The sequence below is a fragment of the Triturus cristatus genome, chromosome 9, assembly GCF_964204655.1.
Source record: "Triturus cristatus chromosome 9, aTriCri1.1, whole genome shotgun sequence".
Lineage (NCBI taxonomy): Eukaryota > Metazoa > Chordata > Amphibia > Caudata > Salamandridae > Triturus > Triturus cristatus.
In genome coordinates, this window is record NC_140592.1 from 391,306,604 (window position 1) to 391,450,782 (window position 144,179).

Genomic DNA, 144,179 nt, shown 5'->3' on the forward strand with positions numbered 1-144,179 from the left:
GTGGCAATGAGACTGGAACTGACTACCCCAGAAGAAGCCTATCGGAGTACAGACCTGAAGGGAAAAAGTCAGAAGAGTACGTCACCAACGGAACTCGTGTGGAGAAGTCCCGATGCCAGCGACAGTCTGCGTGGGAGGGAGGAGACGAGAAGACAAGCCTCAGGAACAGCGCCGAAGCCGGAACTACCCAGGACAAGACCGACGCCACCCAAGATGAGAAGGAACCCCAGCGACACCACGCAGGAGCGAGTCACGTTCCTGGAGGAGCGTGGCTAACAGAGGAATGAGCTTGCATATGGGCACTGAGGGGGAGGCTGGGTGCAGAAGTGACCTGACAGCTGCACACTAACCGCTTGCAAACCCCTTCCCTCACAATTGGTGAATCCGTATTGGTTTAAGGTGATGAAGCTCCCCTCACTCCTTCCCTGAATGTCTGGGAATTCCAGAAACCGGGTAGTTAATCAGTTCCTTGTTTTCTTTTCCTTCCATTTTCAGCCCAAGAGATCTGAAGATAGAAGACTCCCGTAGACCCCCTCCTGTTACGGAAAGTAAGATAGAAGATGTCTCTATTATCCCCTGTTGTTTTTTTTGTTGTGAGAAAGCACAGAATAAATATTACAGTTCAATAAATAAAGCCAAAGCAAGGAGACTCACGCCTCTCTCGGTCCTTACTTTCCCGGCCCCGTCACAGCACCTCTTCCCAAATTGGCAGCCCGAAAAGGCCCTATTTAGGCCATGAAAGAGATTACCCGAAGACTAAAGCGCCATTGAAGCTTTTCTTAGAGTTACAATCTAATAGGAAAACAATTTACTAAGTTAGTTGGCCCTTGAATAGATAAAGGCTGCTAAATGTATATTATCCAACATCAAAAGACTAAGGAGTATTTCCACAAGGATTTAGTGCTAGTTGTTTTTTGAATTACAGCAGGTGAAGGACTGACGTGGGCACTATTTAACTCTAAGGAAACCAAAAGCCTAGTCAAAAACTCTCCATCTTCCTTGGCAGGTAATGGAATTTGCCTTTGTAAGGGAATAGAAGATGATTGAGAGGCTCCGGGGAGATCAAGGTAGAGTACTCTTCAGCAGGTAACCCCCTTTTTATGAGAACATGGAGAGTTAAAACACAACTAAATCACCTTCTCTAGTTTCCTGGGTATAGGTCAGAGAGAAGGGACTGGTAAGAGCTGGTGGGAATGGGATGGGATGGGACCCAAGAAAGAATAGTCACTGTCACTTTCCAAAATGACAAAGCCATCAAAAGCCATCATTCACACTAGATTGTGATGAATTTAGGAGTCATAATGGTTATGCGAGGCAAGGCTATCTTCCCATAGGAGCGGGGTTCCACCCCTTTGATGGTGTGCAAGGTTGTTATTTCTCAACTAGGAATGGGATAGAGGTGGAGGAAATTGATTGGTAGGAGGTTGGGCATCAGCGACCATGTCACTTTTTGATATGAAACATACATGGGTTTAAATCATTTTTGGAGGCAGAAAAGTAGCAAGAGGTCTTGACCCACTACCGGGGAACAACATTTACAACGCAACTTTTACAACGCACTACACTTACAACGCATTTTTTACAACGCAACATCCATTACAACGCATTCCATTACATAGCATGACACTACAACGCATTTTTAAAAACTACCTTTACAACGCATTCCATTACATCGCATACTACCTTTACAACGCATACCATTACAAAGCATAATATTACACTACACTATCCAACACTTACCCTACTGTTGCACCCCCTGGAGTTAGAATAGTAATTTTTACCCCTATACTATCCAACACTTACCCTACTGTTGCACCCCCTGGAGTTAGAATAGTAATTTTTACCCCTACACTATCCAACACTTTCCCTACTGTTGCACCCCCTGGAGTTAGAATAGTAATTTTTACCCCTATACTATCCAACACTTACCCTACTGTTGCACCCCCTGGAGTTAGAATAGTAATTTTTACCCCTATACTATCCAACACTTTCCCTACTGTTGCACCCCCTGGAGTTAGAATAGTAATTTTTACCCCTATACTATCCAACACTTTCCCTACTGTTGCACCCCCTGGAGTTAGAATAGTAATTTTTACCCCTATACTATCCAACACTTACCCTACTGTTGCACCCCCTGGAGTTAGAATAGCAATTTTTACCCCTATACTATCCAACACTTACCCTACTGTTGCACCCCCTGGAGTTAGAATAGTAATTTTTACCCCTATACTATCCAACACTTACCCTACTGTTGCACCTCCTGGAGTTAGAATAGTAATTTTTACCCCTATACTATCCAACACTTTCCCTACTGTTGCACCTCCTGGAGTTAGAATAGTAATTTTTACCCCTATACTATCCAACACTTTCCCTACTGTTGCACCCCCTGGAGTTAGAATAGTAATTTTTACCCCTATACTATCCAACACTTACCCTACTGTTGCACCCCCTGGAGTTAGAAAAGTAATTTTTACCCCTATACTATCTAATACTTACCTTAAATGCAATTTAATATTATGCGTTGTAATGGTATGCGTTGTAAAGGTAGTATGCGATGTAATGGAATGCGTTGTAAAGGTAGTTTTTAAAAATGCGTTGTAGTGTCATGCTATGTAATGGAATGCGTTGTAATGGATGTTGCGTTGTAAAAAATGTGTTGTAAGTGCATGCGTTGTAAAAGTGTGCGTTGTAACGACATACATCCCCCACTACCCAGTATTGTTCTTTCAGGAGACCTGGTTGCTGGAGTCCCCAGCAGTTGAGGGGTTTGCTGCTGTAGGTCAAAGTGTTATGGCATCGATAAGAGGTAGGCGGTTTGTAAATATTGGTCTCTGTTCATAATTTAGCTCCAGACTTCTTCCATATGGGCTCTGGCTGGCCTAATTGACTTGATTCCTAATGATGTGGGGCTAAATTGGATGTTATGTCTCAATGTCTATGTCCCCCCAACTCTCCCCCTATCGGAATGTGAATTATGTAATCTGATTAATAAGGTGAAAAAAATTGTTACTGGATTATCCAGATGCTTTGTTTGTGGTGGGAGGAAAGATTAGTGAAAGATCAGCCTTGAAGGAATTAAATGAATAAACGAAAGAATTGAGATCTACATTAAATATTCCAGATTGTACTGTCTCAATTAGTGCAAGGGGAAAAGATGTTGAGGTCTTGGCCTGTCTAGCACAGCTGAACCTGATTAATGTCAATGGTCAATGTAATGATCACATTCGTGCAGCCAGAACCTTCAAACATGGTAATAGTAACATGCCATTTGATTACGCTTTTGTTCCAATTCACCATTATATTCTGGTGAAAAATTTAAGAGTTTTTTATCCAGGGCTAAGTGACCATCTTGCTCTTAGCTTGGAGTTCAAGGACACAGTCTCATTACGTGCACGTGGCCTCAGAAGTAGTCTACCATAAGAGAATTGGTGTTATGAACACTCTGTAACTCTCATCAATTAACTTTGAACCTTTAGATCTGGAAATAAGTGATGGTGTGATGGGTTGGTATTGCAGATTAACGAAGCAACTATTATCCCATTTCAAGCGGGGAATGCGGGGCCTTCATAAATCCCATAGGACCTCACTGAAGGGGAATAAGTGGTTTGATGATGATTTCGGTAGGGTAGAATAGAGGCGAATAGGAATCACTGGTTCTGGAATCTAAATCTAAATAACACCACCCTAAGGGAAGTTATGGTGGCCCTAAAAAATGCTCATCAAAATGTAAGTGCCCTCAAAAAGTGGAGGTTTTATAGGCTATATTGGGACGCAATGTTGGCCGCCATAGTGGACGAACAGTAGGAAGTTTTGGAGGCTGTTGAATTCGGTAACCCTCTCATCACCATCTTCCCTTGAGACACTCATCAGTGAGGAAGACTAGTATTCTTTTATTCACTCACTCTGTAGGGGTGGTGATTCTGAGAACTGTGTAGCGATTGTGTCCCACAAATTATATCCGTGATTATTTTGGCAGCTTTTTATTTCTTGGTGGTTGATGTTTATTTTCATTTGTTTGATTTGGACTGCAAACACATGTTTCGCGCCTTCTGTGGGCGCACTCAAAATAATTTTACATACTGTCTTTGATTTTTACACTATAAAACTTAATGACTCAACCCAGAAAACTTTAGTTCAGGCACTTGTATTAAGAGGACTAGGCTTTGTACCTACTAATCGGTTTGACAAATTTAGGATTCTTACCGAAATCACTGAATTCATTCGCAAACTAAAATTGAAAATATTTTTTAAGGACCAACCTACCACTGAAGTAAGTAGAAAGGATACAGGACTTCGCAATAAATCCACCTTTGTACCCCCTGACTCAACACTTCCTGTAGAAATCCTAGCTTTTGAGAAAGCTGTGATGAGAGAAATACAAGACATCTCAACAGGGGATGACAACACCTTTCAGAATACATCAAGGTTGGAAAGGGAGGCAATACGCGAACTATCCACGAACCGGGAAATCATAATCAAACCGGCCGATAAGGGGGGGGGGGAATTGTGTTACAAACCACAGACAAATATGACCAGGAATGTAAGAAACTCCTTGGCGACCGTAGAAATTATGGGATCCTCCAAGAAGACCCAACCGAATCAATCAGAATCAGAATTGCCACCATGGTTGAAGAAGCCCTTGCTAATGACTGGATTTCTAAGAAAGAGGCTGATTTTCTGATCAACACAAATCCTAGAGTACCATATTTCTACACAATACCAAAAATCCACAAGAATCTCGGATCTCCCCCAGGCAGACCTATTGTTTCCGGGGTCAATTCCATTCTGGAACCCTTATCCAGATTTGCGGATGCCTTCCTCCGACCGTTTGTTCAGGCAACCAGCACCTATTTGCGAGATACTAAAAATGTCCTACAATTACTACAGGATATTGATTTTGACCCTACCAAGAATCTCCTCATGGGCCTCGATGTGGAGAGCCTGTATACAAGTCTCCCACATGAGGAAACATTGCTCATTATCGAGGAAGTACTATTTTCCGCGGCTTGGGAATATCACACACCACGCAACCTGGTGATGGAATGCGTCTCTCTGGCACTCACCAGAAACTTCTTCATGTATGCTGATGACATATATGAACAAAGGCACGGTACCAGCATGGGGAGTACCTTTGCTCCTAGTCTGGCAGGCCTCTATGTACACCATTTAGAGGCCACCAGGATTTTGAACATCACCAACCCTTTCCTTATGCACATTAAGACCTGGAAAAGGTATATAGACGATGTTCTGGTCATTTGGGAAGGTGATGCAGACTCAACAGAGGCATTCATGCTATGGTTAAACCAACAGAATGCCTTTCTTAAATTTACCCATACAGTTTCAGTCAACAACTTGGTCTTCCTTGATCTTAATATCTACCCAGAGGAGGGCAAATTGAAAACCACTACACACTTTAAAGAAACAGCAAAAAACTGCCTACTTCTTTTCGATAGCTTCCACCCCCGCCATTTGAGAGAGAACCTACCGTATGGACAATTCCTCCGTTTACGGAGAAACTGCACTGATACCAATGAGTTCAAGAGACAAGCATCTGAACTACGCCAAAAATTGATCAAACGCAACTATCCTGGCAGAATCATTGACAAGGCCTGCAAAAGGGCCAGGAATAACAACAGAGAAGCCCTCTTAGAAGACAAAGTGGTTACCACGGTTGAAGATAGACCTATCTGTGTAACCACTTATAACACGCACTCTAACCAAGTCTCGAAAATAGTAAATAAACACTGGCGAATCCTCAACAGCTGCCATCTGAACATCACCAAACCGATGTTTGCACACAAGAGGGGCAAGAACTTGAGAGACATGCTTGTCCATACAAGACCAAGAAACACATCTCGACCTGCGATGGAGGGTATGTTACCACCTATACAAGGACATTACCCATGTGGTAATTGCAGTACCTGTCATCTTACGAGAAAAAGCAAACATATTCAATTCCGCAATGGTGAGGGGTGGGACCAGAGAAACTTCACAAATTGCAACAGCAAGAACGTGGTCTACCTTATCACCTGTCCATGCGGTCTTGAATACGTGGGGATGACCACCAGACCAATCAAAATACGAGTTGGTGAACACCGAAGCAATGTCCGATGTGGCAGAAGTACTACCAAAATGTCCAGCCACTATATATCCAGTGGTCATGGCATAGACGATTTGAGGTGGACAGTGATTGAACAACTAGGTGGTGAACAAGGTCTGCTTGAGAAAGAACAACGTTGGGTCTTCCGTTTGGGGACCCACATCAATGGATTAAATGACGAAATACCTTGGAATCAATTCCATCTGTGATATGCAGATCAGTTGCCTTTGATAATGAGCAGACCCTTCAGCCACCATCCTATGTCCTGGGGAGTTGTGTCCCCTAATGTACCTGCACTACCTAAATTCCAGGTATTGCGGTTCTCCTACCATTTTCCCCTTCATTCATGCTTGGTTACTCCATCTGTGTCTGCAACATTCCACTATACATAGTCAGTATATTGGTATTCCCCGTTAAACGACAGAAGATCCTATGTCGCTTTATGAGCTCCCCCATCTGCGCCTAATACTGTACGCCCATCTTACAACTGTATTTGATCAATGGGGCAATTAATAATGTTGAAGTCCATAATATCCTTCTTTTTTCAACCCTCCTATACTCCCCCGAATTTTTTCTATTGTTACCTTGATATTGGAACACGGTATATATCATTTTTAAATACCAATTCCATATATTCTACTATTGGCGCTTGCCCTAGCCTTAACATATCTGGTCCCATAGAATGTCTATTAACATCGTTCTATCTCCTTTTCTTCACCGGTGAACCCGGCCGGTACACATCCGGTTCCGGGTCACAGCAAACAGCGACAGCTGCTGTTCAGTCCTCTTCGCTGTATTCAGGCAAGACCGGTTCACTTCCGGTTCCGGGTCCTGACACACAGAGGCAGCGGGCGAACGCGCAATGGTGCAATCAGCATATTCGCGCGCCAAAAAACCTTGATTGAAGGGACTATTTAACGAACCATACCCTCGAGCTCAGTATCATCTACGGAGCTGACCGGGGTGGTTATTCTGGCGGGACATTTTCCCAGGGATTCGTAAGTACGGCATAGCCGGTAACTGTAGGGAGTTCCTTTTTCGGACAAATTCCGACGCCATCTCCATTACCGATGGGACTTTTTTCCTTGTTCTTCCTAATTTTATCGTTTAGATAGCCGAGTGGGCATTCCCACCACCCGGTCCTGAGCTCATGAAGTAATTTTCTCATTACAGCAAGTATGTTTGTTTTCCTTCCAGCGTGTTCCCTTTGGCATGATTTTCTTTGTCACTGGATAGTTTTAGAACCCAGGAACTTTGTTCCTGTAAGAATAGAGTGTGTGCTTTTTGTTATATGTGTGTCTTTAAGTCAATGTCTATGTGTTACACAGTATCCTCACCACAGATCACGTGATAACGTTATGGATAGCGTTAAGAAGAGAATATTGTTTCACTTCCTTTTCAGATCACTAATCACAATTGATGGATTGTTCTTCGATCTACGTGACGCATGTTTTTTTCTTTTAGGTAAATGGACCATATAAGACCTATTTAGGCATTACTAACCATTGGAAGTTATTTTCTTCCTACATTAATTCTTTCATTTTGAACACAACACATTAATTCTTTCATTTTGAACACATCACTGTGAGTTTCAGGAAGGGATCCTTAAGGTCCTGAAGAAGAAGCTTGGGGAAGCTTCGAAACATGTCGGCACCATCAGGAGGCTTAGCTCATTGAGGCATACTTTCCTCCTCCCCCCACTATTTTACTAATACCAGCTCAAACGGTATAATAAAGTTCATTCGACCAAAAGAGGCAGGTAGTTTTTAATTCACGTTTCCACTCACTCCTGACCCTTCCTCTCACACCCTCGCATCACACATAGTGGTTTCACTTATAACAGTGCTCCCGCGTAGACGTAGGTCGTAGCACGCCCCGTCCCGTAGAGAGGCGGGAAGACCCCTATGATGAAGCATGACACCAAGGGCCCTTTTGGTGTGTGAGGGGTATTTAAACAACTGATTTGTATTCTCCACGGCCGTGGGATACATTTCATCTTCTTGTGGGATTTTCACAATATACTCAACCTACGGGTGGATCCATATGTTTATTAGCATCTGACCGGGAGGAAGTATCCACCTCCACCACTCGGATGAGTGGTACCTCTCCACTCCCTATTTTGTTTATATTTAACTTGTATTAAGCCATCTGGACTACTGTAATGGCCTGCTGATCTCCGCTAATGATGTCCCGCTCAGCAGACTGCAGTTAGTCCAGAACACGGCGGTGAGACTGGTCCTCAATGCTCCTCCTAGGACTCCTTCCCGCCCTTTTCTTATGCAGCTGCATTGGCTTCCTATCCGCCAACGGGTAAGATTTAATATCAGCTGCATTATCCACAAGGCACTGCTTAATTTAGGCCCCTCTTACCTCTCGGAGAAATTCACGCCCTATGTACCTTCCAGATCTCTTCGCCCGGGTGCCAAACATCTCCTTGTGGTACCTCGTGTAAGAAAGGCTAGATTGGGAGGAAGAGCCCTCTCCCATATTGGTCCTCGATATTGGAACGAGCTTCCCATACTTTTGAGACAAAGCACCGATCACTTACAATTTAGGAAGCTGCTTAAGACCACTCTTTTCAACGTCGATTATGCTGTTGCTGCAATACATCCTCACGGTCCGTCCTAAGCACAGAGATACCCCTTCGGGGGTCGATTATAGTGCTATATAAGTAAATAAATAAATGAAGCTTTTGCATAGAATCACAAGGTGTAAGCATCACATAATTTTGTGAATAGCGCTGGATGGGTTGCCTCACAATTCTTACTTCCATCAACATGAAGTCAGACACTCATCGCTCCTGTGCTTTACCTTTACGCATATTTGAAGAGATGGCAGGGCATTGAGGCAGACGATGGCTAGAGAGGTCATGAACACTCTGAGAAAGGGTTTCAAGCCCCCCAAATGGTAGCCCTCTTCCATGTATTATGAATGCCTATGGTGTTAAAAGCCAGGACACCTGCTGGAGTTCAGAATGTTGGCCTTGCTTTGGTTGGAGTTGTAGATTCAGAGGCCCAGATTCACAAAAAAAGGAAGAATAAATGTAGGCTAAAGAAGCATACTGTTCACATAATTTTGGGCATTTTTTGTGATCCACATATCAACATTCATTTAATTTGCACATGCCAATCTGCCTTTACCACTGGTCTGCTATTTGGGCCATTTCAAAGCTTACTTTACCCTTTGCACTTAGTTGAAGCAGGAGTAGGTTTAGACACTGTTAAAGAAGCTAGTGGCATATTTATAAGCCCCTTGTGCCACTTTTTTGTCATTTATAACATGGGAAAAGTGACATACGGGACGACGCAAGGGGCTTGTAAATAAGCCCCATAGAAGTTACAAAACAGCATTTAAAGATTGTTTTTGTGCAGGAAGGGGGACCTTCCTGCACATAAACAGTCTTCCTCTCAACACAGGCACCTTTGCACTATGGTGCAAGGGTGCCTGCGTTGGCGCTAGGCAGCTACGGTTAGTGCCAGCGCAGGGGGAAACGCAGGGCTGCATCATGTTCTAGTAAATATGATGCAGCCCTGTGTTTCTAAAGTGACGAAGCGTGTTGTTAGCCTTCTTGGCTTACCGACACGCTTTGCCACTTTATTGTAAATATGCCCATTTGAGTCTGTGCTTTCCATAGCAAAGAGGGGAAATACATCAATGATTTCACGTTTGTGATGGACTCCAGCCTCATGCCTAACACAATGTGGCACAAACTGAGTCGGGAGGATGCAGATTTTTTACTAACCATGGGTAAAGCTCGTGTTTTTTTCTATTAATAGTAGAAAGACAGATGATAGTAGAGACAGTCTGTTACGAGAAAACACAGGAGAGATGGTAAATTAGTCCAATATTATCGCAGCCCCCAGGACCTAAACAAAATTGAGTACAAATAGAAGAAAATACATAATACAAAAAAATGAAGCTAAGAATTTAGTTTTTATGCGTATTTATTTTCCTTTTTTACCACCAAGATCGGTTACTGTATAACGATTGTTTTTCTAAAATAATAAATATAGTCGTCATCAACAAAGACAAAAATATAGTACATCGCGTCAATGAACGCTTTTTCTATGTAAATCCAGCATCTAAACATTAACATAAGCAAGACGCCTAAAACAATTACAGCAAACGGACGACATAAAACAAGTTTCCAGACTGTGACTTTGTTCACGGCAAAGAAACGATCAAAATAAAAAACAGACAATCTTTCGAAATGTTTGCACCCCTTGTTTCACACAAGGAGTTTTGCTCCATTCTGTCCCAACAAATAGAAGAAAAAGTTCCTCAAGAAAATCCTAGACAGTTCCCGCTGATTGAGGATGTAGATTATTCATATTCATAAATGCCATCAGATCTGTGCCTTTCTATGGCAAGCAAAGTGAACACTGTTCAGGGACGGTGCCCTACTGGTGAAATACTTTTGTGTACAAAATACATGAAATATCAAGCACAAATACTGAAATGTGGTCTCCTTCCACGGATCATTGATTGTAAACACAACTACAGCATGTTCAATCGAGGTATGTTATCTTCATGGCTTTTGATTTGCACAAGGGTCGCACATTGCACCAAACAGATAAGAATTCCGGCCTTTATGATGCATAATGAGAATAAATTAGTGAGAGAAATGACCAAAGACTTTTTCCTGAGATTCTAGCAAAATACATACACTAAATTAGCCACACTATACAAAAAGGTTTTTGTTGAAGTGTTTTTCTGTGCAGCTGTGTGCTTTGGTCGCCCCTTGCAGAGTACTTCCGCCTACACCTCAGCAAATTTACAAAATGTTAAGATTTTCTATGGTTGTTTTGAAAGTTTTCTGCTGAAACGTCATCCTAGCAGAGCACAAAGTATTGTCGGTAAGCATTTTTAAAAGTGGCATTCTCGTTGAGTAGCGCCTTGTAATGGGTGAAGCAGTGCATCGGGGCACTGTTGCACTATTGTTTGCAGCTTCATTAAACAGACGCATTCACTAAATATGGAACACCAGGATCCATTCAGGCCACTGCAGCTTCATTTACACAGACCTTACCCCCCTCAGCTGCACACCTTCCACCTGCTGTTTGTTTTTGTTAATGAGATTTTGCTCAACTCTGTGGGATATTCTTAGAATCTGCAGGGGATGGGGATAACACTGCCCCTGCCCTGGGGGTTCTGTTGGGTAAACAGCATGGGCCTAAGTGGTATGGCCCACAGAAAGCCCTGCTAATCTTTGGACCTGGTTTCCAGATGCAAACTCCAAAAGAGATCTAAATGGATAGCCCTCATATACGTAAATGTGATTACTAGAGCTGAAAGTGATAGATTTATCATGTTCTGGGGTTTAGAGAAGGGTAACCCCGACCTCATGTGACAAGAGACTAAATTGATAACTTCATGGTAATGTTATAATGACAGCATCTGGATTTAGAAAACAATGTTCTGGCATGTGTACATAGACACCTACAAACATCTATTTGTTCTCCTTAAGAATCATATCTAAAAAGAACTTGGAGAGTGAAGGTCAGATGCAAAGAGCTCGATCGGCAAACATTGTCATTTTTATTAGTAATTCATCAAATACTTCTATGATATTTTTGTCATGAAGAAGGATTACATAGCACAAATATGTTTGAAACATGTTGTTACTGCTACCGTGTGAGTTAGTTATTGGGAATGTGAAGATTTGAATTTTTGTTCTGTATGAGAAGGCTTTTAGTTTATCTTATGTGCATTTCTTCTGTGTTTTCTATTTCCATGTCACACCTTTTTGGTGTTCATCCACATATTGCTTTGCTCCAGCAGATTTTTCTTACCAATATGTTTTTCTCTTCATCATTCACTATAATTAACAATTAAAATGCAGTTAAACGGTTGTTCTCATAAAAGCACAATTTTGAAAGAAAGAAAATACAGTTGGTTAATCAAATATCTTTGTTTTACGAGGCTTCATTTTAGGGTGAATGTATCCTGTGCCCAGCTCCGATTGGATAATTGCCATGTATTATGGTTGGGCGTCTCTTATTCTGTGTGGTGGGACTGATAATCCATTAGGCGTGACCCTTTACATGTTTAACTGTACATATAGAATTAGATTTAACTCGAATGAGACTGACACCTGGGTTAATGTGAAAATAGAGTCATGTTTGCTTGTGTTGCTACTCGAAAGTTGTATACTTTGTAAGAGTGCATTGAAGGGAGTGCACTAAGTTCATAGGTGGAAGAGTAGTAGAAAAACACACAAGATTGCTAAAGTCTGGAATTTGAGTGGCAGTGAACATTACAATTCCAAATGTAAAAAAGCAGAAATGATAAGAGGGGTGGAAAATTAAAGTAAAGTAGAAATCTGAAAGAAAAATAAGCAAACAGACTCAATGTGAGAATTGGGTGTAAAACACTTCTTGCAAGTTGAGTCCCACAGGAGAATTGTGGCTTAAGTGATGCATATATTTTAATAGAATTAAACTTACAAAATGTGATTGTTTTTTCTCAGAGTGAATGCGTCTTTTCAAATCTAGTTCCATCTGAAAATGGTGGATGTGGGTTAATAAAAAACTATACCTGTTATCAAAGGCCTATTGGAGAGGCCATGATGAGAAGTGGGCCTTTAGGTTTGGGGATTCATTTAAAGATTTCCAATGTAGTGTGTTGGTATTTGATAAGGTTAGAAGGTTAGAGAACTCAAAAGCTGGAAGCAACCCGTGCATTTTGCTACAGTATAGCACCACTGACCCTGCTCAGCTTATTCTATGCCTGCCACTTGCTCTAGCCTGACGTCATATTTATCTGCACCTATCTTTTCACGCACTGTTCACTCAGACCTTCGAACACAGCTACTCATTCAAAATTCCAGATGACATGGGTCAGTGAGGCTAAGATAGTTTAGAAATTTAAGAAATGTGACATGTGTCCAGACATGAAACCCAAGCATTTCCAAGACTCAAACTTTAGGGATTGGGAACGAAGGTCAGTGCCTTACAAGAAAAATGGTGATCAGCAAATGTGAAGACAACAGGCTCATTGAGACTAGATGAGGGTGAGTCTGTGCTCTGAATAGTGAGGAAGACATTCAATTAGTGAGACTTGTTGTGACCTACAGTGGCCCCTGAGGCCTGCTACCTGAGAGAGCAGGTGATGGCCCATAGTGCCAGAGTAGTGCAATAAGCAACCAAACTGTATTTCCTAGCAAGCAGCAGGGAAGGCATAGTGAGCCTCAACCCAACTTTGAACATTTATGGTGGCCACTTATGTTCCTCACTTGTAGTCTCTGAAGATGACAGGCCTCAGAATAGTAGCAGTATGCTCATGTCGAGTTGCTTGTCTAGTTTGGGATTCATGATGTGTTGCAGTAGGCAGCAAACTGTACTGAGTCTGGTGTGTCACAGTGCATAAAACTCATATAATGTTCAATTTCCTGTTCCCAAAACTGAGAAGGATTTAGTTAATTACCTCAGTACTGTGTCTTCTGATGTCAAAATTGGATGCCAAGTGAAGTTTTCCAGAGTACTGAACTAAAAAATGTGAATCCAGGAAGAACTCAAATTTTGGCGTAGGGGGCTTTAAAAGAGACAAGACTCAGTAGGGCAGAAGAAATAGACTGGCAGGGCGAATCTGGTGGTGTTCCTCTTACACAGCTTAACTTCTTTACACTAAGGCTTTTTACAAAGTAGTAGTAAAAGTGTTTTTTAATTATGTCAGTCTGCTACAAGTGTATCTTTCAGTCTGTAGAAGGCCTATTTGTAAAGACCAATGTCATTCAAAGGTCGCACGAAGGCCAAGTAAAATGTTTTGCAAAACAATTGCTTGTTTTGTGTGACAGAGCTCGCCCTGCTCCTGCAGTGACTTTTGTAAATTAAAAACCAGAGCCTTATGTGTCTTTGCACTGATGTGATGCTAAATTGAACCATTCTTTAAAACGTGGATCCACTTTGAAATTGTTGAGAAGGGGTCGCGCTTTAAAACACTTTTCAAAACAAAGACAACATTTTGAAGTATTACGAAATTGAGGGAGTTCAGTCATGGATGCATGTTGCATTTGATGAACCAGTGAAGGCTGGGAGGACATCCTGCTTGTTTCAAGTCACAGTGACACCCAGAAACAAATCTGTATATTGGGCACAACACATGATCCACTCCCTCAAAAAGCAGCCATAACCCTGCATGTATTGCTAATAATGCCTTTGATATGAAAATCGCAACATCAGATGGAATTGATGATGTTCTAGAGATTCAAGGCAAATTTTCGAAAAGTATAAGCGCAACTCCTACTTTGTACTTCAGTTAGTGAGGCACAGTGGGGTACAATGGACCTGAGACCAAGTTCCGCGTCCCGAGTTGAAGCACCAGAATTTGAGATTACGATTTGTCACTTTGAAATATGTGACTCAGTGACATAGCAAAGCGACCACCACTGATGCAATGTTAATGAGCTAAAGTGAGATGCCCATCTGAACTCCAAAGGCCCTTCCCAGGACAGTGACCACATAGTTCATGCAAGCAATGAAGCCTGCAAATGTGCCAAAGCCTTCAGGTGTGCCAGGCCCCTTGTCCTCTGACAAGTTTCACTCATGTCTTAATGCTAAACTTGCTGCTGGGCTTTCATTTCATGCCACCCGCACAGGAGGGAAATGTGTCTAACCAGTGATGGGCAGATGCGAAGAATATATTTTAAAACATGCTTTAAATTGGTATAATATATTTATGTTACCAAAGATCACTTGCAGAGTGAGCCAATTTTTTTTTAAACAAACAATGAAGGCTAAAAGTGATGTATTTGACCAACAAAACATACATTACTACAATGTCTTTATTGCTTCATTGTCAATAAAAAAATAAATACAGACTGGGTAGGGAAGGGATGAGTCGAGTTAATCACAATTCACTCCATTGAGCATGACTTTTTAAAATACGTTTATGTAACCCAGGAGGTTTGTGGTGACTGTACATATTTTAAAGGGGACTTAAAGAATGCTGTTCGTTTTTATTGATAATTGGTGTGATGGTACACATTTCCGCAATACTTTGGATCCTAGTAAATTTTGCGAAATGCCATGGGAAACAGGAAGACTTCATCAATGTCAGGAAGACTTTACCAGGCAGTACATTTTAGCAGCATTCTTTGCTTTGTGATTTGTTTAGTTTGATCAGATTTAGCATGGAGGTGGGTGGGGCAAGGGGCTCAAAATAAGGAACACCTACGGTAAATAGCAATTACTAAATAAAATCGAGATGGGGACGACATCACAAGAACGAGACATCTAGAAAGAAAGTAGCATCACAGTAAATAGGAATCCAGGTCAGATGTCACTTAAGAAAGCAGGACATCAGACAGGCAAGAACACCATCAAACCTAGAGCTCCCAATGGAAACTGGAATTACTCAAAGCAGTTCTCCAGACAGGAAGTGACGTCACATGAAGTCGATTTTGCATAGTCAATATACTCTGCTATTTTTCCCTGGTCCTGGAATGTTTCTGATAACTAATCAATTCGTGTCAAGCACAAGGTGTGCCCAATTAGGCGTGTTTTTCCAGTGGAGTTATACATTAATTTAATTGCACACTAACTAAAGATCAGACGTGTTGCTTTATAAAAGTTCGATTTTTCCCCTGAGGGTTAATCACAAAACTGGCCTGATGGTTTATTGCTACAATATATGCTGCACTCATTTTCTCTACATTCACCTCAATTTCACAGTCCCAAATGAGGGAGGTATACATTGACACTGATTCCATACAACTTTACAAATATATTACAAGGGATTAAATGAAAAGTTAGAGAAAGGACTGATACTGAATCTGAAACCAGCTCACAACAAGAAAGTAGAATTCACGTGCCCTGGCATGAAACATATTTTATGGAAGATTTTGTTTTTGGATGCTGTTTCACCAAGCAGTAGTCACAAATAAATACATTTGTGCAAATGTTTGTCAGCATCTGTAATTATTAGGTCAGCGCTGTGGCCATCCCTTTGAGAAAAAACATGGCTGCCCATCCTCCAGCAGTTAATTGGTTGACTTGTCAAATAAACTTGTTTGGTATGTGTGGGTGGTTACTGAGCTATCCCAAAGTATCTCCCAAATTTGATATTTATTTATAAATAACTTACTGAACTCAGAAGTTGAAACTGGAATGTTGTAAGTCTGCAAAGTGTAATACCTTTTTGTTCCTAAATGTGAAAAAATAGGGTCTGAAAAATCCACGCTGAAACATGAAAATAACTTTTCAAAGGTAACTATCAGCTGTTCTGAAAACTAAAACAGACTTAAAAGTCATAGGCCTTTCGCCACCGACATAACAGCACTTTTCCAAAATAACTTAAAAACGACATATTAGCACTTTGTGCATAAAGGTTTTTGAAAAGTAGTACTCTGATAGGAAAGTCAAAGGTAGAATAACTTTCAGTGGCAGGACTTTGACTTTTAAAGGGACAGTACTAACACTTTGCTGAAGGTGCTCTTAAAAGATAGGTACCCAGACTTCTCTGAAATGGCTTTAAAGGACCAGAACCCACTCTTCTCTGAAACTGCAATAAAGGAATAGCACTGGCACTTTCTCGAAGGGACGTTGGAGCAGTAGACCTTGGACATCTTCATTTCAAGGACGGCACCAGCACTTCTGTGATGAGACTGCTGAATCATCTAAAGACACAATACTGGCACTTGGCTTCAGACCTTGGGAAAGGGTAACCCACTGTGCCTCCTCCTTGCCCTTTAAAACATCTACAAAGTCTGTCTGCCCGGGAGTTATGACCAATATTCAAGATTTTTTCAGACCTCAACGCCTGTGAAACAAAGTTGAGGTGATGCTGTGATTTTCTTATAGTCTGAAGGTCATCGCAGTCTGTGCAACAGTTACTGACATACCGCCTTAGGTGAGACTGCCATGATGGAAAAGGCTAAATTAAGGATCTCACCTACTTTCGGAATTTTGTGAATGCCTACTTGTGTTTTATTTTATGACAGTCACATATCTACATGTTTAAACCACCTCTCCACAGAAGAGGGTGGAATCATCTTTCTGGTGGGCGCCTTCCCCCTTGTCAACCAGCAAATCCAGTTCCTTTAGCAGGTCCTCCTGCTGGGCATACAAAGTCCTTCAGCCACAAACATGCTGGCCTTCTTCATTGGGAAAAGACAATGATGAGACGTGCCCACTGGTGCCCATTACAAAACCTGGAACTTCCAGGAACTTTGGTCTTTGTAATCCAGACAGTCAGTGGCGTTGAAGTTGAGCTTCCACGACGTTTGGTCCTTGTAATCTAAGCAGTCGACAGAGCTGAAGCCGAGCCCTGCCGTTCCGTAGCCCTGAGCTGATAAAGAGGCTGGAGACTGGCTCAGGTGACTGCCCATGTTTGGGTTTGAAATAGGACTCAGTGTGGACCCTGGAGCAGATAACTGGGAGTGCATCGGAGACAAGTAGGATCCGCAATCAAGGCCGCTGAAGTAAGAGGAGGAGCCTCCATAGCTCTGAGTGTAGGCAGGCGCCTGGGAGTAGCTCATGGGGTAGGCCGCTGACCTCTGCATGCAGGGTGCGTTGGAGGCAGACAGGGGATCCGGGATGGGCGAGATGGAGGCTGGGCTCCAGATGGACACGGTGGCGCTGGCAGAAGAGCTTGGGGTGACTGAGTTGACAGCCCCTGAAGGACTGTATTGCCCATTGGTACTGGTTTCAGAGCTGGTTTCACGAGCAGGAGAGCTTTTCTTCTTCGCAGGACGGGGCTTAGCTTGGCCACTGCTCTGTTGCTGCTGCTGACGACACTTGGCTCTCCGGTTCTTGAACCAGACCTGTCCAAAAACAAACATGAGAGGTAAATCAAGCGTGTACTAGCTCTATTGCTGCATTTTGGGTACTATCTAAAGAATTGACTGTAAAATAAATTTCGAAAGGTGGCATCAAACAATCACAAACCAAGATTTCAACTAGCCATTGTAAACTATAGACACAAGTGTCGGACTGGGACAGAAAATAGACTCGGATACCAAAATAACAGCAGCCTTCATTAGTGAATCAGATAGCAAAAAAGTGGCCAAAATTTGCAGACTGAAAATGCTCACTTTACTGACTTAATGAATTTTGTAGCACAAAACAGACAGAGGGCTTGTGCACTACTAGTAAGTTGAAAGGGGTGCACGCGTCTCTGTAAAAGGGTGACATTATTTTTGTCTGGTAGAGGTGTGAGTGTGTTTTGTGATGGCAGTCAGTGTGAAATATTTGCAGGATGCAAGAAAGGCAGACTCCAGGGTCCATTCACTAACTAAGGATTGCTTCATTATGCCTCCCTTTCCTTGAATTGTCACCAGACGTCCTAACACGTTCTGCAAGGCCTGGACCCTGGAAAGTGTGTTAATTATAAGATAGTGATTTCTATTTCAACTGAAATAAAAATCTGCATTAATGCTAAACGACTTCCAGTGGAAAGAAAACATTGTAGAGTTCCTGCGTGTGTGGGATGTTTTTCAATAAAGTCAGATGTGGGGTGTGGTTGGTAAATTGACAGATGTGAGTTTATGATGCTTGATTTTTGACTCTCCCTTTCCGATGTCACCAGCTGTGTGCTGATAGTCCCATTTGTTGTGCCAGTTTACCACCTCCTTATCCGCTATAGACGGCAGTGCTGGGAAAGAGTCAAATACTAATATTAAACGCTTTCTAGAAAACAGAACAATTACTGAAATCTGGAAAATAGAGTCCGTTCATTTATCTAGAAAAGACACTTACACAAAACCAATATCACCATTTATTTTGTTGTGTCTGTATTTACTTTTTTTTTATGTAGTAGGTGTGTGTGTGTTTAATTAATTTAGTTTTATACATTTATGATTTCACTTTCTCAAATTTACTTTCTTGTTCCGGAGTGTTTTCACCTTTCTTCCACTTCTGTTTCCAAGATCCCTAACACTATTGCACCAGGGCTCACGTTTTGGTCAGGACAATTTGGTAAAGTCCACTAACTTTAGGTCTCAACTTTAGTCCCACAACTTAGCCGTGGTAAATTTTTGGCACGTTCCATCCCTCTGCCCCTTAAGCTCCTCTCACCAGCATTTTATAATAATACAACGTACAACAGATGATTGACGGTACTATAGACAATTCCTAAATTCCCGTGGTTCAGAATTACTGGTGCGTGGGTTTGTATTCTTCGTGGACATGTCAGTAGGAAAGTGCTGCGAAATTAATTAGAAAAAAAAAACAATCGAAAAACTTGATTGTGTAGGGGGAGTGCGTGACCGTGTGCCATGGCAGAGGCACGTAATCCCGGGGGCGGAAGGATGTGACGTATTCGCGTAAACACGCAACACGCGTGGAAACTCGCCAGGTTACTAATGACCACAGTGTCTGTCTCCACCGCACTCCGCACACCTTCTCTATAAAGAAGAACAGGGCCCAGACGGGAATGTCTGGGAGCAGCAGTCACCGCCTCTTTCTACTCCGCCCCTTTTCATAATAACAGTTTCGCTTGCAAAGCATTTTTTCAATTTCGGAAGGGACGAGACCCTGCTTGATTCTTTTGAGGATGGTGTAAATTACAATAATGAGAGTATTGCCATGGTGATCGTTCGGTATTTTTCTGCATTACAAGGGGCGGTTTCTGGTCGAGCTCAGTTTCGTAACCTTTTACATGATGCCACCGCCTTGAAAAGTGGAAGGCAGATAGATTTCAAACACCTATTAATTAAAAACATAAACCAGGTAACTCGCGTGAATGTGTTTGAGGGTCTAAGCTATATATGGTCTAAGATAGATAGGTCTAAGATAGATAGATAGATATTGAAACACATAGGATACAGATGGAGAAATAGCATCACAATAGTGAAAGATAGGCATACAGATAAATGCAGATATGGATAGATAGATAGATAGATAGATAGATAGATAGATAGATAGATAGATAGATAGATAGATAGATAGATAGATAGATAGATAGATAGATAGATAGATAGATAGATAGATAGATAGATAGATAGATAGATAGATAGATAGATAGATAGATAGATAGATAGATAGATAGATATTGAAACACATAGGACAGAGATGGAGAAATAGCATCACAATAATGATAGATAGATAGATAGATAGATAGATAGATAGATAGATAGATAGATAGATAGATAGATAGATAGATAGATAGATAGATAGATAGATAGATAGATAGATAGATAGATAGATAGATAGATAGATAGATAGATAGATAGATAGATAGATAGATATCAACGGATATGTAGAAATGAATCGATAGAGAAATATGTAGAGATGAGAGATATTGAGAGATACATTGATATTAAGAGAGATTTTGATAGATATCTAAAGACATCAACACAATATTAATATAGAAACATACTCAAATAGACAGGTAAATTCACAATAGATTAATATAGCAGGGGGCTTGAAATAATTGCATGACAATAAACATCCCATTCAGCTATCTGAAGGAGTTAGTCACTGAAAATATATTGAAGAGTACTTGCTTGGGCTCACCCTTGACTATGTGGGCAATGGAATTCTGTTACATTCTGTCAGGTGCTATGAATTCCAGAAAAATAATGTTAAATACTATGATTATGTTATTTTTCACATGAAAAATAGACCATTTCGGATGGAAATGTGAAAATCTCAGTTGCAAATTTCACCCTTGTGATCCAGTTGTAGATTTGGTAGAGAGAATCCAAACCTCAGAAATCAGTTTCGCTGCCTCCCCCCATGTAAGTGTGCACTTAGTAAACTGGACAGGTGAGGCTAGTCAGTAGTACTACAGTAGAGTGGGGGGGGATACATTTGCAGTGATTTCCCCCACAAATGTTGTGGGGTTTTCTTTAAACTTTGCAAACTGTGTAAAAATAAAACATCTTAGGACAGTGTTTTCTACCGGAAGCTGCCCTGAGCTCCATACAAAATCCTATGTTTGGTGGGAGAATTGTATTGCAAAAAAGTGTCTGCAGAAATAAAGTCTGTTAAAACATTTTGATGGAACTTTTGCCCGCAGGTAAATATTGTTAATATAAAAAACTTTGCAGAACGTTGGTACTAAAATTACAATTTTGCAATCTCCTACACTGGACCTGAAGTTCAGTCTTTAGCATTACTGGAGTCTGCTTCAGAGACTGGAAGTAGGTGTGGACATTCATCCATTTTCAACTCTGTGTTTAAAATGACCACCTCAGAGAGATTCCAGGGATCTAATATGCATTAAGAATGACTTACTCTGCCACACCATCGAGTTAACCCTCACATCCCAGCATAGTTTTGAATTAGAGGTAGCAATGTTTATGTTTGCATCGCAGATCCAACCCTTCAGGACAGGGCCACGGCTGCAGTGACATGGAGTCAATTTTCCTTATAGAGGATTCTCGCTAGAAAGGTTTAGAGGTGGTTGCGAGCTAGTACAGCAAACTCTCTACACGTTTATTACCTGCTCTTTGGATAAGTGATGGGTTTCAGTGTAATCCTTTCTCAGAGTCAGCACACATAGAAAACAAGGTCTGGTAATCACAGAAAGCCTCTCACCTGCACTCGAGACTCAGGCAGGTTGATTTTGAGGGCTACCTCCTCCCTCATGAAGATGTCAGGGTAACGAGTCTTGGCGAAAAGTGCCTCCAGGATGTCCAGCTGCGCCCGGGTGAAGGTAGTGCGCTCTCTACGCTGCTTCCTCGGAGTCGCTGAGAAGATAGACACTAGATTATAGGATGAGGCAATATTGGAGGAGTTCATTGTTTATGAAAAGGGTGACAACATGCATGCAAAACTCAGGCACTCTAACAATGTCTTACATCCAGTGTATTGAGCACCTACCCTAATTCATGCGATTGGGGATAAACATGTAACAGATCAATGCCCCAGAGGAACTTCTCCAGTGGTATTTGGAGAGCAGCAGACGCTTTGGGACAAAGATCCATACAGCGTAGTGTTTCAATTTTCCAATGAGCAAATCATATGATCTGGTACAACTCCATATCGTTAATTTATTTATGAAAATATAGGAAAACAAGTTGTATTCTTTACAGATTAAACTGCTATGAATTGTGGTTAGACACAATATGTAAAAAAAAAAAAATGTACACGCTGTCAACTGATTGCCAGTGTCAACAAAGGGATGAGACCTCATGTTACATCTAGCAGCACTACTGCATAACATAATTCAAAAGTATATTCAGAATTATGTATCTGTCCTGATGAAGGCCCAACATGGTAATTGGAAGGAGCCGTAGTGGAAGCAACACTCTAAATTTGTGGGCCTGTTTGTAGGTAAATCATATATACCTTGCCACTTATAACGCAGGCTCTGTAATCAATCAATGCCCTTTTCAGATGATGTTCCTTGTGGTATATTTTCCTTCTTTGTGGTGTTCCAATGAACCGTGCCTGGAGGAATGCTCCTTAACAATTTGATTTTTATGCAAACAACATTTGTGTTTGCTATATTTGCACATATTTTTAAATATAAATAAATTCACGATTTGAGACTGTACCAGATTATGTAATTAACTGTTTGAAAAAGTATGATAAAAGGATTTGTGTCCCCAAGCACACTCTGAACACAAGCTATCAAGTAAAATCTCTCTCTTGGACACTAACCTACAGATCAGCAGACTCTTACATGGCTTTCCAACCACTGGGTGCCCCCCTACGACACATCAAGACACGCTTGGGTACAAAAGGATACCTTTTGTTCTAGGGTCAACCTCTACAGGCAGTAAGGATTTGTTTTAAATAGCCATTGGGGGGAAAAAACTTTGAATCTCCTGCTTGTGAAGTTAGGTACTGCACAGTATATTTACAGTTCAAGGAAAGCAACAGTACAGTGTGTGTATATAGTGAATGTAAAGTGCAAGTCTGAACCTGTTGTGCCCTCAGTGTGAGTAGACGGAAAGCCTATTGCAAGCACTTATCTTGTAGAGTATCTCCACAATCAATATAGTGAAAGCTCAGAGTGAGTGTAGTGAAAGGTCAGAGTAGCTGTAATAAGAGTAAAGTGAATTTATGTTTGCAGTAAAGGGCAGGTCGGTGTCTCGTGGCCAATATATTCTAGCGTGTCATCTGCATTAGTTGAAAATGACAGTTTAGGTATAGCAAATAGCCACTTGCCACTTTGCGCATAGTGAAAGGCAGTGGTATTTATAAGAAAATTCAATGTAACAGTGAGACTTTAGTGTAAGGATAGTGTAAGGTATATATTTGTGTGTATGTGCACATAGTAAAAGTAAAGGTCAGGTGGGGCTCATGCTGTATCCACGATGTAAGTAATTTGAAAGTTCATTGTTTAAGTGTGGTTGTGGTGAAAGTTCAATGTAAGTTTGATGAAAGTCCAGTATAAGCATATTAAAATTCAGGTGTCTAGAGAGAGATATAATATGCTATGTATCACCCTTGCTGGGAGTGGGGAGGGGCCAATATTCACTGGAGGTGACGTCTTGACTGAGTCATACTACACACCCCTCCATCAGCAAATGTAATAAACAGCATATTGCGGTCAGTGGATCTGCAGGTGTGGTTTTTGTCAGGATATTTGTTCATTTGCAGGAGCTGCTAAACAAAGGTGCTTAACCAGAACCGAAACACCATGGTTAAATCCATGCAGTGTGATAAAATCACAAGAACTGGGCCTTGTGAGTATGGCCCCCCCAATTGCTTTTTTTCTGTAAAGTGATATTTTAAAATGGCATCTGTGGGCAGTTATCAGTGTTTCCTAAAGTCAGCTAGTATCTAATGTAGCAATAGCTCCTTCGCACTGTAGTAATGTGTGAATCGGTGGTTATTAGTACACTTATTTCAAAGATCCTGTGTTATCGTGCCAGATTTAATTTCACCACCATGGCATAAGTACAGACATATGTGTCACACTGAATCTATGGTGTCAGTAAAAGCCAATTGTAGGCTAGTACTTATCCCCAGTGGTATAGGCTGGGAATATCGAATCCCAAATTTCGACGGGACAGAATATCGTTACCACGATATCAAGGGATAAAATATCTAAGGGTACGTTTCTATATGTTTTCTATATCTAACTCCACATATACTTACTGTGATGATATGTATAAGTCTTCAAGATACTTAGTTAGATGAGGAGTTAAGAATGGTAAATCCTCACCACCCTCTGTGCACTTACATTTCAATATCTTGTCCCTCAACATTGTGGCACTGATATACTGTCCCATCGATACTTGGGATTGGATGTTCCCTACTACAATCACCCTCAGTGTCACTAATGCGGAATTCCAGTGCGAGTTCAGTGAAAGTCCAGTGTAAACATAGTGAAAGTCCCGTCTACCCAAATTGAAAGTACAAGGTTTATGTGATGAAAGTAAAAGAAGGTTGATGTCACATATATTCTTAGTGCAAATAAAGTAAAAGTCCTGTGTAGGCCAGTACCCTCCCCGCAGCGTCAGCATAGTGAAAGTCAACCATAGGGATTGTGAAAGTTCATTGTAGACACAGTGAAACTTCTGTGTGAGCAAGGGGAAAGTCCAGAGCAGGCCTGTATTAAAAGTGCATCCTCAGAGTCAGACATCCATGTAAACCAGTGTGAAGATGGTGAAAGCACGTGCGAGTGTGGGTGTGTGTCTTGAGGTAAATGAATGGTGTCTGCCCTACACTGCATTCTCAGAATCAGTCAAATGAAAGTCAACTGAAGGCAACATGTAAGTCTTCTGTTGATAAAGTGAAAAATCCATGCATTCAACCATCCCACAGTCCATCTCTGTGTTGTAGTTCCTTGCATCATTGTGTCACTTGGTGTGGTGGTGTTTTCGACTTCGCATTGTCCCCTAGTCAAAAGAGGTACTGGGGAAGGTGGGTGACAGTTTGGCTTGACTTGGAAAGAATTGTTGCCAAACTGGGTTAAAATGGGTTATACGATCAATGAAACCAAGAAAGGGCTGTGTGCAAGCCATTCCAGGCCAGGCAGTCAATGCCAGTTGCAGCCATCACAACACAAGTGCAGAGTGGAATGCTGGGAGGAGGGTCTAACACATGATGCTTCCTATGCACTGACACTTTGCAAGATGGAGGTATGACAAAGTCAACTCTAGAGGCAGGGGGCACTGCCCTATGCCGTGCTCCAACGAATTTGGATCATCAAATGGTCTAGTGCAAGAGGGCCAAGGAAAGTCTGTGACATTATAGGATTTTTTTTTTTAACGAAAATAATGTAGATTTAAATACTGTAAATATAGATTTACCTCAACGGGATATCATTAACATCTACCATAGATCTGGACCTCCTGTGCATAGGTTGCACGCCGTGATCTAGTCTCTAAGAGGAAGAAATCTGTTTTCAAATCTCGGCTTCTCTTACTTCATTACTATACTGTGTGATCCTGGAAAAATCAATTCATATTCCTATGCCTCAGCTGTGGCCATCAAAATCAGGAGCACTTAGAAACTAGGGCAACAGTATTAAACGATGCAAATCACACACATATATATTTGCATCAAGAAAGATCAGTAATTAATCCTCTAGCACGCCCCCGAAGACGCTAGATGCACAAGAAAGCCAAGAGTATATTTTTTTAGGTAAAGTGAAGGTTTGTTTCCATGCTGTTTTTTTTTTACTCAGCAGCCGTATTCAACTATTCATCTATAAGCACAAAGTGTAATTTAGACATTTCGGCGATGTTATCACCTGCGAAAGGGCCTTGGGAAAATGAAAAGTCCGCCGCCTGCAGTAGGCGCTATATTGGTACTTTGCACATGAGGGAATGTTACTGCATAACATCGGTTGCCTTGTGTGCTGAATGGCACCACCACAGGAAGGGCTATGGGTAAAACCAGCGCGTGCCCGTTTGTCCAGGGACATCCCAGTCTGACACAGACTGCTACCTTCACCCCTGGGCCAATTCTTCTAGGCCCAGACTGGGCTATGTAAAAATATCCATTCTTCAAATAACTATTAATGATTTAGTTTTGTCGGTTTCTTCAAGCTCTCGTTTTAGTAAATGAGTGAGGTAGCGAGACTGCACCACGATCACACATTTCAGTCAAGTAGTGATGCTGGAATTAGATCCTGGCTAATTGAGGAGGGCAGTTTCAGAAAAGCCCCAAGTACTTTTTAAGGTGGAAGAAGAGGGTTGACCTGGACTCAGGCTCTGGGTTGACCTGGGCCTCACAAGTGGCAGCACGAGAAATAACGAAGTGAAATGAAAATATTTCATGACAAATTGGCGGGAATCAAGGAAACAAAATGCTGCAAAACCGATGACTCACAGGGTGCAGACACCCTTTGCTTCATGGTGTCCATATTTTATGAACCCCCTATTGTGTCGTGGAGACATGATTTGCACTCGACTCTTAAATAATTCACTGTCTGCCGCCCTGTCTCCAAGTATTTTGAAGCACTTGCCATATAAAGGTACATACAGGCCTGGGTTCCACGGAAGACGGCTTGATAACTGGTGCCGGCTGTTCCATGAGGCCTGTCACCAGGCGCCTGGCTGCCACCTCAGGTCCACCTGCCACCTACACCTGGCTGCCTTACAAGTCCTCTCTATTGTTACCTATCTTATGAGTCCTTCTGCACCCTAAAAGCCTGTCTTGTGCCACTGTCTGATTTCTGACAGGACCCGCTCTCACAAATAACCTTATTGCCTTCTCAAAACATGGTGGCAAACTACATCCTACCTGGTTGCCCGTCTGCAACATGAGGCCAAGCGACCAGCTAAAACCCGACTTTCACCTAAAAGCCTATCTGTTCCCTGATATCTCATTAGTACCCAATGTGTGGCTGCCACCTAGAGGCCTGGCCGCCATTTCATGAATGTCTTCTACCTGATGCCTGGCTGCCACTCCAGGTCTGATTGCCACCTGATGCCTATCTGTCAGGTTACAGCCTATCCGCCACATGGGGCCTTGCTGCCACGTTGCTGCCAGGTAAGGTCCGAGTTTATCCTCTAGGCCTGGCTGGCCTGGCTGTTAACTGAGGCCTGGCTGCAACCTCAGATACCATTGGAGGGCAGGTTGCAACCTAAGGCCTGGCTGCAGCCTGGGGCCTGGATGCTAACTGAGGCCTGGATGCAAACTGAGGCCTAGCTGAAACCTGAGACTCAGATACCGCCGAGGCCTTTTGTCAAACTTGAGGCCTGGGTGCTAACTGATGCCTAGATGCAACCTGAGACCGGATACCACATAAGGCCCGGCTGCAACCCGAGGCCCGGCTGTTACCTGAAGCCCTAGTGCTCCCTGAGGCCTGACTGCGACCTGAGGTCTAGCTGCAACCCGAGGCCGACTGCTACCTTAGGACTTCCTGAAATCCGAGGTCCGAGACCTGGCTATCTCCTGATGCCTTGCCGCTGCTGCAACCGGAGTCCTGGCTAGCACCGGAGGCCTACCTCCTGCCTGAGGCCTGACTGCAGCCGGTGGACTGTCGGTAACCCAAGGTCCGGTACTACCTGGGGCTTGTCTGCCACTTAAACGGCATTCTGCTACACGAACGACTAGATGCATATGGAGGCCTATTTACACTGGAGGGGGTGGGAGGGGACGCCCTATCGTTTCTTCCATAGCACCTGCGCCCTCCCCTCGATAGCACACCAGTCTTCTGTCCCTGGAGGGACTGCGAGCAATTATCGGATTCACCCACTCGGCACAAACCGGATTCCAGCGCATATCTCAGCCTGACACCGAGCAGACGGAGCCCCGCGCTCATGGCAGGGTCTGTGCTGACATGCACCGAGCCACGCGCATTCCGCAAGCAGCCTTTGAGAATAACAAGCGTGGGTTACTGGGGGTGCACCTATAGCCAAAGTGCCTCACACACAGCCCTTCTGTGTTATGGAATTTTGCGTTCTGTTAGAGGCATTTCAGTATCATACTAATTATTAGTACCCTGTCGAATCCGATACTCAGTTTTATCTATCTCTGAAGGATGAATGGCAGAGTGTACCATGCTGGGGCTCGAACCAGGGACCTGCAGGTCACACACTGCACTCAACAGCAGATATTCAAGCCCTCGACTATCTCAGCAGCTGAAATACTCATAGAGGGCACGAACGAACCTCCTCCACTCAATGCACCTTACCCACTGCTAAAATAGCAACCCTGTGCCCAAATACCAGCACAGTGAGTTGACCACATCTTGCACAAATCACGCTGGTCCACTATTCTGTCAAAGACCAGAGGCGCTTAGAAATAGGCTTTAAAGCACTACATAAATGACACATAATATCGACTACACCGAAAGACCTAAAAACAACTGCAAGAACCCCATCTCTTAAAGTGTATATGGGGTGAGTGGAAACGTCAATAAACTATGGGGGGAACAAAATGTAACGCTCACCCTTCAAAATGCAACATTGCATGTGAGCTCACAATAACAGCTGCTTAAAATCAAACCCAGCATGGAGTCAGAAGACAAACACAGAATGGCGAAACACAGCCCTGTCTTAAATGACTTTTCCAAAATCCCGAGTTGTAGAAGGATCTGAAATATTAGATCTTACTGATGTTGGAGACTGGGTGGGAAGGCCGCCCTGGGCCGTCGCCCCCTCCTGCACTGCCTACAGGCGGAAGAAGGAATTAAAAGGGGTTGAAAGTCTTCAGTCGGCTCGAGCATGTGCTTGCCAACAAAACATGTTATATTTGGAACTCACGACCCGAGTCTCCTGTCTAACTGCCCGGCATCCTGCCTGGCGGCTCCGCTCTGACTAACCTGGCAAGGGCTGGTGTTTACCTGGCCTTAAATAGAGGCATTTACTGTGAACCCGAGAGAGGTGTGAGCAGACGGAGGGATCTGCCATGGAGCACTTTATCTATCTATCTATCTCTCTATCTATCTATCTATCTATCTATCTATCTATCTATCTATCTATCTATCTATCTATCTATCTATCTATCTATCTATCTATCTATCTATCTATCTGTCTGTCTGTCTGTCTGTCTGTCTGTCTGTCTGTCTGTCTGTCTGTCTGTCTATTTATCTGTCAATCTATCTACTGACCTATATACCATCCATCAATCTGTCCCTACCTCTTTATCTACCCATCAATCAGTCTACTCTTCTATCTAACCAACTATCAATCTATCCATCTATCTATCTACCAATATAATGATCTACCACTTTATATACCCATCTCTCTAGGTAACTTCCAGTCAGTTAATCTATCTACCCAAACTAGCATCTACCTATCTAGGTCTGCCAAACTTCTAAAATACCAGCAAATCTATTTACCCATTTTCCAATCTGTCTATTCATCTACCAGCCCATCTGCCCAACAATGTTCCCATCTACCTACCTACCCATCAATTTACCAGGTTTGTTATGTGTATATGTAAAGCGCAATATCACTTGTGAGAATAACCAGTCTACCAGTCTTCTAATCCATCGACCCAGTTATCTGCCCATCTTCCCACCAGTCTTCCCATCTCCCAGTCTATCCATTTATCTACCAATCTACCACTTGTCTACCCACCCACCACTCCACCTCATAATCCAACCACTCATCTACCTACCCATCCCTTTAGTCACCCATCAACCCACTTAGCCATCTACTCATCAGCCAATCTGTCTGTCAGTCTTCTTGTTTGTCTCTCTGCCAGTGTTCCTGTTATCTATCTATCCATCTATCTATCTATTTATCTAGCTATCTATCTAAAGCTTAAACCTTTGAAAGAGTAAACTAAATTATCTGAGATATATCTAAATATGAGACAGATTAATAAATAGAAGAGATAGCGATAGATAGATAGATAGATAGACAGACACATAGATAGATAGATAGATAGATAGATAGATAGATAGATAGATAGATAGATAGATAGATAGATAGATAGATAGATAGATAGATAGATAGATAGATAGATAGATAGATAGATAGATGAGTCAAATAGCGTAATGTATTCATTTAAGGTTTTTAAAAATGTATTTCATTGTTAACTATTGATATCTTATTTTGTCGATACTTCCGTGTGTGCTGTAAGGAAGGGATGCGCATGTATATGTTCGTGTGTGTGTGTGTGTATATATAACGTGTGCATATTTAACGTTCCTCCACTACCTCTCGACAATTTCAGATGCTGGAAAAAAGAACAAATACTGCAATCTCTCTGTGTAGAAGAAATACCAACAGGGCTAGTGGAGTAAAACATTTTGCGGCATTTTTAGGTTAAAAAAAAAACAGAATCGGCCGCGGTGTTTTCCGCTCCCATGTTCGTTATGTAATAATTCGAAATATTTTCAGGTCTCTTTGGAAGCGCATGACCATGCTTGGTTTCTGTCAAGATCACTGCAGCGGTTCGGCATTAAACGACGCGCTCTTCTTTAACGAAGTATACGAAAAACAGGGCGGCTTTTCTTTAAAAGACCCCCAACTACTGACTTATGTTTTTGTAGACTCATGGTAATTTTTATTTACGTCAAAAATCGTTCTCTTTCTTTTCTTTCATTTTCATTAGGGGATTGTTGAGACTAGGTTTTCGGACAAAAGTGTATCAACTAGTGTCCGAATATTTGAAGCTCTTTTTTCTCCTAATCAAAAAAACAGAACTGACTGATTTTTTAAATGTTTCGAGTTGAATTTAATTGTTGAGTATACGTGCAACAAATACCTTCTTTCAGTATTGCAGTCTCGGATCCCTGGGTTTGTGCGTAGTTTTTGTAAAGGAAAGGGGAAGTGCTGACTGACAGTATGTGGTCATCGTGGACAAATATTAACCATTAACTAAAAACCCCTTGCCTTCCCGTTGAGTTTGAACCCGATCACCGCCCCGGTGTGCAGTTCATCGCCAGAACCCCCACAGCGCTGTCTGTCCTTGATTATCTATTTCCACGAAGACACATGCATTTGTGTATTGCGGTATTCTAAGGGGCATATGACCAGACGTGTCACAGTGCCGGCTGTAACCTGGCCTCGGAATACACACAAACATCCTGTGCAGTTTGCATTCGGATTTCAATGTTTTTTGTTGTTGTTTTTTTTTACCCCAGTGGTGAAAACAGAGCCGCCCGCGCCAATCACGGATACCTACAATATGGCCAGCGTGTTATGTTCTGCAAAGCAGGAGGAAGTGATGCATTTGATTAGACTGTGCAACACATTGTGTGATTGTAGGCACATCGCCCTGGTATCCGGCTCCAACCGACCCCACACAGCTGCACCTGTAAGGCTCAATCTTCCAGTACACGTTTCCCCCATTGTTCACTAAGTAAGTTTTTGTTTGGAAGCATTGATTTTTGAAAGTCTAGATAGATAGATAGATAGATAGATAGATAGATAGATAGATAGATAGATAGATAGATAGATAGATAGATAGATAGATAGATAGATAGATAGATAGATAGATAGATAGATAGATAGATAGATAGATAGATAGATAGATAGATAGATAGATAGATAGATAGATTTGGAGGGGGTGTTCCGCTGGGTGGTTTGATTTATTTTGCTCAGCCCGGCTCGGGACACACATGGAACCACAGAGCAACAAATGAAATAGAAAGCTATCTCAAAATGGCTGTCGATACCCCAGCCCCCCCCCCCCCCTCCTTTAAGCCATGTATCCATTCTTTCGTGCGTGCGTGCGCTGATACGTGGCTGGTATTGTGCTATCCATTCACCTACCAGTTCGTCCAGTCTTTCATTTCGCCTTCTATCAACGAGCAGTAGTTCTAACTTCTAGGATCTATAAGCACCAACAGGCATGCCTTCATTGACGTATATATACTTTGGCCCATCTTTAAATTCAACCACCTATACATTGAAAAATACATGCCTCACTCAGTTTCTCTGAATATACTCTTCTAGCTACGTTTGCAGCTGAAATGGGGAGAAATAGTTACAACTCGCATGTATAGCGCTACAAAGCGGCAAATCACTGCGGTAGAGAGTGTTGTATACAATAGTTTGTGCCAATATCTTCATGAAAAAGCACATGTATTCTGATGTGATGCATCAATACACCAAGACGCACAAGCCCCATTTATAAATGTATGCATATATCCATTAATTTTCATATTTATCCTCTTATCTCTAAATCCATCCATTCGTCCGTCCATCCATCCAGTGCCACTCTCTGATAGCTCTGTTTGCAGTGCACCAGCCACGCAGCCGCGCAGCGCTAGGCAGGTACTCACAGGGGTATCCCACGGCCGAGTGCAGGAGGTCCATGCCGGGCCCGCCCAGGGCCAGCCCGTTGACGGCATAGTGCGGTTGCTTGATGTAGGACATCATGGTCCTGCTGGGGGTGCTCCTGGGGGTTCCCGGGCAGCAAAAGGCTCAGCTCCGGCGGCGGCACTCCTCTCCGACTTCAGCGGCCTTGCCAGTGATCCGGGTCCGCGAATGTCCTGTCCTGCAATGGAAGAGGCAGAGGGTGGGATGAGGGCGGCCCCAGAGCTCCTGTGTGGTGAGGGGGAGGCGCCTCGTGCCTGCTGCTGCCCTGCCTGCCTCCCTGCTGCTGTTGCGACCAATCCTTAGCCCTTACCAGCCCAGACTGTCGGCGAAGGTGAGCGGGCCGGAGCTTTAAGGAGCCCCCGCCCCCTCCCGGCACTAATTAAATCAAGAAGTTTGACAACAGCACCCCCCGCCAGGGCTCGAGCCGGCCCCCTTTACAGCAGAGAGACAGCCCCCGTCCCTGACTACTCCTATCCAACTCTCAGCCCCACTTCCCCTCTGCGGTGGTCAGGCATCCACCGTCCGGCCCTGCCCCACTCACCCCTTTATAGGAGACGATAACCACCATCGGGGCTTTAATTATCACCATCAAACGTACTCTACTCACGCTCACACACTTTGCAGCAGACACACAACCACCATCACTGACCACCCACCCACGCGTCATACTGCTCCCAGCTCCGTTTTACATGGTCACTCAGCTGTCACCTCCCAAACCTGTCTCCATATTCCTCATTACTCATTCCCAGCGACCCTCAACCAAGAACCACCCACCACCCTCACCACTTGCAGCAGACGCCCGCTATGCACCCCACAATCAGCCGCGACCCAGGTCCCCAGCCCGCCATACACCCTACACAGTACCCAGTCAGCCCCATCCACCTGCCAGCCACGTCCCACCTAGCCCCACCCACCCATCAACACACAGCCACTATGAAGCCCTCGTCCATCACCTATTCTCCCCCATCCGCACTTCTCGCCAACACAGCGCCACCACCAGAGCGCTCTAAAGCGACCCATATGCCAGGATTGAGCGCGTTTGCATGTAGTGTCTGCAGCTCGGCTTTCCGACTGAGGAAAGCTAAACTACAGGTACCAGAATACAAAGGGAAACAAGCATTGGCATAGCCAATAGGTCTCGCCTTTGGGACCTTATAAGTGTTTAGCCATGCAACAGTTGCATAACTATATACTTATAAGGTCCCAAAAGCGAGACCTATTGGCTATGCCATGCGGCCGCGAAAGTGAAAGTAAAATCGCGGTAAAGCGCGGCGCGCGCGCCGGGGCACATGCACTGTAGCTCTAGGCTGGCCTGGTAGCACTTTTTGGAGCCCTCTCAATAGGTCTCACCAGACCAGCGCATGCACTGGGTCAGGCGAGACCTAAAAAGTGGCTATGAACATTGACTGTTGTCCCCTTTCTGTCGCACCCGCAGACTCCGCCCCTCCCCCAACAGTCCCCAGCACCCCCTGGGCCCTATTGTCCCCCTGCTGCATTGAGAGCCACAGCCAGGGTCCCCGGCCAGAGGGGGCTGGTGGCACCTGGACAATACCCCTGATTGGCCTTTTCGGCTGCACAAAGGGGTTTATTTAACAAAGACGGAATGGGCTATCTGTCGACGGCTCATGTCCTTTTCAGGGGTCTGTTGGGATGTCTATTACTGACCCAGAGCGCATGTTAATGCGGCGCTAATGAGGTAAACACGCCGGGGGCGCGGGCCCTGAAGGCAGCGCGGCCCAGCTACAGGGAGAAGGGCAGGGCGTCGGGGGCGTGGCCCCTGATGGCACCTCGGCCCAGCAACGGGCACAAGGGCGTCGAGTCGTGGCACTCGTGTGAACTTCAGGGTCTTACAGGGGGTACCAATAAACCACTGACGTCACGGCTTGGAGATTTAGTTAAACTAAGATGTATACCAGGCATTCAACTACTGGGTCGTGATGGAAGTAAGTAGAAGTGACAAGTGATTCGATAGATCATCACAGATATGTTATCCATAGGTGCCCTTAAAGCTTTGGCCCTATATAATCCTGTCTCCATATGTTCATATGTCTAAAGCGTAGACCTGCGTAGATCGATTATCCTAATACCTGTACATCAAACCCTCTATGCCCCGTCTCTCAGCCCTGCATACCGCAGGATCAATATACTATACTCTGTTAGTCCGCTGTTTTTCATCCATCCATCCATCCATCCATCATTCACCAATACACATTGACTCACTCACTCATCAATCCATCCAACCCATCCATTCATTCAAAGTCTGCTAGATACCTAGCATCAATCATTCATTCATTCGTTCCTTTCGTTCATTTGTTCGTTCGTTCATTCATTCATTCATCCATCCATTGATTATTGGGTTGATCCACTCATCCATCCATATTCAACCACACACCCATGACCCATCCATCCATGTATTTGCAATCCATCCATCCAACCATGCCACCCCTTTCTCTTCTGGTTTTTCCCATCCCTACTTTTCTACCCTTCCAGCCCTGTCTGTCCAGTCCACCCATCCCTTCGTTCTGTCGAGAGCTATACATCTCTCTCGAAGTTGTTCAATCTCTTATCTGAAAAGCAACTGAAACGTCAATGTATCCTCTGTAACACTGCGCGTCTTACTAGAAACTGTCAGCTTCACGGGCCCATCCCGCCGAGGGCCCAGCCCGTGAGAGGCGCGTGCGCGGAGGTTCGCCCACAGCTGGTAAAACACGAGCTCTGGCAGGCGAGACAGCCCGCTCTAAGTGTAGGAGATGCGCGTGCACAGCAGAGAGCTCTAAAGAGAGCGTAAGCCAGGCCCAGGTGTCTTATTTCATTTATTTGCAGATCGGAGCGCTCTGCCCGGAAGGGGCGCAGGACGTGCTTAAGAGGAGGGCCCGAGCCTCTCGCGGCAAGCAGCGTCAGCAAGAGCGGGGTGCCCCGGTAGGAGCCCGGGGACCGCGGAGCAGCCACTACCGCAAGAAGGTGAAGGGTTCAAGCCTCAGTGTTTATGAGACGAGATCGTACGTGTGCAGGGCACAGATCGCCCTATTTCTGTGGAATGGATTCAGTCGCGATCCCTTTGGCGTGTGTGTGATTTGTATGTGGAGGAGGAGAGAGTGAGGATTACACACTTCAAACCTGATAACTATTTATTTGCAGTTTTAGGTGGGGCAACATCGACCTGAAGGTAGTGGAGTGCTTTACATGAGCACCAGTTACATCATACGAGGTCACATTTATTTTGTGGGCATGGGTAGATAAGCCAGATGTACGAAGCATTTTTTTGTTTAACCAAAGGCCCGAGCCCCTGAATCATGCCTTTTCTGATGAACAAAGCCCAAGTTGCGATTTGTTAGCTTGTTACTAAATCACAATATGAATTTTATGATTTGGTATTTGGAAGAGGCGTGTTGAGGGCGTCCGAATCGCAGTCTTAAGTACACATTTTTTGTGACTGAAACGTGGTCACAAAACATGCGCACTTTGCCACCAACTCAAAGTTGGTGATAACCCAGTCTCAAATGGGGAGGGGTCCCCATTAAAAATACATTAAAAACAAATATTTAAAAAATATATTTAAATTAAAAAAAGATAGTTAAAAAAATACTTAAATGTTTTTAAAAAAAATATATAAAAAATATGTATTTAAGAAAAGGCTGTGTTTCAAGGTACCACTGCCTACTCATAAAAAATTAAACTTTTCATTTTTTTCTTTTGAAACTCATCCTGCTTTCCTTTAAGGAAAATGGACTGCGTTCAAAAAAGAAAAAAAGATTGCTTTATGTAAAAGTAATCACAGACATGATGGTCTTCTGACCCCAGCAGGCCGCCATCCCTGTGATGGCCACCATCCCTGTTATGGCAGTGAATCATAGTGTGTCACAAACTGCGACCTACCTAATTAATATTCATGAAGTAGGCCTGTTTGAGACTCACTACAAATTGCTGAATATAACTCAACGAGTTTCACACATTAGGAACTGCGAATTCCTACCTGCAATCTGCAAAAAAACACAGTTAGGAAATCACTATTCCTAAACTTTGTACATCTAGCCCGAAGTGATGTGCCCAGAATCACTGGATGTTGTTTCCACCGAGACTCAAAGCTGGCTCCCCAGCTCCAATGTCTGTAGCTCTGGGCATCCCTCCTCGTCCTCTCGCCCATTCTTTCTTGGGTCTCTGGCCATGCAAGCCCCAATGCTTGCAAGGTCAGAGTGCAGATTAAAACGCACACTGTCTAATGTGCTGTATATTCTGTGAATATTTTCTCTACACCTGGTTATTCCTAACGCGCCTCTTTTTGGTGATAAATATTACCCTGTTTGCAGAACTCACATCTTCAGTGCATCACACAGGGACAAGACAACTACCACCGTGAATAAAGGCGGTTTGCAACCAGGTTTGCATAGGGTGCTCGAAATGGATGTCTGTGATGGTGAATTCTGGCATTTTTATTATTAAATATACTAATAAAATAATAATAGCGAAACTAATAATGTTAATAGAGTCAATGATACTAATAATAAAAACGCTACTATTTCTAATAATAATATAAATAAAGCTATGTCAAATCAAGCAATAAAATATATCATTCAAAATAGGTGGATTTAGACGACTAAATCATACGAAGGAATGTCTTTTTTGAAAATAAATGATTTAGAATGTATCTTCTAAAAAAACCCTGATAATGAGATTTAAATTAAGCAATATGAAGTTGAAAGTTCAAATGCTCACATACAAACCGGTGTGCTTGTTTCTGTGCAGATTCCTCACTTTACTGCTGTGGCAGTAAGATCGACAATCAAATTTTGTGGGAATTAGGTCATACAAATCAAGGGATATCGTTATAGGCCCTCGTCGGAGGCTTGGATCTATAACTCGGGTTCAGGGCCTTTAACAATTGGTAAAGCCCTCCGCAGTGGGTAATAAGGCTATATTAGAACAGTGGAACGTTGACGGTTCCATTGAAGATAATGAAGTGGCTCAGAGCTATTAATGGCTGGTATAAGCCTTCTGCTCCAACAGTCCAATGATTGTCTTTCAGTTTCTTCCTTTTTTTAATTTAGAGCACTCTACCCTTAGTGGGTGGAATACTCTAATAGCCTTATAGCCTTCTGGCTCGGCCTATATCTGTTGTTAAAGACCCTCAACCTTGTTATAGGCCCTTGCCTGTAGCTCAGCTCTGTAACTAGGGATCAGTGCCTATAACAAACATTAGCGGGCTATAGGACTATATTATTCGTCTTTTGAAAAAAGTGCAGTAAAACACGCAGAATTATTTGGTAGTATGTTCGTGTAACGCCTTCTCGAGCTTGTGCAGACACTGACAAGCAACTGGATATTCAATTTCCGTTTATCAGTAAATCTTGAGAACACCTGTCTGGCATGTCACATGCATGAGACAGTGTTCCATCACTCTCTGTGCACATGCATGGTTAAATATATATATAAATATACACACACACAAACAAATGGTGTTTGAGCCAAAAACATGACTCAGGATTTCAGTGAACTGCATGGGGTTTGTATGGTCTACTTAATTTCCAAATCCTGCTAGACAAGGCCTTCAGCTGTGAACAGGTGAGGTTGGTCGCAGGGTCTGGACTGCAGGTAGGCCCTCCATTCAACCGCCCACAGCTGGGCATCCATCATTGCACACAGCCACCTTGCACCCAACATACTGGCCTACCCCCGCCTACTACCCACTGGGCACAGCTGCTTCAAGCCGTCGGGCAGCCAACCCTAGCTGCTCATGGCCTTCAGTTGTGCACAACAGGGGTCAGGCGCAGGGCTTGGCCCAAGCCTATGTCCAACCTCCTGTGTACTGACATGCATCTGCTCTAGCACAGAAAGAGGAAATCTGGTGAAAATGGAATCACTGTCAAGAGAATAAAGTGTGAAATCAAGGTAGATCAACACATGGGTCCTATTCACGACCATTCTTGAACACATTATGGAATATATGAGTGAGGAAATTTGTCAATGAAAGAATCCAAAAGTCCTGCAATGCGAGTTATAGCCTCAACTGCGGACATTTTGCACACTAGCTGGAATAAGGCTAACAGAAGAGTAAATTATGGAATCACCATACTTGCAAATTAATTAACTGGATTTAGTCGACCCAGAAAGGGACCAAACGATAGCTGAAGTGCTTAGTAATCAATGAATGAACACGTTAATCCCATAGCCATCTCAAAATGAATGATTTTAATAATAATAAAAGTATCACGGAGACATTCTTGTGAACATAAAACATGGACGTGGTGCTTGTTGCATGGCTGTAAAATGACAATTTTATGATTCATGATGATAACGGCACCCACTTTCAAAATCGATAGATACGTACTAACATAGAATTTAAAGTACAAATACTATTGGAATGAAAAATGTAAGGCAACTACAACATTCAGGAGAACACGGCGAAGCATGAAGACATATGTTATCACAGGTGTGGTGAACAAAAGAACATATCAAACAGCAGACTTTAAATGGGCAGTGAACAAGACCGGAAGTGGTCCAAACATGTAAATCTTGATGATAAACGTTCAGTAAATCAATTGAATTTCTGAAGAGTGTGTCCTGAGCCCCTGTGTGTGTGTGTATCTACACGCACACACACACATATATACATATACACTCATATTTATTTGTTTAATTATGTCATAATTTAATTATTATTAAACCACAAGGCTGAAGTCCTACTTGTCTGTAAATAACCCCAGAACCCTTCAATGGCAATATAGGACCATAATGTACATGTTGCCAGTTATGTATTGTTCCTATAAGATATTTATTTTGGGGGCAGTTAGCTTGAAAACAAGGTTATCTTCGAAGTGTAGCTAACAAAGGGTACTCACTGGAATAAGAATGTTCAGACAGTTTACTTTTCTTGAAGGAATTCTTAATAAAACAGTGGGTAATGATGAGGGTCCGTAGATTCAAGTGAATCTTTGCAGCATTTACCACATAATTATGGATTTACTGCATGTTCCATATAGTTTACCACATAAATTGCAAATGTCACACGTGTTGTTCCTAGCTAAAATGGATGACAATACTGCCAGAGAATGTGCCCCATAATCTGCATGTTTTGCCGCATAATTTAGATAATCTTATGTCATATCTTTTGTCCATCTTTCTGACAATCCTCGCAGTTGTGATGTGGTAAAACACTGTAGGGTCATGTGGAGACTGTCATTATGGTGATGGATCCTTATTTCACAGGGAGGCGTGCAATGTTGCCCATATTTCACAGCTCCCTGGTATTGTCCACATTTCAGGGTTCGTAGTAAGGAAGGCGGGCGATTGGGGGCATCAAAGCACCTGGGGCATGAAAGGCTCTGATGCCAAGCGTGTCCAATCACAACTTCTGAAGGTGCCCCGGAGCTGCCAGACCGTCTTCACAGCTCGTTTACAGCCTCTCGGAGGCCAAAGGCACAGCCTACGTCCGCCCATTCGGGCTGGTGTGACCTGGAAATCGACATCGGCAAAAGGGACTTCCTCTTAGCGCCTAGAATCAGCATGCCTGAGTCTGGCACATTGGTACAGCAGAGAGGGGGCGACACCTCGACACAAGGGTAGAGGAGAGGTCACTGGGCCCTCTAGTGCTCTAGTCTGAGACCCCGGAGCAGGGACAGAAGGCAAGAGAGACGGCAAGCGCGAGAAGGCGTCCAGTGAGAGAACTCTGACATGGACGATAAGTGATGATGAGGCACGCACACGTATTGGCGCGCGCACGCACATACGCACGGCGCGAGCACACACAGAATGCACAGGGTAAACGCAAGCTCGCATAGTACTCACATACACCCGTACAACACGCACACACACTTACACACAGATACACTGCACACAAAGGGGCTTATTTACAAGCCCCTTGCGCCGCATGTGCGTTACTTTTAATTGGGGAAAAAGTTACCTACCGGCCGCGCAAGGGGCTTGTAAATAAGACCCAGTGTTTGTCATTTGAATCTGCATTTACAGTTCCCTTTTAGTCGTCTTAATTGTATTACTAAGACTATGGTTTTACATCTATCAAAGGGCGGCGACCCATGAGTCAACGTTACAAATGAGAGGAGTTTTTGGGTTAAACAAAACCAATGGAAATATTTTGCATTCCCTTGTTTTCAATTAATGGCTGCAGTCCTGCTGAAATTGTTATTATTTTTTTAAGTTGCATTAGGTAATTTGTTGAATAAACTGCCCGAAGCGATAAAAGTGGGCGTGGTGTAAAGCACCGAAATGAACTGTATTTTCAATAAATAAAAAATACATGTAAATTTCACAATCCAGTCAATTCACGCTATTTTACCTTTCCTTGCCCAGAGACGTATTCGACTCTGCAAGATGCTACACAAGGTGCGAATAAACAAATGGAAGCGTGCTCCATTCGATTTTTTTTAAAATGATCATCTTTATGTGGACTAAAACGAAACCGTACCAAAAAAAAAAAGTACAACAGTTTTTCCACGGTTGGTTTCATTCTGTAACGTAAAAGTATAACGCGTTTGTTTCCCAAGTGACACAATACCATATATTTTCTGTTAACAAATACTTAAATAGGCAAAACAAACACCGCACATTTGTATGTATTTATTTATGGCGATTTGTGGTGCTTCACCGTTTTAGAAGCCTACGCACATACCCATTCAAAGGAGTATTGCTGAGACTGCTGCCTCCCGTAGTACCATTGTTTTGCATTTTCAAGGTGACCTGTCCAGAACCACTTTCACGTTTGTTTGTTTTTGTGTAGTATTATATGACACAAACTCGGCCCGGATGCATTGGAGCGCTTTACATGAGCACAAGTTACATTACACTTTTTAGGCGCATGGAGATTACGTGATTTGCCTAGAATCACAGGCTGGTCAGCCGACGCCGGGACTCGAACCTGTTCCATAATCGTCAGCTCTGGGCTTAACACCACGTGCGCTTCCCCAAACTTGCCCCTCGGCACACACCTACCCCACGAGAGATATGCCCGCATAGATCCGATTACACATTAGCCCCGCGGTTCCTTGAGGTGTGTATTGCACCCCCCCCCCCCCCCCCCCCCAGTAGTCTCTGATAACGCTGGATCTCAAAGCGGAGGAGCGGGCACCGCAGCAGGTCCCTGAGCGCGTTTTGTTTCCATTAAACTCTCTCAATATTTACATTTTACTTACACGATTTTTTCTACGAGTCTTAGGGCTTATAAAACCAATCGCACACAGGGCTGCCTTTCTGACAGTCACGCAGAAGAAATGTGTGCACGGACGGATAGGATTATTTGACTCCGGTGACGTTTCCTGTAGAATTTAAATACGTTAACCATATATAAATATTTCTCAGTATAAAGATGTGCAAGGGTGTCTGGAATCTGCCTCTCAATATTTTAGAATCTGCATGTTTATGGGGATCACGAAATTTGCTTCTATATTTTTCCGGAATTCGGCTCTGTGGATTCCAGAATCTTCGTCTACATATTTCAGATTTTGTGTCCGGGCTCCAAATTTGAGACCCCTTGTAGGGATTTCTGAATCTGCAACTGTGTGTCTGATCTTGAAATTTCAAAACCTGCTCCTAGATTTTCCGGAATCTCTCTATATGTAAGGATGCTGGGATTTCAGAATCTGCATTTGTGAGTCTGCGGTTTCAGAGTCTAGGCTTAAAAACGTCAGAATCTGTCTGTGAGTAGATGGGTCTGGAGATTTCAAAGTCTGCCTCAAGATATTGAAGACTTTCTGTGTCTGCTTCTGGGGAGTGCAGACTCTATATTTAGATATTCAGACTCCTTCCTATGTCTGGTTCTGGAGTACGTTGAATCTGCGTGTGGGTATTTCAGAATACGTGTCTGTGTGCCTGGTTTGGAATTTTCAGAATGCACATCTCTGTGGGTGGGGACATTTCGGCATCTGCATCTAGATATTTCAAACCGGTTTATTTAAGAGTTTAGAATCTAAGACTGGATCTTTTAGAGTTTTCATATCTTTATCCAGTCATGTCATGTCATGTCGATTTCTCATTTCCACGCATGTCTGCTTCCAGAGCGGTCATGTGTGTATTTGTGCCTGAAGCCTAAATCTCAAAATTTCCTAATTTGTGTTTGGAGGTGTCCAGTCTGTACCTGCGCACCTGTGTCTACAAACTTCAGACTATGTGCCCGAGGCGATAGCAATCCGGGTGCGTAAAGTTTACAATCTATCGGTAGAGATTTCAGGAGTTGTGTTTTTGGCAAGAGATTTCAGGATGAGTCTCGCGAGATTTTATGGACTGTCTCTGGAAAATTTGCAGTATGGCATTTTAGATGAGTATTGGGATGTCTCAAAATATGTGTCTAGGGATATTACGCGCGCTGTCTAGATATTTTGAAATCTTTTTTTTTTTCGCAGAATGTGGAACAGGAGATTTCAGATTTCCTCTACTGAGATTCTACAATGTGTCTGGAGATTTTACATCCTGCGTATGGCTACATCTGAATACATTGTTAGAAATGCGTTTTTCGAAATTTTACAAACTGTATTAACATACTTTACATTCTCCGTATTTCTGAAAATATCTCCGGAGATTTCAAAATCTATCTATCGATTTTACAACCGGTTTCTCTCAGTTTGCATTCCTGCCCGTAGATTTCCGAATCTATGCATTTTTTGCACTCCTGTTCCAGACCAGGAGTTTTGGGGACCCATGCACGTGTATCTGAAAGTTCAGAATCTGTCTGCGTGGATTTTAAAGTCGTCAGCTGATTTCAGAACTACGATCTGAAGCAACAACCACTGGTTCAGCAGGTGCAGTGGCACCGGCGGAGAGAGCCTTGCAGGGCCCATTAAAACATGAGAGTTGCTTTGTCTTACTACCCTAACAAATGGCAAAGGAGGCCGTTTTCCTTGCTTGCACCGGGGCCCCTGGCCTCCTTGCTATGCTACAGATAGGGCGTCACAGCCGGAGCTGCCGACTTTGGAACGAGTCTTGGCGTCCGATCAACAACCTGTGATTCTGGGCAAATTGGTCTCCAAAGGACTCGAAGAAGAAGGATCCACACGTGAAGGTAAATTTGTTTAATGTAACTAGTGCTCACCTATAGCTCTCCAATACCTTCGGTCGAGTTCGTGGTGTATATATAACTGCAGAAAAAGTCTGTCTGCCCACCTGTTTGGACACTGCGTAATGAATTCGCCACCTCAGATCGCTCGAGGTGCCTGTTACCTCGTCTCCCAGGAATATTAGTCCCCTTTTTGTACTCCCAAGAATATTCGTCCCCTTTTTGTACTCCGGAATAAACAGTTGCTGTAGTGCCAGGGCCAATAAACACGCCCGTCACAAAACGTTGGACGCGACAAGGTGAAACCGTCGTCGGCATTTTTTTAAACGGTTAAATACAGAAGGGGGACGCGCGTGGCTCTCCCCAGCCTGCTCAGTCATTAAACAGGCAGCATATGGAAGTCTCCTGCCTACTGGAACAGGTGGCATTGCACCAGTAAGCCCCCCCCCCCCCCCTTCACCCCACCCTTAAACGGGCGATGTTATCACTGGCTTGTAATCAAGTGGAATGGATTGGATTGTGTGTTCAGACTCCAGGGCTAATGGCCACAATAGACCTCCTCAGAGCCAATTACAGCCATTGTTTCCCCCTCAGTGGACACATTCTCTTCCGGGCCGCGCTGCTCTCCTATGCCAGACAGCCACATGGGCATCGAAAGGCGCATTTCTACACCCGCCCATTCGCTTAACTTCACAGGCTGAAGAAAAGCGTGTCTGCGAGAGCCCGCGGCAGTGGTCCATTATGACGACGTAGAACGTCTGCCACTATGAAAATGTGGCACACACTGTCCAGTTCGAGCATTTCTCAATTGTTTAGCACATTAAAGAAAAACAAGAAAATAAATAATGTATATTCATTTGGACAGATTCCAGTATACGACATATTCAGGAATGTTTTAATAGGTATTTAGTACAGAGCCTGTCTAGTCGTAATGAAGGCATTACACAGAATACAATAGGAAAACTATAATTTCTTTACATAACTTTCGGGTCGTTTTAAGCGCTCTCGGTTTTTGGGTATGTGTAGAAAATGTGCGGCATAAAAGCTAACATATACATTTCTCAAGGTCACACGATGAGGCGCTGAGAAACGGCTAATAAAGTCCTTGGGTGCGTATCCTAACGAGAGCATACCGATGTGTCTTCCACAGGCAAAATCCGTGTATTTGAAATTTACTCTACTTCCAGCGGGGTGTGCCCCAAGCCTCATTGAATTAAGCACCCGCTGCTGACAGTAGGGTGCACATGTCGGCCGCTAATTCTAATCTTAGCAGGGCCAAGTGAGCGTTTCATTTCTCTAAGATCGAAGGCTTGGCACTACTATAGCCTACTATTATTGATATGTGTTATGGACGACACTAGCAAACACAGCTCAGGAATTAAGAGGCTAGTAAAAGCTTCTTTTACCATATATTTTTGTTTTGTTGAATTCAGTTTATAAAGGGTCAGTCCTGCCAAATGTCCCTTTAAAGCGCCGTTCTTCACGTAGAAAAAAATCAAGGTGGACTTTAGTTTTAGTTCTCCTGGGGCGATCGGGTGGCGTTGCAGCTGTCCTAGGCCCTGGTGCAGCAGGAAAGAAAACGGGCCACCTGGCCACTGTTTGAACTGTGAAATACAGCAACAATATGGGTTCAGTGGCCCCCGGTGCAACTGCGCCTGCTGCACCATTGGAAGCTACGCCCCTCTCAGCTGAACTGATGCTGGTGCTTTTTAAAGTTTCTCTGACGCACAGTCAGAGAAACCCTAAAAAGCACCAGCATTAGTTCAGCAATAAAATTGTGGTGTTTAAAGGGTGTCTCTGTTTTCGGACAAAGCACTGAACGGGAGCGCCAGGCTGCAGGAGTTTAAATCCCAGCTGAATGCCTGACCACCAGGCTGCAGGAGTTTAAAGCCCATATGAATGCCTGGCCGCCAGGCTGCAGGAGTTTAAAGCCCAGCTGAATGCCTGACCGCCAGGCGGCAGGAGTTTAAAGCCCATCTGAACACCTGACCGCCAAGCTGCAGGAGTTTAAAGCCCAGGCCAGCTGAATGCCTGGCCGGTAGGCTGCAGGAGTTTAAAGCTCAGCTGAATGCCTGGCCGGTAGGCTGCAGGAGTTTAAAGCCCATCTGAACACCTGACCGCCAAGCTGCAGGAGTTTAAAGCCCAGGCCAGTTGAATGCCTGACCGCCAGGCGGCAGGAGTTTAAAGCCCATCTGAACACCTGACCGCCAAGCTGCAGGAGTTTAAAGCCCAGGCCAGCTGAATGCCTGGCCGGTAGGCTGCAGGAGTTTAAAGCCCAGCTGAATGCCTGGCCGGTAGGCTGCAGGAGTTTAAAGCCCAACTGAATGCCTGAGCGCCAGGCTGCAGGAGTATAAAGCCCAGCTGAATGCCTGCTTCAGTGACAGTCCAGGCCCAAGGCGGCGAGTTGAAGGGATCCAATTAACTCTGACACCTCAGACAGCGGATCTGCAGGGCCCCGAGGCGGTGTTGCGTTCTGAGGCCAGGAGCGTCCACGAGGGCCCCGTGATGCTGCACCTTAAAAGGGAAACACGCCTTTGCTTATGTCATGCCCTTTTTAATCCCCCTGTTTGCGACCGTATACTATCCCAGGGGGTCTCATGCGGCTTCCTGCACGTCTTCGTGTTTCTCTGAACACCCCCACGCCCACCTGTGTGTAATGGGGTCATTTTTTACAGACACCTGTGGATTCAAGTTACCCAGGATCGTCTTGATGTCCTAGCCAAGAAAATGGCTTCCTTGCATAGGTTCCTTTCTGATAGTCTGTTTCCGTATCTGTCCTTCTGTGTTAACATGGAGGTTTTATGTCCACATCTGTCCGAAGCCTTCCATTTTGGGACTATGTGTCCTGTCTATGGGGCACATTTGTGAAAGTTTTGTTTTGCCCTTGCCCCATGCAAGGGGGCGCAAGGGAGGCGCAAACCCTAAGTTGGATTTATCAAGCCATGTAAGTCCATCTTGCATGGCCCTCGATGGCTTGATAAATCCAGAGTAACGCAACGCAGCACAAATCGCTGCGCTGAGTTACTCCGCCCCAGAGGGCATTCCATGGGTGGAGTGAGGATGTTCCCACACATCCACCTCTGGGTTTTGGCACATTCTCTGATTTACCAACACTTGTAAACCTGGGAATGCGTCAAAAAGATACATCTCCCCAGGGGAGACGTAACCAGGAGAAATATGTTTATTTCGCCTAGTTTTTTCCCTCTTTCTATAAGTTCTGTATTTTACAGCACACATAGAAAGAGAAGAATGCCTCAGGGGATTGATTTTGTGCAGGAAGGTGTCCTTTCCTGCACAAAAACAATCCTGCTTACAACGCGGGCACCCTTGCACCATGGGGAAAGGGTGTCTGCATTGACGCAAGGCAGCCAAAATGGCACCAGCACAAGGAAACGAAAGGAATGCGTCGTATTATGTTAAATACAGCACATTTCAGCTCTTTCATGCAGCGCAGCAAGGTGGCTTGCTGTGCTGAGCTGCATGAAAGTTACATAAATATGGTCCTTTGTCCATATCATGCCTTCTGTTTCCATATAGCACTCTATTTCCAGATGCCGTTTTCTGTCCGTATCTGTCCTCTGTGCCGGTATCTCGCTCATATATCCACATCTTTCTTACATCTCATATCTGCCCTTCTATGTCCATACGTAACCTTTTATGTCCATATCTCCCTTGTATGCCCAACGTCTATGTTTTCCATTAAATAGCAATCTGTGTCCTTTGTAATTGTATTTATATAGCACTTACTACTCCTGACGAGAAATTGGAGCAATTTTCAGCAGGTAGCACGTTGCTCCTGAACCCAAGATTAGTGGTGATTAGTACAGGGAAACATAAGTTGTTAATTTGAGTGGTGGACATGTGAGTCTGCTAGTTTGATTGAATAGGATACTGGAGGGATAGATGAGGGAAGTGGCTAGAAATGGTTATGAGGGAGATCATAGTAGCAAAATGAGGTTTGGAGTGAGCCTAGGAGGGATAGAGGAGGGAAGAGTCTAATAAGTGTTATATTGAAGATCATAGTAGAAAAATGAGATTTGGGGTGAGTCAAGGAGGGATAGAGGAGGGAAGAGTCTAGAAAAGGTTATTTGGGAGATCATAGTAGTAAAATGAGGTTGGGATGAGTTAGAGAATGGAAGTAGAGGATATTTTGAGAGAGGTAGAGGATGAGACAAAGAATAGTCCATTGGAGAGAGTTGACGTTTTTTTTTTCTTCTACAGTGGGAGTAATGTAATAAATATATAGGGGTACATAACTACATAGAAAGGGTATACATGTATAAGAAAAATAATATATCGATATATAAAGTTGTATTGTGTAACGTCCCATTTGTGTGCATGTGGCTAGATAGTTAGAACCTCAAACTTTAAAGTGTTGCTGTCTGTAAAGCTAATTTATTTGTGTATTTTTATACTTTTTTGGTATTTATTTTAGTTTTATATTTTCCGTAATATTTCAGTTGCGAAGCACTTATAGATACAATTGTTATGATCATATTTACATATTGTGATAGATAAAATAAAACAGAGACACAGAAGCATGCAATCAAATAACATCTATGAAAACTTTGCAGTGACATATACATGTTAAGCATAACCTAATATATCTATATATATATTTTAAGAATAAGTAATATATACATTTGTAAAGCAGACCTAAAGAATATCTATATATTTTAAAACATAGGAAGTATATATATATATATATATTTGTACAAAGAAATGCACATATCTGAATATATACATGTAATCAAATTATAAATGTTTATATACACAGGCACATGCTGCACATTTGTTTTTGACTATGGTGGTTATGTAGGAAAGAGCCAACTCTTGAATAGTCTTCTGAAGACAAGATAGTTATCCGTGGATCTTATATTTGGGGGTAATGAATTCCATAGTTTGGCTACTTGAATAGAGAAAGATGTACCATCCATGATTTGTTTCTTGTTTTCTGGGGTTTTGAGTAGGGGTGGGCGGAATTTGCGAAATTCACTTTCGCAAATTATCGCGAAAATGTTAAAAATCTCCGCAAACACGCGGAAATATCGTGAAGATGCGGAAGTTTTTTTACCGCCCGTTCGCGGTATTTTCTGCATGGTCGCGGCTCGCCAACTTACCCATGTGGTTGCTCGCGGGCGCGGCCTTCTTGTTTTCACTTGTCTCGCGGTGCATGATCGCGAGAAGAAAGAAGAGATCGCGCGACGAATGACGTCACTGCGGGCGCGAACTGTCGCGAGACAGCGCAAATGGCTACCAACAATCCAACATCTCATGGAGAACGCGACCGGATCGGGAAAACTTGTCGGCGAACGCGGGGATTCAGGTAAGGCGATCGCGCGCACGCAAGAATGTATTATTGTACAGCGCGAGCAAGCAAAAAATTTCCGGTAAAATGCGGATTGCGGAAATTTTAACATTTTCGCGCTCTCCGCGGAACGCGAAAATGTCAAATTATCGCAATTTCCGCTACCGAAACGGAATTTTAGCCCAGGCCTAGTTTTGAGGCATGGTGCCAATCTGGAGAGCAGGTTCCTTTCCTGTATGTATTTGGTGATTTTATTCCAGATGAAAAGCGGTTCTGTTCCATGTATTGCTCTGTGGGTGATACAAAGCAGCTAGAACGTGGGCCTTCTGGCATCCAGTAACCAATGTAGGGTCCTCAAGGCAGGGGAGATGTTGGCTTGTGGTTTACATGTAGGAGTAGTCTGGCAGCAGAATTCTGAATTTGTTGTAGTCTTTTCATAGTTGATAAACATGATCCATGGTAGAAGTCATTGGAGTAATCAAGTTTAGAGAGTACAAGAGAGATAGTAGCCTGGTGAAATGAGTTGCAGAATTTTCTTAGCAATGAAGCTTGATCTTGCTAATTTGCCCACTTGGGCATTTATCGATAACTTGGAGTCCATGGTAATTCCAAGGTTTCTTACTTCCTTACATACTTTAGAAGGTGGTCCCAGATCGTAAGGCCAGGTGCAAAATGGCTCAAAGTTTTATCCAATCGCCATATGTGAGTATTTCCGTTTTGGAAGCATTCAATTTGAGATGGCTCCATGTCTTCCACTGATCCACGGCTCTGAGGCAACTGAAGATTTTTGAGTTTCCAAAGACTTTGGAGCTGTTCAGTTTAAGTAGTATTGGTGTGTCATTTGCATAGTTACAGCATGTGAGCTGAAATTCAATTGATGACAGCGGGTAATAACTTAATGTAGATGTTGAAAAGCATGGGTGAGATGATAGAGCCTTGAGGGACCCCTGCTTTTGTGAAGTATGGTTTGGATAAGAAACGAGGAGTATAGATGACATTTGTTCTGTTTTGAAGATAGGATGCGATCCACTTGAGAGCAGTCACTTCTTTGTCGGCTTCGTAGAATCTTTGGATTAGAGTGTCCCATGGTCAACTGTGTCGAAGGCAGATGAGAGGTCAAAGAGAATTAGTGCAGCAACGCTGTTCCTCTCTACTGTGTTTTTAAGGTCATCCCAGATGGTGATTTTGGCAGATTCTGTGCCTCTTCCTGGACGGAATCCTGTTTGGAAGTCGGAAAGTATGGAGTTCTCTTTAATGAATTGTGACATCTGGGCGAATGCTGCTCTTTCTATCAGTTTGGGTGTATGTAAGCCTTTTTTAGGTCTTCTGGAAAGATTACTGTAATTAAAGAATTATTGATGATTCTTCTTACTGGTGTGGCAGCAGATGTAGTTAAAAGAATGTTCTTGAAGATTTGTGGAGGACGAGGGTCAGAGTGGTAGGCGGCTAGCCGGCATGCTTTGACAAAATCCATAAATTCGCTTTGTGATAGTTGTTGTGGTCAAATTTCTTGTGTTCAGTAACGGAGTGGGCGCAGCATTTAGAGCTGCTCTGAGCAGGCCTACTTGTGCTTTGGGCATGCCTGAGAAGAGTGAGTTCCCATAGTCTAGTCTGGAGAGAACCAGCACCTGAACAACTGACTTCAGACCCTCTTCTGAAATGAGCTGCCTAATCCGCCAAAGCAGCATTAGTTAAAACCCGGCTCTCTTATCCATGGCCGCAATTTGACTCTGGAGTAAGGTCCGACTGTGACAGAAAATAGGTATGATCACCAAAATAAACCAACATTAATGAATTAAATAGATGTAAAAGTGGGCCATGTTTTCAAACTGGGGAAGTTTGGAACTTGTAAAGACCTGCTGTAAAAGTATTTTGCAAGGTATGGAAGGCTTCAAAGATTTGAATATGTTGCAGGCAATGTTTGTTTTAACATCAGTGAAACCAACAGTAAAACAGTGTCTCAGCAGACCATAAACAGCCAACAATAGGCCAAAAACTGGCCAATACACTGACCTGTCAGACCAGCCCATCGGGTACTATTTGATTTTCTTATTGGCCAGTCCAGCTCTGCTCTTGAGGTTGAGCCAATTGTAGAGGATGAACCTCAGCAACTTGGCGTTCTGAATAGTGGGGGTTTTACATTTCAGTGCAAAGTGGGATTTTATCCATTCTTGTATAAATAGGGTGGATTTCTTCATAAAAAAGAATTCTGTTTTCGCAAGATTAAGTTTAAGGTGGCGAGTTGACATCCATGGTTGAATTCTTGCCAAGGTGTTGGGCAGAAGGGTAATGCTGTTCGGAAAAGAGATGTTGTAGTAGACCTGGGTATGGTCAGCATAGAGGTGCAAGAAGATCCCAGAGTTTCTAAGGGATTCACAAAGTGGCTGAAGATAGAGGTTAAATGGGGTTTGTCAGAGGATCAAACCTTGAGGAATCCCTTGTTGCAGGCGAATTTGGTTATATCACAGGTCCCAATTTTCACCACTTGTAAATGGTTAGTCGGATAGGAGGTAAACCAGTAAATAACAACCCCTTTGATGCCAATTAAATTCCTCATGATGCTGATCAAAGCATTAATGTTTAATGTTGAGGTCCCTGATATTACAACAAACATCGCCTGCAATTAGTACAAATGCATGCAGTCTCCCATATCTTGCAAAACACCAATACAGCGTGTCTTTACAAGCTCAACACTGTCCCGATTTGTAAATGTGGGCCTCTTTTTATTGTCAGGCTTGACAGCGCAACTGCAGCCAGGCAAATATGTGAGACTCTCTAGGAGAGAAGCGCTGGCTTCGCCCATGTGTTGGGTACCAGGAATACATGATTTGATTGGGCAGAAATTGTGTACTTCCACAAAAAAGTGCGTGTTCACCATACAGCTGTGATCGTTTTTGTTTATTTAATGAGCTGCCTAAACTAGAATTTCAGGGGCACACTCATGACATTGTATAGCTAATAACGTGTTTTAGATAACTAGATGTATGGTACTTTTCTCTGGCCACAGCATAGATTGGAAGAAGGCAGTAATTAGCTTACCTACATGGATTTTTAGGTCTGATCTTGTAACCTACAAAATATTATTCTACAATGCGTCTCTTCCTCACAAATACATATCCACTCCTATGCTATTTACTTGTAAAGCTTCACATTGCCATACATTTATTTAAATCCAGACCTATTGGCATTGCCAGTGCTTGTTTAGTTATCTGATTCACTCGTGGGACCACTCTTATTTTGGTATTCCGGGCTATTTCCTGTCCCAGCCAGACCCTGGTTTTACGTGCAACGCTACGCACCATTTTGGTGACGTGTGTTCCTGTCATAGGACTCGTACCCCCCAGGATGGCACCCGGCCCAGCCCTCCTCCAAACCCACGAAACAATGCTTAACAACCAGCTGTGGGTTAAAAAGGCCATGTTTATTACAAATCTTCACACAAACATGACAATATATAAATCAAACAATTTGATATGATCTGTATTTATCAAATTCAAAACGTTAATCACCATTTTAATTTAAAGTTCTCCCTAGCTTCATGCTCCATCCGCAAGTCGGGGAGAACTCAATTTACCTACACGAAGAACGTTGTCTATTGCTCCAGCACTAAGGGGCCTTCTGGCTCGCGTCCCCCAACCAACTGAGAACCACGCAAGGCGCAACCCACCTGCGTCCTTGAAGGGTGAGCCCCTGTCCTCTGGTCTAGATCCGCCACCTGAGGGGCCCACCCCTCCACCACCAGGCTGCTCATCGGGCGTTCGTAGGGAGTAACCAGGGGCGGAAGCCCCATGCCCTATTTTAAAACTGGCACCCTTGCCCCCAGCCGGTGTCCCGTTCTCTCTGGGGTGAGCTTACCATCTCTCCGCCTCAGTGCTGGCCTAAAGAGTATGCAGGAGGACTCCCCTTAACAATGTAAAGGCAATTTCTGTGGCCTCTTTACCGCCGCTCTCTAATCTAAATCCAACACCTCACCAAACTCTATCCTTGGGGACGGGTGGGTGGGAGATTGAAGGAGCCCCCTGCATTCCGAGGCCGGCGCAGGAAAGAAAGAGAGGGCGAGGACCCGGGCCAGCTGCCCTAAATAGGCCTTCGCCCCCTCCCCTGAGGTGCCGGCTCCGGCCGGAAGTGACGTCGCGCTGACCCGGAAGTAGTTGAGGCTGCCGTCCTGTTTACTTCTTCGATGAGGGCATGCCTGGGCGCCCGGGGGGCCGAGTCCTAAGTGCGCGCTTCATTATATTCGCGCTTGTCATAGGACTCGTACCCCCCAGGATGGCACCCGGCCCAGCCCTCCTCCAAACCCACGAAACAATGCTTAACAACCAGCTGTGGGTTAAAAAGGCCATGTTTATTACAAATCTTCACACAAACATGACAATATATAAATCAAACAATTTGATATGATCTGTATTTATCAAATTCAAAACGTTAATCACCATTTTAATTTAAAGTTCTCCCTAGCTTCATGCTCCATCCGCAAGTCGGGGAGAACTCAATTTACCTACACGAAGAACGTTGTCTATTGCTCCAGCACTAAGGGGCCTTCTGGCTCGCGTCCCCCAACCAACTGAGAACCACGCAAGGCGCAACCCACCTGCGTCCTTGAAGGGTGAGCCCCTGTCCTCTGGTCTAGATCCGCCACCTGAGGGGCCCACCCCTCCACCACCAGGCTGCTCATCGGGCGTTCGTAGGGAGTAACCAGGGGCGGAAGCCCCATGCCCTATTTTAAAACTGGCACCCTTGCCCCCAGCCGGTGTCCCGTTCTCTCTGGGGTGAGCTTACCATCTCTCCGCCTCAGTGCTGGCCTAAAGAGTATGCAGGAGGACTCCCCTTAACAATGTAAAGGCAATTTCTGTGGCCTCTTTACCGCCACAAGGGGGACCAGGGCAGACCGCCCTTCGCCCTCCCCACCCCACAGCAACCTCATCAACCTCAGGCCTAGAGCATGTCCAATTCCAATGACCTGATTAGTCTTGCTACTTCTGCAATGCAAGATAACCCATTCTGGGGACAGGAGTCCCACACGACGCCTTGCGCCCGCTGCCACTGTGTGTGCTCCCAGGATCACCCCTGTCGAAAGGATATCTGCCTGAACTGAATCAATGAGAATGAACCTGTAACTTGAGAGTAAGCAACTCCGACTGTAACCATTGGGCCATTACTCTCTTCAACCACCCTACCTAAGACCTGGCCAGTGAATTATCTAACCTGCAGCGCCTGTCGCGGGTCCGAGTCTGACTCTTGAGGTCCACCACCGTGCTCCGAACGCTGCGGGAGACAACCCTGTGAGCGATAAGTACCGACTCTACACCGAGTTTGTCGTGATCCCCACAAGGCCCTGTATACCCCTATTCATGTCCACCCGCCGCTACAGAGCCAATCTTAACTAGCTCAAGCTATATACTTCCGTCAGGAGGGGGCCTGCCTACCTTGGCTAACCCAGAGTCCGGGCATGTCCGGCCTCCCACCGCCCTGAGCCCTGATGCCTGTACCAGTCAATTTCCCCTAGGGGAGCCCCCCCCGGCGCCCTACCCCCCTGCCAGTGTTGTGTGAAATCAGGTAAGGATGCCACATGACTGCTCTAGCAGTAGGGAACCCCTCACCCGCCGCTTGCTAACACCTATTCTTCATGAAGGAACTACCCTAAGTTTTGCCATGAAAAATGACCACCACCCGGTGCGTCCTAGCGCCAGATACAGGCTCACTTCGTGAACTCCATCAATGCCAACTGCCCTCACCTAACTTTCTAAGCAGGCTTCATCCTCTTCCCAGATGGGTCACCTGGCAAGTACCTGAGCAACACAGTGAAATAGGGATGCCCTCTGATTGTAGGTGTGCCGAAAGGCCCCTCTTTTTCCCAAACCTTGTACAGCGCAACCTCGACCCCAAGGAATAAGCGCGCAGCACCTGAGCCCCAGCTGTGTTATGGGTGACCACCAACCATGTGTTATACCCGTTTTACTTCAAGGGGCAGGTATACCGCCCCATGTGCTATTTTGTATCACTTTAACCAAGGGAAATCGATCAGTTAAACAGGAATGATTTCTGCCTAGCAAAGGGGAGTCTCCCTGAGACCAGAATCCCTAACGCGCCTCTACTGGTAGTTTGCTACCCGCACAGCATCCGCCCACCTGCCTAATGGAAGCCCTTGACGCTCAAACCATATAACGACCGTGCCACCTGAAAGTCTATCTGGTGCAGTGTACCCTAAAGGGAAGATTTCTTGCCTGAAGTCAGCTCAATGATGCGCCCCAACCACCACCCCTGAAGGGTGCGACTAACCTTCAAACTAGCCCCGCAAAACAACCGGACAAACCCCGCTCCGTTGACCATTACCAGCACACCATGGCTAATCACCTCTTCCTAGGCTGCGCCGCACCTCCGGCTCCCCGAGAACACCGCTGCTCTCCACTTTCCAAACCTGCAGCACTGCTATCCCCCAACCGCCGTCCATCAAATTCACGAAAACCGATCCTCTACCGACGCGTAACTCGACGACCAGCACAGACCACCGGAGAGATTACAAGATTGAAGGAGCCCCCTGCATTCCGAGGCCGGCGCAGGAAAGAAAGAGAGGGCGAGGACCCGGGCCAGCTGCCCTAAATAGGCCTTCGCCCCCTCCCCTGAGGTGCCGGCTCCGGCCGGAAGTGACGTCGCGCTGACCCGGAAGTAGTTGAGGCTGCCGTCCTGTTTACTTCTTCGATGAGGGCATGCCTGGGCGCCCGGGGGGCCGAGTCCTAAGTGCGCGCTTCATTATATTCGCGCTTGTCAGAGCGAGCTTCTGCTGGGCCTCGGCGAAGCTGGCCTCCACAGTGAGCATTCCATCGCTGGTCTCGTGCCTCACGTGCCTTTCCCGCCAGACCGTTGTGTACATTGCTCAGCTCCACAGCTGCTCCACCGAAAACCTGTTCTTGGGGTCACTCGCGTGCTGTGTTGCAATTTAAAGGCGCGCGTCCATCTCATACATTTACCTCAGGCTTTTCAGAGGACCAAAGTGGCTGCTACAGAGGACTTTAGGGTTTTAAGAATTAACCTTACATCGCGGAACTTTTGTTTACACGATAATCCCGGACAGCACTGTGTCTTGTCGCACTGCCCGGCCCTCCTCGAAGTCCATTCTTGGCACACGTGCTGCCCAAATACCGCAGGAGATGGGGCTTGCACTGACCACCAACACCTATCTTAACATAGAGAAAATTTTTGATTTTTGCCTAAGGACAAGGACAGGACACATAGATGAAAACAAGCTGGAAGGAGGCGCCGAAATCAGCAAAGAGAGTGGAAGAACATTTTAAGCCCCAGAGAAAGCTGAAGCTTAACCCGGTTTTGAAGAGATTTAAACCCGAGAGGGCGGGAAGTGAGTTTAATTCCTGTTTCTCTTCCTGGTTGTTTCTGTAACCCCCCACCCCCCACTGTCCAGGATAAAGGCTTGTGGAAGCTTTGCGTCATGGCAGGGCAAATATGAGTTAATTTAACCCTGTTTTTCCCACCAATCAGAAAACCAGCGTCCAGTAATCCATGCTATTCTCTATTGAAGTCAGGTGAAGTGTTACGAGTCAAAAGGGGCCATGCCCTTTATAATTTGCCCAACTTGTGCCCTCGAAAAATAATATGAATACTGCTTGTCTGGTGACATTTACACTATTTTAAAGAGGGTTTGTGGGTTTTTAATGAGGCAAAGAGGGCCTTCTGGTCAGTGGCGTAGCAAAGCTGCTGTGGGCTTTAACACAAGTAAAGAAATGCCCCCTCCCCTCCAGTTTGGGTAGTAAAAGACACTAGAAATTGGGGTTCAGTGTGCCCCTCAAACCCGTGGGCCCGGTACCACCACACCTGTTGCACTGATAGCTACGTGCCAGCCCTTTGTAGAAATTCCAGATCACCAGTTGTAAATGGTTTCTACAGAATCCGATTGGAAAGGTTTTTTTTTTAAATAATAAACTAACTTCTATGGAGAATAAAGCAGCTGTACTTTGGTGCCTATTTCATTTTAGTGGCTTCAGCTGATAATGAACTTGTCTTTGCTCACTGGACGCCATCAGTCCAATGTCCAGAAACCATTTGTCATAGGTCTACATTGAGCAGGGACCATTCATACCTGGTCAGCTGATTTTTTCCACAAGGGTACTCATAACATCAAATTACCTGCAATCGATACATTAGCAATATTAAATAGTTATATCATACACATGCATTATCTGACTTGGAAAGACCCCTTCCAAAAGGTGACAGGGTGAGATAACTCAGGATTAGAGTGCACATATTAGGTTCTACAGTGCATGGCCACCATCATCCATATTACACAATGAAAGTGCCCCAGCATGGCCCCTCCAGGAGGGTGCTGGGACATTTGGACTTCACAGCCTTGCTTTTCTACCATGGTGAGACTGCAAGCAAGTGTATTTGTTAGCAAGAAGTGCAATGGTGATAATGAGTGGAAGTCTGAGCATCTACCGTATTTGAAACTCTAGGGCTGTGAAAATGTACGGCCTCGCTGCCGCACACTTTGGGAAGTTTTTGGGGAATATTGGCAAATGTTCGTGAAGTTTCAGAGTATTATTGCAAATGCAAGAGAAAGGTTCTGCAAAAAGGTGTTTGTTGGGAACAAACCCCAGCACTTGAACATTTTGAACATTTAGTTTTTCAGCTGAATAAATGAAGCATATTTTTCACTGAAGAAGTTTTATTTTTGTGGGACATAATTTTTAGTGGTGTGATTGGAAAAGAGTTCAAAACTTGCAACTTCATGAAGTACAAAAATCCTGAACTGTTCTATTCTAACCTCCCGTAGAACTGGTGTGATGGGGTCAGCGACTCTTCATCCAGTCCGTGAAAAAGCTGCTGATAGTTAATGTTAGAACCTGCTGCTGCTGTGTGCATTCTGGGCGAGTTAACATTTTGGTAAAATCCATGATCCCTCAACTTAAAAACTTTCAAGGCCTCCTATCTCCATTCTCCCACTGAATCTGTTTTTAGTCCGCGTGATGGTACAATGACTGGCCTGCAGGGCTTTTGGGATAATAACTCTCCGATTTACTGATGGGGTCATGCTAAATGTACTTTTGTTGATTGGTCTCTGTTTGACCTTCGACATGTCGGCTCATGATTTCTGAATTGATGGTTTGTCCATCATGGTGGAGATCGTAGCAGTTATCCAAGGAGTGGAACTTTCTAGTTGTGTGAACGGTTCCACTCTCAACAGGTAAAAATGAGGACCCACTTACTTGTACTTGAATACACAGGTATGCTTGCTGAGACAGAGAGACATTGACTGCCCCACACAGGTGGAGACACTGACATGGGGGCAGGCAGTTCATCAACCATGGACACGAGGAAAGGAAGACATAGATATAGCCAATGAACAGCGCGAACCTCGGTGAGCGCGCCCTTAGGGCCCGGCCCCCCATGCCCCAAGCCACAAACCCCCTTTGTCCGCGCCAGTAGCCCGATGGGCTACTGGCTGGAGGAAGTACTTAAGGGTCAGGCCATGACGTATGTCTGGCGGGTGCCTGGCCCGGAAGGGGTGGAGCCGGGGTGGGGGGCTATTTAGGCCCCGGGCTCACCTTAGAGCAGGATAGTACAGGGGTTTGGGCGGGGGACTACTTGGGGGGTCCGGGCTCTATGGATCAGAGATACTGAATGCTACACTTAGATAGGAAGACACTGACAAAGTGATACTGACATTCACTGAGACAGGTGGATGTACCTCACACACTCTGACAGGTAGAGACTAACACACACTCACACGATAGCTCCAACACGGGTCCCAATGAGCACGCTCATGTGGTTTCGGTGAATGGTTACAAGACCCATGCCTTCTATGGAAGCCAGACTTTGTGAAAACCGCAGCTAACCGTCTGCCATCCAACACCCTCAACAGGGCCCGGAGGCCTTTGGAGTGGCAAATGCCATGCTGCACAAAACATACATAACATTTATAGTGCCAGAATATTTCCATATTGACAGCCCGGAGTTTGTTATCAATGTTTGTCTACAAAGTCTCATTCATATATTATTATGTAATATAAGCGAGTCCTCCCTACTAATTTTTTTTTTTGGGGGGTGGGGGAATGGATTGAAACTACATTTTGGAGAGCAATATTGCTGTACTGGTTAGTATGTCAACAGTTTTACAAGCAGTTCTGGAGGTTAGATCATGAATTATTCAAATGCCCAGTCTGGCCAAGTACTTAGGAGTGTTTATTTTTGGCCTCAGAGAATCAATTTTGTGCCTGCAAGAATTAAAAGAACGGACCCTCCAATTGGAGAGGTGGTGAGACTCGAAGTGGGGTGGGTGGCACCGTGGCGGCATTGGAACAGCCATCATTTCTGGACAGCCCTCGTGTTCTGGGGAGAGATGAGGTGCTTTCCAACTGGAAGTGGAAATGGGCAGGTATGGGGGCACTTGGGACATGGCTATACGATTGAGGGCTTGGAATCCCGGCAGCGGGGTCACTTGCCCTCTTTGTTCCTCCATGACCACAGGGGCAACCCCCACCACATAGACCTTTTTGCCCAAGTATTATTGAAAAATTTCATTCTCCCATCCCCCACTGTCGATCTTCAAAAAATCCCATTGCCGTTGGCTAACCCCCATTTTCATGAGGCATCATCTACTTGCTGGAGACCGCCATTTTGTTTACCCCCTTTGGCCTAAGTCCCTTCTTTGATGATATCTTCTTTGTTTTTGAGATTTGTTGTGACATTATGTCCTGTAAGTCCCCTTGTGGCAGCTGCGCTCAACTTCTCCTGGCTATGCATTTTTCAGGTCTTCTTAGTACAATGATTTTGAAGCTTAGATCCATTTTCATTGTCCTGTTCTCAAACTTTTTTTTTGTTGTTGCAGCTAATGGAGCACGAGTGGTTCCCTTCCGACAGTTCTGAGGTTGTGATATCCCTTTAGGAAGTGTCTGCAGTAGCTTCCACCTGAGGACATACCTCTAACCCACATTTCCCCCTGAGGAAACGATAATTGACATGTGTTGTGTCTAGATCTGCTCAAAGGTGGGAGTTGCTACATGGCAGGAGCTTTGAGGAGCTTACTGCACCCTCTGACCCTCCCACCGGCTGTCAGGAATGCAGTTGACTTCTGTGTAAAACATACCCTTTCAGTGTTAGTGCACTAAAATGTCATCCCTGGACAAAATTTGAGCGCCTTGATTTTAGGTTGAGATTCCTAAAGGGTGACGGGCCGGGCCTACTTCGTAAAAAAGAGCCATTTTTACAGCGTTTAACTTGCTTTGTGTATTATTTTTATGTAGCATATCCAGGGCCACTGGAATTATCCCAAATCTGCAGCTGTGTTGTTTTCTTCATAATTGTGGATTTGCCGCATTTGCCTCATAATTCATCATATGCTGAATAGCCTCCATTTTAGAGCAAAAAATATTCAATGCTACTCAAATGGATCAAACTTTACTAAAAACATTGCAACATGTTCAAGTGCAGTGGAAGGCCCTTCACAAAAGCGGACTGGTCATTTTTAAGTTGCGAATCGCTTTATTTGATTGTTGAACAGGAACTGAGAAAGTGAAATCTTTGCCCAGACAGTGTTACCATCAGTAAAAATGACAAACTCATCAAGTCATACTATCACAAAATGTGCTGCATGACGCCGCATAGTTTAGCTTTTCTTGCCGCATAATTTATTCAACAATGCTACATACCTTGGTGCTCCCCTGCTGCATAATTCAAGGGGCCCTGACCATATCCCACAATTTCAGCCACATTGGCAACCCTTTCCCTGCTTTTTTTTACTGGCGCTAATCTCAGCTACTTCACACAGATGGGCGCCAACAGAGCAAAGTATTTTTTGAGGTTATTTAACTTCAGTTAAAGGGGTTTGCGTTAGGCGACGAAATCCCACTAGAAATAACTCGACCTCCTGATTATGGCTTGATTTAAAAATAAATACATTGTGCACGCAGCTCCCAAAAGAAAAAAACCGGGGGATCTGAATGCTTACTTGCACCCTAACAGCTACTGCTGTTCGGGGTGAAATCGTTCAACAAAAGGCATTTATTTTAGTGTGTGGATTACAAAGGAGATTTTTTTTTTTTTTACTGCAGCCCACTTTGATTTTTTTATGCATTTCTTTTCCTTATCAAATTTCGCACTGTTTGAGTTGGTCACAAATGTAGTAAAATGCCAGCCGAAGGAAGACTCGCTTACAGGTTGCACACATGCCTACAGACTACTTGAGGCTGCCTCCTTTCCACCGAGCGGCTTTGAAGCACTGGTCCCTCCCTGCCTGTTGGAAGCCTCGAGGGCCTGGGCAGACGCTGAGTTGATTGATGTGTCGAGCACAGAGTTATTATAAATACATCCTCCTCTGAACCCGATTGAGGGTTTTTTTTTCAACAGCGGGCAAGAACGCACACAGGAGGCGTACCCTGTACAAACACAGGTGTCCCCGCGCAACTTGTACACGAGACGTTTCCGGCCGGGCGGGCGGGGCCGAGCGCCCCAGTCTGCCCGTGGAGTTTTAAAACAACATACTTCATGTAAAACCCAGGCCAGCGTTCCTCGGAATCTTTGTTTGATAACGCCACTCGCCGGTGAGATAGCTCGGTGGGATAATGCGTCTGCTGCGTGCATCTTTTTGAAACCAGAGGGCTACAGGTTCGACTGCTACCAGCAGATCCGCGGATTCAGTTCTAGATCCGCGGATCCCATCATAACCTGTGACATTGCATCTTCTACTGACATCTGTCTGTCGCAAACCCCAGTCCCTTTAACAGAAGCATAAGAATAAGGCATCTCTTGAGGGGTTTTGATTCTAGTCCACAGAGCACGATTTCCAAATCCAGTGGGTTGGGTTTAGCAAGTGGGATAAGGCACCTGCAGCAGAGGTCTGTGAACATCCTACAGGCCACTGATTTCGATTCCTATAGCACAGCTCAGCAGGTTGAAACATCTGCTGCAGAGGTCTGTCTGTCACTTGCAGGTCACAGTTTATATCCACACTGGTGTAGTTACGTGTGTTAATGTATACAACATTTGTAGCGTGTCAGCAGCAGCAGTACATAACTGATGACGAGCAAAGGTTGCTGTGATATCGCATCTTCAGCGTTTCAAGACTATTTACACTGTGCCAGATTTGTTTTTTAGTTATAAAACTCGCATTTGCACCTTAACGTCGGCTTTTTTATGACGTCTGTGATTTTTCCTGGCTTTTGTGAAAAGGTTACAACTGTAAAAATGCCAGCTTTCTTTAGCAGAAAACTGAAGCTCATTTTTTGTCAATTTGCCTTAATTTAATTTTGGTCTTCTGACTTCTGTAGCACAGGGACGCCCCTTACAAATGCATTGGTGTATTGGTTAATTCCTTCATCAGTTTATTTTTTCATTCATTCACTCAGCGCGGAAACTGTGGCTGTAACTCCTTGAACGGCGGCCTTTTTTTTCGGTTAAATCGCTTGCATTGTTTTAAGTGCGTTTATTTGCTGCGTACCACTGATTCCCCAGCACACGAAACTGGGTGAGCGGGGGCATCGAGCCTGATTGTGTATTTGTTAATTTTTGTGGATCTGCCTTGGCCTATGTGTGAGTTTGGGTGTCTCACTGTCTGTGTGCTTGTGTCTGTCTGAAGCGAGTTACCGCACTGTTTCGTTAAAAAAGACAACTTTTCCAACCACTTTTGGGGCACCAAAAATGCGTTTTTAATTGTTTCAAAGATTGTTTTTTAAAACACCCTTTTTCATCTTGTAAAACTGCTATGTAGGTCAACTTCCCAATTTTTGATCTGAAATATGGGTCGCATAACTGCAAAATAGATTTTCAATCTCATTCTAACAGTAATTGTCAAATTTACTCTGTATTCTTTAAAAATCCAATTTATATTTTTACTAAGAATAAGTCTGCTTGCAGTGTTGCAAAATATTTTTGAGTACAATTGAAATGCTTAAAAATACATTTCAGGTTATTTGAAAGTCACTTTTTACAGAATAGCTGAGCCCTTGTTTTATGTGTTATAAGAGTGCATCGTGTCACACCTGGTGCAGTAGTTTTTGAGACATTTGTCCTGAGTATAGTCCTATGTGAAGTCTCATGGAAATATATGTTATAAAACACATTTGAGAAAAAAATAGCATTAATTGGATTTTATTTAATCAAATACAATCACGCTGAAATTAAGATTACAATGAACACCTAAAAAAAGACGAATTACACATCTTTTAAGATATAAACTACCTGCACCACACTTCACATATATATCAGTAAGCGGCCATATTTTGACCATTAAATAAGCGTTTTCAGAAGTGGCAGGGGAAAGCAATTCCCAGTTCCCTTGAATTAAGTAATGTCACCATATATATGTATTCTTGTGGATTTATATAGTGCAAACTAGGCCTCTTATGGCCTCGTAAATCTGTATATGAATGGACAGACCAGTTAGCATAGGGGTGTATAGGAGGATGACTATTCATGGGAACAATGCCATCCCTGTCAGTGACAAAATCTACACCACACAATTACTTGAAAATCCTATCAAAAGTATATCATATGTTGTTAAAAAATTGTAACTATAATTGCAATTATATAGCGTTTTCTACCCCTGATGAGATGTTGATGTGCTTTTTTTGTGAGTAGCACGCTACTAGGCAATCCCAAAAATGATTAGTGGTGAATTTGTATAGCGAAATATGAAATTAATTTGAGCAGTGAACATGTTAGTCTGTTATTTGGATTGAAAAGGAGAGTGGAAGGATAGAAGAGGGAAGGGTTTGCATTTATATAGCGCTTGCTACTCCTGAGGAGGGTGTTCAAGCGCTTTTTGGCCTAGTGGCTTTGCTTGAAAACTGGAAATCTATCTTCTACTCAAAAGTCTGGCTAAAAAAAAATGTGATTCTCAGCAAATCAACATATATAGTATAGTGTAAGCATTCAATGTAAAAAGAACTGGCCAGCATATAGTCCTGTCCCAGTTTTATGTTCCCTCACCTATCGTATTCAGGTTTCTGCACTGTGTTGCCTATGGTGTGCTGTACACAGCCTGCATGTTTCAGATTCTCCTACTGCAATAAAAATGTTCTCTGTAAGATGATCAGTAGCTTGTAGGAGTGGAATCCGCACAGTACCAAATACCTAAAAATTTAAGGCCACCTACTATGGCACTCTGGGTGGGTTAAGTGACATTTACCAGACTTTGACTATGTGCCCTAATTCAGTGAACCACTTGCTGCAATTCCATAGGGATACAATTATTGTACTCTCGGTCTATAGATATGTGGGACATTAAGTCAGACAACATTATGATAAAAAGTCCTAGTTAATTTGCTGAATTATTGAGAACTACACTGTAACAGTTAAAATGACCCTTGAACTGTCCTGCAAGGGGCTATAGAACCACCTGTCTGGAACACGCCCCCTCCAACTCAACCTAGCCAATGACTAGTCATTACTCTAAAATTTCCCGTGAGTATGGGGTCATGTTTACTTACAGCAAATCATAACACAACGAGTTCCTTTATGTAGGCACAGAACCTTCACTGTAACAATAAGCTTCCCATACAACACAGTTTTGTCTGGATGCCAAAACTTGTTTTATGAGCTATCGCCTAGGGGGAAACATGCATCTGCTTAAAAACAAGAGACTGCAGTGCTGAGAGGACTTTATTATAACCTCTGTGTTTCGATGAGGACATGCATTATTTTGAGTCGTTGAAAGACAGAGCGACATTTTTATTATAATGGAGCAGTTCAGGAACTCCAAATATTTACAGTGTGCTCCTTTGTGCTGCCATTTAAATACATCGCATTAGGCAGTGGCGGCTGACTTGTACCGAGGGCGGGTGGGGGGCACAAAGAAAATTGGCTTACCTTTCTAACTTGCCGTGAGAGGTCGGACTTCTCTCATCCTGGAAGGTTCGGACCAGGAAACTGCACTACCCAATCCTGGCGTTGCTTTCACAGCATGAGAGCAGCACCAGGATTGGATAGAGCAGGCTCTCTCAGAGCTCCTAAGAGAACTGAAGGTCTGTGCTTTCTCTAACCCAGCTATCTGAGACAGCTAGGTTAGAGAACTTTAAAATGCGCATGTCTGGCTGACCGTCCAAAGATGGCCGGACAAAGAGACATGCGCATTTTAAAGTGCACAGCTCCCTGCTGCTGCCACTCGACAGAACTGGCCCGTCCTGCCCTGTCACTTCGTTTGGGACTGGTTACTAGAAAAATAAAATGGTAATAAGTAAACTTTATTACCATTTTATTTTTCAGCTCTGGGGCTTGTGGGACGACGCTCCTCCGCTCAAATGGAGGAGCTGTCCCTGACATTTGGAAAAAAAATGTCAAAGATGTTGTGTTGTGATAAGTGCATCAGCCTAAGCGTTTGCAGACTTTCTCCTGTCGATTAAAGCCATAGGGCTCACCATGTTTGTTAAGCTAAAAGAGTTCTTGGGAACCATCACATGAAAAGAGATTTGGGGGATTACCAGGGGAGCCTTTTGAAGAAGCGAGACTTAAAAAAGCGTGCAGAATTCATTGAGGTCGTCTTCACAGTACTCAACAATGAGTTTCCTAACAAGCTTACAGGAGGGAGATACCAAAACCTCATCAGGCGTGCGGCCTTCAGCCGTCAGGAACAGGGTAACCATGTATCCATTCTTCATTATCAAAAGACGATTTCATAAACTACAGACAGGGAATCTGTAGAAGAGTTATCCCAAACTAGGCAATCGTTGAGGAACAGTGGCCCAAATTCCATTGTCGTTAGCGCATAAAATTGGGGACAGTTTATTGGCTTATTTATTTCTTAGTTTTTCTGAAACTCAAATCAGTAGTAGCCCCACAACCTTACATGATGGCACAAGTCACCGAAACGAAGCAACAGCACACTACAAAATTATTAGCCCAAAATACAGCAGTAGGGCTGAACTAAGGATCTGTTCGTCTCTAAAGTAATAGGAAGCCCACAATATAATGATCACCCAAACTACTCAAGCGAAAGAGTAGACTGCTCAATAGTTTGTCAAGCAACAGACTAGTTAGCTGAGTTGCAAAACGAGGAGGCCAAAGCACAGGAAAGGCAAAAGTACGAAACATTTGCACCAGGCTAAGGAATAGTTAGATAAATCCATGGAATACCTAAGCCAAACCAGAGAGAGTTTGGCCAACCAACAAAACTCTTTGCTAAAATTACAGAATGGTTAGCTCAAACTGCAGCAAAGTTCAACTATTTGAATCAACATGTTACCCAAAACATTTAATAGCACAGTAATACCCATGAATATTGAAGCTAGAATATCAAGGACAAACTATTGAAATCAAATATCTTAGGGTAAGTAAGTATAGATTTTATATACCCAACTTCACATATATGTATCCAATGATATATATATCTTCGACGTATGTAGATGTGAAATTAGGAATAGTAAATTGAGGCTTCATCTATCTGAATTTACCTTTCGATATTTTGGTCTTCAATATTTTGTAGACGATATTCGTGTATTTCAAAATTCTTTGCATCAATATTCAGTAGTACAATCAAACAGTACATTCAAAGTACTTACTGGCACATGCATCAACAAAGACTATTGCGATTCCTTAATTGCGATTTTTAAGGAATCGCAATTAAGGAGTTGCAGAAGCTTATGCATGTAGGAATCGCTATAAAATAGCGATTCCTACAAATTCCTTAATTGCGACTCGCAAATTGCGAGTCGCAATTAAGGAATGCCGTCCCATTCATTCCTATGGGCCTCCAGGCCCATAGGAATGAATTGGAGATTGCATGAGCAAATTGCGAGTATCAGTATGTACTCGCAAATTGCTCATGCAATTTCAAGGGTGCAAGGGTGTCAAAATGACACCCTATTGCACCCCTGAAATTGATCTGTGCACATATGTTGCACACACACATGCTCTAAGGGCATGTGTGTGCGCAACATGAATCTTTGAAAAATGCACAAAAGTGCATTTTTCAAAGTTTTTGCAAATTACCATGAAGTTCAACTTCATGGTAATTTGCTCCCCCTATTAGCGAAATCGCTAATTTTTTAACTTTAATGCATTGCATTTAAGGAATCTCAATTTGGGATTCCTTAAATGCAATCGCAATTTAAGGAATCGCTATTTAGAGATTCCTTAAATTCCGATTTTTGCACTTGGGATGATGCATCCCAAATGCAAAAATTCCGGTCGCAAAGGGGCAGATTCTGCTAATCTGCCCGTTTGCGCCCAGTTTTCTCGTTGATGCATGTGGCCCTTAGCCGTTAATCCAGAATGATAAAACTAAACTATTGAAACGTTAGCAAAAGAAACAGTTTGACTAATCCATTGAATAGTTGGGCAAAACTGTGGAAGAGTTACACTAAACTGCAGAACAGTTAGGCCTACTTACAGAACAGGTAGGTCAAACTAAAGATCAGATGAACGTAACCACTGGACAGATAAACCCAAAAAACAGCAGTCAGCTAGAGGTAACATAGCTAGACTGAACGGCAATACAATGAAAGCCATCTACAGAACATTTCGACTAAATTACTCAAGTTACCCACTCTATGCAAAATGTATGTAAGTATGTGGAAAGTATGTGTAGTGCAAACCAAGCCGAAAGCAAGCTAACAGATTTACAAGTTTGAAGGCAAAGATACAGTCACTGAGTGATTGTACATGATGTGTGATGGCTTCTGAGAGGGTAAGCGGACCCTATTCAAACCACAGGTAGACCGGTGGTGCAACACGGGTACCATGGGCCCTAAGACAAACTAGGAAGAGGGGCCTTTAATGAATAACTGCATCTCAGACTTAACTCTGAGATGGTATTGCAAACTCCCCTGTCCCTCAAAAATCGGAATAAATAGCATATTACTATTAGCAGATGTGCATGTATGGTTTGTGCCATACCTGTATTTTATGTGTAGAAGTTGTAAAAAAATTATTTAACCACAACCAGATCACAACATGTTACATTCAGTCCTGGCAAGCACCGAGTCCAAGAATAATTTACAAGCGCAGGTCTCATTCCTGTCAACGCATGTTAGCAGAAATATGCTTAAAGTTCAGCTCACAAGTTTTCATCACTGTGTGGTTCGCTCCACCTATCATCCTTAAAATGAGTAACATTCAATTGTTATAACCCGCAATTAATCTCTACCTTCAACAGGTCAGACAAAAAATGTGGCAAGTGTTCTGTACATAGTTCTTTCCTAGGGTGCAAATTTTACAACCAACCAGCCAACCATTTGCCTCTTTGTTGAACCTATCAACATGGATACTGATAAGTGACAGGTAAATATGATGATCTCACGCAGACTAGTCAGATTACTAAATGAGCGTCCTGGTGAACCCTTTGCTGAAGGAATCAAAACAAGTTCACAGACCTACAAGGTCCTACTCTTTCCCCATTAACTTTTCACGTAATTGTGAAACCCCTTGAGTGTCCCCTCTTTTAGAGGTTCAACACTTGTTCCGGTGCCATGCAGTTCATCATAAAGGTTTGCGGAAATCCCTTCATAGAACAGTGCTGGCGGCAGCTGGGCAGTGACCTAATCAAACCCTGGATGGAGGAAAACTGGCGGAGTGTTAAATCTGAAGTAAAATTTATTTTTCCTAAGTAAGGTTTTGTCTTCATATTTCCATTCGTCTCTTGGTTGATTAAATTGCTATATCATCCTTGTTTTAAACTATTGGGGCCCTATTACGTAATCAATACATATAGTGGTAAATTACCAGTACGCTAAGGTTACCACTCCACTGCATAGAAATCTCAGTGGTATTCATATTCTGTTTTACTGCTGCTAGTCAGGACCAGGCAGGCCTTTTATTCCACTGGGCAATTCTCCGGTGGACCGGAGCCCTTGGAGGTGGGTTTTGCACAAAAAGAACCGCTCCTGGTGCCTCTGTCTCTTTTCCTAGACAAGGCAAACACAAGGAGTGACGGGGGGTGAGTGTATGAAAAGTTTTAGTGCTCCGTCCATCATCTCCTAGTGTTTGCTTGGTTCGCCCTAAGTTGGCAGGGTATGTCCAGTTGTGGGTCTCTTGCTCACTTTCCCACTGGATTCAAGCTAGCCTGGCTGATGAGGGGTGTTACCCCAAAATAAATCCCAGAATGCTTGTTTCCGGTCCAGGGAAGTCCTGACTTGGCAGTTTGGGCTGGACTGTTCCCATGAAGCACAGGGTCAAGACTGATTTGCATATGGCTGGTTCTGAACTGGGGTCGCAAAGTGAGCTAAAGACCGATGATGGATGCAACCCAGATCTGTGACTAGGGGTGAGTGTCTGAAAAAGTTTCAGTGCTCTATCCATCATCTCCTTGTGTTTTCTCTTTTCTTAGACATTCATGACAGCAGGTGGGGTAGTAAGGAGGCTTCAAGATAGAGAGAGAGATGGGTAGCAGAGAGACAGCAGTCCGAGAGAGTGGGCGCAGAGTTGATTTGAGCATTTTTGCAGGAGCTGCTTTTTGTTGCCCCGTGTGGCCCAGCTGACATCGTGGTATCACCAGTGGTAAAGATAGCCAGTGGTGATTTCCGCTGGTGGAAAAGATATACTGCAAGACCTCACTGCTTTCTACCTTTTCTTAAGATAAGGCAGCTGTATTTTTTATTATTCGTATTAAAATGTTTCTACTCTGCAGTAAAAAATGTCACTGCACAGATTTCTAAAAATACATTCAATGAACAATGGCTGGAACCCTGCATTAAACATCGTTATTTTGTTGTTAAACCAGTGTGTAGTGACAATATCTAGTGTGCTTCGAGCAGTGGCAGCTGGGCATTGTTCTGTCTAACTTGTAAACGAACTCGAAGTGATCATGTTTCCAACCATAAATACCAACATTTAACCCTAAAGGTAAAAGGATCGCTCTTTATGAAATGAAGGTATCCACATTTCTTCTTTTACTCACTTGAATAAGGTGTTAATGAGCAGCACATATTTTATATATTTTTGTGCCAGATTACTGCTTCCAGAGTATTTTGCTATGATTGCTCTAACAATTGTTGGACAAGAATAAAAATCGCTGTCCACCCAGGCGAAAGTGTGTCAGTGTGTCAAAGCTCAGTTGGTTGGACAGTGCCCAGAGTAAGTGGTTTCACTCACATTGCTGCTACTTTCAGGATAACCATTGATCATAGGACACAAAATATGATTTTCTGAGTGGTTTGTACCCTATTTTCACCTCAACCCAAGCACCTGTGTACCAAAATTGCAAAGCCCATCCCAGACAGACAATGAATGCCTCCTCGAAGCTGTTTGGAACACTGCCTACAAGCTTGGAATAGTGTGCAAAGCACAACTGGATAAAATGTGAAAAAAGCTCATTAAAATCGATCTCTTTTATAGATCCTAACCAGGACACTTAATTTAAAACGCTAAATTTACTAGCGCCAGGGATACATGGCTTGGCGCAATTGAAATCCAGTTTACATAGCATAAAAGCTGCCAGATGGTAGTGAATTAACAATCACTGGCTAGACTGGATGCTTAAAGGTGAAAGGTCAGTCAACCCTGCCTAACAGTTAATCCATCTGGCTCCTCGCAGGTCTGTGGGTTCACAGAAAACTACAGTGCAATGTAGACATCGAAACAATGTCAAATCATTTCTTTTCATTTCAAGGTGCACCTCCCTGAACAAAATATTCATTTTTTTAAGTACTTCTTGATACTAGGAAGGTGTTTCCCCCTTTCATATAATCAGTCTGAATTGTGAAAGGTTACTGAACTGAGGCACAAGGGGAAAAGGAGTGATGTGCTCAAGATAACACAATATATCAAGAACTAGATCCAAATGTATCAAAGGGCTTTACATGAGCACCAGTTGCATTACATAAGGACACATTCATTTTTGTTAGGCACCGGGAGATTACGTGATTTATCCAGAATCACAGGATGTTGAGCGTCCTGGCCGAGACTCAAACCCGCTTCCCCAGCTTCGAAGTTGACAGCTCTAGCCGTTAGGCCACATCTGATGCTAGGAGGAGAAGAACTTCTCTTTAACCATGCATTGATATACACAGCAAAGAAGAGTGTTGAACCTCTCTGACCACATACTGATGCCTCTCTCACTGACCATACAAACATGCATAAACTGCAAGAGGTGTCTCACAACAGCCAAAGAAATATGTAAATTGATAGCAGCGGAGGCGCCTCTCATTGGGCATAGATAAATACATTGATAGGAGACAAGGGGCTTTCCTTGATTATGGAGTCAACCACACTTATTTCTACAGAGGCACATAAACAGGCTCTTCTTCCCGGCCATAGAAACCCACACTCATAGCAAAAGTGGTGCATGGCACCACCATAAGATATGTTTACACAGATAGTAAGACCACTGAAAACTTATAGGGAAAGAAAGAAAGATGACTCCCACTATTCATAGAGATAATGCACCCACTGCAAGTGGTGATTTCCACTGAATACAAAAAAATATATAATTTACAGAAGAGATGTCATTCACTGAGCAGAGAGGAATATACTGACAGCATGAGAGGTGCCTCACACTGTCCATAGAAAGAATGCAATGACAGCATGAGAGGGGCCTCACACTGTCCACATAAAGAATGCAATGACAGCATGAGAGGGGCCTCACACTGTCCATAGAAAGAATGCAATGACAGCATGAGAGGGGCCTCACACTGTCCATAGAAAGAATGCAATGACAGCATGAGAGGGGCCTCGTCCTGAGTGCTGAAGTTAGTACTCAGTGCATTAAGTGGAATGAAAAAGGTGGGGGGCCTGTAATAGGGGTGTGGCCAAAGAAGCATATCTAGGCATTATTTCCAAGAGGCGGGGCCTATGTAGTTAAGGACATGTCTTAAAACATGCAATCTAAAATCCGGTGCTTCCCACGGCATGCCACCTGACCAGTGTTTGAGTGTCCCTCTGTGATTTTTCTGTTACTGCATCCAGACGCATCCCACAACCACTAACTTGTACACCTAAAACAAGCCACACCTACTTGCTTTGCCATTGCTTGTTAGCTGTATCAGATAAATAAATGATAAAAATGATTTTGTTGGTAATAATAAGAATCTTAAAAGGTTTCAATTCTGGAACTACGAGGCTTAAACGTTACCAAGGTTTGTGGAAAAAGGTAGTGATCTTGAGAGTGTCTCAGTCACTCCTGTTCTCCCCTTCACACCACTTTCCTCTGCTATATCTCACTCTCTTAGACACTGACGCATTTTTTTTCTCATATATTTCTGAAATCCCCCATCGGCTTATCTTACACTTTTCCACAATTACTATTGGTACACATGCGACTATCGCTCTGTGCACTCTGCGGTACAACCAGGAATTGGATGTGCACGTAGTCATCATACACACGCACATGCACACGCGCACGCCTTGCACGCATTCACATCCTTGAATCATAACTAGGGTTCCCGGTTTTATGGTATTTTCTTTTTTTACATTTCCGCCTGGATTTATCCATATTTCTTTTTTGCTAATTTTATCTGTATTTATCCCTATTTATTTTGGGTTTTGTAGAAAAATGAAGCTGAAATTAGTATATTTCCAAAATTATTTTAACCGGAAAATATGCACTCATGCTTGAATGCCTGCTAGGTTTCAATGTTGTAAACAGCCACAGAAGACAAATCAATGCACTTATAAGAAAATATGCACATTTCAGTATCAACCATGTGCATGACTACTTCTGTTAAGTTCTCTTTACTAAAATTCCTTTCTTTTTTAACCCCCTTACCTATCAATCCCCACAGCTATTGGCTTGGCAGTCATGGCAGACAGTATTTAGAATTACTCAAAAAGCAACCCAGTTTGCGTTATTATCCATATTTAAAAATAAATACAGACTAGAAAATAAATATTTTGTGTCTGCATTTATCTGTAAAAATCAGTAAAAACGGAAAACAGGGAGCCTTAATCATAACCCACTGACTGGCCCTATGACAAACTTGCACTGCTTTCTACCTCAAGGACAGAGTGCTTATTCGTGCCAGTTACGATTTCCCACACACAACTTGAACTCACTCAAACTCCAGGAGGTGCCTCAATGCAAATTATTCACTATAAGAGAGTATTATGTTGCATGACGAAAAATAACAGACACACATCATCTTGGAAAAAAGTAAATACACTTAGGAATTGCAAGATGAAGTAAAACGTGAAACGTAAACAGGGATTGCATTGCTGACATGAATTACCTCAAGGGGTTTTACAGTCATTATTGAGAAGTCAGTGTTTTTTGCCTGTAAATGTAAGGACCTGAATATAGAGAGCTGGATACGGACCCGCTTCAAAATCGTTTTTTATTCCTGTCGAGTCTCAGACTCGGGTGGACCCATCCCACTTAAAGGCCTGCCTGCGCGTGATAATATCGATTTCCCGATGACTGACACCTCCCCTTGCTTTTCAAATTGAAGTCGATGGCGGTTAACCAGAGGTCGAAGGTTTAAAAGCTTCATTACCAGGGGGCAGAAATGAAAGAGAATAGGTCTACAGTCTCTCCAAGCGCTATAAAAGTAATTGCTTCTTGGCGCTTCTTTATTAAATTCATTTATCACTGCAACCCAACTGAACGGTGCCTTCTTCTGCAACTTGAAAAAATGGCAGGTTGTGTCTGCCCAGCCGTTATGAGAAACTGCGACCTGGAAGCTGCGCACAGGTCGGTGCAGCGGGTGCTCAACCCACTAAGATTTTTGTACCATCTTTTTGTGTGGATTAGAGTGTGTTAAATAAAGCAACTGGAAAATTTTGGGCACAGGCTATTGACGGCGACGTTCAGCAAACCATTCAATTACATTTTAACCAGTACTACATTTAAATAAACAGCCCGTGTCCTTAAGGTAGGCTACGTTTTTTTGATGGCGCATGCAGATAATATCTTTGAATGTTTCGGCCCTGCTGTGGAACGTTTGATAGCCGCCATGTTAAGCCGGGCAACGTCCTGAAAGACTCGCTCTGGCTGTGACGTGAAATGGACGTCTGTTTCAGGTGAAGCGTTCTCATTCTTAGTTTCCTGAGTACATGAGCCCGTACTTGGATACAACCAGTCAGGGGCCTGAGGTGCAAAAAAATGCAACTTCTGTGGAGTTAGCATTCACGGGAGTTGATTCGAATTGAAACAGCGCCTATTTAACGTAAGTGCCTCTGGGCAGGCGATGGTCCAACCTTTGGTGAATAAAAGAAGCACCACACAAGAAAGGAGCTGGATGCCTGCTACGTCTGAGATTTCAAGCGGTCCCGACCCGTGTGTGTTTCTTTGGCTCCTATACAAACTCGTCTTGCTGCAGAGGGCAAAGCATTAATAGACAAACCCTTCACTCCTCCAGTCCTGACATGGGGCTACTTGTGAAAGCTCTGTGTCTACCGGTAGTGATCAACCGAGCTTCACAAGCGAACTAAAACACCCAGAACCACTGCACATCTTAGCAATATCTTGAAATTCCATCACAAAATAAAACACTCTTTCTGTCTTTGTGGACTAGTCAAGTTGACCTGAGCACCTGTAGCAGCATGTTTTGCAGAAGAGGTTGATACTGTTGAATTGTCCCAGATGCACGAGGCCATTCTAAAGGGTGGACTATAAGTCAGAATTCCCATCTGTAGTCCAAGACACAAAAAGTGACATTCGTTCTCCAAAGTTGACAATGTCCATCTCAAAGCAGTCATAGTGGTTACCATGATCTTATCTCAATCATGAAAGTCCGAAATGGCAAAATGGCCTAATTTGAGCAAATTAAAAGCTTCGAATAAATAAATAAACAAAAACCCAAATAAATAAACCAAAACTCAAATCTGAATTTTGTTCTATAAAAACAGAAAAAAAGAAAGAAAGTGGTAGAAAAAGGATCCCTTCAGTCCGTTGCTGAAACACCAAGGGTACTTGAGCCAGGCCGAAGTGATCCCCGGGGAGTAGTTTTTCCAGCTGTACCATTCCCTCCTACAGTGAACCCATGCATGCCTGTCCTTCAAGCCCGGCTGTATCCAGCGCTGCCACGGGCTCTCCCTTGGAGAGAAAATATTTGTAGCAAGAAAATCCCTATTCATCCCCTTTCCAAAATCCTATAGCACGATAATTAAGCTAGATAAAACCGAGAGTCAGACAGGAATTACAAATGTAAGGCCTTTACATCATTAGCAATAATTTTATCAGGAGAGCTAAACCTCCTAAATCTGGATCAGTACTTGCAAATAATCATATCTCCCAGTTCTCAACGGAAACTTACCTCAGCGCTGTGGGCGCACAGAGCTTTAGATGGGTGGACGAGGCGCTGGGACGGCGGCTGCAGTCAAGGAACGAACAGCCACGCGAGAGGGGCACATAAAATTAAAAAAGAAAAGCCAAGAACAGAGAGATGCCACCTAAATGTGGACGACTTTAAATGAGGGCGGCAGTGATGTCATCTGTCATGGTCTATGTTTCACTGGCTAATCCGCGGCGTGTGGCGGGGCCTGGGAGGGAGGTGCGCTTCCCTCCCACAGGGCTGACGAGGTGACTTTGAGCAATATGGTCCACGCTGCTGGCACCATGTCATTAATCCGCGGCTGAAATGTCTGCTGCAATTATTCCTCATCCCTCTTGCAAACTGCTGACACCTCATGTTGAGGTCGCTGGGCGCGCCAAGCCAGATGTCCCTGCTTGAGATATCCAGCTTGCTTGTGCCTTCCACCTGTGCCTTGTACACAATTATTTCAACAAGTGGCACAGATCTAATGTCTCTGGCCCAGATCAAGTCAATGCCTCCCTTGAGCAGTTGGGCCTATGCATTGCTCACGGTTAACGTTAGTCATTCACAGTCAGTGCGCCAGGCTATTGTCTGATCTGCAAAGAAACAGCCATTCAGGTGTGACCTTTCCATTGATTGTTTCAGCCCTGTCCTTCATCCAAGTTGATCACCCGTTTGGGGTTCTTTGTTTGGTTTTCCTTCTCCAGTTTGATAGCGCCTAGATAATGTAAATGCATGTCTGGAGCTTTGTATACACTGGAGTCAATGAAGGAACTGGAGAGACAAATTCTGAGGGAACAGGGCCTATCTCTCATGCGCTTAGCACCAGAGCACATGATTTGACTGTCTCATGTCACTATGTAAGCAGGCATATTGTTCAAGATCTGGAAGCATGTCAACTACATCAACATGGGACCTTGCATAAACATGCACACACTATTCGAAGAGTAGTCGTAAAAACTGTGGTGGTGTATTTTCACATGCAGAACCAGATCCTCTCCTCTAAATGGCATTTCTGAACTGTGGTGAGGTATGTTAGGCAGCGATTGTGGGACACACCCTTATTTAAAGCATTTGGAGCAGATGGTAGTGGTAGTATAGGACAGCAGGCCTGCATCAAGAGACAGTGAGTCTAAAGAACACAAATGGGAGGCATCATCAGAAGTCCCAGGGCAGACACAGATATTGGGCTCAGATTGTGCCAATTGCTATGAAGATGACATTCTACCATCCTGCATCATCAAGTCTCTTCAAGGGGATGCCCCAGCCCCTCCTCTGAATTGTCAAACCTCTATCACTCAAGGAACCTTCCCTGACATCCTCAACACAGGACAGATCCTACCTCTACTAAAGAAACAAACATTGAACCCAGACCATTTTTCCTAACTTTTGCCCCATCTACCACCTACCATTCAAAGGAAAAATCATAGAAAAAGCAGTGGCGAGCCACGTAGCTGCTGAAACATTTCAGCAAAAACAATAGTTAACAAAACTTCCAATCTGCTTTCATCCTTCCCTGAAGCATGCAAACAGTTACACTTCAAGTAGTCAACAACATCTTACTCATCATGACAGAAACAAACCCTGTCTCCTGATCTTGCTTCACCTCTTTCCAGCCTTCAACAAAGTCAAACATCTAGCACAGATCCACATCCTTGAAATGTGCATGGGCTTTTCTCACAAGTGTTCACCTCCTATCACATCAACACTACCAACTCGTAGGTTAGCATTGCAAGGACCCCTAAACTCATAATCTCCTGTGGGATACCAGGGGCAGCATCCTCTTCCAGTCAACGCCAGCCTCTACAAAGAGCCCCTTAATTTGAACATCACTGGCAGCAGCGCCAAGATCCTTCAGTAAGTTGACGGCACTCAACTCTTCCTCAACATTTCCAAAACAATTACAAATAACGACACAATTCCAGCCTCAGACACACTCAGAGTTGGATGTCAGGCAGCTGCTTGAAGCTTCACCCAATTGAAAAATAATGCCTCCCGTTTGCCAGCAGTTACAAATAGCTAAAGGGTCTAGCCTGGCTATCCAATATGAATCTAAATGGCTTGAACTCCCAGCTGATTTGCAGAACAATATCTCTTGGATTCATCCCTCACAGTAACCACACATTCAAAGAACAAGTTGATAAGAAAATCAAGACAGTCCTACACCAGCTGTCACTCCCAATGAAAGTGAAACTCTTATTTCCTCTAGACAATTTACGAATGACAATTCAAGCCCTTGTCCTTTTCTACTTAGATGGAAACCACATGCTGCTGCTTGGTCTGTCTGGCACTGCTTTGGTATCTTTGAAATACAGCCCACATGCAGTGTCATGTATCTCAAATGTTTTGAAGAAGTTTCACCACACCACCTAAACCCTAGAGAACTATACTGTCTCACCCTTAAAACATGTTTCACCTACAAGGTCTTGTGAAAGGTTGTATGACAGAGGCAAACACGGCTAAACCACGCGTGCCTCTACCACGCAGCCCGAACCACGAAGGTGTCTCAACCATGCAATCATGCATGCCTTTACCATGCATTATCATTCTAAAGGCATGGCTGGTAAGAGGGTATGCGTGGTTAAGGTTCACCACTACTCCACCCCGCCCCTGCCCTCAAATTCGAATCTCCTCCCCTGCCCCCTGCCCTGAGGCCTAAACCTGCCCTGCCCTTAAAGCTATCCCTTCCTCTCCCCCTGCGGTGTAAAACCATGCCTCTTACCATATACTACCCCACCCCCTGACCCACTCTAAGCCCTAAAATTAAAACCCCCTACCTTGCCCCGTGCCCTAAGGCCTAACCCTGCCCTTAAATCTACCCCGTTCCTTCTCCCTTGCATGAGGCCTAAAACCATGTGTCTTACCATATACTACCTCGCCCTGGCCCGCGCTGTCCCAAAATGAACCGCAAGCCCCTCCCCCGCCCTGAGCCCTAAAAACCTCCCCCTTTCCAAAACTACCCCAATCCCTTCCACTGCCCTGAGTCCTAAAACCCAGCCCCAATTAAAAAAACTTCCCCGATACCCCGCCCTGAGCCCTAAAACCGCCTCACTCCTAAAAACTTCCCCCAAACCCAGCCCTTAAAACTAACTCGACCCCTTCCCCCTGCCCTGATCCCAAAAAACCTACCCCTTTTCCAAAAGTACCCGACCCCCCACGCCCTGACCCCTCAAAGTGACCTCCATCCATAAAAAATACCCCCCCAAACCTCGGGACCAGCCCCACTTACCTGTTCCGCATCTGGAGGTTCCTGTTCCGATGCTTCTCCGCCCATCATGAGCACTAGAGTGCTATCTGCCTTAACTACGCATATGCACATGCGTGGTTAAGGCAGATGCGTTGTTCAGGCAAGCATGGTTACGCTTGCGGTGTTCCGGAACCCATGTCTCTGCCCTCCTTGTTCCGGGTTTTCCCCCTTGTGAAATGACATCTTGACATTCCTGGCCAACACGCTAATTTTCTTAGGCAGATCGCTATACCAGGAGGCAGGACTTTGCCAAACTGAAAATGAATAAGTACAATAAAGAAAACATGGAAAACGGGCAACCTCCCACTACTCAGGCATGATCTTGAACACGATCCACGCTGTCATCAGACCACCCGAATTCACTTGCACTTCAAGAAGAAACTGAAGGTACACAGCTCAAAAAACATTCCCTCACAACACACTAATACCCTATAGTGTAATAATTGTATTGTATTTGTGGCTCGCACCCATGTTCAGAGTTCCTTTGCTTCCTAGCTTGGTTTGTGCAATACAAATACACATCTTAATTTTGATTGCCAAAAACCTAATTCCTGCACTTCATGATTGCAGATGTCAAAGTGACTTTGAGACTGCTGGAATGCAAGGCTGCTATGCAAAATAAGAGGCTAACATTAGAGACGCGCTGATGACGTATCAAAAATGCAGGTGTACGCAAAGTCTTAAAACATGAAATCAGGAGCTAACTTTGCATAAACTCCGAGCACGTGGAGTTAGACTGAGCATAGTATAAAATGTGGGCCAGAAGACAACACAGAATGCTAAGGGGCCAAAAGAGTGAGGATATTTAAAAACCAAGTTACATTGTGTGATCAAACAGGTGAGGAAATCTTCAGGACCTATAGGTTTGCCAGTTACACCATACATGACCTCATCATGGAGCATAACCCCATATTAGACGGTATAATCGAGCACTCGCGGCTACCACCCACTCATGTGCTGGTGTTGGCGTCATTAAACCCACTACCTTTGTTAGAGCTCAGTACACAGTGGCGTGGGCAGGTGGTATCGCCCATAGTGCTGTGCCACACATTTTTCAAATTGATTCTAGTGGGGAGATGGGCTAAAGTGTGGGAACATACATCTATTTTTCTGATACACCTGCTGAGTGTGGGGCAATCAGGGCTTCTATGCATTAGGGTATTTCTCTGGTATAACTTGTGAATTTGATGGCACACGTCCTACTCTGTCCATTAGTAGCCCAACAACACATCTACCGGAAAAGAAATGGCTAATGCTGACTGAACTTGCAAATAGTATCAGGTGGTAACCGGTTAATTACAGACATCTGTCCACAGTATCCCTGTCACACACATAAATAGTACATTCAGTGGCGGCTGGTATTTAAAGGAGGTGGGGAGTGCGGGGGGAGGAGGGAATGAAATAAGAAAAAGAATAATAGACACTTACCGGTCTGTCGCTGCCGTCCTCTGTCGCTGCTGCCTCCTCACGGTACTCTTGCACGCTTCTCCCAGTCTCCTGATAGCCAATCAGAATGCTGCAATGCAGATTTGTGATTGGTCTGACCGCCGTGGATCAGCGCTCAGCCAGAGAATGGGAGACTGGGCATGTTCTCCATGCAGGCTGTAATGCTGCCTGCATAGAGAACATGCAAAAGTGAGCATGAATGTTTGGCCGTCCCCAGAAGGCCGGCCAAGCATTCATTGCCACTATAGGGAGTGCAAACCACTCCTCCTCTCCCCTGCTCTGTCAGCAGAGCAGCCCTGCCCTGTCCCGCCCGCTCCTCTGCCTTCACCTTAGCGGAGGAGCCGTCACTGAGCCGTCACCGAGTACATGTGCAGGCATAGAGCAACAAAAGCTGGTTTTCTGTGGGGAAATTGGTGGTGTAGCAAACATGTAATCAAATGTGTTGCTCATACTGATACAGCGATAGTCTGTTCCCCTCCTCCTCCTCATCATAAAGGTGTCTGGTTGTGCTCATGTCTTTTTTCTGTGTGCCCAAACTTGTGTATTGTGGCATGCTGCTGGTCTCTACTACAGCACTCGACTCGTTTCTCCATGGAGCCAGAAGGTGGGGTGAATCCAGTGGTGCTGGAGCAAATTTAAGAATAGGGGTGCTGCTATCAATGTTACATCACTGAAGTCATAGACAGTGTTACAAATCTAAGTGTTACACAAGTGTAGCGAATGAGCCACATCCATTCAGCAGGAAAGTGGGAAGAGTGTGGCATGTAGCCAGTGAATTGTGGAGCACATTGTCATACATATATTACTGAAGCAAAGTGTGGGCTCACACTGTCATTTATAGACAGCATATTTTCCATTGAAAAGGACACAATATTTATAATGACTTGCTGTTTTACTGATAAAACTATATAGCACACAAATAATGTGTGGAAATCGGGTTTCAGCAAATATTTACAATTTGATCATCACCAAGTAAAGTGGTCTGGTTTGTTTTGATCCTATTTAAATTTTTGTTTCCATCACACTACAGAATTACTAAAAAAAACTGTTATGTTCGTGCTTTCCTAATTGCTGATATATTTTGAAATATGTGTACAGTTCCTTTACATGTATTTAAATGCTGTGTGTTAGAAATCCTACAGACATCCTCCAGCCTTTCCTACCACACTCTTGTATACCAGCAAGATTGTTAGATAGTTAACTTTACAAAATCCTTCAATTTTCCAGTTGCAGAAATGAAAGTAAACCCCAGTTTCCATGTTAGTAGAATAAGCATCAATTTGTCATAAGTCATAGACTGACATTTAACCACTGTATTTGAATGCACAGCTAATGTAAAAAGATAAAAACTAATTTTCCAGCGGCGAAGCGGGACCCTGGGCACACCAGGTGAGTGGTCCGCATCTGTGAGCAAAGGAAAATGGCAGCAAACTGAAGCTTTGACTGGTAGACCAGCCAAGGCCAAAGCCAAGACTTGCATCTTTGAGCCAGAGGTAGAGATGTCTAACTTTTGGATGCCGAGATCGCCCTGTCAAAATTTCCAGGCGTAAGGACCCCCTCCTGAAAAATATTTCTAGAACTTGGTACTCCTCATCACCGACAACCACAAACGCCCCCAGTTCCCATGGCAAATCATTTTTACAGTGGGGAAATATTATTAAACAGTGTTTAGCAAATTAAAGGTTTGTGGGTGACTGTAGTTTGGAGTCACAGGCTTACCAATAGTCTCCAAAAAGGCAGGGCTACTGGAATAATGAGGCAAGTGAGGACCAAATTATGCAGCAGTTTTAAACTTGTAAAGGCCGAGCTCTGGAGGTATTTTGCAAGGTATGGTAGACTACATGCCCATGTGCGTCCTGCAGACATTATTTGTGGTCATGGCACAGAAAGTAAAAGTAAAAACAGCCCACCAGACTGTAAAACAGGTCAGCAAGAATCAAAATAAAGCACACACGCTGACCTGACTGCCCACCCCTTTGGGCGCTGCCAGACTGCCCTATAGGAAGGGCTACTAAAATTATGAGGCAAGGGAGGACCAAATTATGCAGCAGGGTTGACTAAATTGTGTGGTAAGAAAATTTAAATAATGCTATATGATGTATTTTGGGATACTACTGCTTCATTATGTTGACATTTTTTACACACAGTAACACTGGGCAAAAGCTTCACCTCATCAGTACCAGTTTATAAACAAAATACAGCAATGAACAACAGAAACATGTCTAGTCAATCTTTTTAAAGGGCCTTCCACTCTGCAGGAATACGTGCGTTAGAAGCTCACCTGGTCCTGGCCAGGAGAAGTAGGGGGTCCCTTAAAACCCTGGAGGTCTTGGGCAGAGTTAAACAGTTCACACACGCCTCTTTCCTCCCACCCCCTCCCATCCATCCCTCTCATCTCTGTCAGTTAAAGTATGCCTGGTCCTGTCTCTCAATACCTAATAATCACACACAGGCCGGGAATTGTCTGTCCAGGCTCTTCCCCTTCATCCTATCAATGTTATACCCCCTCCAAGCCCCCGCCCACCCAGGCCCCCATCAAGCACACTGCCTATCTGTCAGCTGTATAACATAACATAACATTTGTATTTGTAAAGCACACCTAAGCTAGGGTCTCAAGGCGCTGAATAACAGATGCTTATTGTTACCCAACTCAATGGTACTCATTTTACTGTCCTCAGGTGGATGAAAGGCTAAGTGGACCCGCCCGGATTTGAACCTGTGACCATAAGGTCGAACACAGGCCCCTACAGTGGATGCAATAGTCCACTAAGCCACCAGACCCGGGTTGATGGCAGCACCATTTCAAAAGGGTGCAGAGCACCTGCAGCCTGCATCAACCCTGCCTCGGAAAGAAAGTAAAAGGCACCACCCCTAGCCCTCTGAGAGCTCGAGTCCGAGTGCACACTACACATGATGTCTCTGGTTGGTTTCTACAACATACAGCTCCCGAGATACAACACTTTAAATCCATTATTGGGTTTGGCACCATAAACCAGTACACAGTTCTCCAAATTTAATTGCCACTGAGTCATCTGAGGACAAGTGCCCGGTTAAATAAAAGTTTGAGCTGCTAATAGCCATTAGCTTGTAGCGTGCACCTACATCTGTATGCCCCCTTCTTCGTAAGAAATTAGGTTAGCCTTAGACTCTATGCAGGTGACAAATGGAAAGTGATACGTACTTTGACACCCTTGAGACATACCGTTTCTCTTACACTTAACTTGACTCTCTTGGGAATGCATTTAACCCCCTTCAACCATTGCCAATACCTTTATTCGCTGTGAGGTTTCTTCCATCTGAGTGCTATCTACCTCCACCACTATGTCTAATGTTACATTTATTGTGAAATGTGAGTAATTATATTTCCTGCACCTTTTTGTTATTTGTTTGCTGAAATAACACGTTTTTTAATATCTCATCAGGAAGAAATTACATCTTGACACAATCTTAATGCTCCCATATTGCTATCAACTGGTTCCCCCACAATTTACCTTCTGTTTATAAACTGTCACAAACGAGCTCTGTGCCTGCTCAGTTTACTCTCCCTGTCTATTGCGGACACATGTTCTGTCATGAACACTCTCATCTCTATCACGGATAGGGAGTGTCTGCTTTCCCGGATAGTTCGCCCTGTTTGCCGCAGACATACCTTCTGCCTGTGGGGGCACTCTCCCTGTCTACCACAGAGCGTCTCTGTCCACCACCGAGACTCCACCCCCCCCAGTGGTGATACATTATTTCTCAGCTGCTCATCATGCTCCCCTCACACTATATCCATTTACTTGTGGAGCACAGTGGGATTGTGACTCGCCCATGGTAAGGTTGTGTTGCGTCTGAAGGGCCACAAGACTTGAGCCGAATTATGGGCACAAGTTTTCATGTATTTTCTACTCATTTCCCCTTTCTTATATATTAATTTCTCTCCCTTTCGCACTTTCTCTGTCACCCTTTCTCTTCTTTCTCTGCTCCTCTGTTTATCTCATTCCACTCTTCATCTCACCATTTCGCCTTGTCTCTTTGCTGCTCTTTTTTAAAATCTCTGTATCTAGTCTTCTGCCGTCTCTCTTTCTCTGTCTAGCCATAACCCGGGCACTCATCCTCTATTTCTTTTCATCCCTCCTGTGGCCACTCTCTTCGTATAACCCACTATCTACGGGGGTGCTGAAAAATCTAGCAGTGCAGCGTTGGCTAAACTTTTAGATCCCAGGCACTCAAAACGAGGTTGCCACACCACCTGGTATGACGTGAGTTGTTAACAACACTCCATATTTATTACGTCTTAATCATCAAACCAGTGTCAGTAAGCCCCCTGCAAACATTTTAATTTTAATAAACGTCCGTTTATTAAAGGTTACTCCTATAAGTAAGTTGGCCTCAAGCCTCCTTCCAGAAGGGTACTTTATTTCATGTTGCTATCGAAAGCAGCAGGACGTCAGACACCAAAAAACATAATTGTGAAGATGTATGTACAAACTTTATTATACTTATTGCATGAATCCAACATCCGTTAAAGGTGTTTACATACATTAACGGAACAACGATAAATGGTGACAGTTAAGGATCTACAAACACATCAGACTATTCACCCATTCCAAGAAACCCAATTATCTTTTAAGTATTGTTTTAGGAAAAAGCGCAAGGCTCAAGCCCACGTTAGGTTGTGTTACCACTTCCAGCATCCCCCCGCTTCCACGCCACCCCTCACATCTCTCTCTGGCAGAACTCAGTACTCTTCTTTCTTTGTTCATGACTCTTGGGCACTAACACTTCTCAGCGTGTCCATTTAACCTACGATCTCTTGTCCCTAGTTACTATCTCAGCCTCCTGTCGGCAAACCCGGGAGTTTGGCTCCTCACCTCATGGCGGCGGCTCGGCCTAAGAAAGGAGTTTTTATTAATAAATATGGGGGCTTTTACCATATCAGCATGTCATCAAGGCAGAGTTGTGTATCCTGCGGGGAAAGTACATCCGTTTATGTGATGACAATCATGCTGCACTCGCTTTGAGTAAATACGATATGTATGTGTGTTAAATTATTTTAAGTACGTGTGTGTAGCAGCAAAACTCTCACGGCTCTTTTAGTAGCCCACAAATTCAGCGGGAGTAGTGCTTTCCTGCAGGCCTGAGGTGCCCTAACGCTGTTCAGTGTCTAAATGAGGCACAGCTCATCCATGCCAAAAATGAAGAGGGGACATGGGCAGCAAAATACTCTGGGGCTGGTCCCAAACAAGAGGGGACATAAGTACTGCTGTGCGGTCACGACTCAGAGGCATCCAGACACAATCCGAGTATAAAATAAGGCCGATCGCCACCCTTCAGCTTGCACCTTTGGGAGATTAAGAGGGGAGGGGGGGCAAGCCGACACCAGACCACTTTATTGTGTGTGAAAAAGGCCGCTTTATTGAAACAGGTGCATATCACAATTTTAACTCCTTGGCCACTGCCTTACAAAACTAACACCTCGCTATACAATCATTTCCTAACCCCTTGTTCCTTCTCCCACCCCTACGATCCCCACATCAGTTCCCCCATCCCCCAAAATACAACATAACATTCCATAACCAACATATAACCCAATCCTACACCATGTAGCCTTTCCAACTCCCAAACTCCCCTGACCGTAACCCCTACCTGCCTTCTGTGCAACTGTAACTATCCAACCTCTAATCTAAACTTATCCAACCTGGTTACCCTTTCCCTGTTCCTGGACCCAAACTACCAAACCTATAACAACAAACTCTAGCCAATCCCGGCCAACTGTCAACCATCCCGCTACCCAGAAGAAAGGGGGAAGTATAGGCGGATACGCCTCTTCCTCCCTTTCCTCTGCCCCCCCCCCCTATCCCCGCGGGACCGCGTGTGAAACTTAACGCCTGTAAACCCCTAGCAACCGTGCTAGGACCTCCCGCAACTCCAAAAGATACAGATCCATCCCCATCCACGAGAAGTGCACCCCGTCATCCCGGAACAGCTCCTGTGCATCGTAACGGAGGTCCCTATGAGCCAACCTTCCTACCCCCAACTGACGACAAAACCGCACCATCTCCGTATTTAGCATCCTCCTCGCTTTATCCACTGCCCCAGGGTTTACAGCCCCCCTCCAACTCCCCCGGGGGACAAATTCTGTCCAGACAATGGAACACCCAGCCCATTTCTCCTTGATCAAACCTGTCTCCCTGACCATGTCATTTTCCCCCAAGTGTAAAACCAACACATCCGGGCACCTACCGGCCCTTAAAATCCCGTTCAACAATGGCACCAATTCCTTCCAGCGCATGCCGCCCTTACCCCTCCATGCCACAGAGAATAGATCTTTATTGAACCCCAAGCTGTCCCCAAAGTAGCTCTCCCGGGCCTGGACCTGCGCCCGTCTCACAAAAGAATGCCCCACAATCCAAATGGACATCTCCCTGGCGAGGGGTCCTATAACCGAACCTGAAAAGAAAAACAAGAATGAAGACCAGGAAAACACCAACTAAACCATTTTTTTTTTTTTTTTTTACAGCACCCCACCCCCTCTCTCGCTGCGCACATACCGCTGATAGCAATTCGATGACCACCTACCCAACTTCATGATGTCCCCGCGCTCCCAACCCCTCGCATGTGCCTCTGACGCCGCCCCAATTCGTAAGGAATGCGTGCCAAAACCCCTCTCCTCGATACCCAGTCTCCTCAGCGCTTTACGCAGCACTGCCAGCAGTTGCGAAGCTTTAACGCCCCGCCCCTGCCGATGTGAAAAGACCAAGTCCCCCAACCCCCGAGCATGATTTCCAACGCAACCCCCACCGAAAAGGACAGACCTGCGGCGAGCGCCCCCTCTTCAAAGCAACCCATTTCCCCCGACCCTTTTGGTCCGTTTTCGCCTTCCTGAGCCAAATACTAACCACCTCCGCCCTGAAAGAGACCTCACCCCAGGCCAGGCCCCGATTCCCTTTAGACCCCAACAATTCAGACACCGGAAAGGCCCCGAAAAACATCCAGGTCATGAGTGTAGAAAAAAGGATGGCCTCTCCTTCATCCAAACACACCCCGGGCAAAACCCCAATCACCCCTTCCAACAGCTCCCAAGACAGTGGTTTCCTCACCCGGGCGATGCTTCCACATTCCCGCGCCCAACCTTCCAAAATCTGTGCACCCAGTTCCCCCACGGAGGGGGCGTAGCCCCACAACAATTTCCCGATGAAAGCAATCCGCGCCAGTTTGCCCACAATCGTCACCTTCGTAAGACCTTTCTCCACCAGGTCCAATATGAAATGCACAACATCCTCCTGACGTGCCACCCAGGAAACCCGCCACCACGCCCCCGAACGGACAAAGTCCTCCCAAGCCGCCCGGTATGCCAACCTCGTAGACTGTGCTAAGGAGCCTAGAACCAATTGTAGCATCCGGTGTTGCCTACTTCCCATAGCTGGTTCGGCATTCTGGTCGGGTTCACGTCCGCATCCTTGGCGAGCCCACGGAATCTCCCCCACTGTGAACGAGACAAGGCATCCACAATGTCATTGTCCAACCTGGCACATGCACCGCGCGAAACGCCATATCATGCCTCAGACACCCCAGCACAAAAACCCTCAACAACTTGAGCACCTGCTCGTCCCGTGCCGACTGCCGATTGACCACCTGCACCACCGCCATGTTGTCAATCCTGAACGTGACCTTCTTGTGGGCTAACACAGCCCCCCACAGCGTGACAGCCACCACTAAGAGAAAGAATTCCAAGAAGGCAATACTCCTGCCTCCTTCCAACCATTCCGCGGGCCAGGGTTCTGCGCACCACCTCCCTTGCCAGTACAGCCCAAACCCCTTGCTCCCTGCTGCATCCGAGAAAATCTGCACATCCCACACCATGTCCACGTCTCTCATCAAAGGCACCCCATTAAACTGATGCAGGAAAAACTGCCACATCCTCAAGTCTTCCCTCACTCCGGCTGACAGTCGAACATGATGGTGTGGGGGCCTCTGCCCCTCCAAAGCTCTCCCCAGTCGCCTATAGAACGTCCTCCCTACTCTGAACACCCGACAGGCAAAATTGAGATGTCCCAGCAGCACTTGGATGTCCCTGACCGTCACTTTCTGTCGTGTCAGCACACTTGCCAGCAGCTCTAACATGTTTTGCTTTTTATCCGCCGGCAGACGTGCGTCCATCAGACCTGAATCCACTTCAATGCCTAAAAAGGCCAGTGCCGTCCCGGGCCCTTGTGTTTTCTCTGGGGCCAGTGGCACGCCCATTTCCCTCATGATCTCATTGAAACTGTCCAGAGCCCTCTGGCATTCCATGGAGTCTGAGGTGCCAACAAAAAAGAAGTCATCCAAGTAGTACGTCACTCCTTGGTGACCCGTCCGTTCCGTAAACAACCATTGTAGGAACGTGCTGAAACATTCAAAAAGTGCGCAAGACATGGAGCAGCCCATCGGCAATGCTTTGTCCACGTACCAGTGACCGCCGAATTGTATGCCCAACAGATCCCAGTCATCTGGATGAACTGGCAGCAGCCGTAAAGCAGACTTTATGTCGCACTTTGCCATCTGTGCTGTTGCGCCCGCGGTCACCACCAGTGACATAGCCACGTCAACAGAGGAGTAGGATACAGTGGCCGCACTTTCTTCAATAAGGTCATTGACCGACCCACCTTCCGGCCATGACAAATGATGTATAAGGCGAAACTGTCCCTGCTCTTTTTTGGGCACCACTCCAATGGGTGACACAATCAAATTAGGCAACGGCCAATCCTGAAAGGGTCCCGCCATGCGGCCCTCCTGTACCTCCTTATCCAGTTTCGCTTGCACCACCTGTGGGTGCTCCCGTGCCGATCTCAAACTGTCTGCCCATCTCCGTACCCGTGGACCCTCATACCCCAGCCTGAACCCGTCCAGAAACCCCCACCGTAGTCGCTCTGCCGCCTCCCTGTCCGGATACCCCCGCAGAGACCCCAACAAATTCTCCACCTTAACCGGAGTATGAGCCCTTTGGCCCAGGCCCCTTAGACCCCCTCCCCCCTCCCGACTGCTGTGACTGCTGCTGTCCCCCTGCCTTAAAGACTCCTGACTGCCACTGCTGACCTCCTTGTGACTGACCCTGGGCCCCCCAACACTTGACCAAAGCATGGCGCTTCCCGCAACCGGAGCATTCATGCCGAAAATGGCAATACTCCCGCGTGCACGATCCCTTATTATAGTCCCAGCACGCACCTTTCTCGCCTGCCGTACCCCTGCCTGATCCCCCCACCCCCCCTCGGGTGGGGCTCCCTCAAAAGGGCTGATACATGAGCGGTAGCCCGCTGGCCGTAAAAATGGTCTTTCCCGACCCCGCGAGACCCATCGTATGCTGCCACAAATCCGTGTCCAGCTCTCCCCACTTCGCCTCCGTATCCCAAGCCATGCACGCCCGGAACTCCTCGTCGTACTGGGCCCAGGCATATCCACCCACTGTAAGTTGCGCCTTTCGTATGACGTCCATGTATTTAAACATGGCCACTGACCTCTCCGGGAATTTCTTACAGTACACACTAGCATAAATGAGAAAAGCCGCCGTCCAATTTTCTATCGTCAACGGCACCTTAGGCCGCTTAGCCAAGTCAAATTCCTCCTCCTTAGAGCCCTCCTTTGCCCTCACCTCCCTGTGCAGGAGCTTGAGCATCTCCACATATTCCCCTTTCCAGATCCTCTCTTTCGTTGTCAACATCAAATGCGCCCCCAAGGGCTTCGTTACCCCCATATACTGTAACCGTTTGATCTTCAGCTCCTTACTTTCCAACTTAGTCTCCCCGTCCTCTGCCTTTACGTCAACTGTCCCTTTCTTGTCCGTCAAACTCTCGCCGCCCTTGCTTTCCTCCCCCTTACATGTGCTTTCCGTGCCCACGGCCACATCCACCACATACGCTCCCTTGCACAACCTCCCCCCGACCCCCCCCTCACCAACAGACCCCCCCACCCCTCTGGATACCATCACTGGGCGCCCGAGCAAATTTTTACTACCTGGCGCCAGTGCCTCCGTCCGACGCTCCTCACGGCGTCCTGTCCTGGGGGCCGAGCTGGTCTCCCACCTCGATGTCCGACCCGTGGGCCTCGCCTGGCGTTGTGACACCTGCAAATAACTAGCCACAACATTATTCGGCCCCCCCTCCCTGTCGTCCACCCCATCACGCAACTCCCCTTCTTCCATGCTATCCTCCTCATAATCCAATTCCTCCTGCCCTACACCCCCAGCACCCCCCGCTGGTGGCGCCAACTGCCTGCGTGGTAAACAAACATCCTCCGCTGCGTCGCTCCATTGCCGTTGCCCCCCGGGGCGCTGCGAACCCGTGGGTGTTGGGGCTTGCGAGCCCGTACCGGGCCTACTTATGCCAGCCGCGCCGGGATCCCTCGCCGGTACAGGATACGCCGCCCGAGGCTCCACCCTCCCTTCTCCTTGGTGCCGTCGAGCCGCTCCCAGCCCTACCAAGTCCGGGACCCCCCGACGGTCAAACTGTCGGTCCACCGCCTGAAAAGAAAAGGAATGGTCTGGTGTGCTGGGCCTACCTCCTTTCCGACTCCCATCCCATCCCTGCTTACCCGCCCCCAATGTACTCGATACCCACGCCCGCCCCACGGCGCTCAGATCCACGACCTCTCCCTCCTCTCCGTCCCCCACCTCCCCATCGCTCCACTCCCCCCTACCTGCCCCCCCTACCCCCTGCCCGCTCTGCCCCGCCCCTTCATCCTCCACCACCCAACCCCCTGGCCTCTGCCCCTCTGCCGCAACCCCGCTCCACGCACCGCCCCACCCCGCATCCCCCCTGTCCCCGCACCCCCAGGCCCTTCACCTCCACCCCCTGCCCCGGTTGCCCCCCTCAACTCCTCAGCCCAGGACTCAAAGATGTCCAGGCCGTCCCAGTCCCGCTCGCTTCCCTCCGAGTCAAACAGCACCGGGGAGTCCCCCCCTGCTGCATTCCCCTCATCCCCCTCGTCCGCATGACCCCCGACCCCTCAACCGACGAGGGCTGGTAACCCCTTGCCCGCAATCTCCTGTTCAAACCCCACCGCGCTGAGGACCCCCCCACCCACCCCCCCTCCCCCGTGCGATCCTCCTGTCCGTGCTGACTCAAATCCTCTATGTGGCCTGTGCCACTGCCATACGCGTGGCCCCTGGCTGCAGCACGCCCCACCTGTGGGCTCTGCAGCGTGCCCCTCCCCGTTGTTCCCTCCTCTGAGGCCTGTGTCGTCTTGACTCTGCCCTCCGCACCTTCCCCCTTCTTTCCATACAGCGGGGCAGTGCTCCTCCGCCCCGCGCTGCCCCGTGATACTCCCGCTGGAGGATTTCCCTGCTCAGCCTCGCCCCCATCGTCCCCGCCCCTCCCCGACCGCTCCAACATACGCGGCGCGTCCAGGGCCGCTCCCCTGGCAGAAGAGCGGCCCTGCCACGAGTGTCCCCGCGCTCCTCCTGCCACCCGCCCTACGGCCGCTCCCACAGCTTTGGAGCGGCCCTCCCCAGATTTAGCCCGCGACGGGGGGACACCCGACGATCTCCCCCGCCGAGGCGATCGTCCCTGCCCCCGCTCCGACAAAGCCCCACCCGCGCTGAGACCAACTGCCTCCCCACTCCCAGGGGCTGCGCTCCTCGCATACGCGCAGCCCCTGCCACTCACCGTGCCGCCAAACGCTCTCCCGGGGGCGAACATGCCGCCACCCCCGCGGACGCGCGCCTCACTGGGCGCACCGCTAACGGTGCCTCCGGTATGAGGAGATCCATCCTCCCCGCCTCGCTCAACAGGCGAATCGCCTCCAGCACTCGATAATCCCCGCCTGCCATGATAATTCCTACGACACGATCGCCAACAGAAATACGAATTTTTTTTGCCTACTACTAGCGCTCCCAGCCACCAGGTCACCAAACCTAAAATGGTGGCTGGGGAGGCGCGTAACTGGCATATATAACCCTTGGGCTACTTTTACGAAATTGGGCTACATTTGGGCTATCCCCAAATGTAGCCCAAAACTTACAAAATGGCCGCTCCGGCCACACCCCCACCTCCCCCCTCCCAATCTGCCCGGGGGGCAGACCTCGCTGTGCTCGGCTGCCCCCCAAGCTCCCATTGCGAACCACGACCCAGAGCCTTCCACACTCCACAGGTGCATATTTATGCCCCCAGCTCCGGCATTTCCTGGTGTGCATCCTGCAGTTTCTCTGATTGGAGGACAGTCGTCAATGACGTATTCTTTTACAATGTCCTCCAATCAAAGAGCTCCTTGAGATGCACTGTTCGGAATCCTAAACGAAGACTAAACGTTTTGGATTCCAGATTCAGGCAGAAGAGCGACGGGAATGCGCGACCCCCTTTCCACGACTCCACGCCCCCCTTGGGGGCCGCGTCCCACAGTTTGAAGACCCTTGCCTTAGACATAGGAGACTACAGCAGTCCTCTTTTTCAATCAGCATTTACAGTCTCCATGATTTTTTTTTTCATGGAAAAGGTATTATGTCATTTTGACATTTATCTAAAACGAAGTTTTGTGAGCATTATTACGTCAGGCTGAATTTCTTCATTTTAGAAAGTTATCAAAATGAAAGAAGTCCGAGAGGGGCGTGGCTGAGCCGAGCTGCAATATGGCCGCCGTGTAACGGGGGTCTGCCGGCCGGACAACTAATCCGTCAGCCCATCCGGTCTCTGCCTTGATATTTGTGCAGGGAAGATACGGCGGGAGGTGCCCAGACGAAAAGGAGTCTAGCGGTGCTGCTGTGGCCGAAATCGGCGGCGGGGATCAGGAGCTACACGCCTTAGCCGATCCGGCGGCTGGGAGGAGCCGTGCTGAGCGGCGTCCTCTGCTACGCGAGGCCCTGGTCGTGGGCCGTGGCCCGTCAGAGGCGTGGAGACTGTCGTTGCCGCTGGTGGAGCGTGGGACGCCCCGCGATTGGCACCCGGGTGACGGAGGCGGACCCCTGCTGTGCGGCTGACACCCTTTGCTGTGGGGCTGGTGCGAGACGTCTGCGGAGCTGTCGTGCGGGCTGATTGGGCCCTGCCGGCATGGCCAAGCTCTGCGCTGCTGCCAGATACCGGTGCTCCTGCTGAAGCGAGGCGGCGAGGGACGGGGGCTGCGGCACCTTGTGAGCGCGACCCGACCCCTACCTGCAACGAATGACATCCGGCTAACTGGCCTTTGGAATCCATGCTCTGAAAACTCCGTAGGTCTGCCAGCGGGGGAGTTGCTGAGGTGGTGGTGTGGAGGACACGTGAGGCCGGCCGGGTTGCCCTTCGTGCTTCCACCCGAACGCGGAGAGACCGCCGTTGGCACCTGATGGACACGGGCCCGGGACCTGAGGGCGCCGAGAGCTGGCTGGACATTATCTGTTTGGCGGTGTTATCCACGGGGCACGGGCGGAGTGTGAGGCCGCCTGGTGCTGGGACCGTCTGACCGGCGCGATCCTTGCGTTTGGTGAGGCCTGTGACCTGCGGTGTGCCTGCTGCCTCCCTCGATTGGTGCCGGTGTGTGGTGGCCCCTCAGAGGCGCCATGGGGAAGTCGGACACCAAGCAGCGGAAGCTCCACTTTGAGAAGCAGGCTTCCCACGGCACCGAGGCGGTGCCGACGTCGCAGACTGTGGTCCCCGAAACGCAGTTGGACTCAACGCCGGCGGATGATGTTAAGAGCATGTTCCGCGACCTTAAGGGCTGCCTCAAGGAAATTGACGGCAAACTCGACTCCATGGCCCGGCGGCTTGATGGCATATCGCATAAGGTCGACCAGCACGAGGAACGTCTCGCGGCGGTGGAAGCGCGGATAGCAGACTGCGAAGAGGGCCAAGGAGACGCCCAGGAGAAATTACTTCGCATGGATAGGGTCCTGGAGGTGATACGAGGGCGAAATTAAGATTTGGAAGCCCGCTCCCGCAGAAACAACGTACGAATTATTGGTGTTGCGGAATCCACAAACATTGGCAATATGGAACAATTCGTTGAGGGGATGTTCCGCGACCTGTTTGGGGAGGACCTGTCGGCCATTTTCTTGATCGAGCGTGCACACCGCACGTTGGGGCCGCGACCTGTGCCGGGAGCTCCGCCACGACCGTTCCTGGCCCGTGTACTAAATTATCGAGACAGGGATACTATCCTGCGGTTGGCACGTGAAAAGGGTGAGCTCACGTTTCAAAATATGGCCATCTCCCTTTTTCCAGATTTTACGCAGGCTGTGCAGGCTGCGCGGCGAGAATTCGTGCCGGCAAAAAAAATCTTCCAGAAGGTGGGGACTAAGTACGCCATGCTGTACCCGGCCAAGTTGCGGATACACCATAAAGGGAAGCCAATGGTATTCACAGCGGCGGCGGATGCGCTCAAATTTGCGAGACAGGCGGAAAGGTCGCAGCGAGAGCGGCAAGACAAGCAAGACTCGCCGCCGATGGGCCAGTTAAGTGACACTGAATAACGCAGCACAGTAACACCTTGAGACGTGTTGGGACGCCGGACACCGTGACTGTTGGCTGCACGGCCTGTAGCCACCTATGGAGGACCCTGAGGCCTGCAGGACCGATAGCCCTGTCCCGGAACTGGTTGACTGGTCGGCTTTAGCACGGGTGACCTGGCTGGCACCCTGCGGAACACTGTAAAGGGAGAAATGCAGGGCCTCCCTAGCTGTAAGTTGATATACTGCGTTAGTAGAAGGCAGGACAGTTCGGCCACCCTGTCGGTTTTAGACGGGGGAGTTTGCCGGTGACCCCATGCCCCAGTGGGATGATTCCCGAGATATTATTGCAGGACAGTTACTGTTGGGTGGGGTGGCGGGGGGTAAGGCATCTCAACCTGATTGGGGGGTTGGAGTGGGTGGAGGGGGGTTGTGGTTATTGGTGGTTGGTTGTATTACACTGCTTATTTTTCCTATACCACTAACTGATGATGTGGCCTTGACACGTGCCGAATTTGTATGGTTGTGGAACCGATGGAATGTGAAGCGAGGGATCCCCCTGTGGGCCCTGGAACGGGGGTCATTGGTGACTTCATCATTACACAGGAAACACGAATATAAACCTCCCTGACCGCGCTGTGCTGCCTTACATGGAATATCCGTGGTCTTAACGATCACCGCAAGATACGCCTGATCCATGCGTATTTGACAAGACACCAAATTGACATATGTTTCCTACAGGAAACGCATTTGACTCGCAACGCCGAGGACAAACTTAGATGTGGTCGATGGGGCGAGATACACTCCTCCAGCTGCTCCAATTACTCTCGGGGAGTGGCTATTCTTCTCCGTAAAGGCCTTCCCTGGCAGACGTTTAAGGTACACGCGGACTCTGAGGGGCGCTACATAATACTGCTAGGGAAGCTATTTCACACGCCGATCACATTAGTTAACACATATGGCCCCAACTCGGATGACCCTGGGTTTTTTCGACACGTCTGGCACCTGGCACAATCACTGGGTGGCGGGGCATGCATGTGGGGAGGAGATTTCAATGCCGTACTGTCGCCGGAGTTAGATAGGGAAGGGGCTGCTCGCGCGCACCACCCGCAGGCTGCGGATCTTATACGCGGCCTAATGGCTGATTATAATCTACAGGACTCGTGGCGCGTATTACATCCCGCGGTTAGGGAAGGCACCTGCTTCACCCCTCACAGAGGAGCCTGGTCCCGCTTGGACTTCTGGCTCTTGACCCCGCAGGTCCATGCCTGGGTGTCTGCAGTCACCCACAAGGCGCGCACCCTCTCAGACCACTCTCCTGTTGAACTGACTCTAGCTGTTCCTAAGCCATACATTACACCCTTCACTTGGCGATTGCCTGCGCAGGCCCTGTCAGATCGGGTGTTCCGTGAGGATATCCATCAGCACATACTCGACTACTTTGAGCACAATGCGGGTTCCGTGTCATTGTTGGGCACCTTGTGAGACGCCTTTAAGGTGGTGATCAGGGGTCACTGCATTGCGGGGCAGGCCAAAGTCCTTAAGACTATCAGGGGTGCGCTAGGTAACTTGGAGGATCGCCTGCATTCTCTAGGGGTGCAGTACTGTTCTGACCCCTCGACAGCCATCTTGGCTGAAACTCGTACCACGCTAACTGAATATCAGACAGAAGCTGATAGGGAGCTTAAGTTCCTGACTAAGCATGCTGTGGCCCGCAGATATGGGGAGGGGGATCGCCCAGGTAGAACGCTCGCCCTTCTGCTGCGTTCACAACGACCCTATACCTTCGTATCATCAGTGATGAAAGAGGGAGGTGACACCGTGTATACACCTCCGGAAATACTGGATACCTTTCGGACCTTTTACAGTGACTTATACAAGTCTCGGGCCGCCCACCCACTGGCTGAGCTGTCTGAATATTTTGACACGATACAACTTATATGGTTCAATGCGCACCAAAAAGGGTACTTCGATCGGCCCTTTGCGGCAGAAGATGTGCGGGAGGCAATAGGATCATTGGCAGCCGGCAAGGCACCGGGACCAGACGGCCTCCCGGCACAGTTTTACAAGGAATATGCAGATCTCCTGGCCCCCGACTGTTAGCAGTGTATGCTGAGGCGGTCGAGATGGGTATACTCCCAGAATCAATGAGAGAGGCTGTCATCATTACCCTCCTAAAACCGGACAAGGATGTCCAGCAATGCGATTCCTACAGGCCATTATCTTTAATTAATACTGACGCAAAGATCTTTGCAAAAATGCTCGCGACTCGGCTACAACCGGTTTGCCCCTCATTATCCGTCCGGATCAGTCGGGCTTTGTGCTGGGCCGCTTGACGTCCCACAACCTCCGCACCCTCTTCGGAGTGCTGCACTATTTGGCCCCACATGTTAAGGCTGCGGCGGTACTATTAGACGCCACCAAGGCGTTCGACTCCCTGGAATGGGGGTTCCTGTTTCCCCTGCTGCAGCGCATAGGTGTGAGTGAGGCCTTTATCAGATACATCAGACTGCTTTATACCGACATCACTGCTAGGGTTAAAGTGAACGGGCTCGTAGCAGCACCATTTGCCGTTCAGAGGGGTACGAGACAGGGCTGCCCCCTGTCTCCCCTGCTCTTTGCCATCGCCACAGAACCTTTGGCTGCCCGCATCAGACAGCATCATGCAGCCAGAGGCATTGGCTTCTCGTCCAGGGCGCTGTCCATATCGCTGTACGCGGATGATATCACGCTATATGTGTCTGATCCCCAGGTAAACCTCTCCCCTCTGACGAGAGAACTGATGGAGTATGGTCGGCTATCGGGAGTGAATATAAATTGGGAGAAATTGGTCATTTTACCCCTGACGTCCGGGACTCCCCGCTTTACCCCGGACTGCCCGCTGACATGGGCAGCGGGGCCTGTGCGGTACCTGGGGATTTGGATAAGCACTGATATGCAGCAGATATGGACCGAAAATTACGGGCGGGTGCTGGGTTGGGTGGACGAGAGGGTCGGCCGCTGGAAGCACCTGCCTCTTTCGCTGGCTGGGAGAATCGCTGTGGCTAAAATGGTGATCCTGCCTAAGCTCCTATATTTATTCGTGAATATCCCACTGCCCCTCACTGCACATTTTTTGAGACAGGTACGCTCACGGATGGTGGAGCTGGCCTGGGGAGGTAAACAGCCGAGGGTGGCATGGGAGACCCTCACTCTTCCACAGCGACAGGGAGGCCTGGCCGCACCGGACTTCTCCTTATATGCTTACTGTGCACAGGCGCAGTTCCTGCACTACTGGGCGCACCCCACACCGTTTCAACCGCACGTGGCAATAGAGACTGATAGAGCGGCCCGCTGCCGCTAAATGTGGCACTCTACGCGCCATACATCCGGAGATGCACGGAAATCGACCCGGTGCACGCACTCAGGTGGGCTTGGGATGGGCTGAGACGGAGGGCCGGGCTGGACCTTATTTACACCCGATCTGTGCCTCTGCGCGGTAACCCGATGTGGCCACTGCTGCGAAATATGCAGACCGGGGAGCGTGCCGCGGCACTGGGCCTTCACACTGGGGGCGATTTGTTTCCGGGGGACACCTTCCTCACGTTGGAGCAGATGTGTGGTGCGGAAGCTCCGACACTACTGGATACGCTTCTTTACTATCAGCTCCGCCACTCGAGCCGGAAGCTGTTCCCCGCGTTCCCGGCGCCGCCGCCGGACTTGCTTGCACTGGAAAATGTGCTGTCCGCGGAGTCAGGGCGCAAGCTTGTATCCCGATTGTATGTGCGGATGCAGGCTAATCACCCAGTGGTTCTTCCAGCGGCGCGGGGCCTATGGGCGGCGGAATTGGGTGCAGATATTTCTGATGTGCACTGGGACTTGTGCTGTAAGCTTCTTGAGATGCTGTCCCCCAACTACAGGCTGCGCTTGATACACTTCAAATACATACACATGACATATCACACCCCTAGCCGATTGCACCGCATGGACTTAAGAGACACAGATGAGTGCTGGCGCTGTTACACTCGTGGAGCCACCTTTCTGCATATGGCGTGGGACTGTCCCACATTGGCGACCTTCTGGACTAGGGTGGTGACGATAGTATGCGAAATCATGGGCCTACAGATACCATGCACACCACAAGTCACGCTGCTGGGAATTTTACATATGGTCGAGCCCAAACACCGTAAGCTGCCAGCGATGCTATTATTACTGGCCAAGCGACAAGTTGCTATGCATTGGGGAGTTGGTATGTCGCCTAGCGTTAGGGATTGGGTCAGAAGCGCTGTCTACTGCCAGACGCAGCTCGCCTTGTACTGGGAGCTTATGCCGATGCGATCGAGGCCTAAGGATATCTGGGGGCCCTTCACACACTGGTTGGAGCAAGCTCTGATGCAGGCGCTGTAACTCGCTGCTATCCCCTAGGGCAGGAGGGAGATGGTGGTCATTACATTTGCCCGTGGGGAGTATTAGGATACGATGGGTTGGGTGGGTGCGTACGGGAGGGGGAGAAAGTTGGACAGCTGGGTGAAGTGCAGACTGTCGTATAACACTGAGTGAGTTTCCTTGCAACCTTCTATTTGATGCTATGCTGGAGGGGAGACGCATTGTCATCGCTGAATATATGTACACAGCAGTGAGTTGTATTGTTTTAAGTTTGTTATTGAAAAATGCAAATAAAAAGAACTTTAAAAAAAAAAAAAATGAAAGAAGTCCAGTAAAAACAGTAAGGGAGGTAAAATTGTGAGGCCACAACCCGATTAATCAGGTCTGCTGAGAGAAAATGTCCTTTTGAAGTAATTGGGATAGAACAGAAGTGTTTTCACTTGTTTGCTGTATGACAACTGGGCGGAAGCAGTTGATAGCTTAGGAGGGAGGCAGTTCCAAGAAGTAGTGACACTGAAAAAGGGTAGATTTGGCACTTGAGTGGTTAGAATTTAAACAAATGCAAATAATTATAATAATAATTATGAATAAATTACATTTAAAATAAAAACATTATCCCAAAAATAAATAATTAAAAAATGTAAATTCATCAAAAAATTTAAAAGATGGAATATAAAATAACAATAGTAGCATTAATAGAACATTAATTTATAAACATTACAGAAAGTATGAACCTTGAAATATCGCAATTTACTATTCTCTCTCTACCGTACAAAACAGTAGGAAGCAAGAGTAGGGAAAGTTTTGAACTCAGGCGGGGTTTGATTTACTAATCCCTCTCCATTCTAAGCAACAGCAGGGAGAGGGTATGGTCTCCGGAAGGGTTGGATTTACTATTACCCCTCCTAGTTTAAGTAATAGTAGGGAAAGTGTTGCACTCCGGAGGGGTTAGATTTACTATTCCCACTCCAGTCTAAGCAACAGTAGGGAAGTGTTGAACTCTGGAGGGGTTAGATTTATTACTTTCAGTCCAGTCTAAGCAACAGTAGGGAAAGTGTTGGAGTGCTTAGATTTACTTTTCCCACTTTAGTTTAAGCAATGATAGAGAAAGTGTTGGAACCTGGTTAGATTCACTCTTCTCACTCTAATCTACACAACAAGAGGGGAAATGTTGGAGTTTGTAGGAACTAAAAATAAAATGATGTTCCCTAATAATTTTCTAAAAAGCATATAAACCACTACTATATAAAATGAATGTATCTTTTAAAATAAAAAAGCCAAGTAGAATTGATTTTTTTAATGCTTAATAAAGTTAAAAACTGTAACAAATTAAAACAACTCAGGAGTAACTTATTTCCATATCTAAACAAAGAAGTACAACACCTGAAAATGTTAACTTCCATAAAAACTTATATACATTTTTATTATTATATAAAAACATATAGGGACTGAATAAGAGTTTGGTGGTGTGCGAGCGGGCCACCACGCCACTGCACTGCACCCACACCACCAAAACTCACTGCCACCCGCTCGCCAGATTACGAGTTACCTCGGGGTTTGGTGGGCGGTCTTTTGGCATTCCCACGGCAGTGCCTCTTAAAAAGGCACCGCAATGGGAGCACCAAACAGCGGCGGCTCCTCCGCTAAGGCAGAGGAGCGTCGCCCCACTGCTTCAACTGCAAGCTCAATACAAAAAAGAAAATGATAATGACGCTCTGTTATTATCATTTTATTTTTTGTATTGAGCTTGCAGTTGAAGCGGCGGGGCGGGGCTGGGCTCCCCGCATCACTGGGAGGAGTGGTGGCTGTACCTTAATTGTGCATGTGGGTTTGGCCGGCCCTCACGGACCGGCCAAACCTACATGTGCACTTTACAAGTTCTGCACCCAGGCTGCATTACAGCCTGGGTGGAAAACATGCCCAGGCTCCCATTCCCCGCCTGAGCGCCGAACCTCCACGCTCAGACCAATCACAACGCTGCATTGCAGCATTGTGTTTGGCTGGGAGCCTGGGTGCTTGCTTCCTGGTTCCTGTGTGGAGGAAAGGTGGCAGCTGGCAACCTGCACAATGAGCATGTAAGTTTATTTTTTCTTTTTCTTTTTTTTTACCCCCGCCTCCATTCCCTACCAGGCACTACTGGTGCAAAAGCCCATTCAGGTACGACATGGACAGTGCAGTCCATGCCCTGCAGGAAAGAAAGGGGGTTCATACAGAAAAGGGGGCACATCATGTGCCCCCCTGCATGCATCCCATGGCCCTGAGGCAACAGGGGGTCCTGTAGGGCCCCCTTTGGCTCGTCACCACCACAGTTTTCAGGTCGGGCTCACTGTCATGAAAACTGTGGCGTGGAGGAAACTCGTAATATGATTGGTGGTCCAGCAGTAGCACCGCCAGTATTCTGCGGGCCTCAGACCACTGGAAGGCCGCCAGGGATCCGCAAGCAGCAGTCCCATGGAGGTCCAACTGCCCAACTCGTTATAGGGCTGTCAGGCTGCTGGTGTGGACCTGCACGCACTACTACCGTGGCTACAGCAGTCTGTCAGACCGACATAGTCATAATCAGGCCCTTACTCTAAAATACAGTGTATTAAAAATACATTTCACATAAATTATTATTAAAAAACTAAATGGAAAATTCAATATAAAAAAATTAGCATCATAATATATCATACATAAAAAATATAATTAACAAAATAATCAATTAATTAATAAAGTGCAGATTTTAAATGTAATACCTTCCCACCTTATACCCCTAAAAAATAAACAGGCCACTATTGAAATATCAATTACCTAAAAAAATATAAATATACTATCAAACTAAAATAATTGAACCAGCAATTATGGCTATAAAAATTAACATAATTAATTACCAATTACATGATTGATTACCTATTAAAATTACATTTAATGCTAAAATATCTCATTTAAATAAATCTCCCAACCTACTCCTTTACAAAGCCAACAACCTGCTGCAAAAATAAATTTGCTAATTTAAAACAAAAAAAAATAATACACATGAAATTGTTTAAATTAGCTTACATACATAGCATAACTATTAAACAATATTAAAATAATAAACCAATTTACATAAGTATTAAGAAATGAAACGTGTTTTGATTACAAAATAACAACAAAACAAAATTAATTATAATTTAATTTATTTCCCACTCTATTCCCTACAAACCCAGCAGAATGTTATATTATAAATTACTAATTTAACTTACAAATATAAATTAACATTTTTAAATTTGAAACTTTAATGTAAAAAAATAGCAAGTATAATAACAATATTAACAACATATAATAATATTTTATCTAACATACATTAAAATATAGTAAACACAATATTATTTACAATTATATTTAGGTAAACTATATTAAAAAAATGCTATTATTTAAAACAACATTAAATATTTATAAAAGCGATACTCTTGAAAATGATATTCTATGATATGATATTATTATTATAACTATACTCTTAACACAGTATTAAGCTATTACAATATCTGCAAATCAACATGTTTTCCAATCACCATTAAATAAAAGTTTTACAAAGTAGAGATCAATCATCATATAGAAATGCATTCTACATATCCTACAAAATCCAATCTGAAGCAGAACCAATTGGTACGTCAAACAACAAAATTTAGATAATACTTGTAAAAAAACTCTCAAAAATCTTTCTATTTTGAGCCAACTAATTAATCTGAGAATTGTGGGTCTATTAAGACCACTTCATGAAAAACCTAAAAATACAGCATTTGATAAATTAAAAGAACAACATGAGCTCATTTGATCAAATATATGGAAATTATTTATTTATAATACCTCAGATTTTAATTTTAATTTGCCAGTAGAAAATGTAGTCAACGAAGAAGCAAAACGAGTAGCTACCTAACCAAATGAGTGTAGTCCAATGAGTGGAACCAGATGTATTCTTGCAGTACTTTTTGGCCGTGAACTTGCAAACACTAAAGTGGTCGATTTGAACTTAATATCTCAATAGTTTGTAAGCATCGATCGTAATGATATTCGGCTGTTTGGATTTTATTTTTGTCAATGGCCCATTTATTTATTCATGGGAAACGTTTGAAATAATAAACACATTTGAAAGTGACTACTACTGGGTGCTGATGTAGGATTCAGATCCTGGACTCCTGGAGCCGCCGCTCTTCGTGCTTCTCATTGAGCGAAAGCGGCCCGAAGCTGGGGAAGGAGAGTCTTGCTGGCCCGGGACAGGTGGGGGAGACCGGGCGCCGTGGAGGCAGGCTGGCCAGGTGTGAGGCTCCTGACTGCTCCCAGCCGTTCGCAGAGGAGGTCAAGCCTAACTTTGCCTTGCCTGCCTATCTTGGTGAGAACACAAGCCCTGGAACTTTGAAAACCATCACCGGCGCATTGACACTGGGAGCGCACGAAGGACGGGACTGCGAGGACCAGCAGCCCCGTAACAGCGAACAGCTGTGTCCTCTTCCCGCCCACTGTTGCCTGCAATTGCTGCTGAGCCTACATAACTCCTCACGGCCCCCGCTTCGCGGGAGCCGTTCGCAGAGGAGGTCAAGCCTAACTTTGCCTTGCCTGCCTATCTTGGTGAGAACACAAGACCTGGAACTTTGAAAACCATCACCGGCGCATTGACACTGGGAGCGCACGAAGGACGGGACTGCGAGGACCAGCAGCCCCGTAACAGCGAACAGCTGTGTAATCTTCCCGCCCACTGTTGCCTGCCATTGCTGCTGAGCCTACATAACTCCTCACGGCCCCCGCTTCGCGGTGGCCGTTCGCAGAGGAGGTCAAGCCTAACTTTGCCTTGCCTGCCTATCTTGGTGAGAACACAAGCCCTGGAACTTTGAAAACCATCACCGGCGCATTGACACTGGGAGCGCACGAAGGACGGGACCGCGAGGACCAGCAGCCCCCTAACAGCGAACAGCTGTGTCCTCTTCCCGCCCACTGTTGCCTACAATTGCTATTTAAACGTCAGTGCTCCTAGCAGCGCGGTCGTGCGCTGGGAGAAGCCCGGGACAAGGGCAGGACCGTTTGTGGCCGTTCGTGGATGGCAGAGGACGGGACGGGCCCAGTCCCTAACGTTGGGGTTGTTATATGCTTACTGGGGGTGCCTTAAGTGTGAAACCTTGTAAATGTTGTTTACTAATCCTGGTTTTAATAGTTGCTTTGTTGTGGGACTATGAATTCCTCTCCGGGATGTCCAGGTCATAAGTCCCCCATTAGGGGTTCAGTTTCTGGGACATTAGATAGATTTCTTATTAGAGCGTCATCGCTATTGGCACATGAAATAGAACTCACGGAGCGGAGATTGTCGTTGGATATTATGGCCGAGAAACATTCCTCCCTGGGTTCCATTAGACATGCTAATTCCCCCAATCCCCCGGTTGTAATTATACCAGATTCATCAGTTGATACTATGACAGGTAACAAGAGTTTTTCACCCTCGACTGAGAAAATATCGGAGACTACGCAAAGATGCTATCCTATTTCCGAGGAGGAAGGCATGTATAGTAGCAGAATTTCTTGCCACTCCAATAGTTTAAATCCATCAGTCCCTCCTACCACACTTTCCCCAGTTCGAACCAGATCGACTTCTGTTATTAAGCAGGGCCTGCCTAAGACATCTTCTGTTATTACCACGAAGGGGGTTTTCCCTAAAAAGAAAAGGGGGGAAGGCAAACGATTTGGGAATATCGTCAAAAAGCCGCAAACATGAGCCTCCAAAAAGTAATCCCGCAGCTCCTGCTAGTCGAGATCAAGGGGCGGGGTTGCATGATGTTACGCCGAATTCTTTGGCGTCGGCTGATAGTAAGTTAAACAAGCTGGGTGAGGATTTTTGGCATAGATTAGATTCAATGTTAAACAAATCCTTTTTACCGATTAACGATAGACTAGACTGTATCGAAAATAGGATCTCTTGTCTTGAATTGGCCTTTGCCTCTTTTCAAACCAGACCGGATCTGCGGGGGAGAGCCAATACAAGTGTCCTGAATTCAACATCTTGTATACAAGAGGGTCCACCTGTTAACGAAGGGTTAGTTCCCCAACCACAGGCTATTCCACCACCGTCTAATATACCATCTGGTCAATCCGCTAATAGGGTGTTACCTAACTTGTCTAATGAGATGGACGGATTTGGGCATGGGACGGGAGGTAATGCCAATACTACAGGAACTATAGGGCATCGGGGCCCCCAAAATTCAGTTGCAATAGATCGAAGACAATTATTAAATCTTCCGCCTGAATCAACCCCTTATGTTGTTGTTCTTACAGGTGTCCCAAAATTGACTAATGGGAAACGGGAGGAGTTTCTGGACCTAAAACACAAGTGTATCCATTGGCTCAACCAACATAGGCCATTACCTATGTCGGTTTCAGCTGAAATTATCTTCGCACGCAGGGTAGATTGGGTGGGTCCTAAAGATAAATCGGTAAAGGGAGACTGTGTTGTCATAAATTTTAGAGACAAAAGGGCCGTGGAGCATATTTGCGCCTGGCCCGCTAATAACTCGGTCTCTCTAATTAATTCTTTGCCACTTACATTTTTCTACCCACCCTTAAGTCACAATTGGAGTTGCCCGCGCCCGTTAATATCTGGTATTCCCGCTGAAAGGTTGGATGTAGGAATTCCTCAATTCAACCGGTTTGAAGCTTTGTCGGGTCTGGAAGACTGTGACTGATGGTGTACTGTCCAGCAGAGAGAGTTACTTGATATGAATGATACTGGACCTCTGGGAGGATATGTTAAACATGTTTCGAAGATTGTGGGTTCCTCTCCTGAGCTGGAGACCATTAACGTTGACCCACCTGTTGGTGGAGCAGAGGTCATTGCTTCGGATGCAGTTGCAGATAGGGCCCCGAGTTTGTTAAACGACTCTACCTCCATTGAGGGCGTTACTACGCCTTTAGATATATTGTCCCAGATACATCATGTTCGATCTAGCTTTACCGGCACTGGCTATTATTTAGCCACTTGGAATATTGCCGGGTGGCAACGAAAGCGGGATATTTTGGGCTGGAGGGAGTTTGTCGGTTGCTGCGACCTACTCTGTATGCAGGAAACTTGGTGTAAAGATCAAATTAACCTCGACGGGTTTGTTTCCTTTAATCTCCCTGCCCAGGAATCCGTGTCAGGCCGTGCAAAGGGTGGTCTTTTAATATTATTGTCAATCAAACTTCCAGTGGTCGTCAAGGCATATGAAATGGTCGGATATCACTCCCAAGTGTTATGGCTACAGCAAGAGCATGGTCGTAATGTTCTGATTATTAACTACTATAATAATTTATTCAATCAGACGCGATCACTTGCGGTTATGGAATTAATGGGTGCTCTTGACAAATTATGTGCCGATAATCCTATTAATTTTGATTTTATCTGGGCGGGCGATTTTAATACCCCCCTCTGCTCCCTATCTCTAATAGAGGCATGTGGGTATGCTGTCGACAGTGCGGATCCAGAGGTCCATTTTCCACACAATCCTTATGGAGAGCTGTTGAACTCTGTTATGGCCAAGTACGATCTAGCAGCACTACAGAGTGCAAAAGATGGTCATGGCAATCCCGTCCCTACTTTTACGGGCAGGGGCGCTGGTTCGGTTATTGATCATTTAGTTATTTCGGTGAATATTGCTCCCCTTTGCGGAACTCCGGTAACTCTGGACTTTTCTGTTAGTGACCACAATTGCATTATTCTGTGCCTGTCTTTATGGGGCCACAGGAAACAGGGGCTTGAAACTATTGCTAATGATGTTGTTTTAAGTAGGCCTAATGGCCATAGGATCAAGTGGACTGCCACTAACTCAGACACGTACTTGAATAGAATTGTTACTTTATGCCTACCAGAGATAAGTATGTGTCTTGAAGCTGATGTCGGTTACTTAGGTATCCTACAATGTTTCAAGAAAATTAACGACATTATTAATAAAGTCCTGACTATCACTAACGTAAAGCATCGTAACCAGAATCATGGGTGGTTTGACACGGCTTGCGCTAAGGCTTTACAGTAGCTAAAGAATGCTCTCTCGTGTAGACCCCGGAACATGCCATTTATCATCAACCATAGGTTAGCCTACAAGGAACAGCTCAAGCGTAGGAAATGTGAACTTCAGGCAGAAGCATGGAACAAATTGACAGTTGCGGTGGAGCTATCTAATAGTAAGCTCTTTTGGGATACCGTCAATAGTCCTTTTCTAAGGAATGACGATGTCCCGATTATTACCTCCCAAGTTAGTAAGGAAAGCTGGGTTCTTCACTTTTCATCTATTTTTAACCATAGTGATACATTATGCATGCCTAGTCAACTTGCTGCCGTATGGCCCATTATCCCACTTAATATTACTCCTTCTGAAGTAGTACTTGCTTTAAAATGTAGCAAAGGTGGGAAAGCTCCTGGGCCTGACGGTGTGCCAATTGACCTTTACAAAGCCGACACAGCTATATGGGGCCCAGTTTTATCTAACATTTTTAATGCGGCTGTAGAGGCAATGATCCCGTCAACCTGGGGGGAATCCATAATTATCCCTATATACAAAAAGGGCCTTAGATCTGAAGCCAAAAATTACCGTCCCATTTCACTCCTAGACTCTTCATTAAAAACGTTGAGTCGGGTTTTGTTATTCAGATTAGAGGAATGGGAAGAGGATAAGGGGATTTTGGACCAATCCCAATACGGGTTCAGGAAAGGTAGGGGAACCTTGGAACAATGCGTAAACTTAGATCTCATTATTGGGAAATATACACGTGCCAAGCAGGGATCTCTTTTTCTCTGCTTCGCCGATCTCAGTGGCGCATTCGATTTGGTTGATCATGGTTTACTTTGGTCAACCCTTCTGGACCTAGGTGCCCCCCAGGCCATTATTTTCTTTTTGGCTCGACTTTATGCAAAATTATCTGCAAAAATACGCTATGGTTTAGCAGGTGAATGTACAAGTCAAATTCCGGTGAGCCTTGGTATCAGACAGGGCTGTGTGTTGGCACCCCTCCTTTTCTCCCTTTTTATTAATGCCATAGAGGCCGAATTAAAAAAGGTCCAATGTGATGCCCCGCAAATTGAGGGTCAGGAGGTACCTGTGTTGCTCTACGCCGACGACACGGTTCTCCTCTCAAGAACCCCCATCGGTTTACAGAAATTAATGAATACATTCTCTGATTTTATAAAGGCAAGGAAATTAAAACTTAATAATTCCAAGACCTTTGTTTTACCGTGTGGTCGTAAAATAAGGAATCTGAGAACCTTCCACATTGAGAATCAGGAAATTCTTGTTGTTAACAAGTTCTGTTACCTAGGCATCATGTTTTCAAATAATGGTATGTGGCATGAAGAGATTTTAAACGTTAAAGCTAAAATGGCTAGATGTGCCTACGGCATTTTTAAATTTGCACTTAAATTGGGGGATCGTCGCATATTTGATATGTTGCACATTTATAATATTAAGTGCGTTTCGGCAGCGCTTTATGGCGCCGGGGTTTGGGGTTTTTGTCCTCATGGAGTGCTTCAGATTGAGGAAAATGCTTTCCTAAAAAAGTTATTATGTCTCCCTCTCGTCCGCACCTACCTCATTAATTCATAATGAACTGGGGCTGAATTATTTGTCTGATTTAGCAGAGTTGAAACCATTAATGTTATGGAGGTCGATTTGGATGAAGGAAGAGACTGGATTTAACAGAAGCATTATTAAGGACTGCCTTAGTCTAGACAAATACCTGCAAATCCCATGGTTAAAATATGTGGTTACTGTTTTTAAGGATTTCTATAAGGTGAATATCCTAGTAAACCCAAACTATGCGTCTGATCTGTCCAAGTCTGATTTTAAACAAATCTTTTTAAAGGAAATAGTCCAACGCCGCCATTTTGAGAGTATGCAGCTTGTAACCGTGGCTTTTTATTATTCACAGGAGCTTATTGCAGGGTTCCAACCATACTTTTCTCAAGTCACCCGACCTTCACATCGGTTCGTTTTGACTCGATTGAGATTAGGTATTGTTCATCATTTGGTATCTTTTCCACTAATGAGAAAACATCCCACTGTTCCCTGCCCATGTGATGGAGTTACTAAACAGAGTGTCACACATTTTCTCCTTACATGTGATTTGTACAAGCATTTGCGTATTGCCTATCTGAAACCACTTTTTAAGAAACACGGGTCTCGTACCTTGAAATCTGCTTTGAACCTGTTGTTTTCTTTAAATGGGATAGACATATGTTTTTTTCCTGCCACGTTTATTCTTAAATCCATTGCTGCTAGAAAAAGTAGGGTTTTTTAATCTCGTTGTTTGGGTGGCTATTCATTAGGCTTCATAAATCTTATATACTTGATCCCTTTATATTGCATTTGGTTTTAATTGCACAGTAAGTCTTGTATTTGTTGTCTTATGCTTTTATGATTGTATTTTTGATAATCGAATAAAGCTTACTTTGAATTGAATTGAATTGAATTGAATTGACTACTGCCCTAAGTCCATCAAATTTATGCTCTGGATAAGACTATGTGAAAGAATTGTCTTGTATGTTGGTTGGAGAGTTTAGAAAGGTGCACGAGATTTCGGCAAACTACTGGAGCACCAAAACATTTTTAGAGGGAGTATGTAAAAACAAGTAAGTTTTTTTTTTCTCACCAGGAAAATATATGGCAAACTGTAAATCATTGCTAACGGATATTGAAAACCAAGGGTGTTTCACTTGAAAACATTGTTGTTTAATAATACAAAAAGGTTCACCAAAGAACTTTGTGATGAGCATAAAACATCTGACTTCAACTGCGTGAGCAAATGACCTAATCTAATTCTATAAACACCCTCCAAATGATGCTACAGATTTAGGATGACCTGCATTTGTTTTTTGGCTTTTTATTGACTTGTGTATTTTTTTGTAAATACGTTTTTATTCTGTTTTTCAGAAAGTGAACAGTCAATACTGTTTTGAATTATTTCAGAAGAGTCTATTGTATAATGGAAGGAGATACCATCTAAGCATGGTTTAAACCCATTCATCTGTATATAGTAGAAAAATCAAGAAGAGAAATCAACACTCTCTTTAGCCATATAAAAATGATGGCATACAGTATAGATTCATGCAGGTCCAATAGGCAATACTCGTAATTCGCCACAGAAGCTATCTCTACTGAACTATGAGGGGCCCTCCATTTACTTGAGAACTGTCAGTAAATCAAAACAAAATCACTGCCGATAGGGCATCACACAATGGGGCCGATTACGATAGCGGACGAACTTCCGTCCGTCCGCCATCGTGCCGGGGTTTGAGACCGTCCGCCAGTAATGTGGTGGTCCCACATATCAGATTATGATGCGACCGACACCATGGCGGTGGCATCATGTATCTCTGACATTGCCAAGGGTGCTCCTGGCTGCAGCACCCGCCGCAATGTCCGAAATGCACTGTTTTCATTTCCCTGCACTACGTGGCAGGCACCTCACGGTGCCTGCCACCTGGTGCAGGGAAATGTACCCAGTGCACACCCACCTCCCCCCAACACAAGGGGGCCCGCTACGGGCCCCCAAATGCAATCCCCGCCAGCATGTGAATGGCGGGTTCACCGCCGGTTTCACCGCCATACACCGGCTGATGGGGAGGCAGCATCATGATATGGCGGACGGTGCCTGCTAGGCACCGCCACCATATTGTTGATGCAGGGTGGGTCCGCCAGGCAATCATAATGATTGCCTGTGGCGGACCCGTGGCGGATGGACTTTGCATCCTCCAGCACACCACCCGCCATTGTAATTTGGTGGGTGGAGAAGTGCCTTACGATGGCGGTGAAACCGCCACTGGCAGGCTGCTGGTGGTGGTTTCACCGCCATCGTAATGGCCCCCAATGTTCCTTCTCATTTTTTGTCAATGGTCCCATATCCACCCACTCTCACCCCCTTTGCTGTAATTTCTGAAAGTCTACCTCACAATTGCCTATACTAGGAAGAAAAGATGTACAAATAATAATGTACAAAGTTGATATAATATTATTTGACCACCACACTCATGTGAGTCGGAGACATCTGCCGAAGGCCCTTGACTGATGTAATTGAAAATAGTGCCACAATAAGATAATTACATTTGGCTGTAATTTGCAAAAGCATAACTACAGATCGATAAGTCTACACAAAGTTGTACACTTTAACAGGGGATTCGGCTAACACTCATTGCTAACAGTAAGGAGCATAAAGTGATTTCAGTGTACAGATAAAAGACTATTCTTTGTTTTATTTCAATTTCACAGAACGCCCCTCATCTATACTGTAGCTCCTCTTTAAAATTGTTAAAAGAGAAAAAAGGGCCTCAGTTTGCTAAAGGGGATGCTGCTTTATTGAGACTACCTCTTAACTATTTTAAAGAATCTGTAAGGTAAAACACTATGCTTAGTCTTAAAATGTGATCAAACAGTTCCTCAGGCATTCTGAGATATTTGATCTAGACAGAACCGAGAAAGGAAAGTAAGAACAGTGAAAACACTTGGATGGTTTAACATGAAAAGCTAATAAAAGTCCATGAGAAATGGTCGCCATCAACCGCCTGTCTTGATTCATCTTAATAAAAAAGATGCGCCAGTAAATAAACACTCAACACCACTTTTATTTGGATTCAGAATTAGAATATATGTGCAAACAGGCCAGTGTCTTGTCATAATTGAATTCTCTGTCCCCCTTGTATCAACCTTTGGTCATTCTTCCTATGACATCATAGCTAAGTCCTTCTCCTGATTGGACGTTATTATGGACAACATAAAAAGGTGGTTATAACATGTGCGTTAGCCCAAGTAAAATGGCTTACTACAATACAGCTCCCATAAAATATATAGCTTTTGATGGAAGGAAATTTGGGTAATATTTTATTGCCTCCCATGGAGATTGCGATCCTCAACAATAACTGGTGACTTAGCCCCAAATGCGTGGCATAAATACTTAAAATTTAAAGTATTAAAACTGGAAATCTTAGAATTTAGATATAGTTGGAAAGACCTTAATTCTATTTGTAGATGTTGTTGACTCTGTGGGTGTGTGACGTAAACAGTATTCCATCTGATTTATATGTGCTCTGGTTTGGGTATCAAAAAGCGAATTTGACTAAAAAAACGGTCTTTCTGGTTCATAAAGTTTCGACTTAAGAGGCAGTGATTTTTTCTTTTATACTCCCTGATTTGCAAATTGCTGACTCAATAGTGGCATGTGTGAACAAAATGCATTCACTGTTGCTATTGAACAGTAAGGTTTAATGGATGTGCGTTTGTGCAGTAACCACATTTTGTAATCAGTTCTGACTCGTTGATTAATGTTTTTTTCTGCTGTTCAGGCCAGAGTTCAGCTTTTAGATAAAGAAATAATACAATTGTATTTGTGAATTTTGAACATGTAAAGTATGTCCGCATATAATAGGGTGCCTTAAAAAAGATGAAAAGAAGAGCAAGTGAGCGGGTGAAATGCCACCCACTCTTGCTCCCTGTTATCAATTGGGAAGAAGGCTACAGGAAGAGGGGGCCAAGTGGCCTGCACACATTTTGGAGCCACGGAGAAGCATGTAATCTGCTCCTGTACCTCCTTCCCTGTTCTTGAGGTCGGAGAACATTTCAGAACAGACAAAAATTGTTGCAGATTAGATGAACAATTCAGAAAAAGTAAAGGGTCCAAATATCGCTTTTCAGTCCCCAGTATAATGGTATTATGCTTGTGCTGAATTCCAAATCTGCTAAATGGATGGTCACTAATTTTATATGGCACAGTGACTTTCTGTCATTCAGTAGCTTGTTGTGGTTTGTTGAAAATCTGTTCACTGTTATGGAGACTTTGAGGAAATCATGAGTGTGCACAGTGCATTCTAAAGTTTTTTAATTTCCTTTTTAAGTTTGCTAACGTGTTGATGTGATGCCTTTTTCGCAACAATATTGCATAGCTGAGGTCACAGCATTTTGAATTGTGCTCTGTCCTATTCTGGGCTACCAAGAATATTCAACGTGTCTCAGATTTGTGACAAATAAGATGCAATTCTCAATCTGATTTGTCGAGTAACTCAACTGCAGTGGCGGCTGGTGACATTTGAATGTGGTGAGGCGTAAACGTTGGGCATGACTTTTATATAGTGAGCGATGTGAACAAGTTCAATTGACAAACCTGGGGTCCAGGCCACTGTGAGTTTATTATAGCTACTTTCCTGATGATTTTCATTCTTAAACACTCTTTAAATGTTTTCTTGATTTTATCAGATTGTGGTGTCCAGCTAAACAGATTTTGGAACTTTGAGAAAGGAAAAATACCACGAAACATTAGTCACCTGTTTCTGTTCTGATTTTACAGATTAGTAAAATATCCTATGCACTTCGTGTCCCATTCATTCACTGTATTTTATTTTGCTTGATAATACTATAAATTAAAAATCTACGAATACGTTAAAATACATACATACTCATTTAAGGAATCTAGGAAATGTGGTTCTAGAGAAACAATTTTTTTTATTTACAAAAGGGTTTTTCTCATGTCAGTTTTTCTCACCTATAGTAATAAAATGACATGTGAGCTATTTGGTTGTCCTACATGATGTGTATACATAATGTGTTATTTGTCATATTTGTTTTTTTACTGGCGTGGCATAAATGTAGATTTTAGAGAACATTTGGCAGTGCCCTAATTGGAGACAATTGATTTTTTGCCGCTTTTGCAGTTCACTGTACCAGGAATGGAAGGAACGGATTTTACTCCATTTTTACCATGCAACAGATGGGATGAAATGTGGGTCATGATGCGCGTGCTCCATTCTCTAATTGCTAAGCATTCAATATGAGGAAAAATCAATTTGCTCAGTGTTTCCTGGTCCAGATCTGTACATCGTGTCCGCATAGCGAAGAACCTGTATATGCAATCTCAAGAGATTCATTATTTGATAAAACGTCAATAGTTACAAACCACGAGAAGCTGTCAGTAAATAAACTAACAAATGTCTATAGACAGGGTCAGAGCGTCCTTAGTGGAACGTAAAGCAGCTTCCATACCAGGAGGGATAGCAAAGGACATTTAAGGATTGTGAGAACTGCAAATGCAGTATGTTTGCAAGGAGCTGAGTAGGCGCCAAGACGAAAAATGCATTTGTGAGTGTGGCACTGATAGTATTCTGCTCTATTCCTGATTATTAAGTCATTTCATTTGTTTTAGGTCAACTCAATTCAAATGCCAACCTGTTATTTTATTGTGTTTGTAGACAGTTGCGGCCGGCATGGCTCGCGGGTGGGGTGACGGGCACTGGGAGGTCACCGCAGGTGGGCGGGGGTCGCGTGGGAGGTTCACGTGCAAGGGAGCATAATTAAAAAACTAAAATAAAATAAAAAATAACTTACCTTTAGGCCGGGGCCTACGTCTGTGCTCCTACTCTCTTGTCTCCGACTCCAGGAACAGGGAGCAGGCAGCCAGGCTCCCTCCCCTAGGTCAATCACAACATTACAATGTTGCATTGTGATTGGGCTGAGCGCCGTGATACGGCGCTCAGCGAGGGGCTGGAGGGGTGGGCAAGTTCTCCATGCAGGCTGTAATGCAGCCTGCATGGAGAATGGAGAAAGTGCGCATGACTGGTTTGGGCCGCCAGAGAGGGCCGACCAAATAGTCATTGCGCACTAAGGACACTTAGGGCAAACTACTCCTCCCCTGCCCTGCTCCGTTAGCAGAGCAGCCCCGCCCACCTGCCTGCCTGCAAAGGAAACATAAAATGGTAATAACTGAAAGTTATTATCATTTTATGTTTTTGCTTCTCGCACTGCGAGAAAGCAGTGGAACGACGCTCCTCCGCCATAGCGTAGGAGCCGCCACTGTTCCTAGAGCGTGTGTCTACCATTGATTTGGGTCCTAACTCTGTGGCCTGTCTGGATTGTGTGTTAGCTCACAGTCCTGGCAATCACTGAGGGGAAACACAGTTTACAATGAGGCACAACACCGAATGCCTTTGCAATGAAGGCTTGATGATGAAACAGTCTTTAACATGACTTTTTTTACAACAACATTTTTTACCATGTTTATGACTTTACCACGATGCCTTTACAGCAAACATCGTTGTAAAGGCATGAATGGTAAAGGTATACGTAAATGTAAGTATTTTGCAGGTAAGTCAGATTGCCTGTCGGACCTCCATTGCGGCAGTCGGTCAGTGCTTAATTTGACCCTGTGGTTTCCGGTGCTCGGCGCCTGCACTTAATTGTCAACACCACCACCTATGACAGTCTGCTACATGGTGGCACTGTTTGTGTAATTTTTAAATGAGCAGAGCAACAGTTGCCTCTTAACTCAATATACATTAGAAACGACTAATACCTGTCACCAAAGCCATTCTTATAGCTTTGGGGACGTGAAATAGTCTGAATTGTCACTCTTGTAGGAGTGTGATGATTAGTAGTGTGTTGGTGCTCTTATTGGCAGCACCTGCTGGGGTAATGGGTGGTGCAAGCTGCAGTGGCCTCCTGAGGAGGGCCCTGGCACTTATTTGTTTTCAAATTATGCACTGCGGTTGTTAGAACTCTGCCAAGTAGGTGGCACCCTGACTGCCGCATTTGGAGATGACGCCAGGCTGGCAGTGTGCTGGTGTCGGTCCTATGGGGTTGGCATGCTTAGGCTCACAGAGTGAGCCTGTAGGCAATGCTGCTGCACTGAGGCGCCTGCACTGTTATGCGCGCACTGCTGACATGCACCATGTCATGCATGGCACACAGTGCTAGCACAACAAGGCAGTCACCCACTAGACAATGGACCACAATCCCCGGGGGTCCCTTACCAGCCTTTCCGATGACCATTCCATGTTGGGGTTCCAACCATGGAAAGGTAATTGGAAATGCAACTTGTAATTTCGATTGCAGTGCCTGCATCTGCACCGCCGTCCTACCCGCTGCATTCCTGACCACAGCAGGATCCACTATCCTGTCGGTGGTGGAGGTCCTGCAGCAGGCTTGTGGCGGTCCAAACGCCATCCTTGTAATAGGAGGGTCGGTCCGACGAATAGGCAGCGGTTTGACCACCACCGTGGGTAGGGCGGTCTTGGGACCACCATACTTGTAATCTAAATATTTATATATATATGTATGTATATATATGTATTTATATATGTATGTATGTGTGTGTATGGATATATATATATTACCTACTGGCGGTCACCAGTAGGTAGTTATAGTTTGAACCTAGTTTCCATAGGAAAAGTGTTTTTTGATTTGCTAATAACTTTGGCGCCGTTTGACGAATCTTCACAAAATTTCCAAAACTAATTGTTCACTCAGGTCAGATCCTGTCTTTAAAGGTTCTGGGTGATTCGTCAAGGGGGTGGGCGAGAAAAAAGGGGGGTCCCAAAACGTGTTTTTCCCATGTTTATTTCCATAGGAAACTTTAGACACGGCTACAACCTGAACTGCTGAACAGAATTACACCAAATTTGGCAGAGAGATAGCTCTTGGTCCAGAAAGCACGCTTTGTATTAATTGTGTAATTCCGTTCAGTAGTTTTTGAGATATTTAAAGATTTACAGATATCATTATCAGGGCCGGACTGGCCGTAGCGGGCACCGGGCAATCCCCCGGTGCGCCGCACAGGTGGGGGCCGGTTTTGGGCCCCTGGGGGCCATTTTTGTTACAGGGCCGTTTTTGCAGCATAGCTGCAAAACTGGCCAAGTAACAAAATCGGCTGAAAACCGGCCCTGGCAAAGAGCTCGGCAGCACCCCCAACCCCCCATGGGGGAGGGGGAGGGGGGAGGGGAGGGGGAGGGGTCAGCCGAGCACTTTGCCAGGGCCGGTTTTGGTTCCCAGTCCGGCCTTGATCATTATTTGAGAATTGTGAGATCTGATAGGCGGAGCCCTCCGAACACAAGCTTGCCTCTGATTGGCTGCCAACACTTCAAACCAGGAAGTGGTGGCAGCCATCTTGTACTTCAGACCGAGGGAGAAGGAAAAAGGTGAGAGATAGATTAAAAACAAGAAAATGGGGCAGGGTAAAAACACCCTGCCCCCCCAGGCCTGCTCAGGACGTTCCACAGGGACCCCCAGGCCCAAAAAAGCATTTGTTTTTGTCAAAATTATATTTTATGCACCAGCCCCGAGGACCGCCACCTCCCCGGTGCTTCATTTGAATAGGGTGGGGGGCCTCGTGGCCCCCCCTAGCCCCGGGGACTGCCACCTCCCCGGGGGTTCATTAAAATACCTTTGGGGGCCCTAGGGACCGCCACCCCCAGGGCTAAAATAAATCAGAAATAAAGTGTGTGTGGGGGGCTCGAGCCCCCCCACACTGCCCTGGGAACCACCAGCTCCCCGGGGCACTGTTTATTCTAATGCCGGGGTCCGTTATAGACCCCCGGGCCCCGGGGACCACCACCTCACCGGGGCTGTAAACACTTGGGAGGGGGTCCGCGCGCCCCCCTCCTGGAGCTCTTGATGGCCCTGGGGACCGCCACACCCAGGGCCGGCTCCTGCAATGTCCCGGGGTGCCCACGCCCGGGACATTGCCGTTTGCTATGGCAGGGCGGGAGCACGGCTCCCACCCGGCCATAGCAAACACTGCTTTGCTTCATTGAAGCGAGAGCAGGAAAACCTGCTCTCCCTTCAACAAAGCAAAACAGTATTGCTTTTGAGCAAGGGGAGCTGCATGTCAGCAGCTCCCCTTGCTCAAAAGCAATGGCGGCTCCCGCATGAGGCGGGGAGCCGGCGGGACCGTGGGGGCATTGGGGCTCATCCCACAGTCCCCTATGGTGAGGCCAGGCTCCGGGGGATGGGGTCCCCGGGGCCAGAAGTGGCCTGGGAGGGGGGCCACAGGGCCCCCCTCCCCAATATTTAAAAAATAAATAATTAAAAAAAACCTGAAAGGCCAGCCTTGGGGGATGGGATCAGCACAGCCATAATTGGCCTTAGGAGTGGGGCCACACGGCCCCCTTCCAAATTTAAATAAAAGAAAAGTCTGGCCATGCCCCGGGGGATGGGTCCCCGGGGCCTAAATTGGCCTCGGGAGGGGGACCACGTAACCTCCTTGCCGTTTAAAAAAAAAAAGGGGTCAGGCCCTGGGGGATGGGGTCCCCAGGGCCCCACAAATGATAAAAGAAGGGGGACCACACAGCCCCCCTACTAAATTAAAAAAAAAAAATAGCTGGCATCTCACTGGAAGCCCCGCCGCCTCCCTGCACCACTCTACAAACACGCCCGTGGCACGATGTAAGTTGGGGAATTAATTCCCCTTGAATACTGAGGGTCCCTGGGGGCCAACTAGCACACCAGGTACCTCCAAAAAACACCACAGAGCTGGATTGCTAAGAAGTGGTCCGAGGCCACACCCCTTTTTACACCTCTCTGCAAACACGCCTCTTGGCACACTGCTGGTGGGGCGATGAGGTCTTCTTGTGTCCTGAGGACCTTAGGACACAAGTGGACTTCATCCTCCGAGCAGCAATGCGCCAGGAGCGGCGTTTGCAGAGTGGTATAAAAAGGGGAGTGTCCTCAGATCACCTTTCTGCAATCCAGCTCTGTGGCGCATACTGGAGGTACCTGGTGGACTAGATGGCCCCCAGGGACCCACAGTATTCAAGGGGAATTAATTCCCCAACTTACAACGTGCCAGGGGGTGCATTTGCAGAGTGGTGGAGAAAGGGGGCGTGGCCTGGTTTGAAAAGTTAGCAATCCTGCTGTGTGGGACTTACTGGAGGTAATAGGAGGGGTAGTTGGCCCCCAAGGTTGAAGTTGGGGGCTAACTACCCCTCCTGTTACCTCCAGTAAATCCCACACAGTGGGATTGCAAAGAGGTGTTCGGAGGCCACGCTCACCTTTCTCCACCACTCTGCAAACGTGACTACTGTTATAGTTACAAATTAGCATTTAAAAAAAACATTGAAATTCACAGAAAAAAACATAGATTTCAGGGACGTTATAAATAGAAATTTGCAATTAAAACCATGGGGACCTTGAAGCTCCCAACGCAGTCCCGGGGGAATGTGAGAAGGGAGCAGAATTAAGGTCAGAAATGAGCAGAAAGAGACAGGTTAAAGGTGATTAAGGAGCAGAAAGAGGTAGAATGAAGGTCAGCAATGATCAAAAAGAGACAAAATAGAGATCAGAAATATGCAGAAAGAGGAAAAATAAAGGTGAAAAACTTCCAGAAAGAGGCAGGTTAAAGGTCCGCAATGAACGGAAAGAGGCAAGATAAAGGTCAGAAACGAGCAGAAAAGGCAAAATAAATGTCAGAAACAAGCAGAAAGAGGCAATATAGAAATCAGAAACAAGTACAAAGAGGCAAAATAAAGGTCAGAAATGAGTAGAAAGAGGAAGAATAAAGGTCAGCGATGAGTAGAAAGACGCAAAATAAAAGTGAGAATTGAGCAGAAAGAGGCAGAATAAAGGTCATGAGTGAGCAGAAAGAGGCCAAATAATGGGCAGAATGAGCAGAAAGAGGCAAAATAGAGGTGAGAAACGAGCAGAAAAAGGCAAAATAGAGGTCAGAAATGAGCAGCAAAGGCAAAATAAAGGTCAGGAGTGAGCAGAACGAAGCAAAATAATGGGCAGAATGAGCTGAAAGAGGCAACATAGAAGGCAGGAGTGAGCAGAGGAGGCAGAAAAATGAGGAGAAAGCGAGCAGAGGAGGCACAACACTGAAGGCAGCAGAGAGTAGCGGTCTGCAGCAAGCTCGACAGGAGGACCATCACTGGGAGAGCTGCTTTTCTGTGCACCCTGCTTTTTTTATTCCTTATCCACTGACAGACCCACTCATGCACCTACTCACATACTCACTCAGAGACACACACAAACTCACACACCTACTCAGAGACTCACACATCTACTCACACACTCATGCACACTCATGTTCCCATTCACAGACCCACTCAGAGACTCAGGCATCCACTCATAGATCCACTCAGAGACTCATGCACCCACTTCCAGACCCACTCAGACATTTACAGACCCCCTCACAGACCCCCTCTGATACTCACACAGCCACTCACAGGCCCACACACACACCCACCTACTCACCCACTCAGAGACTCACACACCCACTCATCCACCTATACAGCCACTCACACGCCCACTCTCAAAGGTTACAGGTTACAGTTAGGAAATAAAATGTTAAAAACTGTCGAAATTCACTGAAATAAACCAAGGTTACAGGGACGTTGTAGTTAGGAAATAGAATTTTTAAAAACGGAGAAACTCACTGAAAAATATTAAGGTTACAGTGACGTTATAGTTAGGAAATATAATTTGAAAAATCTTAGCAATTCACTGAAAAAAAACAATGGGTTAGAGGGACGTTATAGGTAGACTCAGATTTTACTCGTACAAAACCATTGAAATTCAGCAGTAATAGTTACCTGGGCTAACTATAACTTATGCCCCCACAATGCACTGCTGATGACCTCACATATTACATCACTCATTACATGGTCAGTGACACCACTGATGACATCATTGATGACATCTCAAATGACATCATTGATGACATCATCCACAGACCTGCTCACACACCCACTCATACCCCATACAACCTCATACAGCCAGTCACACACACACTCACATACTCATTCATAGACCCATACAACTACTGACACGCACACTCACTCATACAGCCACTCACATAACCAGTCACTCACCCATACAGCCACTTACACAGCCACTCACAGACCCATACAGCTACTCACACACCCACAAAATCAGAAGGTGGTGACATGTATGGAGGAAGTGTGTAGAGCTCTGGTATACTGTAGTGTTTCCTGCCAAGGCTTGTCATACAGGCCATGGGTACATACTTTTAGGCTACTTCACATCTCTGCAAAAAACTAAATATTTTATACGATTGAAATATTTGACCTTCAATTCTTTTGCATTCACATCTGCAAGAAGGGTCAATGAGGATCAAATGATTTTTCTCATACTTTTCTGCAGTAGAATAAGATGGTGTTTGATAACCAGAATTTGACTAGATTGAGTTCATGTTTGAACCAATATGTCACTTTCACTGTTAATGGCTCTAGATCTTGTACTGAAACTTGGAGAAAATACCTTGCAATCCAAATGGAGGGGTTTTGGTCTCACCTATGGGCAGCTTTAGCTGTGTCACCAGTCTGATGATTTCCAAAAAATCATAATAAAAATGCACACATATATACAAAATACTTACAGGGACTTTCTATCAGCCCCTACATCCATTAGTATGTTCAAATGTCATTCACATTTTGCTTCCTCTCCCACAAAATAGAGCATGATTCAATGAATCAGCCCATTCGGCCACTGTTTCTCTTCCTTGTGATAGTGTTTTGCTTCTGCACATGTGCTCATCCACCTAAACAGTAGTCCAATTTAGTGCCAGAGTGTGCCGGCCATTTTGTGCTTTCATTTCTTGTTTTTTTTAATTTAACTGCCGCAATTTATTTTCAGGATGGGTCGTCACATTTCACTTATTTTTTACAAATGAAGGCAAACTACATTTAGATAGCAGCATACGTAATTTTTATTAATTTTACACTTTTCCATTGTTATTTTGCACACCATATTCATTTATTTGATGTTTTATATAGTGCAAACATGACCCTAAATAGGGTATGAGAGTGCTTTACATTTACATATCTTTAAACTTAGGACAACATGAACACCATGCAGATTTAGTAAAAATAATCCGTGTACAGCAAGTTGCTAGAAACAGTTATGCTACAAGGTCATAAGTAATTATGCATTAATGTGTGAGAGAAACATTTGTGCTTTAACCTTCATATATATAAGACCAAAATGAGGTTAGTGGTCGATGTGTGGTAGCATGTATGTCAACAAGAAGGTCCTCTGATAATGTCAAGTCTGCTGAAATTATGGAAGGAATTTGCTCATAAAAAAGGATTTGGCTTCATTTTTTAAAGCAGATATGGACGAAGTTCTTCTAATGTTAGGGGGGAGAGTGTTCCAAATTCTTGGTGCTGCACCAGAGAAAGCTTGGTTATAAGTTCTTTTATTTTGGAAGAGGGCCGGTTTCAGTAATAGATCTCAATGACTTTGTGAAACTCAGCATCCTCCTGATAGTGTGATTTTCTTGGCTAGCTACATTGGTGTTTTGTAGTGTATTGCTTTGTGCGTGATACATGCTATTTTTAGTTGTATTCTTGCTTTGTAAGGCAGCCTGTTCAGCGCTTTCAGATGAGGGGTGATGTGGTCGAATTTTCTGGAGCCAGTTATAAGTCTTTAGGCCGCATTGAAACAGGCTTTTTGTGGTGCTGTTGAAATTTTGGGAAGACTGGCTAGAGTTGTGCAACCGTACTCGATCCTCGATATGACTAGTGCTTGGACTGCTGTTTTAAGGTCTGAGTTATTAATGAAAGGTTTCAGTTTTCTGCGGTAGGTTAAATAGAAACGGGCGTTTTTTTGCCATTGTGTTAATATGTGTTAGCATGTTCAGGTTTTTGTCTAGCATAATTCCCAGGGATTTGGTTGAATCTACAATCCTCGGAGTACAGTTTAGCGCCGTGATCAGTTTGGTCCACTCCAAGATATTCGTAGCACTTTTCTGGGAGAAAATCAGACGGAATTCAGTTTTATGCGGGTTAAGCTTGAGGTGATTACTAGTTAGCCAATGGACGGTTCTCTTTAGTGCCTGGTTCATGATACTGATCTCTTCTATCGATGTGATCTTGACGTAAAGATGTGAATATTCTGCGTACATGTGGAAGGAGATGTTTACTTGTTTTAAAATTTCTGTGAGTGGCTCTACTTACAGATTGGATAGAGCAGGGGATAGCGTTGAGCCCTGTGGTACTCCAATACAATTTCTGGATGATGCAGATAGTGTTTGGTTCACTATGAATTTTTGCGATCTGTTCTCTAAGAACAAACTAAACCACTTTAGGACTGGACCCTCCAAGCCCATCCTTTTTTTCAGGCGATCAAGTATTTTGGCATGGTTTACAGTGTTGAATGCCGATGAGAGGTTGAGCAGGATTAGGAGACAGGTTTCGTTGCGGACAAGGGCAAGTAGAGCGTCGTCCATGATGTGCAGAATTGCTGTTTCAGTACTGTGGTTTGGAATAAATCCTGATTGGAAGCCATTCAGCAGTTTGAATTTGGAGATGTGTTGGCTCAGTTGTTGTTGTACACGTTTTTCCAGGACTTTGGCTAGCATGGGAAGTTTTTCTTACTGGTCTAAAGTTGTTAAGGTCTGAGGGGTTCTCTGTTGGTTTTTTTAAGATTGGAGTGTCTTGCCCTGTTTTCAGGCAGTCCGGTTGTGAGCCTTGCAATAACGAAGTGTTAATAATCTATGTACATGAGGGGATGAGCAGATGGTTTATTGTAGACCAACAATTTGCAGGTAGAGGATCGTTGAAGTGATTGTTTGGTTTTATGGTCGAGATATTCTTTGCAATATCTATGTCAATGAAAGGCTTGAATTCTGACCATAAAGCATTATTTTTAGGCATTTCCAGAGCTGGTTGATATTGAGGCTTAGCTGGTGTGCTCTTTTTGATGAAAGGGCATTCAGCTGCCTTTTTGAGCTCCACCTTCATTGATTTAGCTTTGGCTGTAAAGAAGGAGGAGAATTCTTCACTGCTTATGTTCGATTTTGTAGCTGTTGGTGCAGATTTGGCATTTTGTTAGATTGATCTTTCAGCAGTTTGAATAGTTTCCTCGGTCAGTTTTTTGCGTTATCTAGTTCTTTTCTAAAGAAGTCTTTTTTTAAATTTAGAATGCTTTTATTGTAGGCCTTTCTGGCCTGTCTTAGTTGGATTAAATGGGGTGAGGGAGGGTGTTGTTGCCATTTCCGCTCTGTGAGTCTGAGTGATCGTCTTTCTTCGTTGAGGGATCCGTTAAACCAGGGGTTTTTAGGTTGAGCCTAGACCAGCACGCATGCGCTGCTTGCTCGACTTTTAGTAATGGGCTTTAGAAAGCTCACCACACGCTTGTGCATGTGGCGATGTTTTTCTCCCAGGCTATTGGGCTTTGCTTGCGTCTTTCTCAGAAAGACAGCACGCAATTGGGCAAAGGCGGGTGCATTTCCTGCCTTTGCTCCGCCCACGGCCTATTGCTTGCCATTACCCGCACATGCATCATCTGTTTTCAATTAGCGTGCCCAGACACGGGCGCGATAATTGAAAACAGATCGCTCGCTGTGGCGCGCGCACCAATCGCGTGCTTGAAAGTGGTGTTCTTCTTCAGGCCGCTGGAGAGAATCTTCATTTTAATGTCTGCACATTTACTCCAACTTTGCTCTTAGTGTGAACAGTGGATACCCAGCTAACCCATTGTTTGATTTCTTGTAATTATTTGTAAAGTGCATCTTTCACTCGCAAGTATGTTCATCTTTATTGCAATGCTTGCCGCTTTGCTCATCTTTATTGCAATGCTTGCCGCTTTGCTGCTTCTGAAGACAGTGCTTGCTGCGGAATGTCCATTGGGTTTTGCTGTTACCTTCCAATGCATGGAAGAGCCAGTGTTGCACTTTATTTGCTCACCAGAAACAAAGATTTCAGCACAATCCCTGCCCTTTGCACATCAATGTTATTTTACATTGAGTGGCTTTTTGGCAGGATATTTTGATTGGATAATTGGCATCAAACCAGTTACTTCCTGAGTGCAAGATGTCTTGTCTCAGTTGGGCAATGGCACAAGAAATATCCACTCTGTCCCGAGCGCATAAAATAACGTATTTTCTGCACCTGCGATGAATCCCTGGCATCCCCCGCTTACATGTTTAATTTATGTTATTCCAACAGCACTCGATCCTTTTCCCCTATTTCCAGAATCCTAGGTAACCAGTCCCTACTGAATATGTTATCTCACGTGGCTAACAAACTAAAATATAAGTAATAGCTATTTGGCTCAAAGCGAAAGCAAAAACGTGAAGTGATAGCTTGCTTTACAAAGTCTTTCATCTCCATCAAGAGACTGCATCAATTTTAGGAATGTGTTTTCTTCTTCGCCTGTTGAGAAGATACCCTTGTGAATACAAAGATTCTGGCGCAAGGCTCCAGCTGTGCCCGGGAAATGTAATTGGGAGAAGTGCCAGTGCTTCACACTGAGCGAGGAGGTCTTTTAAAGGCGCATTACCGCATTGACTTGATTGATTCTCCTCACATCCTATTCATTTCTCTCACACAAATTATTGAACGTCCTTTGCATGTAGGTGAGTCTAACCACATCTTCAGTCTCTCACGCATTGTATGCACATCGGAGTCCATGAGAGTTTTACAATGACCAAAGCTGCTGCTTGACTATCCTAGGCTGGCCACCGCCCCATGTTTTCCTAACACTTACTTCCACTCTTCGCACTGCTCCGCTCCAAAATGTACTGTCCAGACTGCACCAGGCCAGCCTTCGAGCAAGTAAACTTCTGCTAACTAATCTCGTTTAGCTAACTGTTCTATAGTTAGGCCCGTGGTCTGAAAAATGTGCACATTATAACACTTTTGCGCAAAACTGGTTTTATTTTATACATTGTCTGCTGGTTTTTAATTCAGATAAACCTTCTTTCCACCTCTTCAGACCTGTTCAGCATGGGGCCTGTGTTCTGCGCTTTGTGCCTTGGGCTTACTGCTCTAACCCATCCACAAAGATCCACCTCGCAATGTGCTCTATTTGTTTTCTACTTATTAGGAAAGCGACACCAATATGAACCTTCTCCGTTGGTACTTAGCGTTGTTTTTATGATATGCCAATAGGTCTCGCCTTTGAGACCTTATAATTGCTTAGCCATGCAACAGTTGATATTGTTGCACCAAGGATATTGTACTGCATAACTAAATACTTTTAAGGTTCCAAAGGCGAGACCTATTGGCTATGCCAATGCTTGTTATATTTGTCAGGGACCCTTTTGAGTTTTAAAGGGACTATGTCCTCTATTATGCTCATCATCATATTGTTGTAGTTTTCCGTGAGGTCACTGACGTCTACCAGGTTATTAGAAGGTTGCAGTTCTATCTCACAGCGTGCTGCGAGATTTTCCATACTGAGCCCTTTGGTGTCACAAATCCATTTTCTGGATTTTATTGATTGTGAGGAGGTTTTCTTTTTTATGTGAGATATTTGGAAGATAATGATGTGATGATTTTATGGACAGCTTTCCTTTAGAATTCATCCAGTCTAATGTAGAGCCTTTAGAATGGGTTGGTAGATGGTATTCTTGAACCATCGATTGATCTTTAAGGAAGGCTTTGAGTAGATTGATCTGATTGTCAGTATGGTCCTCCCAGTGAAGATTGAAGTCTCCTAGGAAAATATCTTTGAAATGGGGAGTAGAGTTTGCTGTGAAGATTTCTATCAGCTGGTCTATGAACATGGTGTTTTTGCCTGGGGGTGGTAAAATGCATGAAGTTTGCAAATTTGATTGTCTAAGGATCTTAAGGACAGACCGAGATATTTACATGAATCTAGTGGGTCTGATTGTACTTTTGTAATGGCAATATCAGATCTATGTATACAGGCAATGCCTCCGCTGCCCTTTTTGTTTAGCCTGTCTAGTCTCACAATGCAGTAGTTCGGCGGGACTAATAGATCTAGGAATGGGGAGGATGAATCAGATAGCCATGATCCTGTTAGGATAGTTACATTGATTTTCTGGTTTAAGATGAGGTCGGCTATGTCTGCGGCATGTTTCTTTACTGACCGACAGTTGAGTAGTAGACACAGAATGGGTTTCTGTGGTTTGATTGTTAATGATTCTTGCTTTTTGGGAATTAGGAACACATTTTTTAGGTTGTGGAAGTTTGGCATTCTATGGCTAGTCTTTGCAATTCTGCTTGCGTTAATTGGGACTGACTGAATGATTTGTTCGTCTAACTTAGTGGGAGGATTGGGGGATGGTTCATATGATAGCAAAAGGGTTTCTATCTCATTGTCTGTCAGATATCTGAGTTGATTGCGAGGACAGAATAGTCTGTTTGTCGCTGGCATTGGGATAGACTTTAGTTTATTATGGATTTCGTGAGCGGATTTCTGTAGAAGCTCCAATTTTGATAGACATTTTTCTGATAAGAGTAGTAGGTTCTTCATATCTCTGATAGCGAATTGCATGGCTTTGTAAGTCTCGCTCGATTGAGAGCTGAGATTATCAAACTCCATACTGGGAGGAGGAGAGACAGGAGGTTGTATGGGTGACCCTGTTGGTATGCCAGAATAAGTTGTCTCTGAGGGATTGGGACTACTGTTAGGCTTTTCTGTGCATATTTGTGGTGTTTCGCTGTTACTAGTGCCGGTCCTATGAGTATATCTCCAATTATCCTGGTCAGTGACTGTTGACTTCATCCTAATGACCTTTTCCTATAAAGGTTTAGGACCGGTGTTGGGGCTTGATTCAGAGCTATGGGCTCTGTGATTAGTGGGGGATAATGTTGATTTAGATAGATGTGGGCTGTTACTCTTAGCTTCGGAGTTTCTGGATTTCTGTTTCGACTTTTGGGGCTCTTTAGTGGTGAAGTTTTCTATCTTGGTAGATTGATTCCTGTGTGGGGAGATGGCTTGCGATTTGTTATTTGGCAGGTTTTTTGAAGGAGGGCTGTTAAGAACGTGTTCTTTTAAGGTCGAGAAATATTCGTCGAATAGTTCCAGATCTTTGTTGGCGGCTTGTGTGAGAATCATGCCGTTTTTGTAGCATGTTATATTCAGTGTAGCTCTTAGTTTTCAAGAGAGTGTTATTAGCATCTTAGTGCCTTAAGGAATATTTTTCATTTCCTGTACCTTAAGCACATTATTTAGGGTGTTGCGCCATTTAGCCATTTTAGTAGTGGAAAATATTAGGACGTTAATAATGGCGCCTTTTTTATGTTGAAGGAGGGGTCTGAGAATAAGGTTTCTGGGTTTTTTCTAAGTAGGTTGTGTTTAAAGGATTTGGTGGCATTATTAGAGAGATTAGGGGGGTATGAGATTGTATAGGAGTTCCTTCCTTCAGATTTCAGATAGGTCCCTGTAATGAATATGGGTACTGATTTCGGTCCTTAATATTATTGTATCCTCACTTGCTATGTTTATCTTGTAGCAGGAGGAGGAATATAAAGATATCTTAAATTATGCGTTTCCTCGGTTGTTGAGTGTTCTGTGATGGGGGATATACACTGTAAACTGATAACTCATTGAATGGGAGCTAATCCAACATGTCTGCCTTAATGTTAGGTGCTTACGAAGTAGATCTGTTTCTGTCTTCATTGGTTGTCTTAGATCTCTACAGAGCAGTCCTGTTTCAATGTACATCTGTATTCCTGAGGGCGAATGCTGTCTTTCTTTAATTGGTTTTATTGAGGTGTGTAATTGGTCTTATTAATGCGAGGGGTTGAAGTGTACTGACCAATCCAAGATGGCTGCTGTCCGTGGATGAAGGTTGCACACCTTTTTCTATTTCCATAGACTATGAGGTAAAGATCTGGGGAAGAGGGCACGGGACGCCTCTTCTATTTCTATTAGAGCTTTAAGAACTCCAAATGGGCGCCAGACGTCCGCAACTCAAAAATTCAAAATGGGCGCCTTTCCCAAGCATACAACTCTCCTGAGACCAACCCGAAAGCACGCCTTGGCCCACCACAACTGCGATGCACACAGCCGGAGGGAGCCAAGTTAGACTAGCCGAGAAGCAAAACTCGGGTGAAAGGAGATAGGGAGGCGATTCGGGGCAGCATGCAATTCTTTATAACGAGCTCCAAAGAGATCGATCAGCCTACACTTATATATCAGTGTCGGTGGCACAGGACATAAGAGCAGGCAAAGCCGGCGCGATGCAGGCACCAGAGTGTCTCTTGATGGGCAGCGAGCACGCCACTCCCGAGAGCCGCAGCACTCAAGCAACCCCCGTCCCAGCGGCTCCTTTGATTCCACTCACCAGACCAAGCAGAGGTGGATGGTTCTGCAGCAAAAATGTGGGAAGTCACAGCCCCCTGTGGCAGCACCCCACAAGGACCTGATATCACCTCAGGACCTGGTGTGGCAGTACGTGTTGGACTGGTCCGATTGGAGCAGGGTCAAGACTGATTTGCATATAGCTGGGTCCAAACTGAGGTGACATGGCGTACAAAATAACAATGGATTGGGATACGGCCCAAGTGATTACCAGTGGCTGAGATTAATTCAAGCGTTCCATCCATCACTTTTTTTTTTAATACTTTAGTTTGTCACCCTGAGTGGTACGGGATGCCTAGACGTGGGATCCCATGCACACTGTGCCACTGGAAACAAACTGTGCTCAGCTGATGAGCCCGTAACTAGGGCGAATCCCGTCCCGGATTGCTTGTGTTCCAGTTCATGGAGGACCTGGCTTTGCAGTTCAGGCTGGACTGTTCCGATTGTAGCAGAGAAGACTGATTTGCATATAGCGGCGTCCAAACTGAGGTGACATGGTGTGCAAAATAAGATGTATGGGGATGCGACCCTGATTACTAGTGCCAGAGAATAATTCAGGCATTACCTTGATCACTTTTTGTTGCCCTTATGGGGACAGGTATAACCAGATGTGTCACCGAAACCAAGTTGTACCCGGCTGAAGAGCTAAGCCGAAACAAGTCCTGGGTTGCTTGTGTTCCGGTTCAGAGAGGACCTGGCTTGGCAGTTTGGGCTGGACTGTTCTTATTGGAGCCGGGTCAACACTGTTCTGCATATAGCTGGATCCAAACTTAAGTGACATGGTGTGTAAAATAACACTGAATTGGGATGTGGCCCGAGAAATTACCAGTGGCTGGGATTAATTTAAGCATTCCATCCATCACTTTCTGTATACTTTAATGACATCAGAGGGCCATTTTTGTTTACTAAACAAATTATTTCTATTCAAACAAGCATTGGCAACCCGATAGTTCTGTCTGAATTTCATGCAACTACAGGATGCACATACGCTCTAGTGGTAATCATAATGGTGGTAGTGGTGACAAAACCATTTTAAAAATCCTACTGTGGTAAAGAGAAATGCAAATATAGACTGTGTTTTTGTATACAAAAATGTAAAACATGTATGAGATAAAGAAATTCATGTGTGCTTGTTGACTGTGTTGTTTTTGGTGTGTGAAATAGTTCCTCGTGCATGGCAAAACAACCAGTCCATAGAAGGCGGAATGATACACTAAACAGCCTGTAGAATGAGGTAAATGAATAACACTATTCTGGGTAAGTCACTTGAAAGTTCCCTCAACGCCAAACACCCTCATACACTACCTACACCTCATCCAGATCTGCATGCCCAGTGCTCACATGAAGCCCAAACAATGCCAAGATTGAATTCCTGTATGTTTTCAATATCAACGTGCAACTATTAGCCCAAACATAGTTGAAAGACATGCACCTGGGTGGAATCATACTCCAACTTTCATCCAACATTAATTCATTTGCACTTACCCTGGCCACAAACCTTAGCCTCAAGAAACACATTGCCAAGAAAACAAAGGCAATCTGGTCCCAGCTACTAATGAAAACTATCTGGAATGTGCCAATGCTCAGCTCCTGGCCTACCAGACTCCACACTGTCTCCCATATTAAGGACATCCTACACACCAAAAATTTTTCATTCAGGGCCTGAATGACCACATCATCCCCATACTGATGGAACTCAACTGCCTCCCTTTGCCAACACACACCATCGTCAAAACCAGCTGCACTACATACAAAGTCATTATGAGTAGTACTCCTGCATAACTGACTGTCATGTTCACCCTCCATCTCCATTGGCTCTCGGACTCCATCAGACTGGATGCAGTGATGTACAGCAAATAAACAAGACACCAGTCCTTCTCATTGGTCTGCTCAGAATCTGGGACAACATTCTTGTGTGCAGCAGGAACAGTACTGAGACAACATGCCTAAACCCATCAGTATCTCCCAAAACTCTGCTCCAGTTTAGAAGGGATCTGGAGGAGTGTCTCCTTAAAGAGCAGTACATTATGATGCAGTAAGCGGTCACATTTGCTCTCAGAACCCAGCTACACCTCCAGTCACTTGTTGACAATATCTCTGCCTTTGACCCTCTACAGCATTCTGCTGCTTTTTGGCTAGCTTTGTGATATACCAATGCCACTTAGATATATACATATGAACATATATACATATATGTTTTAATTATTTGCTAACAATAGGTCAACCAGTCCTAAAAGTAATGTTTTTTTTGAGGAGAAGAATAAGGGCTATGATACTACAAAATTATTGTTTCTCAGGAAAGTGCTAGTAAAAGGTTTGAGTTACGGTTTAACACTGCAAATATGTGAATTCTCCAGGAAGATATGGGTCTGTTGTATGAACTAATCAATACGGAAGGTAACATTCCCTCATGACTCTATCGCATTTATTATAAAGGATGCCAGAGTGGGAAATTTTATCAACAAAGCTGAACAAAACCTCTTGTTATCTTAGCTGAATAAAGAGGCTGAAAATCGGCATCTTTCAAGCAGGATGTTTACATTTTATCTGGTGGCTGCAATGAGAAACTGCAATTTTGGAAACAACTTCCACCCTCTCTCTAACATCCCTACCCTGGCGAAGCTCCTTGAAAAATATGTACACATCAAGCTCTGTGACCACATTGAACAATTCTGCCTCTTAGACCAATTCCAACCTGGCTTTCGTCCAGGTCATAACACTGAATCAATTCTTACACACATAGTGGACGATGCACTAAAAATGTTGGATCTGAATGAACCTTGCTTTCTAATCCCCCTGGACCTATATTCGGTGTCAGACACGGTTCAGCACGACAACCTTCTAGACCTACTGGAACATAGAATGGGGTTAACAGGGTCATTCCTAAACTGGCTAACCTCGTTTCTCCATAACAGATCACAAAGATTCAAGGTTAATCATTCCCTATCTCAGGCCACTCCGGTCACTTGAGGGGTCCCACAGGGTGCCTCCCTCTAACCCACTCTCCTCAACTTGCTCATGTAGCCTCTAACAGAAATTCTGAGTTCATCCACCATCCACTACCACATGTACGCCGATGACACCCAACTATACATGAAAGTCTCCTTCCCTGAAGACATCAGAACCCTCAACTTAACTCTACAGAAAACCCAAAGTTGGCTAGCATTCAGCAACTTCAAACTAAACACTCTAAAAACCGAATTCCTCCTAATCGCCCCACCCATCCAGTCACCTGTCATTAAGGAATGGATGAAACAACCAACAGCCCTCTAGTGCTTTCCACATGTTATAGATTCAGCAAGATCTCTGGGAATAATTCTTGACAAAATCCTTAACATGCAGAAGCACATCTGTTCCGCCACCAAAGTAGCGAAACTCCCAATGAACATCTTAAGAAAATTGAAACCCTTCCTCCCCCCAAATGACTTCAAATCTGCAGTGCAAGCTCTTGTGATTCTCAGGCTGGACTATGGAAATGCCAACCTCTGCGGCTTGCCCAGATCCAAAATGGATCCTCTAAGGGTATCTCTTAATTCTGCTGCAAGGCTCATCATAGGATCAAAAAGAAATAATCACATCATCCCTAATTTGAGATCCCTCAATTGGCTCTCTTTGGAAGCTAGAATTCAGCTAAAAATTGCCTGCATGAACTGTAAAGCCCTACACTTCAATACCCTGAGATAACCCGCTCAAAAGCATGAACTTTCTGGTGGCTGCAGATACTCTAGATGCTATAGTACCTTGCTGCTGAAACCACAGAGATTCCTTAAAAAGAAAAACCGACAACCAAGCTTTCTCTGGGATCGCCTCGAGAATTTGGAGCTCCTTGCCCCTGAAATCAGACTGATTTCCTCAACTGCATCTTTCAAGAAAGAAGTTAAAGCTCTACTTATGAACACATTTCTGCCATAGATTCTAGGATCTCCTCTCTCTGTACCTTTCATGGCACGTCAATCACACCCATGACTACTGCTCCCCTGTTATATTTCTGGTTTTGTTTTGATCTATTCATCTTGACATTGTGTTGTACCCTCCTTTTATCCCGGGTGCTACCATATCCTGTATTTTTCTTGACTATGATATTATTGATTCTATTTGTCTCTGCGCTCTGAACAATTGTAAAGCACTCTGATACCTGCAGGGTCATGTTCACGCTATATAAAAAATTCTAAATAAAAAAATTAAATACATTGGAAAAGATGAGTGTGTTGTATTGTTTCGGAGAATTGGTATAGTGCTTACAATGCCTGTGTGGGGCAAAGATGCTCTTACTCACATGAACAGCAAGCTATATTGTGTGGAGTGTGTGGTTGTAAGTGTGTGGTGTTTGTTTTGAGCCTTCTATTGTTCTTCATGTTGTGTATGATGACTTCAAGGTGAGGTTCTCTTGTTATGGGATGCAGCCCTTAGTGGTGTGATGGGTGAGTGCATGTGAGACAAACACAAAAATTATAATTCGTATGACAACTAAAATATATAGGCAGCTCTACAGCATTAGCGTGGCCATAAGTGCCATGGGATGGTGAGTACTCTAAAAAAGAGGGGTTAACCAGAGAAGGCCCAGCATTCCATATTGTAACATGCGCCAGACAGAATGGTGTTGAAAGAGTAAAGAGAAGCCAAAATCGCAAAAATTGGAATTGGTGAGTTGACCAGTGGTCATGCACGTTTTTTAAAGGCAAAGATACTGCCTACTGCTGAACAAATACACCCCGTGAACGAGAAAGGAAGTGGAAGAGTAATCAAAGCAGACAACCGGAGCAAAAACTACTCAGGGGCAGATTTACAAGGCCCTTGCGCCACTTTTGCGTCATTTTTAACATGGGAAAAGTGACGCAAAAGTGGCGCAAGGGGCTTGTAAATAAGCCCCTCAGTCTTTAAAATGCCCGGATTTCACCAATACTACAAGGACAAAGCAAGACAAAATGTTGAGCTGGGGGGGTCACACACCAACTCTCAAAGGCAGACAAGCCCTAGTCGGGTTGTGGCTCAGATCCTAGCCAGACAGGCACATTGCACATGCACGGGTGAAGGACAAAGAGCTTGAAGGTTGGTGCCCTGACAGCTCCAGGGTGGTTTGGCCTGCCTCATGTAAGCCTTCATGCACGCCTAATACTTTCTTAGATACCAGAGAACTCTAACAAGTTTACAAGAGGAGGCATACTTATGACCTTCTAAAATTTCCTTCCAGACAGCTTACACTTTCATCATTAGTAGAGAATGACATTTCTAAAAAAATAGATAATATGGAGAAAGAAGACTTACCCTGTTGCTATTGTTTTGACTAAGATGGTATCAGGGCACAGATTTGGTGGTTCGCATTTTATTTAGTCTTAGCCAGCCGTGGTGCTGCAGGGTAGAGCGGTGGGCGGTGGGGCCAGGTGAGGGGGGATTTCGAGAGACGACTACGAGGGAAAATGTAGTATTTATTTAATTTTCCCTCGTGATCGTCTCTCGAAATCCCCCCTCACCTGGCCCACCGCTCTTACCTCCAGCGGTCGCGGCTGGTCTTAGCTCTGCTCTTTTTTAACCTGTGGGCCTTGTGAAAAACATGTTATATGTCTCCACAATTGAACTTTTCTTCAGGTTTTCTCTGCCTGGTTCTTTTCTATTCTTCCCTTCCCTAACTCTGTTCTCACCTGGAGCAAGAGGCCTTCCAGCTGAAAAAATGTTAGCCAATAGATGTAATATACTGCCCTAGATAACTTAAAATTCAACCTCTCTGAATGCCAGCTCCAGCCAGATGTTTGCACAAATACATGTCCTCTGATCTGCACTGCACAGTTCAGTGCGTTGATTACTTGGTTGTTTGTGCGCTAGCTGTACGCTTGGTATCTTTCCCTATCTATAAGGTTCACTGGTAGTGTCTATTCCTACATGCCAGCTACAATTTATTAGCTCATTGTACGGGGTAGGTGAGTAACACTCCGCCACAGAGAAGTAAAATACATCTGCGAAACCCGCGGACACAACACCACCACAGCCATAGAATTGAGGTTCACACACAACCGTACTCTAACCCCACCATTGTGACATAATTCAGGTTCACAGACTGCCTTACACAAACCTCAGCACACTAACTTGGACAAACCACATCACAACCAAAGAAATCAGGCTCACAAACCACCCTACTGAAACCACATCATCCCCACAGAAAGCAGGTTCCGCGTGGTTACAGGCGACGCCCTCCTATGTATAAAATGCCTAGGAGGGCGTCGCCTGTAACCACGCGGAACCTGCTTTCTCTGGGAATGATGTGGTTTCAGTAGGGTGGTTTATGGTGGTAAATCTAATCTGATGTGTTAGCTCCTGGCTTTACACGAAACGCGATGACTTATTTTGCTTTTATCAGGACAGTTAACCGTTTCTGGCTGTTACAGGGGTGTTGCTGGTTTTATTTTAAGGGCCCAGTTATGTTACTTTTAAAAGACAGTAGAGATGAACTCGAAGGCATCTGGTTGAAACTCTTTATCCCCACAAATAGAAAAATGCTTTATTTTTATTGCCATAGATTAACACTCCCCTCTGTTGACAACATTTACAAAATGAGGCAATTCTTGTATTTAATACCAATGCCCCCACTGATAGATCTGTATTTTATTTTTTATGTTTTTCATTTGTAAACCAAACACGATACATAATCATATATAGAAGTTTGAGACAGCCTCTCAACTCCAAGAAGTCCCTAAGATTTTGAAAAGAAACATTAAAGTGGTTCTTGATCCTAAAGATGTCAAGTAGAGAAAGCAGCAGCAATAGATTTCATGCAGCCATTATATATGTTATGGAGAGCACCATGCCATAATAGAATTAGAAGAGGGCGACCTATGCTCCAAATATTTGGAGGGATGATGCAGTCTCCTGCTGCATAGACATGCAGAACGGAAAAGGAACTTCAATATATTTTGTGGGAATAAAAGTTCTCCCCCCACCCACTGATTTCTGGGAACATGCACCTGGTAAAATAAGAACGACAAATCCTTGGATCCAAGGCTGCATATAGGGGAAGAGGTGGATTAGAAATTAGATCAATCTACATGAAACTGGAAACAAATACAGCTGACGCCAAAGTGGTCAAGGAGGTGGCACAGTACCAACAAGCTTGAGACACAAGACGGAGCTGCCATAATCAGAAGGTGAGCTAACTTGAAGCAAATATTCCGGATGTATACATCATGCACTGGACTTCTTGCTTGGAGGACTGTGCATGATGGAGCTATGTATCAAACTTGGTGCAAGTAAAGCGGTCTGAATAAGGAAAACATCACCCAGGTGTCAAATTGGGGATAAAAGAGGGGCTATTCAAGAAGTCAAACCCTGAGAAACCCATTGGATATTAACAGATTGGCCTGTCGATAGTCATACACAAACATTGGCAATGCCAATAGGTCTGGCTGTAAATTTATATTGTATAGTAATGTGAAGCATTACAAATAAATAACAATACAATAGATATGTATTGCGTGGAAGCAAATAACTGTAGAATAATATTAGTGTAGGTTAAAAGGTTAGGTGGCAGGTGCACTGTCAAACCAGACCTAAGAAACCATGTAGGGTAATGACTGCCCTCTACCTTCCTGTGCTGCTGCCAGAGAAAGACAAGCACCACAGCATTGCCATGCCATGTGTGTGCTCCTGAAAGTTCAATCTCAGCCAGCTGGATAAATAAACAAAATTATCACAGCTGCGTGGGGAGGGGGGGGGGGGGGCAAGCACTTCTTTGTGGAAACACACTACTTCTGTCCAATCAAAACATGGACTTCTGGCTCCCAACATGTAGGCGGAGCCAAAGCCCCTCTCGTGATGCTCACATAATTGTCTAGGGACAGCTATGCTGTCAAACCAGACCATAAAAATTGATCCCTGATAATGGAGAGCAAGCCATTACTTGTTGAAAGAGAGTCAAGAGAATAAAGAACAAGGTTTCCTTATTTTAGAGCAATCATCACAGTCTCGCTCATGGAGTGCACCCTAGTCATCTAGAGAAAAATGGATTCTCTGCTCAAATGCTTTTGTGACTCTTCACTGGACATTAAATTCTTTAAAATCAAATAGCAGAAGTCAGATGAAGTGAAGAAGCAGAGAAGAGCAGGCAGTGGCAAAACAAAGTTAAACCACATCCCTGTCATCATTTTTATCATAAAGGTGTCTATAGACCCCTTTAACCACATAATTTGTGTAAAGTTCCGTTTATCCTTCACTTGCCTTCAATCTTCCTCAAATCAGGGTTTGCTTGTAGGCCGAGGTGTTTTGTTCAATTATAAATACAACTGTGAGATGGGCAACATATTCCAGAAATAGACCAAAGATCCTACAGGTTTCATGAGGCATCAAACTACATAATTGCAGTCTGTGATTTATGACATTGAACTAATTATGCAAACCCAAGGAGATGATGGACGGAGTGCTGAAACTTTTCAAACACTCACCCCCAGTCACAGATCTGGTTTGAATCCATCATCATTCTTTAGCTCACTTTGCCACCCCAGTTCATACACAGCTATATGCAAATCAGTCTTGACCCCGTGTCTCATGGGGACAGTCCAGACCGAACTGCCAAGCCATGTCTTCCCTGGACTGGAAACAAGCATCCTGGGATTGGTATTGGTCCAGGAAAGACCTAGGTTGGTAGTTCGGGCTAGACTGATCACATGAGGAACAGGGCCAAGGCTGATTTACTTACGGCTGTGTTTGAACTGGGGTGGCGAAGTGAGCTAAAGAACGATGATGGAGTCAACCCAGATCTGTGACTGGGGGTGAATGTCTGAAAAGTTTCAGCTCTCCGTCCATCATCTCCTTGTGTTTGCTTTCTTCACCCTAAGTTGGCAGGGTATGCCCAGATGTGGGTCCCTTGCTCACTTTGGCACTGGATTCAAGGAAGCCTGGCTGATGAGGGCTGTTAGCCCGAAACCGGTCCCAGGATGCTTGTTTCCGGTCCAGAGAAGACATGGCTTGGCAGTTCGGTCTGGACTGTTCCCATGAGGCACAGGGTCAAGACTGATTTTCATATAGCTGTGTATGAACTGGGGTGGCGAAATGAGCTAAAGAATGATGATGGATTCAAACCAGATCTGTGACTGGGGGGTGAGTGTTTGAAAAGTTTCAGCACTCTGTCCATCATCTCCTTGTGTTTGCATAATTAGTTCAATGTCATAAATCACAGACTGCAATTCACCAATAACTTTGGACAACATTGATATTAACATCAAAATACAGAATTGGTGGTTCACGAATGCCCCTGTATGGTATTCAGGAATGTCCCACTGCCTTCAGTGCTCGACTGCATGTGAAATTCATATTGTGACTTTTTGGTTGGCTCTGCAGCCGTTCTAATCTAGCACTTTCATAGAGGCCTATATCTGCCCATGCTCATGTGATGTTCAGAACCTTTTCTCAGTAGCGGCTCCTCGTGGGAGTGCTGCGGGCGGTGGAGGGGCAGGGTGGGGGGATAGTAAACTTTGGCTTACGGCCAAATGGAGTTTATAAAATAAATAAATGAATAAAATGAACTACATGGCGTTGCAGGGCACACAATGTAATTCGTTTTATTTATTTATTTAATTATTTAGTTAATAAACTCCATTCGGCCGTAAGCCGTAGTTTACTGCCCCCCCACCCTGCCCCTCCCCCACCCCGCCCCACCCTGCAGCACTTCCACAAGGAGCCGCTACTGCCTGTTCTGTGATCTGGAGTGGTGTACCAAGAATACCCTCTTAGCTGGCATGGGACTACTTTTCATGCCCTGGGTTAGTCACATAAAGCAGTGGTGGTAGCGTTCCAAGGTTTATGAATTCATAGCCCTTACTAGACCTTTTTTCTTTGTAAGAAAAAATTACCCCTCTTGTTTAAAGTTCAGCTTTAGTGTGAGACCAAGATAATTGCACTGACATGCTGTGTGTGTGTAGTGGGTGTATTTGCACTGGATGTGTAGAACATGTGCGGTAGTAGGACTCCGTATGTTAAGACTCTGAATGATGGGACCAGTGAGATCGATTTTGGGATGGCACGGCTTGGTACAGAATGGAGGGTAGATACAGCTGCCCCAAACAGAGAAAGTGTATTGACTGCATTCCTGTAGTGAAGACCCAGACACTGAAGTGAAGGTCCTTGTTACCAAAGTGCTGCTGATTAGCTCATCTTAAACACTACCATTGGCAGATGGTGGATGTGAGGAATCCAGAAGAAGTTTGTGTTGTTAAAAGTGAGGAAGTTTCTAGGCATGGCCTGCCTTTTTGTCTATCACTAATCACTGCTTCTGACAGGCTGATGACAGTCAGCTGAAGATATCTCTCGATTTGTTATGCCTTTGTTTTGGATACTTCTTCTTGGAACCAGCATCATTGCTACTTGCTGGGAGAGTCATCCCCTTGCACAAAGATTGTGTCTGCAATAGAGTCAGATAATGACATCTGATAGTGAATCATCCCAAACTGCTACAAGCCTTAGATAGTGGGTCCCCATGCCCTATCTGGAAAATAAGAATAAAAGTGGTGCCTAAGCTATCCCATTTGTTTCCAATTCCAATTTCTTCTAGATCAAGGGGGGGAGTGTTCCACAGAACTGCTGTACAATGAGATCTAGTGTCTGCATGACAGACAGACAGAAGTTGGAATCTGCAATGTGTTGGAAAACCTAAGGGTCTGCCTAGAGCCTAGGCTCCTGCCTGGTCAGACAGGGAACGAGAGAGTGTTTTACCAGGGGGATAGACTTCCCAGATGGAGGAGCCTAGCATGTTCTTTGTATGAAGAACACCCAAGAGAAGCTGGTGACCCATGGGAATGAAGACAACAACTGACTCTTGTCATACGAACTGTTCGAACTGCAGCAAGTAGTCAAATAAAAGCACCATCATGTCATCTGGCGTGCCTGCCATGTGCCCTAAGGATTGGTCACACCTCTGCCGGAAAGCGATGTTGTCATGTAAGAGTGGCAGTCATGGCTGGCAGTGTGGAAGCTTTCAACATGCATCAAGGCCAGAACTGCCACAGATGAACACCCAATTTAAATCCTGCCTAGATGCTGTAACTATGGAAACTGAACACCCGTCTGCGCTCTGTAGCACAGGCCGCAACTGCTTACCATGAGCACCTACTGTCAGGCCAGTTGGTCTGATCCTCACCCAGTGGTCTGTACCCTCAGTGAGTCTGCTGCTTCAGTCCCACCTCATCAAAGCCGCTGCTGCAGGAACAGGCTCGCAGAACACACGTGCTCACACCATGAGTCGCATCTCCACAGAGCATGTCAAACGGAGCTTAGCTATGAGAAGGATGAATGACTGAATGCGCAGAGGTACATCTGATGTAAGTACAGAAGATGCTTGTCTGCGTAACTTCTTTGCAACAAGAATTCTTGAACTGATTTACACCTTAGCCAGTGGGGTAATCCAGATTGAATTTCAGCTGTGTCTAATAAATTTCTATTTCAGTACATTCTACCATAGACATTAGGAGAACTCCGAACGGGCACTTTAGAGGAGTGCAGTGCTTCAATGAGAATTGCAGATGAGTTTGCAACTGTATCTTAATTTAACTGTGTAGTATTTCATTTTGCTGTGAGAATAGAGTACTTTCTTTTTATTAAGACAAGGATTGGACTCAATATAACATTATTGCATCTCTTTGGTAACTGTTAAGTTCTGAGTTCCTGTACCCCACACTACCACCAAGTCTATGGCTGCTCGCCCTCACTACTCTGAATGTCAAGGGCGAAAGAGTGCACTTAACCTAGTTTGCCCAAAAAATTGTAGGGCGGACCCCAAGACATCGGTGGCAAGCAAATTGTCTATCTGAGTTGTAGTGTGTTGATGCACGGGTTTTACAAATTTTCCATGGTGACTGTGATATTGAAAGTGTCATTAACATGCACCCAAAAATATAATTGAAGGAGGACTACTCATTGCATCTCGTACGGCATAACTAGAGAACACATCTTGAAGTAAAAGACACTACATACTGATTCAAGAGTTCATTGCAAATATGGTGCTATAAGAAATGGAAATAAGTAGGACTTCTGAAGTAACAAGGGATGCTCAGTATCAGCAGTGCTGTAAGAGGTTAGTAATACAAAATGGCGGTAGTTGCACATCCAGTAAATGGCAAAATGGCTGAATGGGAAATAGACAAATGCGCTATGGGGCAGATTTATGAAAAACTCATGCAGTGCAGCGCAGCAAGTCACCTGGCTCTGCTGCTCTGCATGATAGGGAAAGGGCAGAAATGCACCGTATTCAAGGTAATATGGCACATTCATGCCTTTTCCCCTGCGCTGGTGCCTTTTTGGCACCCTAGGGCCAGCACAAACCATGGTGCAAGGGTGCCTGAGTTGCATGCAGGATTGTTTTTGTGTAGGAAGGGAAACATTCCTATACAAACAATCCAGAGAGGCAAATTCCCCTTTCTATGTGTGCTGCAGAATGCAGCACACATAGAAAGAGGAAGTAACAAGGAAAAAAAGATATTTCTCATCATTATGGGCCTCTGGGAAGGCGTATCTTTTTGGTGCATTTCCAAGTTTACCAATTCTGGTAAATCTGGGAGTGCTTCAAAAACCATGGGAGTTCTGTGGAAACAACCCACGCGATGCCCATGGAACGTCTCCCTTGTGTAGAGTAAGGCACGCAGCACTTTCCGCTGCGTTGCTTTATTCCAGATTTATGGAGCCAGTCAGGGCCACGGAAAGTGGCCATGCGTGCCTTCATAAATCTAACTTAAGGTTTATGTCACGCATGTACCATGTTGCGTGGTGCAAACGCGACTCAAACCGCTCAGAAATTGGCCCCTTTTTTTACTACATATAACTTCTTGGTACCTGGACTGTATGGAACTATGATCTTTGATGGTGAATGCTATTATTTCTTGGGCAGGTTGAAGTCTGAATTATTAACTACAGTTGAGATGCCTATCCGTATTTACAGCAGGTAATCGATGAATGTTAGGTAATTACATGAGCCGATGACTTACAAGAGATCTACTTTTACCTGTTAGCCTAATCAAAATGTTTGATTTTTAATTTGTCGGAGGGAGGTATCTTATATTTGGGCAAATGAAGTCCAAGTGGTGTACTGTTCCACACTTCCCAATTTAATTTACCAAGAAACTTGACTCGTGTTCTTTCAAGTTGACTGTTAGTACAGCTAGCACCTTCACACTGCTGGACATGGAATTTTTGATAGTGTATAGAATTGCAGTTTATGTAATTCTGGGATTTGTTAGATGCAGATCTATGGATGTTTGTTATGTTATGTTATGAAATAACAATCAGATGACCCATCCCCATATGCTGGGATAAGGGGGAAGAATTTCTTTCACAGTGGGTCACTGACATTTATTTTGTGAGGCTGTAAAAGGCCATCCTGTTTTTATTAATCATTTTAATATATTTGGGGTTTTCTGTAAAGCCTGGCTGAACACCCTGATGAGGCCTCAGAGCACTATGGAAGATGACTATATAGGAAGCGGGAACCTGCTAAATACCCTATGTTAGCCAGAAGCAGATGCTGGAGAACCGAACAACGAAGATGGACTTGCATGTATATAGCTCACCTTTTGGTATGTACTCAATATGGCAGAGATGTTTAAGGAATGGACAATGTGGGCAGTTTCCTAGGGCCTGCATCTTCCAAAGGGCCCCATTAGTCGAGTGATTATGACAAGCATAAGATGCTCTCTCTCTCTGCTCTGAGTTTTTTGACTCAACATCTCCATTGATCTCTGCCTATATCTGACTCTGTCATCTGTCTCTCTCTCCCTACCTTGCTTACCATTTCTTATATCTCTATTTACTTATCTATCTCTCTCTAACTTACTTTTACCTTCCTTTGTATACCTTGCCTATCCCTCCACCTTTCCCCTCTTTCTGCCTCATCCTTCTTGACTAACTCTCTCTCCACCTCTCTATCTATATCTTATTTCTACCTCACCAACAGCACAATTCACTCCTTCTCTGTACCTCACTTATCTAGCTACCCTGCTCGCTATCTCTGTTACCTCTCTGTACCATGCCCTAACTCTTGTTCCCTGCCGCACCGATATGCCAGTTTTATGGTTCTCTCTTTACTTTTCTGACTACTTCCACCTGGCCCCCTACCTCTTTACTGCTTCTTCTCTACCTCTCTACATCTCTATGTACACAACCCATCTTTATCTCTACTTGTGCTTTTTAACCTCTTCTGTTTACCTTACTTGTCTTTAGTGCACCTCACTCTAGCCACCTCTCTCTACCTGTCTCATGACCTCACCTCTCTCACCACCACTCTCTGCATCTATACCTTAACCTCCTATATCTACCTCAACTCTATCCACTGCACCCCCTTCCCTGCACCTCACTGATGTGTCCATCTCACTTGCCTGTAACTTCCATCAGTAATCCCCTAGGTACTTCAGCTTTCTATGCACTATCTTTCACCTCACAATTTTCTCTCTCTCTCCATCCCTATGTACCTCACCTATCTCTACCTCTGACTCCTCTGTCTCCACCTCACTACTCTCTACCCAAACCTCTCTCTACCTCATTTGTCTCTACATTTCTCTTACTACCTCATCTCTCTCTACCCCCTTCCTCACAATGTAACAGGGGCTCAGACCACTGCTGGGCTTTTTTGATGCCTCTACACATCAGGTCATTATTCAAGCGATGGTTTTGTCCAGACTTGATTATGCCTGTTCCCTCTATTTAGGGTCCAATAAAGCGGAGGTTCAGAGACTGCAAAGGACACAAAATGCAGCAGCCAGAACACTTCTAGGCCTGCGCAAGTTCTGCTCTGTGTCCATCGCCATCTGCCGTCTTCATTGGTTACCCGTGGCCAGGCGTATTGAATTTAAGGCCTTATGTACCACTTTTAAGGTTCTGAAATCTTCTACCCCTCCTATTCTGGCCAACCTTCTTTCACCATATGTTCCTTCACTGCCCCTCTGGTCACAGGGCCAGCATTTGGCAATGGTTCCACGGATACGAAGAGTTCGGGCCGGTGGCTGCTCTTTTCGCTTTAGAGCTGCCACTGTATGGAACACACTCCCTGTGCAGATTCGTGGTCTTAACAATTACTTAGAATTTAGGAAGGCCATCAAGACGTTTCTCTTCCCCTTAACCTAACTGGTGTCAACTTTGCTGTCTGTCAGTTTTCCTATCAGCGCCAGGATGCCCCTTTGCTGGGGCAGCTGTTGCGCTTTATAAGATTTTAACCTAACCTAACCTAACCTCTCAATTCACCTCACTCCTTATTTTCTACCTCAACACTCACCCTCTTTACATCTGTTTCTTCAACCCAGTCTCTCTCACTACATTACTCCATTCCTACTACCTATATTTCTTTAGCTGTACCACCAATTATTACCTCCCCTCTCTTCTCTCTATCTGTAACTTCTTCTCTAGTTATACCCGCCCTCTACCTCAATGTTCTTTCTCTCTATCCCACCCTATCACTCTTCTAATGTATCAACCTTATCTCTCTTTACCCTCTTTCTATCTACACTTCATCTATTTCAACCTTTCCCCCCTCTCTTCCTTGCATCACTCTCTATACATATCTTTACTTCTCCCCGTTATCTGCCTACCTCTACCTCTCTCTCGGCTTCCTCCTTTATCTAGCTCACCTCTCTTTTCCTACCTTGCCACTACCACAGCCTCACTCCTTGGTGTCCCTTACCTTTTTCTATCTCTCTATATTTCCTTTTCCGCAGCTGCATCTCCATCTGCCTCTCTATCTCACTCTTAAATCTTACTAGTTTTTCTACTTCTCTGTCCCTGCCTACCTCTTCCTCTTTCTACCTCGAAGTATTTTTCTATCGGATTATCTGGCCTTTATCTCTTTACTGATACTGTGAGTGGAATGGTGCACCAGGAAGATATTTCTCTTTCCAATAAGACTCAAAAGGATGTGTCTTTGTAGAAATAGATTCCGTCCTTTATTTTCCTCCTTTAAACATACATTTACACATAAAAATCATCCAACCAAGTATAAACACGACTACACAATACAACGTAATTACCAGTAAATGCAAACAAAAAAACGAAAAGAGAGTCACATGCAGCTTAAAAGGACATAAGACTGGCACAAACATCGTACATTGAAGTAATCAAACTTAAAGGTAACCAATACCCTAAAGACAAAGGGCATACACATATACATAATTTTGACATTCGACAATATATGTAAAAAATGAGACAAAAAATTACTAATTAGACAAACATAAACACCGAAAGACAGTAGGTAGAAAGTCCATTCCTCTACTCATCTTACATGGGGTGGTCCCAAGATATCAAAATGGTTCCACATCCCAGCTCAAACAACATGCTGCAGGACTTTATACCTTCCAAGCCCTGAAGCAACCTTATATCTGTCCCTACCTCC

General features: G+C 45.0%; 1 protein-coding gene across 3 annotated transcripts; it reads right to left on the reverse strand.

Annotated features, from left to right (window-relative positions):
- Nucleotides 1-10,032: 10,032 nt before the first annotated feature.
- LOC146798016 (homeobox protein otx5) lies at nucleotides 10,033-74,790 on the reverse strand. 3 transcript variants are annotated; one of them, XM_085625247.1, is made up of 4 exons: nucleotides 74,605-74,790; nucleotides 32,132-32,346; nucleotides 21,580-21,746; nucleotides 10,033-17,861 (listed from the first exon to the last, which is right to left on the reverse strand). In XM_085625247.1, exons 2-4 carry the CDS (start codon nucleotides 32,226-32,228, stop codon nucleotides 17,241-17,243), a joined length of 885 nt encoding a protein of 294 aa, XP_085481373.1. In that variant the 5' UTR covers nucleotides 32,229-32,346; nucleotides 74,605-74,790; the 3' UTR covers nucleotides 10,033-17,240. The 3 variants fall into 3 exon arrangements, with proteins under 3 accessions (XP_085481373.1, XP_085481375.1, XP_085481374.1); XM_085625249.1 differs by having other exon boundaries at nucleotides 21,580-21,731; nucleotides 74,605-74,784; XM_085625248.1 differs by lacking the exon at nucleotides 74,605-74,790 and adding an exon at nucleotides 54,830-54,908.
- Nucleotides 74,791-144,179: the final 69,389 nt, after the last annotated feature.

Coding starts and splice junctions, on each gene's coding strand:
- LOC146798016 (XM_085625247.1), bottom strand. CDS start 32,228: ATGATGTCCTACATCAAGCAACCGCACTATGCCGTCAACGGGCTGGCC. Junction 21,747..32,131: donor CTCGGCCGTGGGATACCCCT/GTGAGTACCTGC, acceptor CCTATAATCTAG/TGTCTATCTTCTCAGCGACT. Junction 17,862..21,579: donor TGCCTGAGTCTCGAGTGCAG/GTGAGAGGCTTT, acceptor GTTTTTGGACAG/GTCTGGTTCAAGAACCGGAG.